The sequence below is a fragment of the Ciconia boyciana genome, chromosome 13 (assembly GCF_034638445.1).
Source record: "Ciconia boyciana chromosome 13, ASM3463844v1, whole genome shotgun sequence".
In the NCBI taxonomy this organism is placed as follows: Eukaryota; Metazoa; Chordata; class Aves; order Ciconiiformes; family Ciconiidae; genus Ciconia; species Ciconia boyciana.
The window spans coordinates 17,525,896-17,631,105 of NC_132946.1; the positions used below are offsets into that span (position 1 = coordinate 17,525,896).

At 64.6% G+C, this 105,210-nt stretch overlaps 8 protein-coding genes across 13 annotated transcripts; 4 read left to right on the plus strand and 4 right to left on the minus strand.

The window, feature by feature from the left end:
• Nucleotides 1-957: 957 nt before the first annotated feature.
• On the minus strand, nt 958-9,439 carry TFAP4 (transcription factor AP-4). Of its 2 annotated transcripts, none has more exons than XM_072878380.1 (7): nt 9,200-9,439; nt 4,948-5,113; nt 4,314-4,412; nt 3,583-3,753; nt 3,195-3,278; nt 1,468-1,626; nt 958-1,350 (listed from the first exon to the last, which is right to left on the minus strand). In XM_072878380.1, the coding sequence occupies exons 1-7, from the start codon at nt 9,286-9,288 to the stop codon at nt 1,156-1,158; spliced, it is 963 nt and encodes a 320-aa protein (XP_072734481.1). In that variant the 5' UTR covers nt 9,289-9,439; the 3' UTR covers nt 958-1,155. The 2 variants fall into 2 exon arrangements, with proteins under 2 accessions (XP_072734481.1, XP_072734480.1); XM_072878379.1 differs by having other exon boundaries at nt 960-1,350; nt 3,141-3,278; nt 9,200-9,437.
• A 4,278-nt stretch (nt 9,440-13,717) lies between these two features.
• GLIS2 (GLIS family zinc finger 2) lies at nt 13,718-21,433 on the plus strand. Its single transcript, XM_072878289.1, has 6 exons — nt 13,718-14,024; nt 18,304-18,679; nt 18,977-19,150; nt 19,918-20,051; nt 20,331-20,449; nt 20,580-21,433. Exons 2-6 carry the CDS (start codon nt 18,320-18,322, stop codon nt 21,365-21,367), a joined length of 1,575 nt encoding a protein of 524 aa, XP_072734390.1. The 5' UTR covers nt 13,718-14,024; nt 18,304-18,319; the 3' UTR covers nt 21,368-21,433.
• Nucleotides 21,434-23,438: 2,005 nt separating this feature from the next.
• Nucleotides 23,439-25,691, minus strand: PAM16 (presequence translocase associated motor 16). Its single transcript, XM_072877644.1, has 5 exons — nt 25,544-25,691; nt 25,056-25,140; nt 24,264-24,403; nt 23,767-23,832; nt 23,439-23,591 (listed from the first exon to the last, which is right to left on the minus strand). Exons 1-5 carry the CDS (start codon nt 25,544-25,546, stop codon nt 23,511-23,513), a joined length of 375 nt encoding a protein of 124 aa, XP_072733745.1. The 5' UTR covers nt 25,547-25,691; the 3' UTR covers nt 23,439-23,510.
• A 146-nt stretch (nt 25,692-25,837) lies between these two features.
• CORO7 (coronin 7) lies at nt 25,838-65,147 on the minus strand. Of its 3 annotated transcripts, XM_072877638.1 has the most exons (29): nt 65,019-65,142; nt 63,498-63,731; nt 61,378-61,474; nt 61,001-61,075; nt 59,160-59,230; nt 58,595-58,778; nt 57,909-57,985; nt 56,691-56,741; nt 47,740-47,826; nt 47,411-47,493; nt 30,767-30,821; nt 30,429-30,486; nt 30,186-30,331; nt 29,172-29,267; nt 28,964-29,086; nt 28,711-28,834; nt 28,443-28,618; nt 28,257-28,365; nt 28,070-28,156; nt 27,822-27,964; nt 27,631-27,735; nt 27,410-27,495; nt 27,186-27,327; nt 26,980-27,069; nt 26,763-26,879; nt 26,548-26,683; nt 26,347-26,438; nt 26,167-26,253; nt 25,838-26,087 (listed from the first exon to the last, which is right to left on the minus strand). In XM_072877638.1, the coding sequence occupies exons 1-29, from the start codon at nt 65,076-65,078 to the stop codon at nt 26,082-26,084; spliced, it is 2,997 nt and encodes a 998-aa protein (XP_072733739.1). In that variant the 5' UTR covers nt 65,079-65,142; the 3' UTR covers nt 25,838-26,081. The 3 variants fall into 3 exon arrangements, with proteins under 3 accessions (XP_072733739.1, XP_072733740.1, XP_072733741.1); XM_072877639.1 differs by lacking the exon at nt 63,498-63,731 and having other exon boundaries at nt 65,019-65,147; XM_072877640.1 differs by lacking the exons at nt 57,909-57,985; nt 58,595-58,778.
• VASN (vasorin) lies at nt 26,226-40,629 on the plus strand. Of its 2 annotated transcripts, XM_072877642.1 has the most exons (3): nt 26,226-26,382; nt 27,843-27,967; nt 37,959-40,629. In XM_072877642.1, exon 3 carries the CDS (start codon nt 37,969-37,971, stop codon nt 39,985-39,987), a length of 2,019 nt encoding a protein of 672 aa, XP_072733743.1. In that variant the 5' UTR covers nt 26,226-26,382; nt 27,843-27,967; nt 37,959-37,968; the 3' UTR covers nt 39,988-40,629. The 2 variants fall into 2 exon arrangements, with proteins under 2 accessions (XP_072733743.1, XP_072733742.1); XM_072877641.1 differs by lacking the exons at nt 26,226-26,382; nt 27,843-27,967 and adding an exon at nt 32,834-32,900.
• A 1,319-nt stretch (nt 65,148-66,466) lies between the features above and the next one.
• On the plus strand, nt 66,467-79,091 carry DNAJA3 (DnaJ heat shock protein family (Hsp40) member A3). Of its 2 annotated transcripts, XM_072878670.1 has the most exons (12): nt 66,467-66,821; nt 67,016-67,152; nt 67,626-67,709; nt 68,454-68,660; nt 69,733-69,885; nt 71,342-71,489; nt 72,320-72,384; nt 73,316-73,444; nt 73,895-74,010; nt 74,761-74,858; nt 77,069-77,185; nt 77,997-79,091. In XM_072878670.1, the coding sequence occupies exons 1-11, from the start codon at nt 66,482-66,484 to the stop codon at nt 77,170-77,172; spliced, it is 1,581 nt and encodes a 526-aa protein (XP_072734771.1). In that variant the 5' UTR covers nt 66,467-66,481; the 3' UTR covers nt 77,173-77,185; nt 77,997-79,091. The 2 variants fall into 2 exon arrangements, with proteins under 2 accessions (XP_072734771.1, XP_072734772.1); XM_072878671.1 differs by lacking the exon at nt 77,069-77,185.
• On the minus strand, nt 79,086-96,175 carry NMRAL1 (NmrA like redox sensor 1). The gene is made up of 5 exons (XM_072878674.1): nt 86,479-96,175; nt 83,812-85,510; nt 82,579-82,851; nt 81,877-82,067; nt 79,086-80,275 (listed from the first exon to the last, which is right to left on the minus strand). The coding sequence occupies exons 2-3, from the start codon at nt 84,713-84,715 to the stop codon at nt 82,835-82,837; spliced, it is 921 nt and encodes a 306-aa protein (XP_072734775.1). The 5' UTR covers nt 84,716-85,510; nt 86,479-96,175; the 3' UTR covers nt 79,086-80,275; nt 81,877-82,067; nt 82,579-82,834.
• On the plus strand, nt 93,782-104,379 carry NLRC3 (NLR family CARD domain containing 3). Its single transcript, XM_072878415.1, has 18 exons — nt 93,782-93,788; nt 94,279-94,539; nt 95,607-97,350; nt 97,610-97,696; nt 98,431-98,514; nt 98,803-98,886; nt 99,363-99,446; nt 99,556-99,639; nt 100,129-100,212; nt 101,086-101,169; nt 101,606-101,689; nt 101,796-101,879; nt 102,156-102,239; nt 102,550-102,633; nt 102,750-102,833; nt 103,064-103,147; nt 103,359-103,442; nt 103,961-104,379. The coding sequence occupies exons 1-18, from the start codon at nt 93,782-93,784 to the stop codon at nt 104,049-104,051; spliced, it is 3,282 nt and encodes a 1,093-aa protein (XP_072734516.1). The 3' UTR covers nt 104,052-104,379.
• Nucleotides 104,380-105,210: the final 831 nt, after the last annotated feature.

A 105,210-nucleotide genomic window follows, 5' to 3' on the forward strand; every position in this document is an offset into this window, starting at 1 on the left:
AACCAAGTACAAACTTTATTTTGTTTCTTTACAAAGGCACGAGCCTCTTTTTTTTTTTTCCACTTTCTTAACAAAATAGAATAGCTTCTCAATCAACACAAAGACCTGAAAATCGTAAAAAAAATAAAAAAAAAAAAGGGAAAGGAACAGAGAAACAGCTGCGGCTGGGGGGAACCTACCAAATACCACCGAGGCTCTACACACGACTGGCCTAAAACCCTACAGCCGGGCGGGGGGCGGCAGGGGTGAGGGGGGGACGCACAAAATGGGGACCCCCCCCACCCGCCACAACAGACCCAAGCGACACAATCACAAAATAGAAAAGCTCTTCGGAGCTGACGGACCCCGCAAACCGGATTAAGTGCTTAAAGGAGGGATGGGAGCGGGACGGGGTGTCGGGGACGGGGAAGGGACGGGGATGGGGACGGAGATGGGGATAGGGGTGTAAAATCAGCCCCCAAACCGCCATCCCCATGCTGAGGAGGCAGGTGTTGGAAATGCCAGGCGGGTGGCACATGCCGGCCCTCCTGCCTGTGCTCTGATGGGCATAATCCCGGGATTTTTTTTTACTCTCCAAAGGGGTTTTCCCTGCCCCACGCGGGGTGCGGGAGCAGTGGTGGGGCTGGTTGTACCCCGAAGCCGGGGGTCCCTGTCCCGCCTTTGCTTCCGTGTCACTTGGCATCTCCCCCTGCTCAAAAACGAACATTTAATTAAAAAAAAAAAAAAAAAACACAAAAGAGGAGGAAAAAAACCAAATTAAGATCCCAACCAAAGGCCCAGTCCCAATGGAACGCCATTGGGAATGCCGGGGCTGCTGCCGGCTTGGCAGGATTCCCTGTGGGTTGGCAGGGGGGTTGATAAAACAGGGTGGGGGGCTGCGACCCCCCCATCCCTAACGCCCCCCCGCCACCATCCCACTGCGCCCCAAGCCCCCCGTGTCCCGTTGTGGCCCCCCTCAAGCACCCGCCCCCCCAAGCCGCCCCCCCGGGAGCTGAAGGGTGACCTTTGCCTGCTTCTAGCACTCTGCTTTACAGTATTGGAAAAAGGTCATAAAAGAGACCCAAATCGCGTTGTATTTTTTAAAAATTTCAGCATATTCTCTGACGTTTCCCCCCCCCGCCCCGGCTCCCCTCCCCGGCTGCCGGCCGGGGGGTGTCAGGGCAGTTCCCCGTCCCCCGAGGGCTCTTCTTTGCTCTGGTCCATGGAGTCACTGTCGTTGCCCTCGGTGTCGGAGGCGGTGTCGGAGGCAGAGGGCTCGGGGCAGGCGCGCGCAGGCGTCACGATGACGGCGCGTCTCTGCTCCTCTTCCTGCAGCTGCTTCTCCTGCGTCCCCTCAATGTGCTGGATCGCCTGCCGAGGGCAACCACCGGACGTCAGGACATCGTGTCCCCCACTCCGATGCACCCAGGGGGAGTCAGGGACCCCCCAGAGCCCCCCCGCCGCCATTCTCCTCGGTCCCCTCCTTACCTGAACGATGGTGTCCAGGTTTTGTCGGGACGTGGAGACTGTGTTGATGACCGAGGATGGGCCCATGGTGACCACGGTGACGTGATGGGAGGGAGGCGGCGCTGGAACGATCACGGTGGGGTGGTGGGTGGGCGCTGGGGGAGCGTGTGATGGCAGGAGCTGGGGAGAGAAGCAAAACCCCCCCCGGTCAGCAGGGACCTGGGCACGGCAGCGATGGGGAGAGCACCACGCTTGCTCCTGAAGCCCAAACACCTTCGAGAGCCTGTAAGAGCTGAAGCAGCAGCTCAGCTGCTCAGGTTCACCCATCCCGGACGGACGTGAGAGCGCACCAGCTGAAAGCTGCCGTCACCTTAGCTTTGGCAGAGCACAACGTGAAGGATTCCCCATATCCCAAAGGGGGAAAGATTTGGGCTTTTAAGCTGGCAGAGGCAAGTGCCAGCCCTCCCATCGCCCCGACCTGCAGAGCTGGGAGCCCGCCGCACCCCTCGGAGATCCTCATTCAAACAGCGGACGGGAAGATCCACCCTAGCAGGACACTAAGGAGAGTTCACCTAAAAATAGGCTGAACTTCCCCGGGAGGCGGCCGGCAGGGATCCTGCGGGGACGCAGCTCCACAGAAGCCAAAAGAGGGAGGAAGCTGGTTTTTCTCCCTCCCTTTGAAGCTCCCCAGGCTGGCGTGCCCCAGGGCTGAGCTTGAGGGCGGCAGCGAGCAAGGACCGGGTGCCGGCACCGCGCTCGGCTCCTCGCTGCACCAGGCCGGCGCAAGGCTCCCCCCACCGTTGGCAAATCCGACTGTGCCGGGGGAAAAGGCTGAAGGCTCCGTCCCCGCAGCCCTGCCACGTCTGCCCGGCAGCGCCGCCTGCCAGCTCGCCCGCTCCCCTTTCCCAGCCTGGGCGGTGGCAGGGAGCGGTTCGGGGGTCCCCAAAACTCAGCGGGAGTCACCCAGTGAGAGGCGAACCCCCAGAGATGGGGTTGGCCTCCACACCGCTGCAAACCACCCGCTCCGGCACGGGGAGCGTGACCTGCATCAGCCGCTGGCGGTGGTGCCGTCGTGACTGCTGGCATCACCCGCGGCTGGGACGGATGCCCGTTCATTGCCCAGCGTGCCTGGTGGGAGCCGGAGCGGGACCGCAGCTCATGGGAGCGGGAGCTGCTCTCCACCCATGCCCGGTGGGGACAGCCTCGCGGGGAGGGACACAGCACCGAGGGGGGCGAGTCGGGGGCGGCCACATCCAGCACCTTCTGACACAGCCTTGGAAAGCCGTGGGCTCGCTACTGCCAAGCTGAATCCCCGCCCGCCAGAAAGCGACCTTCCCCATTCAAAGCCCTCTGTGCCGGGGAATGGAGCCGCTTGGAAGCCACCGCAGCATGGTCCGAGCCGCAGTCCCCCCGAAACACGGGGTGCCCGCGAGTGCAGCCCCCCTGAGCGCTGGGGAGGCCGTGTGCCGACCCTTTCCCAATTCCCCGAGGGCGAGAGCTTTGCCGGGACACCGCTGCCAGTCCCAGCCAGCCCTAAGGGACGGGAGGTGCCAAGCACATCGCTGAACCGCCCCGACCCCCTGCATTTCACACCCGTGCGCCCAGCTGCACCGCTCAGGGGGCTGGAGGCCGCCGGGGTGTCCCCACGGGCGGGCTACGGCCAGGGTGGGCTGGGGCGGCGTCCGCGCACTCACCTGGGTTCGGATCTGCTGCTCGCGCTCTAGCTTCTCCTGGTGCAGCAACCTCACCTGTTCCTGCTGCTGCTGGAGCTGCACTTGCTGAGCGATCACCTTCAGCTTCTCGGGGTACATGTGGGCCTCCAGGGAGCGAACCTGCAGCCGAGAGAGCCTCGACGTCAGTGGGAGCCCAGCCTGCTCCCGGCACGGCACCCCCTGATCCCTGCCGGGCAGGGTCCCCACGGGGTGGACGCGGCGGAGCCAGGGAGCCCACGGCCGAGCGTGGAGCAGAGGTGGCCAGAGCAGATGGCCCGTGACGCCGCGGCAGCGCCGGTGTCCCCAGGGGGCTCCGGCACGGCCGTGACACAGCCCGCTAGAGGGCAAGCCCACCCCACGCGTGGCCAGCACCGTGGGCACGGGCGGCAGCGCCGCAGCCGGATCCGGCCCCGCGTGGCCTCACCTGCTCCTCCAGCATCATGCGGACCGAGCGCTCCTTGTCCAGCTGCTGCCGGAGCTCGATCATCTCCCGCCGCAGATCCTCGGCCTTCTCGTCCTCCCAGATGTCTGGCGAGCCAATGCCCTCGTCTTTGTCCTCTGCCCGTCGCCGTTTCGGGGAGGAGCCGCTGAACTCCTGCCGTGGGGATGCAGCGTCAGGGGACGGGGACCAGCCCTGATGCTCTCCTCGCCATCTGGAGCACGTCCGGGTGATGCCACCCCCTTGGCCACCCCCCAACCCAGCCCCCCGCAGGGAAGGGGCTCCCTGGGGACGAGTGCAGCACGGGGGGTCGATGCCTTCATCTATAGGGGCAGCGCGGCCTGGGGGTGGGCAGGCTCCTGCGCCCTGTGCATGCCCACCCTCCTGGTCCTCACCTCCCCAGCCTTGCGCAAACCCGCTTCTCACACCGTGACACCCAGGGCGGTTCAACTGGGCCACCTCAGAGCCAGAGCTGCCACCGGGCCGTACCCCAATACCCCAAATGGAAAATGGGACCCCAGTCCTTCTCCCCCTGCCAGGTAAGGGGTGCCGAGTTGAACAGGGCTCCCCTGCCCTGCGAGGAGGGTGCAAAACATCCCTATTCTCCGGATTATTCGGGCAGAGGGCCTCGCCCTGACGCCAAGGAACAGCGACAACGTCCCCTCCCCAGCTGGGACTGTCCCATCCCGTCCCTGGGGTGCGCAGGCAGGCACTACCTGGATGAACCGCTTGAGCTGGGTGTTCTGCTGCAGTAGCCGAGTCTTCTCCTGCTCCAGCGAGAAGATGTACTCGGCCGTCTGCTGGAGGATGGCCGCCTGCGGGACAGCCGGGAGGGGCACGCTGAGGCAGGAGAGAGCCCGGCGTCCCCCCAAGCCCCCTCCTGCCAAGCTCCCGCCCTGCCTGGGAGGCAGCAGCACCGCTCCTTGCCCGACCCCGGCATCTCCATCCAGGGTCTGCTTCACCCCCGGGTCTCCCCTGGGATTTCCACCATGGGGAACCTCCAGTTCACCCGTCTCAGGAACCCGACCGGCTGCCGAGTGCCGCCTCCTCGCCCCACTCCCCTCTGCAGCGGGGCCACCTCGTCACCCAGGCACACGCCACCCTGCTCCTGGGGTGTGGGGTGCCGTCACACGCACCCAGCCTGCTCTGGGACACCAGGTTTGCGATGCACACCCACTCCCACCGACGAAACCTCCCCAGGAGAGACCTCCATCGCTGAATTAACATATGCAAATACCCCCAATTACTCTTACAGCCCTGTCCTGCCTGACAAGCAACGCCGAAAACCTCCACGTGCAGGACCGGCATCTGCATCCCGCATCGCCGCAGCCCTGGTGACGTCCCGCTCACCTTGCTGAGCTTCTCCCCGTCCGTGTGTGGGATGAGGGTTTTCAAAGACTGGAAGCCAGCATTGATGCTCTGCATCCGTCGTCTCTCGTTGCTGTTGGCGATTTCCCTGCGTATCCGCCGCTCCTGGTCCCGCTGGGTCTCCGGAGTCAACGGGATGTTAGCCAAGCTGCAAGGGAGGCAGGGGGTTAGGGAGAAGGGGGCTGCACCCCTGCCGCCAGCTCACCCCCGCCGCGTCCCGCCTCGCTTTGCAATGACGATGCCAAGCCGCCAAAGGGACGGGAAACACGAAGGGGACGATGGCTGCGGCGCTGGCGAGCACAAAAGCAGGTGGGTGGGTTTCTCCAGGCCTGTATCCAAAGCTCTGGGGGATGCATCGACCGAATGGTGGCCCCGCTGCAGCCCCCCGGCTCTGCCGGGCTCAGACACGGGCTGCCCAGCGCTGGTGGCAAGCCTGGGTGAGGGGAGCCGAGGGGAAGGCAGGGCACGGTGGGGACCCCCGGGTGGGCAAAGGAGGCTGCGGGCCGGCCGGCTGTGTCCCCGCGGGGCAGGCCGGCGTGTGTGGCCCCGGGAAGGCGGCTCCCTCCCTCCCGCCCCGCTGATGGCTTCCAGATGACAGCTCCCAGCAGAGAAGCCCCCGTCCCACCCCAAGCCGCAGCTCCTGCCTGCTTCCTGCTGCCGCCTCCTCGCCCCCCGCGCCCTCGCCCCACAGATGGGCCGGGAAACGCCTCGCAGAGCCGGCGACGCTGCCGGCAGCAAGTGGGGACGGCAGCGGGAAGGGCTCCGGCTGGCCCACGCCAACACCTGGGGGTCCAGGGCACCGGCTCCCTGAGCAAAGCCCACCACTGTGGGGGTCCAGCTTCTTCACCCACACCCCACTTCTTCCCTGAGACAGTCCAGGGAGCGGGGCGACTGAACCTTGGCAAGGGTTTTGGATCACAGGGATGGCGAGCCCACCGGGCAGCGGCCAGAACCGGCAATTAATAAGCCGAGCACCGGGGCAATAGCTGGCCATTACACCAAACCGACGCGACCGGCAGCCCCTGCCATGCCGCCGGCCATTTCGCCTCCCCGCTGCTGCCAGCGGCGGCTCTCTCCAAGGTGCACCCACTGGCTGCAAGTGAGGCTGCCGGCGCTGGGGATGCTGCGAGGCACCGAAGACTAAACACAAGGGCCGGGCTGCCGGCACGAGGTGAGATAAGACGGGCTTCAGCCTCCCGCCCAGGTGCCCAGCGGCTCCGGGATGGGGAGACGGGACCGTCCCACCCAGCGCCTTGCCAACACCGGGCTGGAAAGTAAAGCCCAGCGTCCTGCCCTCCTGCCGTCCCAGTGAGGCCATGGAGGGACCACGGAAGTTTGGGAGCCCAGGGGTCCAAGCGGCAAAGCCAAGCCCTGCTCGCAGCACCGCCTTGCGCCCAGGCAGCGCCCTGTCACGAGCGGGGAACACACCGCAGCTCCCCCGAGATGCACGGGGACGGGGAAAGGATCCCAGCTCAGCCCAGAGGGATGGGGAAGGATCCCAGCTCGTGCCAGGGGGCCGGGAAGATGTTTGTCCCCAGCCACTGAGGCAGCGTCCCAGTGCAGGCCTGGCACTGGGTGCCGAGCCCCTGCTGCACTGCATCCCTCCGTGCAGCTCCCAATGGGTGTCCTGAGGGGTGCGGAGCTGGGATGGGTGCCTGGGGGTCTGCCCCACTCATGGGGAGCAGCCGTCTGCCACATGGACCAAGAGCTGCCTGCAGTGAGATCGTGGCACAGGGCTCCCATTCCGCGGTGGCCATCACCCGCCTCCCTGCTCCTGCCAAAAACCAGCCCCAAACTTGTCCCCAAAACACACCAAACCCCAGCAGGTCTTGGGGACGTCGTCCCTTTGTATGGGCAGGGTCTGTGCCCCGTCCCTCTGTAGTGATGCCTGGTGGGGCTGGCGAGGTGGCCGGAGCACCGCTCCGGGATGTCGGACCACCAGCCACGGCCACGCAAGGGGAATGGGACGGAGAGGCCCAGGACTGGGCAGCGCGGAAGCGGTTTCTTAAATACCGGGGAAGGAGGAAGAGCCTGCTTCCTCGCCGGCAGACCTCCCGCAACCTGCCCCAGCTGCTCTTCCTGGGAAGAGACCTGAGAAGTGACAGCAAAATACGGAAAGGGGTAAAAAAAACAAGGATTCAGAAGCCAGCCTGGCCCAGCACCGCCAGGGATGGGGCAGGACAGAGGCAGGGGAGTGGGTGGCACCCACCGGAGCCCTGGCACAGGAGAGAAGCCCTCAGGGTGTCCCCAGGCCGGTGCCGGTGCTGCGGGATTTGGGTCGGGCGAGTAGAGTTTGGTCCTTCCCGCCCCAGCGGCGTGGCAGCCCCTGGCACAGCCCAGCGGGGACGTCACACTCGCCCGGACCTCGAGGGAAACAAACCCCCGGGGGTGTCGGAGCCGGCCACTGCTGCCGCTGCCGCGCTGCTTCTGCCTGGCAAGGAGGCCGGGGGCTCGGCAGGCCCACGGCGGATGTCCCACTCTGCCCACTTGTGTCCGCCGCTGCCCACAGGTAGTGCTGCGGTTTGCACCGGTGGGCAGGGGAGGCATGGCCGTGCAGGCAGGGTATGCCCAAGCTCGCAGGCAGGCTGCCCCAAGCTCCTTGAGGTCGCAGGCAGGGTGTCCCCAAGCTCGCAAGCAGAGTATCCCCACACTTGCACACAGGGTATCCCCACGCTCGAAGGCAGGGCATCCCCAAGCTTGCACAAAGGGCATCCCCAAGCTCGCTAAGCTTGCAGGCAGGCTGTTTCCGAGCTCGAGCTCAGAGGAGCTTGCAAGCAGAGTACACCCAAGTTCACAGGCAGGGTGTCCCCCAGCACCCTGAGCTCGCAGGCAGAGCATCCTCGAGCTCGCAGGCAGGGCGTCCCCAGCTCCTGGAGCTCGCAGGCAGGGCGTCCCCAAGCTCGCAGGCAGGGCGTCCCCAAGCTCCTAGAGCTCCAGGCAGGGTGCCCCCGAGCTCGGGGCGGTGGGAAGGCAGCGAGACCCCCCCAGAACTCTGCCCCACGCCGGGGGCGGGCGTGGGGCCGCGCAGCCCCCCCAGCCCTGGGCAGGATGGCCGCATTTCCCTGCCCCAGGCGGTTGCCCTCCCACTCAGGCCACGGGCCCGCGCCGGGCCACAGCCACCCGCAGCGACTAACGTGGGGGACCCCCGCGAAGCTGCCCCACCGCCCTGGGTCCCTGCCCCCCAGCTGCACCCCCCGGGAGCCTCAGGTGTGGGCACCCCCCCGAGCATCACTGGGACGCAGCCCCCCACCCCAGGTGAGCCTGTGGGGCAGCGGGGAGGTGGGGCAGGGCCACGGGGCCCCGTGGGGCAGGGCTGCCCCCCGGGGGGAGCGTGGGGGCTGGGGCAGGACTGCCCCACAGCGGGGCTGGGCCTGGAGGGGCCGGGACTGCCCCGCAGGGCCTCGGCGGGCCTGGGCCGCCCCACACGTGTAGTGGGTCCTGGCTGCCGAGGGCTGCCCCACAGCGGGGCTGGGCCGCGAGGGACTGTCCCACGGGGGCTCCGCGGGCCTGGGCTGCCCCACGGGGCCCCTCGGGGCCCGGGCCGTCCCCCACGCGCGGCAGGGCCCGGCCGCTCAGGCCCGCCCCACGGCGGGGCAGGGCGCGGAGGGGGGATCCCGTGCCGCCCCACGGGCCCCGGAGCGCCGAGGGCCGCCCCGCGTGGCCCCGAGGGGCCTGTGCCGCCCCCCACGCGTGGCGGGGGCCCGCCCGCCCGCCGCCTCCCCGCCAGGCCCCGCCGGCTCGGAGCAGCCCCGCGGCTCCAGCCCCATCCCCGGCCGGTGGGGGGGGTCCCCCGATCCGCCGCGCGTCGTCGTGTGTCCCCCCCCCACCGCGTCCCCGGGCTTTGTGCCGCCGCCTCCCCGCACTACATGTCCCGGCAGCCCCGGCCGCGACCCGCCTCCTCCGGGAGGGCTGCAGAGTCACGGCCAGGCCCGGCAGTAAACACACACCCCCCCCACGCACGCCCCGCGGACCCCCTCCGCTAAACACCCCCTCCTCCAAAATCCCACCCACGCCCCCGCGGGGGAGCGGGGCAGCGGGGGGGGGGGGGGCGGGCGGCGCCTCTCCCCGCCCGGCCACGCGCGGCCGCCCGGCCCCATGTGCGCGGCCGGGACCACGTGCGGGCGGTGGGGCTGCGGCGGCCGCGCCGCGCTGCCCCCGGGCCCCCGCCCCGAGCCCCCCCCCGGGGCCCTTCGGCGCGCCCCCTCCCGCGGCCGGGGCCCCCCCGCGCCCCCACCTGCAGAGCCCGCCGATGACCTCCTTCTCGGATTTCCTGAAGTGCTGCAGGGAGGGCACCTTCTGGGCCGGCACCATGAAGTACTCCATGCCGGGGCGGCGCGGGGGGCGGCCGGGCCCGGCTCCGGCCCCGGCTCCGGCTCCAGCTCCGGCTCCGGCTCCGGCTCCGGCTCCGGCGGCCTCTGCCTGCGGCTCAAGGCGGGAAACAGCTGGTGCGAGCGCGGCGGCTCCCGCCCGCCCGCCGCCGCCTCCCCGCCCGCCCGCCCGCCCGCCCCGGCGGCGCCGCCTCCGCCAGCCACCGGCCCATGTAAACAAAGGACGGCGCGGGGAGGGGGAAGGGGGCCGGGGGAGGGAGCGATCCCCGGCACCACCCCCCGCGCGGGCCTGCGGGGGCTCTTCTGTCCCGTCCTGCCCCGTCCCACCCCGTCCCGACCTGTCCCGTCCCCGTCCCGACCTGTCCTACCCTGTCCCGTCCTGTCCGGTCCCCATGCCGTCCCATACCCACCGCATCCTGTCACATCCCATCCTGCCCTAGCCCCGTGCCATCCTGCTCTAGCCCTATCCTATCCTACCCTGCCCCATCCCAACCTGTCTTGTCCCCATCACATCCTACCTCATCCCATCCCATCCCATCCCATCCCATCCCATCCTGTCCTACCCCAACCGGGCCTGTCCCCATAACATCCTGTACCCAGTCCCATCCCACCTCATCCCATCCTGCCCTAGCCCCGTCCCATCCTGTCCCATCTCATACTGTCCTATCCTATCCCATGCCATCCTATCCTGACCTGCCTTGTCCCCATCCCATGCCATCCCATCCTATCCCATCCCATCCTGTTCCTATCCTGTCCTATCCTATCCTGACCTGTCTGGTCCCTATCCCATCCTATCCTGTCCCCATCCCATCCTGTTCCTATCCTGTCCTATCCTATCCTGACCTGTCTGGTCCCTATCCCATCCTATCCTGTCCCCATCCCATCCTATCCCATCCTGTCATGTCCCCATGCCACCCCATTCCATCCTGTCCAACCTCATCTGATCCTCTCCCATCCCATCCCATCCTCTCCCATCCCATCCTGTTCCTATCCCGTCCTATCCCATCCTGCCCTGTCTTGTCCCCATCCCATCCTATCCCATTCTGTCGTGTCCCCACACCATCCTGTTCCATCCTGTCCAACCTCATCTGATCCTGTCCCATCCCATCCCATCCTCTCCCATCCTGTCCTGTCCCCATCCTGCCCTGTCTTATCCCCATCCCATCCCATTCCATCCCATCCTGTCCCCATCCCATCCTGTTCCATCCTGTCCAACCTTATCCGATCCTGTCCCATCTCATCCTGCCCTATCCCCATCCTGTCCTACCCCTATACTGTCCCATCCTATCCCATCCTGCCCTGTCCTATCCCTGTACCATCCTGTCCCATCCCATCCCGTCCCGTCCTGTCCTGTCCCATCCCCATCTCATCCATCCTATCCCCATCCCATCCCGTCCCATTCCATCCTGCCCTATCCGCATTCTGTCCCATCCCATCCCATCCCACCCTATCCCATCCTGGCCTGGCCTGTCCCCGTCCCATCCTATTCCACTCCACCTCATCCCATCCCATCCCATCCCATCCCACCTCATCCCATCCCACCTCATCCCATCCCATCCCATCCCACCTCATCCCAACCCATCCCATCCCATCCCACCTCATCCCATCCCATCCCATCCCATCCCATCCCAACCCATCCCATCCCATCCCATCCCACCTCATCCCATCCCACCTCATCCCATCCCATCCCATCCCACCTCATCCCAACCCATCCCATCCCATCCCACCTCATCCCATCCCACCTCATCCCATCCCATCCCATCCCATCCCATCCCACCTCATCCCATCCCATCCCATCCCATCCCATCCCAACCCATCCCATCCCATCCCATCCCATCCCATCCCATCCCATCCCATCCCATCCCATCCCATCCCAACCCATCCCACCTCATCCCATCCCATCCCATCCCATCCCATCCCATCCCATCCCACCTCATCCCATCCCACCTCATCCCAACCCATCCCATCCCACCTCATCCCATCCCATCCCACCCCATCCCACCCCATCCCATCCCATCCCATCCCATCCCCGCCTGGCCCTGGCACCCTGCCCAGCCACTCTCCCCCCAGTCCCAGCACTGCCCGCAGCCCCGGCTCCCCCCAGCCCCGGGGCGCTGCACCCCCTCCTCTGCCCCGGGGTGGGCCTCAGCCCGTCCCCCTGCTGCAGGGGGGGCTCAGGGGGCAGGGGCCGGGGGGGGTGACAGCAGCCTTGGGGCTGCCATGGGGCTCGGGGGTCTGGGGGTGACAGGGGTGACGTGCCTGGCAGGGACCATGGGGGCTGGCAGGGCCGTGGGGGCTGGCAGGGGCTGTGGGGACTGGGGGGGGTCTGGGGAGTGGCAGGGGCTCTGGGCTGGCAGGGGGCTCTGGGGGCTGGCAGGGGGCTCAGCGCTGGCAGGGGCCACGCGGGACCTCGGGGACCCCCCGGGTCCTGCAGGAGGCCGGGCCATCCCCGCTCCCCCCTGCCCAAAGCCCCCCCCCCCCGCAGCCTGCGTGGGGTCAGGGCCACCGGAGCGGGGCCATGGGGAGCCACCGAGGGTGCAGGGGGTGTCCCGGGGCCGGCCCGGCCCCCCGGGCGGGCAGGATCCGGCCCTGCAGCGCCGGGTGGGCGGCCCCCATTTCCCCCAGCCCAGCCCCGCTCCGGAGCTGGCAGGACAGGTTCTGCCTGGTCCCTGCCTGTCCCCGTCCCGCCGGGCCCCCTGCCCATCCCTCCGCGGGAGGCCTCGCCGCCGGGGGCTGGGGCGTCCCCCCACGGCGCGGGGACACCCGTGTCCCCCCCGCCGTGTCTCCCCCGGCTGGCCGGTGGCCAGGGGCTGGCAGGCAGCGCTCCGGCACGGATCCGGCCAGGCCCCGGCACGGCCCGGCCGCTCGGCGCGGGCACTCGGCCGTGGTCCGGAGCCCGGGGGCACGAAGGGACCCCCGCCCTCCGCCGTGGGCCCCCGCCTCCCCCCATCACCCTCCACGGCTCCCCGCCAGCCCCGGAGCCCCCCCCAGGGCTGCCGAGCAGCCGCAGGGGTCCCCAGACCCGTGCTGGCGGCTGTCCCTGCCTGCCTCCTGCCTGCGCGCGGCCGGGGACCGGGGGTCCCTGGGGTGGGGGCCCGTGCCCCCCATCTGGGAGGGCTTTGGGATGGGGGAGCGGGGTGGCGTTGGCGCCCGGTGAAGGGGCACCGGTGGCCCGAAGGGAAGCGAGGCTGGGGACACCGAGCCACCCTGTCACCGCTGCACGTCCCTGTCCCCACTGGGGCCACCACTGCCGTGGGTGGCATGAAAGCCCCCCCTGCACGCACCCCCCAAGATGCACCTCTAGTCCATTTCCATTTTTTTTGGGGGGGGGCAGAGTCATAGGGGTTCACCCCCCCCCATTTTGGGGAAAAAAAAAAAAAAAAAGGGAATAAAGGATGAAAACGTGGTGGCAGCTGCTCCGCAGCCGCCGGCCCAGGGGAGGAGGAGGAGGAGGAGGAGGTCACTGCTGGGGGCACAGCAGCTCCCCCCCGCAAAAAAAACATGGGTGGGTGTGATTTCAGCCACCCGCGTGGGACGGTGCTGCCCCCCCGTGTGTCCCCCACTTTTGTGGCAGGGCGGTTGGGGACACAGCAGCTGCGCCCCCCCACCCCCCGCAAAAAAACCACGGGTGGGGTGTGGCTTCGGCCACCCGTGTGAGAGAGTGCTTCCCCCCCCGTGTGTCCCCCCATTTTGTGGCGGGTCTGTCGGGGACACAGCCGCTCACACCCCCCGAACCCTCCCCCACGCGTGAAGGTGTGACTTCTGCCAACCGCATGGGACAGTGCCGCCCCCACTCGTGCCCCCCTTTCGTGGCGGGGCTCTTGGGGACACAGCAGCTGCGCCCTCCCCCGCAAAATCCCCACGGGTGGGGCGTGGCCCCGGCCACCCGCGTGGGCCAGCGTCCCCCCCACCCGCGGGCCCCGGGGAGGGAGTTCCCCCCCCGGTGAGGGCTGCAGCATCCGGGCCGGCCCCGCCACATCCTGCCGCCGGAAGGAGCCGCGGCCCCGGCGCCCCGGGACAACCCCCCCGGGGGTGACGTCATGCGGAGGCCCCCGCCAGCCGTGACGCCAGCCGCGCTCTGTGACGTCACGCGGCGGGCGGGCGGCGCCGCTCCTGCGGGGAGGGGGATCCCCCCCCGCTGTGACACCCCCCCCCCCCCCGCCGCCGTCCCCGGTGCGGGGCGGGGGGAGAGGCCGCTCCGGTGGGCGCCGCCCCCCGCTCCCCGCGCCGCCGCCGCCGCCGGGGGTCCGTCCCCCGCCCCGCCACGTCCCCGGGGGGGGGACACGGACACACCGGGGGGGGGGGGGGCTCGGCTCTGCCGCAGCGCCGGGGTGACCTTGCGCCTTGCGCGGGGGGGGGGGTGTCCCCGCGTGTCCGTGCGTGTCCCCCCCACGGGGCGGGGCTCCCCCCGCCGTGCCCCCCGGTGCCCCCCGCGGCGGGGAGGGGCCGGCCCCGGCCCCCGCCCAGCTCCCGCCCGCAGCCGGGGCCGGGCCGGTCGGTGCGGGGCGGCCATAAATCACGGCGGGCAGAGCCCCCGCCCCGCCGCCGCCCTCCGCCGCCGCCGCCCGGGGGACCGGGGAGGGGGGGCAGAGCCCCCCCGCCGCCCCCGCCCCCAGCCCCTGCAGATGTGGCGGAGCGGCCCGGCGGCCCGGCGGCGGGGGGGCCCGCCCCGCCACGCCCCGCTCCCCGCCCCGCTCCCCGCCCGCCGCCGGCGCTGAGCCCCCGCCGCAGGTACGATCGCGCACCGGGGCCCGGCGCTTTGTCGCGCCGCCGCGCCCGCGGAGGGGGGGTGGGGGGGGAGGATGCTGCCGCCACCGGGGGGGGGGACACACCCTCCCGGGAAGCCCCTTCCCCGCCCCGGGGGGAGCGCCGGGACCCTGCCCCAGGGGGTGCGGGGCTGCGGGGGGGGTCCCTCGCCGGGCACCTGCAGCCCCCGCCTCCCCTCCCCCCCCCCGCCGTGGGGGGCGGTTGGCGGGGGGGACGGGGACGTGGCCCCGCTGCAGCCCCGGGGCACGGGAGGGGGTGAGGGCGGTCGCGGCGGGAGCGCGGGGCTCCCCGCGGGGACACGGGGTGTGCGGAGCGGGGGCCCCCCCCTGCTGCCCACCGGGTGCCGGGGGGGGGGTGGCCGTCAGCCGCTGTCTCCCCGCACCTGGGCCGGGTGTCCTGACCTTGGCCGCGGGGCGGGGGCTGCGGCGGGGACGTGCTCGGTGGCTCTGCGCGGGCACGGCCACCCCCGGGGACCCACCGGTGTCCCCACCGTTTCGGGAGGGCGAAGGGGCGGCTTTGGCCGGGGGCCGCAGGGCAGCCCCGTCCCGGCCCCACGCCGGCGCTGCCGCCGCCCGTCGGCCGCCGGTCCCCCCCGGTTCCCATCAGCGGGGCCGAGGCGTGGGGTGGCCGAGCCCAGGCTGCGCCGGCACGGGGTGGGGGGGGGGGGTTGGGGGCCTGGCTGGGGTGAGCCCCTCCCTGAGGCACCAGCAGCGGGAGCCAAGGGCTGCCACAAATTGTCCCCAGTGTCCCCGAGCACTGCTGCAGGGGCTCATCCCCTGCCTTGCGTGGAGAAACCCCTCTGCAAGTGGCCACCTCCCCTTCCCTGTGCCTTTGTGTCACCCTGCCGTGACCGCGTCCCCCCAGCCCGGGGTCCCTGTGTCCCCCCCGACCCGGGCCCGCGCAGCTGCCGAGCCGCAGGGTCTGATCCGCCGGGGGACCGGGGAGCAGCCCCGCTCCTGTCCCCGTGCGGGCCGGCCGCGTCCCCGAGCGGAGGCGGCGGGGCGTGCGATGCCCGTGGCACCGCCGTGGGGCTGCTCCGCGGGGAGCGGGCTGGTCCCAGCCCCCCCGCCGGGGTCCCCACGGCCGCCACGTGCCCGGGAAGGGGGGGACCAGGGCACCGGCCTCGGCTCGGGGACCAGGGGACAGAGCCGTGGCCCACTCCTGGGGACGCCTTGGGGGGCTGCCATCAGCCTGGGTGGTGCGGGGCGGCGGGCGCCGGGGGGGGACGGTGACAAGCTGGAGCCGCCAGCAGGATGTGGCTCCCCGGCCCAGCGCGCACGAGTGGGCTCCGGTGCGGAGCGGCACTGCCGCTGCCACCCGCAGTGGGATGCGATGGGGCGGCGGGTCCCGCGGTGGCCGTGTCCCGCCAGCGGCCGTGGGGACGGTGACCCGGCCAGCGGCGCAGACCCGGGCAGCCGGGCCGGCTCCCGCAAACCCCACCCACGCCGCCCCGGCGCGGGGGGCTCCCGGGCCGCCCGACCCTGGCGGCAGCGCCAGCCCTGCCGAGGGCGGGCAGAGCCGTGTCGCCGCGGCGGGGGGCGGGGGGGGCCGAGCCCTGCCTGCCCGCCCGCAGCGCGGGCACAGCTCCCGGCTCGCCAGGCCCCGGGGTCACCGTCCCCTCTGGGGCGGCGCAGGCCCGGTGCTGCCACCCCTCGCCGCCGCCGGCCCCCGGCGCACCGCGCCGCCGGGAAGTCTCTGCCCCGTGCCCGCCCCGCGCCCGCGCTAGTGCTGGCGGGTTCTGTGCCGCCGCCCGGGGGGGGACCCCCTGCCCGCGCCAGCAGCGGGGTGGCCCGGAGAGCTGGCTCCCTGCCGCCTGCACCGGGGTCACCCCGGGTCCCCCAGCCGTGCCGGGCGGCGGGGGCGGGGGGTGGGGGTTTGGTTGGCGGCCCCCGGGGGACCCCAGCCTGGCTGAGAAGTCTGGCTGGCCCCCGCCCAGACTGGGGAGCCCCCGGGCCCGGCGCTGCGCTGGACTGGTTTGAACTGGTGCGGCGGGGGGGGGGCTCGCTGGGCGGCCGAGGGGAAGCTGGGCCGGGGCCGGGCTGGCAGCGCCTGGCGCGGCGGGGGAGGCCCGGGGGGAGCGGGCAGGGGCCTCGCGCGGGGGCCGCAGGTGCTGGGGCGGCCGGGGCAGCCGGCCAAGCCACCGCGGGGCCCGGCCCGGCCCGCCCCGGCCCCGGCCCCGGCCCCGGCCCATCCCGGCGGGGCCCCTGCGGCGCCCCGGCCCGGAGCGGGGCTGGCTCCCGGGAGCGCCGGCGGGGCCGCGCGGTTTGGCAGCTGCCCGCCCGCCCGCGGCCGCGCCGGGAGCCGTGGCGTCAGCGGCTGGGGGCCCCTTCCCACCCACCCTGCCCGGGGCCGGCCGTGGCCCCCTGCCCGGCACCGCCCGCCCCGGGACCCCCCCCCGAGCTCCGTCCCTGGGGACAGGGCCACCACGGGGGGACCAGCGCCGATGCCTTGCCCGGCCCCCCCCCCCGCGGGACCCCCCCCCCCGTCTCCGGGGAGTCAAGGGGGCGGCCAGGGCTCTGTCCCACTGCCGCGGCTGGGGGTCCCGCTCCGACATCCCAGCTGTGGGGTCCTGCCCCCCTGTCTGTCCGTCTCGTCCTCGAGCTGTGCCAGCAGGCTGTGGGGCACACGGGAGGGGGGGGTGGAGCCCGAGAACCATGGGGGGCTTGGGGCAGGGACCCCCTACGGGGCAGGCCCTGCTGTGGGGCGCAGGGTGAGGACCCTCTGGAGGGCAGGGACCCTGCTGTGGGGCAGGCCCCACGGCTGTGGAGGCTCAGGAGGGCGGCTCTGCCACAAGGGATGGGACCCTGCTATGGGGCAGGCCCCACAGCAATGGGAGGAGGTGGAGGCTCAGGCAGAGCCCCCCCACTGGAGAGGAGGGACCCCGCTATGGGGCAGGCCCCATGGCCACGGGGGGCTCAGGGAGACGTCCCCTCTGCAGGGCACGGGAGCCTGCTATGGGGCAGCTCCTCCCGCCACGGGAGCTTGGGACAGGCACCCCCGCACGGGGCCAGCCCCACGGCCAGGACGGGGGCACCGCTGCTGCCGCGGGGTGCAGGCGGGGGGTCCCCCGCCCCGCCGGCCAGGCCCCACGCCCCCCGCGGCTCCTCCGCATTCCTCAGCGTCTGAGCCGGGCTGGACCCCCGCCAGCGCAGGGGGGCCCTGCCGGCGGGGCAGGGCGGGGGCCGGGCCCCCCGGGGCGGGGTGGGGTGGGGATGGGGGGGCCCCGCTGCCACGTGTGCTGGGTGCGCCGTGCCCCTCGGCCGCCTCCACCCTGCCCCGGGCGACGCGGGTGGCCGGGGGGGCCCGGGGGGCACGGCCGGGGACGGCATCGGCGCTGGCACGGGTCGGGTCCGGGCGCTCACTCCTGCACCGAGCTGCCTGTTCTCAGCCGGCTGCCGGATGTGCGGCGGCCGAGCCAGGGGGGTGGCAGTTTTGGGCGGCGGGACAGGGGTGGGGACGCGGGGTGGCCTGGCACTGCGGAGCTGTCACCCTGGGGACAGTGGCACGGGGGGGGCAGGGTCCCGCACCGCGTCCTGGGAAGTCGGGGGTGCTTGCAGGCGGCAGCCGTGCCGTGCCGTGCCGTGCCGTGCCGTGCGGCAGGCAGCCCCTGCCCGGCCCCGGCAGGCAGCGGCGTTGGCCGGCGGGGAAGGGGCCCCGGCGGGGGAGGAAGCTCTGCCGCCTCCGGGGCTGGGGCCAGCAGGCTGGGCCGCCCGGGTCACCGCCGGGCTGGTGGCTGCCACCGCCCTCCTCTGCCGCTGGGAAAGGCCTCACTGGGGCAGGCCCGCGGGGACGGACGGACGGACGGACGGACAGACCGGGGGGCGGGAGGGGTGTGGGGTGGTGGGCAGAACGGGGACACCGCAGCTCCGGGGCCACGGGTGCCCGGGGGATTTGGCAATCCCTGGCGAGGTTTGGTAATCGGCCAAGGGGCTGTGCCGGCCCTGGGGGCTGGCGACGTGGAGAGGACACGCTGGGGACACCGAGGGGCTGTGGGGGCCGGTGGGGGGCGGGGGGCCCGGTGCTGGGCCCTGCCCTTTGCCCGGCGCGGGAGGGGGCCGCCGCGGGGCGGCCGGAAGGGACGGCACGGTCGCCCTGCCAGCTCTGCGGCCACTGGCACCCGCGCGGCCCCGGGCCGGAGCGGAGGCGGGCGTCGCCACGGGGCTGGGCGGGGGTGGCGCGTCGGGGGGCACCGGTGCCGCCCCCCGTCCCCGTCCCCGCGGTGACCCCCGCGTGTCCCCCGCAGCGCCCGCCCTGCCACCATGCATTCGCTGGAGGAGCCGCTGGACCTCAAGCTGAGCATCTCCAAGCTGCGAGCCGCCCGGGAGAAGCGGGGTCCCCCCGGCCCCCGGCCCCGCGGCCCCCAGCGCCCGGACGCCCCGCCGGCCGGGGATGGCCGAGGGGGGGGGCAGGGGGGTCGCCGGGCCGGGCCGGCCTCGCTGTCCCCCGGCCTCCTGGCGCACTCCAGGCTGGCGGAGCCGCGGGACGGGCGCTTCGCTGCCGTGCCGGTGGTGGACCTCAGCCTCTCGCCCCGCTCCGGCGGGGAGTCCCCGGCCGGCAGTGCCTCGCTCTCCCCCGAGCGCCAGGGCAGCGGGGACCTGCCCGGCCCCCTCACCCCCCACGTAAGTATGGCCGTGTGTCCCCCCCGGGGGGCCGTGGGGCCTGTGCCCGGGACGGTGCTCCCGACCTCGGCAGCGTGCCCGGTGCTGCCGGTGACACAGCCCCCCCCTTGCAGTGTGTACACACACCCCGGGGTCAATGCCCTGCCCGGCTCCCCCCCCCCACCCCCCCCCCAGTAGCATCCCCGGGGTGGCCCCTGGGGGGGTCTCTGGGGGGCGGTGGGGGGGGGGTTCCGGGGTCTCTGGGGGTCTGCATCCGGCTCGGCCCCGTCCCCCACCGCCCCCCCGGCTCTGCTTCAGGATTTCCAGTCCCTGCGCTACATCGACGGCCTCCCCAGCTCGTTCCAGTTCTTCCTGCCGCTGGGGGCGGGGGGCCCTGCACCTGCCCCCCGCCGCCTTCCTGCCCCCAGCAAGGAGAAGCGCCTCCCCCCCGAGCTGCCCCTGCCCAAGCAGCTCGTTTGCCGCTGGTCCAAGGTCAGCAGGGAGGGATGGGGGCAATGGGGGCTGGGGGAGCCGTGCAGTGGTGGGTGGGGGGTTAAGGGGCTGTGGGGTGAGAGGGAGGGGTTATGGGGCTGGGGGCGGGGTCTGTGCAGATGCTTTATGGGGCTGGGGGTGGTGATAGGGGCTGGGAGACCATGCAGGCATGCAGGGAATTGGAAGGATGGCGGGGGGGGGGCACATAGAGGCATTTTGGGGCTGGGGAGAGGACGTGGGGCTGGAAGGCCATGGCAGAGCTCTGTGGGGCTTGTGGGGGGGATATGGGGTTGGGGGGCAAGTGGGGACAGCTGAAGGCTGGGGAGGTGATGGGGAGCTGGGGGGCCCATGTTGGGGAGATGGGGATTTGATGTGGGGCTGGGGAGGGGAGTGACCACCCAGGGGCATTGCGAGGATGGGGACGGACGGACGTGGGAGTGGGGGGGCCACGCAGGGGCATTTTGGGGCTGGGGAGAGGATGTGGGGCTGGAAGGCCATGGCAGAGCTCTATGGGGCTTGCAGGGGCCAATGTGGGGATGGAGGGGGGGTGATGGGGAGCTGGGGGCCATGCAGGGATGCTGGGCGAGTGATATGGGGCTGGGGGGGTTGTGCAAAAGGCCATTTCCATCTCCCCAGATGATCGTGCTGCTGCGCACGGGGTACGGGTGGGAGCTGAGGGAGGGTGAGGGGCAGGGGCTGGCCCTGGTGGGGGTCTCGGCCTGCGCCCACCCCACCAGGCCCCCTCACCCCCAGCCTCCTGCCCACAGTGCAACCAGTTCTTTGACCTCCTGCAAGACCTGGTGGACCATGTCAACGACTTCCACGTCAAACCCGAGAAGGACGCGGGGTACTGCTGCCACTGGGAGGGCTGCGCCCGCCACGGCAGGGGCTTCAACGCCAGGTGGGCAGGAGGGGCTCCGGGCACTGGGAGGGGGGGTCTGGGGTCCCTGGGGGGCTGCTCTGAGTCGCCGTGGGGAGACAGGAGCTCAGCACTGGGGGCTGTGGAGGGGGAGGTCTCCATCCACCCAGCCCTCCGGTGCAGGGTGCGAGGTCCCGGGGGGCTGGATGACTGCGCTGGCCTGGATGTCCCTGTCCCCCCACGCCACAGCCAGGGCACGGGGACAAGAAGACGCCCTGGGGGCTGGGACCATCCCCCACAATGTCCCCCCGACCCTGGCAGGTACAAGATGCTGATCCACATCCGGACGCACACCAACGAGAAGCCGCATCGCTGCCCCACCTGCAACAAGAGCTTCTCCCGCCTGGAGAACCTGAAAATCCACAACCGCTCGCACACAGGTCAGCGCCGGCCGCCGTGCTCACTCGGGGGAGCGGGGGAGGCTCGGGGGGGGGGGACACACGACGACAGAGGGGGACCTGGCAGGGCTGGCCGTGCCCCCGGCAGACCCGGCGCTGTGCCACCCTGCAGGCGAGAAGCCCTACATCTGCCCCTACGAAGGCTGCAACAAGCGTTACTCCAACTCCAGCGACCGCTTCAAGCACACCCGCACCCACTACGTGGAGAAGCCCTACTCCTGCAAGATGCCGGGCTGCCACAAGCGCTACACTGACCCCAGCTCCCTCCGCAAGCACATCAAGGCCCACGGCCACTTCGTCTCCCCCGAGCACCCGGAGATGCTCAAGGTCCACCCGCCTCCCAAAACGCCCCTGGGTTCGGCGGAGGTGCCCTACGTTAACGGGGCGCAGCTCGTGATCCCCAACCCCGCCGCCCTCTTCGCTCCCCCGGGGCTGCCGGCGTTGCCCATCCCCTTGGCCCCGGCACCGCTCGACCTCAGCGCCTTGGGCTGCGGGGCTGCCGGCACCCTGCCCGCCCTGCCGGGCCCCGTCTTGCCCCTCAACGGCGGCCCCCTGAACTTGGCCAAGAGCCCGCTGCTGCCCTCGCCCTTCGCGGCGGGGCTGGGGCTGCCCGTCATGTCGCTGCTGGCCGGCGGGGCCAAGGCCGAGGGCGAGAAGGGCGGCGGGGCCGAGGGGCGGCCGCCCAAGGCGGGCAAGGGGCCGGAGGGCCGCAAGGAGAGGGGCGAACGGACGGAGCCGGGGCGGCCGCGGGCTCCCCCCGAGGGCCCGGCGCTGCCGCCCGGGGCCGTGCTCGACCTCTCGGCCGGCGTCAGCGCGGGGGGCGGCCCCGAGGCGCTGCCGCCGGGCTGGGTGCTCCTCCCGCCCGGCTCGCTGCTGCTCAAACCCGCCGCCGTGAATTGAGGGGCCCGACGATGCCCGGGGCCGCCGGCCCGGCGGGCAGATCCCGCTCCCCGGGGCGGGGGGAAAGGGGGGTTCAGCCCCTCCGCCCCCCCCCCCTCCCCGCAGACCCCCGGCCCCGGCGGGGCCTCGCTCGCACTTGTAACCGTCACGAAAGAAGAACGGACTCTTCTGAGAAAAGCAATAATCCCGCGGCGGCCGGAGCCGGCTGCAGCCCCGGCCCGGGGGCGCGGGGGGGTGCGGGGGTCCCCTGCTTCCCCCCCCCCTCGCCGGGCAGCCGGAGACGCCGCTATTTATTTCTCGACCGGCCCCTGCTCTGACGGGGCCGCAGCGGGGCTCGGCCGCTGCCGCCGACTCGGCGTCTCCCTGCCCGGGGCCTCGGCACCGCCGGTGCCGGTGCAGGGACACACACACACACACACACACACACACACACACACACAGCCCCCGGCCCCCCGCCGTGGGGACAGCAGGGCGACAGCTCGGGGACCCACCGCTCCCCCGCCCCGAGCCGTGCCCGGCCGTGCCGCCCACCCCCCCCCCCGGCCGGCACGGCTGCGGGCAGCGCCGTGGCCGCGGCACCTCGGCGCGGTCCCTGCCGTGCCGGGCCCAGCCGGCTGGGCACACGCCGGCCCGGCGCCCACTCGCGTCCCTCCCACTCCGCGGCCGCCCTCGTGCCCCGCCGCCTCCCCGGCCCTTCCCCGTGACAAGGCACACGGCCCCGTGTGCCGCTCGCCGCGCCGGCTCCGCGCCGGGGCAGAGCCACCCTCTGCAGCTCCGTTCATAGCTGACCGTGTGCCGCCCACGCGTGGGGGCAGCGGGCAGCGCGCAGGGCTCCAGCGCCGGCAGGGCTGCTGCCGGCGGCACGTTGGCACCGGCCGACGGGGCACCCGCTCCCCGGGACCCTGGCCCCCCAAGGTTCCCCGACCACCCACCCCCCCCCCCCACCCCCCGGGCCAGGGGCGGGCAGAGCCCGGAGCCTCCCCCGGCACCCACGGGGGTCCCGCGTACCTCCCGCTGCCGGGCAGGACCCCCGCCCACGGCTTTCTGGGGGGCGGGAGCGGGGGGGTCTCCCCAATCCTGCCCGCTCCCTGCTGGAAGGAGCCGCCGGCCACGCGTGCCCCGCGGGGAGCCGGTCTCCCTGCCCCCCCCCTCCTGGGGCCGGGGCACGGCGGGCGCTTGGCGCTGCCGCAGCCCCAGCACGGCCACGGGCCATCGACCAGGCCGCCCCGGCCGGTGTACGGTGTACGTCTCCTCGCTCCTTTGTCGGTTTGTTGTTGCACATTCCAGGACATCAGTATTTTAACGGTCTCCAAGTGCCTTTCTATCGTAGTTTCTGGGTTGTTTTTATTTTCCTCCTGTTGGGCTCCATCGCTGTTAGCATAGCGTTTAAGGACTGCAGAAGTAAGAGATAAGCTAACGACTATAACACTATATTCCTCCAGGGGAGAGGAAGTTTATTAAGAAAACAATAAAGTGAAGTTGAAGTAAGTTCCTGTTTCAGTCCGCAGTGGTGGCGAGGGCCGCGATGAGCCCGAGGGGGGCACAAAGCCAGGGGTGCTGGAGAAGATGGGTGCGATCTCGGGGGCACGGCTGGCTCTGCCTGCCCCCCCCGGTGGGTCCCCCCGCTCCCCAGCGGGCAGCCTTGGTGCCGGTGAAGCCCTGCCGGGGTCTGCGGGATGAGCCGCAGGCGGGGACAGCTCAGCGTGTGTCCCCCGCGGCCCCTCGCCCCGACCCAGCAGCCGTCCCGGCTGCCCACCCGCAGTGGGAGAAAGGTAACGGTGCTCCCGGCGTTCCCGTGGTACGGAGCCAGAGGTATCCGTGCACTCAGGCCAAGAGCATCCGAACCCACCACGAAAATAGCTCCCGCAGCCTCCCCGGGTGCCATTTGAGCCCTGGCAGCCCTCGGCACCCCGGGGACACCCCTTCTTCCCCAGCCGCCTCCCTCCTCCTCCTCCCCGGGGCAAAACCCAGCCCCGCCAGCCCCTCGCAGGGGCCGATCCCCTCAGGGTCGGCGGGCGGAGGCGGGCAAGTCCCCTCTCCCTCCCCAGGCACAGAGCAGGCAGGCCAGGCGCTGGAGGACGTGGTATTTATTGGCTATCTATAAGTTAAGGGTGAGGGACACGGGGCGTGGGGGCGGCAGGAGTCACGTCTCGGCTTTCCACTCCTTCTTGTCCCTGGCCTGGATGCGGAGCTCCTCGTCCAGCCGCTCCTTGGCTCTCACCACCTGCGGGACACGGTGACAGGGTGGCACAGAGGGACAGGGCTGTCCCCCTCCCCGCCCTGCCCCATCCGCAGTGACGCTCAGGCTCTGCTCTCTCCCGAATCCCAGGCGGGGGGGGGGGTGCCGAGGGCAGGGCCGGGGGCCAGCGCAGCCCCCCTCCTCTCAGCCCTTTGCTCACCTTGGACTGCAGGTAGAAGGAGCCTCCCACCGACTTGTCGTTCACCTTGAACAAGTGGTCGTAGTTCTGCCAAAGAGAAGCTCCCCGTCAGATTCATCTCCTCCGCCCTCCCCGGCCCCGAACCCGGGCAGCCTCCCGCTCCCTGCGGCGGTGCTGGAGGGGACAAGTGTGATCCTGGGGACGCGGCTGGCTCTGCCCGACCTCCTGGCCAGTCCCCACGCTCCCAGTCGGGCACCTCCGGGGAGCCCACGTCCTCTTCACCGAGCAGCGCCGCTGGGCAAACGCAGGGGCCGAGCCCGGCAGGCTGCTAATGCCCGCGAGCTGCCGGCACGCTCCTCCAGCTGGGGCAGGGAAACCTCAAACTGGGATTAACTGGGCCCAGGATGGCACCCACACTCCCTCCAGGGACCAGTCGTCACCCCCATGCCAGGCAGCAGCCGCAGGGAGGGCAGGGCCCTGCCAGCACCGTCTCCCCCCAGCTCCGAGGGAGCCCCTACCTTCTGGATCTCCTCTGGGTTGAGGTTTGAGACGTTGAGGATCTGCTGAGCTTCTTGCAGGCTGATGCCGATGATCCTGGAGGCAGCGGCGGACTGGGGCCTCTCCGAGCGCCCTCGCGCATCTGCCGCCGCTCGGCTCGCTGCCCGGAGACACCAAGGGTGTGAGCCCCCCCAGCACTGCCCCCCCGGGGACCCCCAGGCCTCGGTGGGGGCCAGGCAGCAAAGCCCATGGGCTCCAAGGTGCTCGGATCCCAGTTTCACCCCTCTGCCCTCCTCACGCTGCCTCCAGCCCGCAGGGGTCACCCGGACGAGGTCCCCGGTGCTGGGGAGGCAGCAGGAAACGGGGGGGGGGGCGGGGGGGCACTGGTTTGCTGTCGGTGCCCACAGCGAGGCAGGCTGCAGGCAGGCAGGGCAGCGCCGGGACTGCCGTGTCCCGGGGGACCATCCCGCTCTGCCCTTTGGGGCTGCCGGATGTCTCAGGGCCTGGCAGCGGTGCCGGGTCCCGGCTGGTGCCTGGGACGGCTGCTGGGAGCCCGGCTCGAGCTGAAACGCCATGAGGCCGGCGCCAGGATGCGGGTGCTGACTGTCACCCTGGGACAAGCCTGGCAAGCGTCCCCTCCGGGCGCAGCCCCGGGGGATGGGGAGCAGCAGGGTGCCCTGGGGAAGGGGATGGGGAGGGGGGCGCGGCCGTGCCCCGGGCAGGGGTGGGGATGCCATGTGGTGCCCGGCACCGTGGGCACGCTCTGCACAGGGAGCGGCACCCCACGCCAGGGCCGGCAGCTCGGCTCGTACCTGCAAACTCCTGGCGCAGCGCCCGCATGAAGGCCCGTCCGACCACCTGGGCCCCCACCAGAATGATCTGTGCCAGGTACTTGGCCTGCAGGGACACCCTGCTGTCACAGCTGCCCCGGGCCCTGTCCCTCCACCCTGTCACCTCTCCCCGAGCCCTGCCCAGCCCCGGCCCTGTCCCCCCGGGGCCCTGCCCCGCCCCTCCCTGGCTCCTGTCACACCGTGGCCCTGCCCAGCCCCGGCCCTGTCCCCTCTCCACAGGCCCTGACCCCCAGAACCAGCCTCCTCGCACCTCCCCGAGCCCTGCCGTGCCCCCGGGCCCTGCTCAGCATCACCCTCCGCCTCCCCGGGCCCCGTCCCTCCGTCCCCGGGCCCTGCCCAGCCCGGTCCTCGGCCTCCCCGGACCCTGTCCCCCTCCCCAGGCCCTGTCCCTCCACCCCCGGGCCTCGTCCCCCCGTCCCGGCCCCGCCGCCTCCCCCGTCCCCTCTCACCATGTCCCCGCGGCCGCTTCCGCCCCCGGCGGTCACGGGGTCAGGGAGCGAAGGTCGCAGCTGCCACAAAGGTGGCGGCAGCGCGGGACGGAGCGCCCCCTTCCCCGGGCACGGCGCCCCCTGGCGGCCGCGCCGCCCCGGAGGTCTCGCCGCTAGCTGGCGGGGCTGCGCTGCGCATGCGCAGAGGGCGGGCGAGGCCTAGGCCGCGGCCTATCCCCGGTGCTGGTGCTGGTGCCGGTGCCGGTGCCGTGTGTTCCCCCCCTCCCGGTTCTCTCCCCCCCCCCCGGCCCAGAATCACGGCAGGAGACGGGTGCTGGTGCAGCGGCTTTAATAGCGGGGCCTGCCCGCGGTGGGCGTGGGGCCCAGCGCCGCTGCCCGGCCTGGTGCGCGGCCCTCGGCCCTGCCGCGCCTCCCCTCAGCCGGGCCGGACCCCGCCGCGCCGCCTCCGCCTCCTCCTCCTCCTCCTCTTCGTCCTCCCTGCCGGGCCCGGGCGGGTGCGGGGGTCCCCGGCGTGGTCCTCGGGGTGCCGGGGGCCGGCCTAGTCCTGCGGGGGGGCGGGTGGGGGTGAGGAGAGCGGCGGGGCGGGACCAGCCCCGGGGGCCGTGTGTCCCCCCCGCACCTACCCACTCGTCCTCGTCCACCCCCTCGAAGGAGTCCTGGGGCAGCGGGTCGTCCCGGTTGCCCAGCCGGGCCACCATGGCGCTCAGGAGCTGCAGGGAGGCAGGGCAGAGCCGTGGGGCCTGGGGCATGGCCCCCCGCCCGGGCCCCACAGCAGGGTGGTCCCAGGGTGCCCCAGCACCCACCTCCTCCTTCTTCTGCTCGTCAGACTTCTGCTCCAGGTACACGGATGCAGGGACGAACTTCCGCGCCGGAGCCTCCTTCGGGGCCTCGCTCACTGGGAGAGCAGCGTTGCCGTGGGGCAGGAGGGCTTCGCCCCATGGCTGACACCCCCCCAAGCCCGTCCCCGTGGGCCCGGGGTCCTCACCCTGCCCCTCTGCACCCACCTGGCCTCATGTCGGCCGGCCGCAGGCTGGCACGGCGCTGCTGCCCATCCTCCCCGGCCAGCCAGGCGCTGCTGCTGAGGGCCGACTCCCACCACACGCGGGTCGGTGGGTAGATATCGTCCTGGAAATACTCCTTCTGTGGGGGCAAGGGGCACTGAGAGGGGGTCCCCCACCTCCTATCCCCCCCCAAACACAGCTGGGTCCCCGCCGCCTACCTTGACGCGTGGCACGCAGAAAGCCACCGGCTCGAGGGTGCTCTGCCCGAGGCGCAGCGCCCGGGCGAACTCCACCTCCCGCACCTCGCACACCGTTTTGGGCAGGAAGACGAAGCCCTGATGGGGCAGAGGCATGAGTGGGGCCTGCTGTGGGTCTGGCAGCGTAGGCAGTGGGGTCAGGGACAGGCAGCACGGCCCTGGCAGGCCCCTCCTTTACCTTATGGGGTTCATGGGAGGTGAAGCTGTTGCACTCGAGGAAATAGGGGGGCTCGGGTGTTACCTCGTAGAGGAAGACTCTGGTGTCACCCTGGGGATGGAGCGAGATGGGGGCTGGCAGGGGGGGTGCATGGAGGGTCCCTCTGCACTGTTGGGGTGCTGTAGGCAGGTTGCCCCCCCCTTTTTTTTGCAGAGGCAAGCCCTAACCTTGCCGGTGAGGAAGACAACACTGGTATCCTCATCGTAGAAGGGCAGAAGGGTGGACGGGGCCACATCGAGGCCGAGGACAGACAAAGGTCCCTCGAGCAAAGCCTGCGCCCGGTACAGGAGGATCCTCCTCTCGCTGCGGCTGCGGGGAGGTGACAATGGGGGGGGAGGGGGGCACGGTGTCCCTTGGGGACTCCTCCCCCGGCATGTGTCCCCCTCTTTACCTATCGAAGCCGGACACCAGGAGGTAGTCGCCACCGCAAACCCAAACCAGGCGTGCTCCACGGCCCCCCTCAGGACCCGGACCCTCCTGCGTGGGGTGAAGGTCACCCTGCCTGCTCGGAGAGAGCTGGGGGTGCGGGCGGGTGCCCGCGGGGGTTCCCCCGCCGCGGGCACCCGCCCGCACCCCCAGCTCTCCATCCCATCCCCACCGCCGTGATCATACCTGTTGAGGCTGAGGGCTGCGCCGGGGCTCATAGAGCCGTAACCGGCTGTCTTTGCTCACCGTCGCCAGCTTCTTCCCATCAGGGCTCCAGGCCAGGCTGAAGATCTGGGGAGACAGATGGGGCGTCCCCTCTGTGTCCCCTGCCTGGCCAAATGTGCCCCTCAGGTGTCCCCAGGTGTGTCATCCCTTACCTGATCAGTGTGTCCCCGCAGGCACAAGGCTTCCCGCCCGGTGCTCAGCTCCCAGATCCGCACCGTCATGTCGTAGGAGGAGGAGACCAGGAGATCGGATGCCACGGGGTGGAAGCGGATGGAGTAGATCTTCTCCGTGTGACCTGGTAAGGGTGAGCGGTGCGTGGCCGTCCCCGTCTGCGCCAGGATGGGGACACCGCCGGGCTGGCTTGTCCCCAGCATGGGGTGCTCGGTGTGCTGCCCCTCACCTCGGAGGACAGCTTCGGGCTCCCGCAGCGTCTCCCGCAGCCCTCCCTCGGGGATCCGCCACAGCCGGATCTTGGCGTCTTCACCCGCTGGGGCACCGAAACGGATGGGCAGTGGTTAAGCCAGTGACCTGGCGTGCCCAGTGCTGGGGAACAGCTTGGCACCCTCGCCCGGGGACGGCGTGCATACCAACAGCAAGGCGCCGTGGGTCAAAGGGGTCCCAGGAGAGGTCAGCCACCGCCACGCCATTCTGGATGGTGGGCATGGCCACGTCGGGGAGACGGCCTGGCTTGGAGAGCTGGGGGAGAGAGCCAGGGGGTCACCCGCCTTGTGCCCACCGGCGCTGTACCAGCCACCGCGCTGCGCCGGGTGTACCTCGAGGACGGCGATCTGGCCGCCAGCGGAGAGCAGGGGGAGGGCGACGCGCTGGTGGTTGGCACAGAAGCCATCGCACTCGCCCGGCGTGGTGAGGCTGAGCCCCCGCAGGTTGGTGAGGTGGGTGTCGCGGTGCAGCACCCTGCCCTGCGTGTGCCGGAAGCGGGAGCTGGGCCCTGGTGCAGGCAGGGGACAGGTGAGCGCCCTGGGTCCCCCCCTGGCATGGCCCTAGACGGGGGACACCGAGCCCGCCCCGCCGCCCGCTCACCCAAAATGCTCTGCAGCGACTTCTGGCTGGGGCTGCTGGCGAAGCCACTGGAGGGGCCGGTGCTGGCTGAGAGGGAGGTGGCGGCGCTGCCCGGTGAGGACAGCGAGGAGTAGCTGCTGCCCTCCTACGGGAGAGAGAGCGGGTGGGCAGGGGGGGCCGGCGTCCCAGCCCTCCCCTTCCCTGTGGGACGAGAGCAGTGGGGACCCCCTGACCCCTTGCCACCCCGGCGCGCTCCCCGGCGCCCTGTGCTCACGCTCCGGTCGGCGTCGGCTTCGGTGGAGCTGGCGTCGGCTGCCTGCAGCTGGGTGCAGGCGATGACGGGGGAGCTGAAGGTCTCCGTGGATCTCCGCGCGGGGTGCAGGCTCACCCTCCCCACCTGCCGGCGGGCAGAGCGGTGGGCCGGGGGCAGTGGCAGTTCCGGGCGATGCCACCAGCAGGGACACCACCCAGGTGACACTGACCTGCTGGTTGTCCCCTGCCCACCAGGCCTGGGCGCCGGTGGCCGGCAGCGTCCCGGCGCAGTCGGGGAACAGATCCTCGTGGAAGTCCTGGATGGACTGCGGGAGAGGGGATGGGGCGAGGTGGGTGTTCTCAAAATCCTGCAGCCCGTCCTGCTGCCAGCTGGCACTGCCTGGCACGCGGCACCCCCAGGCACCCCCTGGCACCCCCGGCACCCCCAGGCATCCCTGGGCACCCCAGCCCCTCCAGCTGCGGAGCCCTGTCCCTGCGAGCTGTGTGCCGAAGCCTGTAGGTGTCAGACGCTGCCCGGCGTTGGGCGGCCTCGTGCACCCCTGAACGCAGCCAGCCTCCGAAAGAGCACCCAGCTCCCAGCATCACGGCTTGCAGCACCCAGCACCCCGCACCCCACCTCCAGCACCCAGCGCCCACGTTTCAGCACCCAGCATTCAGGTTCTGGCACTCAGGACCCAGGTTCTGGCCTCCAGCACCCAGACTCTGCTACGCAGCACCCAAATTTCAAACTCTTTAAGCCACTTTAAGCACTCAGCATTCAGGATCTGGCACCCAGCACCCAGAACCCACTGCACAACAGCACCCAGCAGGTAGCACCCAGCTTTCAGGATCCACTCTCCAGCACCCAGCATCTTGCATGCAGCACCCAGCTTCCCAAATCCAGCACCCAGCAAACCCAACCTCTGTTACCCACCGTCAGCACGCAGCACCCAGATTTCAGCACCCAGAACCCGGCACTCACCTTCCAGTCTCCGCTACCCACTGTCAGCACCCAGCACCCAGATTTCAGCCTCCAGCACCCACCCTCCTGCTCCATTACCCACCATCAGCACCCAGGTTTCAGCCTCCAGCACCCAGGTTTCCCTCCTCTCCTGCTCCCCCCAGACTGGAGACCGGCGTCCCCCCGCATCCGGGTGCCCTTTGTCACCCGGTGCCGTTGAGGTGGCACCCATAAGATGGCACCAGGGGCTCGTGACACAGTGCCACCCACAGCCCCCACTTACCTTGCGTGGCACCAGGTAGCTGACGGGGACGAGGGCGGTGTCGGTGAGCTGCAGGACGCGGAGCACCTCGCAGGCCATGACGTCCAGGGCCAGGCGTGGCACGGCGGCCAGGCCCCGCGTGCCGCCCTCCGTCCGGCACTGGGTCACTGGGGGACGGGCAGGGCAGGCGTGGGGCAGGCAGTGCCGGCAGGGGCGAGGCCCCCGGGGCTGCCGGCACCCTGGCGTGGGACGTATCCTGCTTACCCTGGGTGAGTGCCGGCTGCGCGGGTGCCACCTCGAAGAGGTACAGGAGGTTTTCTCCCTGGAAGAGAGGTGGAGGGGACGGGGCGTGAGCGGGGCGGGGGGAGCACCCCACCGCACTCTGCTGCGCCCTCCTGCACCCCACCGCACCCACATGCACCCCGCTGGACCTCGCTACACCCACCCGCACCATTCTGTATTCTCCTACACCCCGCTGCACCCACATGCACCCAGCTGCACCCCCCTGCACCCACATGCACGCCTCTGCACCCCACCACACCCTGCTGCACCCCACTGCATTGTCCTGCACCCCACTGCACCCCACTGCCGTGGGACCTCACCTTCCCCGCCAACACCAGCAGCCCCGTGTCGGCGTCGTAGAGCGGGATGGCCGCCCTGCAAGGGAAGGAGGGTGCTGAGCCGGGGGCACCCATCGGCGCAGCACCCTGACGGCCGCAGGGCCAGATCCTGCACCTTCCCCCACTGGTGCGCGTCCCAGACCCCCTCCCGGGGAAGCGCGGGGCAGGATCAGACCCTGCCTATGGCAGGAGGGCAGTGCCGGTGCCGGGGGGTGCCCTCGGCGTGCCGGGCTGCTCCCTTGACTTACAGCTCCCCACAGCACGACCCTCGCCGTCCCACCCCGGGGTGACGGGTTTGCAGCGGAACGGCACCACCGGCCGCTTCCAGCCCTGGACGTGTGGTGCCCGCCACAAAGCCGGGCCCAGCCGCAGGGCACCCCCCTCCCAGCCCCACACCCTGTGCGATGGCACCCGGCCCCACTCGGGGAAGCCGCTGGCACCCGTAGGGGAGCCCCGGGGCTGGCCGGGCCAGCTCGGCCAGTTTGGGACGGGCACGTGGCACACCCCGGCACGCCGCCCGCCTCACCCGGCACCTGCCGTGCCAGCCGGCCCCGGGAGTGCCCTGTGGCCGGAGCTGTGCCAGCTGGAGCGTGTCCCTGCTCCTTGTCCTGCACCCTGTCCCAGCCTGCGGCCGGGGGGTGCTCGGTGGCCGGAGGGGACCATGCCTGGGGGGGCCCTTGGTGGCTGGAGGGGACGGCGGTCAGGGGATGGCCAGAGGGGACCGTGGCTGCGGGGATGCTCGGTGGCTGGAGGGGAGGATGACCAAGGGGATGCTTGGTGGCCAGAGGGGACCACGAGCAGGGCAATACTCGGTGGCTGGAGGGGACGGTGGTGACCGAGCCACCTCTCTGCCTTCCCTCGGCAGGGGCGGAGGAGGCAGCTCCGCAGGCAGCTCTGAAGAGAACAAAGGGACAATCTGTTACTTTCGGGTTGACGTTTCTGTGGCTGTGCCGAGGGCAGGGAGCCGTGCCGTGCCGTGCCGTGCCGTGCCAGCGTTTTACACTGAACGACTTTGAGGAAATATGGCAAAACGAAGGCTGTGCTGCGCTGCTGCCCCAGCCCCGGCAGCTCCCCATGGCAGGGACACCCCGTGGCGGGGACACCCTGGTGCTGCGGCGAGTCGTCACAGGGTGGCTGGGCAGCACAAGGGACGGCCGTGGCCAGTACGGCACGGTCCTGCCCCGGGACTGTTGGCACAATGTAGGCAAACACCGCCGGCGTGGCCGTGGCAGGCACCGGGGTCTCCTGCCCAGCTGCGGTCACCGTCACCAGCGCTGCCGCCACCGCCGGGGCCCAGGGCTGGGACGAGGGCACCCTGGGTGCCTGGTTGTCCCAGCCCGGCCTGTGCCGTCCTCGTGGTGCTGAATGGGGAACGTTGTCCTGCGGCACTCGGCACAGCTCTGCTGTCACCGGGGCATGGGGGCAGCCCTGCGAGGGCCACCCGCTGCCCCCTCGTCCCCCAGCAGACGGTGGCAGGGGCTCTGCGGATGGCAGGGGCTCGGGGGTACCGGGGTACCAGGGCGCTGGGGCCCATGGGTGCTGGGGTCCCCAGTTGCCCTGGGTACACTGGATATGGGGGTCCCCGGGGGTGCCGAGGACGCCCAGCCCCTGGTGTTACCCGGGTGCCAGGGGTGCCGTGGATGCGAGGGAGATACCTGTGCCTGCACCTACTCCTGTACCCACCCTGTACCGACGCGAGTGCACGCCGGGGGTGTGGGATCCCAGCTGCCCCGGCCCCAGGGCTGCTGGAGGTCCCGGGGGGCCCTGGAGGGTTCTGGGGGTCTTGGAGCTGCCGGGGGTCCCGGGGGTCCCAGTGACTCTGGGGGCTCCTGGAGCTGCCGGGGGCCCCGGAGGTCCGGTGGAGTCCCGGGGGTCCCGCCCCCCGCCGGGCCCCAGGTGCGCAGGGGGCGGAGCCTTGGGGCAGCCGTGCCCCACCCCTCCTCCCCTGTCCCCTGCAGCCAATGGGAAGGCGGCGGGAGGGCAGGCTCCGCCCCCGCGCTTTTAAAGCCGCCCCCCGCGCCGGGCGCCGCCAGAGAGGGGAGCGCCCGCCCGGCCGCCGGCTGCCGCCGCCATGGACTGACCGCCCGCCCGGCAACCCCCCCCCCGGCCCGCCCCGGTGAGTCCCGCGTCCCCGGGCGCCGCCGCCCCGGCCCTCCCCTCGCCGCGGGGCCGGGGGCTCGTGGGGCGGCGGCCCGCGGGCGGGAGGGGACTCCGCTGGGCACCCGGGGACTCCGGGGGGTGGCGGGGCCGAGGGGGCCCGGTGGGCCTCGGCTGGGCCACGGGGCACCCAGGGCCGGCTGCCCTCCCCGGGTGACGGGGTGTCACCCGGGCCTCGGCTGCAGGCAGGGCGCCCGGGGGCAGCACCTCGCTCCAGGCCTTGGCTGGGGGTCGGCCTGCCGTGCTCCCCCCCCCCCAGGCCTTGGCTGACCCGGGGGGGCTCCCGGCCGTCCCCCGCCTGGGCTGGTGACGAGGCCTCGGCCGGGCTGGGGTCACGGCACTGCGGTGGGCAGGGACGAGGGTGCGGGCAGGGCCCCGGGTCCCCTGTCCCTTGCCTGTGCCTATCCTGCCATGGGATGCGCCGGGGTCTGGCCTGGAGACCTCGGCCCGGTGCTGCTCCTGTCACGGGGAAGGGGCTAACATGGAGCCTGGCTCCCTCCAGCTGTGGCCGGGTGGCTGCGACCCACCCTGCCGGCAGCAGAGCCCCAGGACCCACACGGGACCGGCACGGTCCTGGGCTGATCCCGTGCTCGCCCTGTCCCGGCAGACGTGGCAGCAGGGCTCGCCCTTTGGGGTCAGGCAGAGGTGGGAGCTGCTGGCAGCAGCGTCCACCGCCACCCTCCTCGGTGGAGGGCTCGGCGGGGTGGGGTTTGGCTGCCCTGGCCCTGCCTGTCCTCGGGGGCCAGCGTCCCGGTTGCTGACCCACTACTGCGGGGTCAAGTGGGGTCCCCGGGCAGTGCCGGCGGGGGTTTCCTCCCCGGCTGGTGCGGAGGGACGCGTGCCAGCAGGGCCACCGGCCAGCCTGACTGCCAGCTGGCGGGGATGCCCCGCTGCCTCTCCTGCCGCCAGCTCCCTGCGCGCTTCATCGTCACCCGGCGTGCGTTGCGGGGATGCCGGCCCCCGTCACCCTCTCTGGGTGTGACTTTGGCCCACCGTGGGGTAAGTGTTCCTTGCCTGGCTCCCTCCTGGGCCGGCAGCTGCTACAAGAGCCAGCGCATCCCAGCAGAGATGGGCTCCAAGAGGGCTCTGAGACCCCTCTTCCCAACCAAAAAGCCCCACTCACGTCCTCCCCCACACCCACTCCTGCTGACGTGCACCACACTGGCAGGTCTCATCCTGCTGGGACCGGGGTGGCTGGACTGGCCTGACCCAGCCAGGCCACGCTGCTGCCCACACGGCGCTGGGCAGTGCCGCCGTCAAGGATGACACTAATTACTATTTTTCCCCGCACCACGCCAAGGCCGAGTGGCCTCACCGGGTGGCCCTGACGCAAGCGCTGCCTGCCCGGCTGGCTCTGCTGGCGGGACGCGGCAGGAGGAAGCGCTCGGGGACAGCCGCGGCCGCCCCAGTCACGCTGTAGGAATTTGCCCGTGCTGCCAGGGCCGCGCGTGGCAGCATCACCGGCCTCCTCCCAACCTCTGCCGGTGTTCAGGCTCCTCTGGAGGTGGTTTGGCTGCCGGTAAAGCGGCTCTGCTGGTTTTTCTCCTTGCCGGCACCTGAGCCCGGGAGCGCAGCCGGGTCAAAGGGGCAGGAGCGGGACCGAGGGGCCAGAGAGCGCCCCAGGGAATGCAATAACCAGGCCTGCATTCCTCCGGGGCTGCTGCGGAAACTTTAATTAAATAGGGAGGGGAGCCCAGGAGGAGGTGGGAGCTGCGGCGGCGCAGGGTGGGTTGAAGGGGAGGAGGATTAAGGGCTTAATCCCGCATCCCCCCCCGGCTGGGTCTGGGGAGGGGGCACGTGCTGACATGGGCTTGTTTTGGGGGGGGGGGCGTAAGGGAGGGGAGCAGCGCATGCGTCCCACCCGGCGAAGGTACTATGTCCCTCCCTGCGGTGACGGGGACAGAGCCCAGGGCCCGGCCTTGTGCAGGGCCCCCGTCCTGCCTGCAGCAGTGCCCGCTGGCCGAGGAGGCAGCCCCCCGGCTTGGCTGCCTGCCGGCAACAACGGTGGCTTTGTTCGGTCGCGGGGCCTCGCTTGCTGATGCGGGAAGGGACATCCCGGCTGTACCGGGTTCCCCCGGGAGAACGGCCGTGTCCCCGAGCAGCAGCGAAGGGCAGGGACCCCCAGGAGGGCTCCTCCGGCCCTTCCCACGCAGGTGTCACCCTGCGGTGCGGGGACGGCATCGGCCTCGTCCTCGTCCTTAAAACATGTGGCGGGTGTGAAGCGGGGCGTCCCCTGCCGAGTCTCTCGCCCTGGGCAGGCAGCGGGACAGCCCGGCGCGGGGGGCTGCAGGCAGGGAGGAGGGACACGGTGCTCCCGCTCCAGCAGGCTGGCAGGGAAAGGCTGAGCTGGGACTGGGGGAATCCGAGCCCAGATCCTCCCCGCAGCCGGAAAATATGAATAATTCGGCAAATATCTGCGGTGCAGGCGCGGGGGAGCCCAGCCAAGGCAGCAGCAGGCCGCTGGCAGGGCGGTCCTAACACCTCCAGCAGAACTGGGGCCCCCTCTCCGCCCTTGGGGGACCCCCACAGGACCTGGGGAGGCTGTTCCCCTGCCCCCTGTTTTGGAGGGGCGAGCACCCCAGCGAGCCTGGGCGGGGTTAACCCCTCACTGCCTTGAAATAGCATCAGGGCGCGAGGGCGGGATGCCGGCGAGTGCCGGCAGAGCGGGGTGATGCCGAGGGAGAGGTGGCGGAGGCGTGCGGGTGGAGCAACCGTGCCGGCCTGCCCGGCGCTCGTGGCGAGGCGGGGATGCGTGGCCGTGGCCGCCACCAGGCCAGCCGAACCTGCCCGGAGCGGGGAGCCTGGCAGGCGGGGAGGGGAGGAAATGCCAGCGTAATTAAAGGGACGAGAGAGACTTGGAGTCAGCAGCTGGTTGCAGCACGGACACGTCAGCGAAACCCGACCGTGGCATTGCAAAACCAGCCCCGGCCTCACCAGCCTCCCGCAGACCTGGCCGGGCTCCGGTGCCCGCTCGGGCGGCCTGGCACGGTGGCGGCACCACGGGCATGCCCGGCACCCTGCGCCCAGGGCTCTGCCCGCCAGCCAGCACCCTCCGGTTGCTGGAGCCCCCTCGAGGGCTGGTGCTGCGGTGAGGGGTGCCGGGTCTGCCCCCAGCCCCCTTAGCCCCAAAAAGCACTTCACAAGGGCTCCGTGATGCTTTTGCGGCTCTGCTTGGTCCTCGTGCCGGGCACCGACGGCTTGGCCGTGATGTGGGGGTGCGGTGGGACCCAGCAGCAGCATCAGCAAGGGGGCTGAGCTGGGGGTGCCGGGGAGGGGTGGGGACTCGGTGACAGTGACCCCCTGGAGTGGCACAGCTCCTCCCTGGCGTCGGGGGGGGGGGGGGGGGGCTGACAGCACGGGTCATGGCGGGGCAGGGCCACTCGGGCCAAGTGACTCAGGCAGCTGCGGTGACCCTGCCCAGTGGCGCGGGTGCACCCCGCCCTTGGGTGCACCCCACCCCGGGGGGGTCCACCCGGGGAAGAGGCGAGGAGCCAGCCGCCACGTTAACTCTGTCCGGCTGTGGGCGAGCACCCGTACCTCTGCAGCATGGAGGGCTCCGCTAGCCGGGGATGCACCGGGGGACGCACGCATCCAGTCCTTCCCACAGCCGCTGGTGCAGGATGTGGTGTCCCTGCACCGGACAGGGCCCCCCACGGCGGAGGGGCGGCCGGGGCAGGCGGCACGTGCTGCTGCACGACCCGGCAGCCCCCCGCACACGGCGGGGGCCCCTTGCGAGCTGCAGGGGGGGGTTGCCTGGAGCTATGAACAGCTCGGAGCAGGGGAGGAGGTGGCGATGGCCGGGGCTGGGAAAGGGGCTGGCAGGGCAGGGTGCTGGTGGCACCCTGCCTGAGGACCCCCCTCCGTGCCCCTGAGATGGAGTGGCAGGAGACATCGGGTCCCTGGCCCAGCCCCAGGTCCCGCTGCCACCCCCATGACCTGTGCTAATTCAGAGTGTCATTAAAAGGGCTGAAAGATGGGGTTGAGAGAGGAGCCAGGCACCTCTAAAGCAAGGGCATCGGCCGGGGCACCCGCGGGGGGCTGGGGCAGGGGTGGTTACAGCCTCGCTCACCCCAAGAGCATCCTCTCCTCCATCCCGGTCTCCGTCCCTGAGGGATGAGGATGCCGCCCAGGGTGCTGTGCTGGGTCTCCGGGGTGCCAGCAGGAAGGGGAACAGCAAGGTGACCCGTGGCCCCCAGGGGACAGGAGCTGGCTCAGGGGCGAGTACGAGCCCTGGGACTCTGTGGGGACGCAGCCGGCTCTGAAGGGCACAGGAGGGACCTGTGGGGCAGGGGAGCACCCGGCTCCTTTGGCCCCACAGCCTGTGCCCAGGCCACCCCACAGTGGGGGCCACCTCTGGGTTCCCCTGAGGGGATTGCTACCGCTGGCGATCCGAGCAGGAGCAGACCCCGTGGGCGCAGCTGCCGGGATTGCGGCACAAGCAAAGGGTTAAGCGGTGCTCGGTGTGCCGGGAAGGCCGGCCAGGCTCCCACCCCCTCCCCTGGCTCCCAAGCCGAGCAGTGCCTCCACTCGCATCCCCCATGTTTGATTTGCACCCTGCTGAGAGCAGCTGGGCAGGTAGGGGCCCTTGCCCTGCCGTGTACTGGGGTCTCGGCGCCCCACCGGAGACGGTACCAAGAGGCCAGGCCAAAGCCAGTGGGACACGTCTCATGGTAGAGCCTGGGGTGCACAAAGGTACCACGTCCCTAAATCCTGGGGCGTCCGTGGAGGGGGGGAGAGCGTGGGGCTGGGGTGGGCAGCCCAGGTGCCGCTTCGCTCTCGGCGGCTCTGTCCCGGGCCGGAGCCGCACAGAGGCGGCAGGAGCCCGGGGGGGGGACTTTCCCGGTCCCTTTGGGGTCGGAGGGGTCCCAGGCAGGGCACGGGGAGATGGCTCTCACACCCCAGCAGTGGGGCAGGGGTAGCAGTGGGGGGTCTGAGGCACCCCACAGCCCTGCCAGCCTGGGGTTCCCCCCGGGCAGGGCCTGGCCCCTAACCTTGGCTGGGTTTCTCTCTCCCGCAGAGCCGACACCATGAACCAGCTGATCCTCTGCACGCTGCTTCTCTTGGCCCCCGCGGAGCTGGCTGGGGCATGTCCCACAGGCTGCCAGTGCCAAGACCCCAAGACCATCCTATGTGCAGCCAGACGGGGCCACACCGTGCCTCGGGGGCTGCCCCCCAACACCCTCTCCCTCTACGTCTTTGAGAACGGTATCACAATGCTCAGCGAGGACAGCTTTGCGGGCCTGCCCGCCCTCCAGCTCCTGGACCTCTCACAAAACAAGATCACTAGCATCCAGAAAAACATCTTCCAGCCCCTGACGGAGCTCGTCAACTTGGACCTGTCCTCCAACCAGCTGCAGGAGATCACCAACGAGACCTTCCACGGGCTGCGGCTGCTGGAGCGGCTCTACCTGCAGAGGAACAGGATCCAGCACATCCATGCTGCTGCCTTCGACACGCTGGAGAACCTGCTGGAGCTGAAGCTGCAGAACAACCAGCTCTGGGCCGTGCCCCCCCTTGACCTGCCCAACCTCCTGCTACTGGACATCAGCTGGAACAAGATCCCCACCATTGCACCAGGGGCCTTCCACGCTGTCAACATCGAGTCCCTGAAGATCGCGGGGCTGGGCCTGACGAGCTTAAACGAGGAGCTCTTCCAGGTCCAGAACAACCTCCACGAGCTGGACGTCTCCGACAACCTGCTGGAGCGCGTCCCGGCGGTGCTGCGGCGGCTGGGGAGCCTCACCAAGCTCAGCCTGGCTGGCAACGCCCGCATCTCCCAGCTGCCGGCGGAGGACTTCCACAACCTTCACAACCTCCAGGAGCTGGACATCAGCAACCTCAACATCAACACCATCCCTCGGGATTTCGCCAGCTTCTTCCCCAGGCTGCGGGCCGTGACGGCCGCCGGCAACCCCTTCAACTGCATCTGCCAGATGAGCTGGCTGGTGCAGTGGGTGAACGCCAGCAGCGTGGTCCTCCGGCGGCCCGAGGAGACGCGCTGCCACTTCCCCCCAAAAAACTCTGGCAAGCTCCTCCACCACCTGCAGTACGCCGACTTCGGCTGCCCTACCACCACCACCACCACCACTCCCACCACTCCGCGCACCACCACGCTGCCGCCGCCCGCGCCGCTCCCCACCAGCAGCCGCCCGGTGCCGCAGCCCAGCACCGCCGCTCCCACCCTGGGAGCCAGGGCCCCCCAGGGCAGCTCCACGCTGGTGCCCTTCAGCGGCCCCCCGGCCCCCACCAGCCCCCCGCCGCCCATCTGTCCCCCTCGCACGTGTCTGAATGGCGGCACCTGCCACCTGGGTGCTCAAAACCACCTGGAGTGCCTGTGCCCGGACGGTTTCACCGGGGCATACTGCCAGGCGGAGGTGAGGGGGACGACGCCGTCCCCGGCCACGCAGGCCCCGCCGCCCGGCCGGCGGATCAGCATTGCGCAGGTCAGCAGCACCTCCCTCAAAGTGGACTTGCAGAACTACGTCCAGTCCAAAGCGCAGCTAAAGGGCATCCGCTTGAGCTACCGAAATCTCTCCGGGCCGGACAAGCGGACGGTGATGCTGCGTTTACCGGCTTCGCTCTCCGAGTACACGGTGCGGGCGCTGAAGCCCAACTGCACCTACCGCGTCTGCATCGGGCCCCTGGGGGAGAAGGTCTCCAAGGAGGAGCACTGCGCTGAGGCGCAGACCTTGCCGGTGAGCCACCAGCAGCACTCCCCCGTCACCCAGAGCAAGGACAGCAACCTGGCCCTGATGATCGTCCCCGCGCTGGCCGCCGTGCTGCTGCTGGTGGTGGTGGTGACCGCCAGCACGTACTACCGCCGGCACCGCCGGGCAAAGGCGCACGCTGGCACCGGGGTGGACGCCAGCCCGCTGGAGCTGGAAGGGGTGAAAGCCTGCCTGGAAAATGGGGATTTGAGCAGCCACGGCTGCAAGGTGCCAGAGGCGGCGATGCTTTCCGGCGGCTCCGAGTGCGAGGTCCCACTCATGCAGTCACACTACCCCAGCAACAACAACACCCCGGGGCTCAAACCCTCCTATTTCTGAGCCGGGCGGGGTGGGGCTGCCGGGCGAGGGGAGCCCCGGACAGACGAGGGTCGAGCTCCAGCGGCGGCACCCGGCCGCGCTCCTCAGGGGCAAGGAACAGCGAGGAGTTAACTGAAAAAAGGCAGAAGAACCCAAAACCCATAACGTGCAATTTCCGAGAGGCTGCCAAGCTTCGGGAGGAGACACTCATTTTACCACTCGGTGCCTTGATTTCTGTGACTCTACGTAGAACGTGGGTAGCAAAAGAGAGGGGGTTTGGGTTTTTAATTTGGGGTTTGGGTGGGCTTTTTTTAGCTACTGCTAAAAAGAAAGCTGCCGGTGCCTCGGCTAAGGGACGTCCACGTGCTGGTAACAAGGGTCCTTTAGCGGAGCACGGCCCGTGACTCTCAACTCCCTGGAAGCTGATGTGAGCAATAAGGCCCGGCCGAGGTGCTGGGACCCTCGGGACCCCTGGGCCAAAGGAAGTGCCGAGCAGGCAAACCAGGAATTGAAGCTTTAAGAACTCGGAGAGAATATTTATACACGGTTATTTCCCATTTCTTCTGGGAAAACTTTTTTTTTTTCTAGTACAGGTTTGTGTACATCTCTTTTGTAAGGCAGACCAGAAGGGTGTCTTTTTGTAAAAAAAAAAAAAAAAAAAAAATTAAAATAACAACAATGAAAACCTCTGCACAGTCCTGAGCGCTTTTGCAGGTGCTGCCCATCTTGCGGGCAGGGTGTGGGCAGCGGTGTGGGCAGCCTGGCGTGTCCCCTGCAGAGGAGCGGGAAGGTCAGCCTGTCCTCCCGTAGTTGTTGGTGTGTTGGCAAGGGCCGGGATGAGTCAGGGCGATGGAAGGGGGGATTTTTCCTGACTCTGGGCGGCGGCGCTGGGGAGGCTTCACCCCCACCGCGCTACCCCCACCGCAGGCGCTGAGGAGGTGTTCCCAAAACAGAGGCCACGGGTTTCGAATCGGCCCCTGCCCTGCGCATCATCCCCCTTACTTCATCCCTCCCTGCCTGCCAGATGGCTCCGGGGCCAGCTGCGGGACAAACAGCCCAGCCCAACCTCCCTAACCTCCTGACGTCACCCCCGGCGGCACCGGGACCCCCAAAGTGCCCGTGACAAGTGTCAGCCTGCTCGGTCCCCCCGAACCGGGGGCTGCAGCCAGAGCCGAGGCTCAGGGCCCCCGCGGTGAGCCCCCACCGCCCGGCCCCGGGAACAGCCGGTTTCGTGCGCTGGCCCCGGCGGGGAGGGCTGGGAGCCGGCGCTCGGCAGGTTCCCGCTGCCAAGTGGTTTCTGCTCCAACCCTCTGGTTTTAATCGTTTTCCAATCCTTTATCTTTCGGGCTGGAATTTTCCAGGTTGGGGCCCTGCCCGCCGAGGTGTGTTTGATTTGGAGAGAATGAGCGAAAGCGGGCTGAAGCGCCACGGCCGCCGCCAGCGGAGCCGAGGGTCACCGCCGTGCTGCGCGAGCTGCTGGCCGCACCGGGGCTGGCGGCTCTTCAGGAGGCACCGCGCTGCCGCAGGATACGGCCCTGACCCCGCAAGCGCCCCGGCCCTGCTTGACCGGGGCCGGCAGCGGGAGGGAGCGGCTCTGGATGCAATTAGGGGTGCGGGGCGGCGGCGGGGGCCGTCTGGCGCAGCCCCCCCAGCTCCCAGGTGGGCTTCCGGCAGGGCTGGCTCCCATTAGGGCCGGCGCAGCAGCAGGAGGGGCCCCTCGCCGGCGCGATGGCCACACTCGCCCGCTCAAAGGGCCCATTGTGGTCCTCTCCCCACAGATTTTTCAAATTAACATCCCAAATTCCTCCGAAAATTGCTGCTGTGTAAATATTTTCACTGCAAGCTTTGTATATTTTCCAGCCCCGTGAGGAGGAGAGAAGAAAAGTCCCCGGCGGAGCTGTGGCCTCGCGCTGGGTGCCTCCGGCCGGCTGCTGCTGCGGCCCCCCGAGCCCGGCCGGGTGCAGTGTCGGTCCCAGCGTGTCCCCTTGCGCCCCAGGCCCCGGCACCAGGCTACAAGGGACCGGCAGCAGGGACCTCGCAGGGGCCCTCGAGCCCCTTCCCTCCTGGCCCCTCACTTTCCCTCCTGCTGCTTGGCTTCATGATGTGCCCTTCCCCTAACGAAGCTATTTTCCCCATTTGCAATCAGCTGGAGGTTTGCAAGGGACCCCCACATGCCAGGTGGGTGCTGGGGACCCCCACAACTCCTTGACGGGTCCCGTTGCTCCTAGGGGACTGCCAGCAGCTCCAAAGCAACCACATCTGCGTTGGAGATGCCACACTGGCTGCCCTGGCATGGCAGGAGCAAAGCGGGGGCTCGGCTTTGGCAGGTGCAGCGCAGCTGGGAAGCCCCGAGCCAAGGTTTTCGGCGCCAGCCGGGAGGTGCGGGGAAGGGGCCGGGGAGGTGTGGGGAAGGGGCTGGGCTGCAGCCGATGGTGGCCATGTGGGGAAGGGGCCGGAGCAGCACGAGGGGACAGCGGGGCTTGGCCTCAGCACGGAGGGGTATGGGGATACTGCAGCCAGGGCAGGCCTCGGTGCCCCGTGGGGCTCGGACCCCCTGCGACACCCATGTCTGCACCCAGGCGGCTCTGCAGGAGCTCAGCAGCGCCCGAAATGTGCCCTTCCAGCCCCCACGGCTTCCCGAACCTGAGCGCAAAAGTCCCCCCAGCCGCTGCCAGCCCCGGCGTGCGCCAGGAGTGGCTCGGAGCGGCACATCGTGCAGCGCTGCTAATTCCTCCGAGCTGAATCAGCGCTGGGGAAGGATTGCAAAACCCCCTGAAATGAACCCAAAAAAATCCCTCTCGCTATGCGATCCAGCGGGGCCAGTTAGCGAGAGCCCCGGCCAGAAGCCACCAGCAGGATGGGGGGGCTCGGCAGGGAGCCACAACGGGAGGAGCCGCCGGCTTCACCGGGGCAAGTCCGCTGCCCCCAGCACTGGCCCAGTCCTGCCCAGCGCAGGCAGCATCCTGCCTGCACCCCAACGGCTGCAAGCCTGGAGGTCCCTGGCCTCCAGAGAAACATCCCTGGCCCCGGGCACGGCCCTGTGGGAACCGAAGCCGTGTCCCCTGGGCCACCCAGGTCCCCACGGCCGCAGCAGAGCCCCGGGGGGACGTGCTGCCTCAGTGCAGGGTGCCGGGGGTCCCTGTCCCCGCTCCCCTGAGAGCATCAGCTGCCAGGAAGAGCTTGTGGAGAGGCAGAAATCCCGCCGGCAAGCTGGGGAGGCTGGAGCCGGTGAGCGCCGATCGGCCGCAGAGGCGGCGGTGGGCTGAGGCCGCGGCCCATCTGGGAGTGATTTTGGCGCTGCAGCTGCTCGCTGCCTTCCTGCCTGAGCGCCCCGAGTGCGGCACTGGGCTATTTTTACACGCCGTAATTACCGGGGCAGGCGGCAGGGCCGGGCAGCCGCCCCAGCGTTAACCCCTTCGTGCGGCCGCTCAGGAGCATCTCGCCCCACAGGGACGGGTCCCACGGGGGTGGCACCCGATGGCGTGGCCTCTCCCCGCTCCTCGTGTCTGAGGTTGGCAGCCAAGCGGGAGCAGCAGGAAAAGCCCCTTCCCCGTTGATGGCAAGGAGCTGCCAGCCCAGGCACCCGTGGGAGGGGGTGAGGGCAGGGGTCTACAGGGGGACGGGGATGGGGATGGGGACAGACCTGTCCTGCTCAGGGCTCTGCCACCAAGACCTGACCACTGGGGTGGGTGTTGTCAGAGACCCCCAAAACACCCAGCACGACCCAAAAGGGCTCCTAAGTCCAAGGAAAGGGCAGTCCACAGGGTGTCGGGGCCAGGCGGGATGGGAGCAGGACTGGCCACCAAGGCCCCATTACAGCTGGTGACCAGCGAGAGGTGGCAGAGTGACGGTGGGGACACGTGCCTTGGTGGGGGTCATGTGCCTTGGTGCACGCGAGGGCTGGAGCCGGGAGATGCTGGGGCTGCAAGCCCGGCCCCCACGAGCCGGCTCAGCCGCAGGCTTTGGCTGGGGCAGGGGCAGCGGGCGAGTGCTGGGGGCTGAGCATCCCTGGACAGCGTCCCCGGGGAACCGCCCAGGCCCCTCCATGTCCTGCTCCAGCGCTGGGGGAGCCAAACAGCGCCCAATCCCTCCGCAAACATTCTGCCGTCCCGGCTCTGGCACCTCCCAGCTCTGGTGGACTTTGCACCGTGAAGGGCGGTGGGGATCTGGCCGTCCCCATCTCTCAGCCCCCACCACCGTCCTGCCCCGTGGGGATCTGCCCAGTGCCGGCGCACGCCATGGGGACACAGCTGCCCGGGACCTTTGCAGACCTGATCACCGCGGCGCTACCGACCAAGCCACAGCCCCGAACCGGCCGTGGTGTGGGCAGGAGACTGCCCACTCCCCTGCTCGGCGAGTGGGCACCCCCAGCTGCCCGGGGGACATTTTCAGGACACCAAAAGATGCGGTGACACAAGGGAGCCGCTGTTCTCGCCGGCCCCAGCGCGGTGACGGCACCGTCCCTGGGCAGTGCTGCGCCAGCCGCCGGGTACGCGGCAGCAGGGTCTGGTCGCTTGACCCTGAGTTGGAGCCAGTAACCCAACCCCGCCGGTGCTGGTTACAATTTAGGGCAACAATAACCTATTGAGGCCCCTTCCTGGCTCCTGCCCCACTGCTCCTTGATCTAATTAAAGGGGGCCGGGGGGGAAGACAAAACCCGAGCAGGAGGGCGCGGCGGGTACCTGAAGGCGGCACATTGAGGACCACGGCGCGGCGAGAGGCCGGGGCCACCCGCGCCTCCTGCCACCGGCTCCCTTGGAGGTCTGGGCGTTGGTGGGGGTTCAGCTCCTGAGCACGGCCCCGGCACAGCCGGGGTGCTTTGAAAATGAGGTTTATGTGGTTGCAAAGATCTCGCCTGCTCAGGATTTGGGATGGGGGACCCCCAGAACGCACCTGCTGATGTGGGGGTGAATGGGGCTGGTGCCCCCCACTCTCTGTCCTCTTCTCCTGTGGATGCTGGGCAGGGACACAGCCACCCCGCGGGGTTCAGTGCGGCTGTGGGCATTGGGGTGGGCACGCTGGGGGTGTCCCCACCCTTGGGCATGCCGTGGCCCCGCTGTGGGGTGCCACAGGGTGCCCGGGACGCATGGGGCCGGCTTGGTGGGCACGGCCCCTGTGGCAGGGCGCGGTGGGGAACGTGGTGGGGACGCGGTGGGGACGCGGGCTCCCCTTCCTGCCGGCCGGCGTCAGTAATGAATGGTATGAGTTTCCTGCCCGCCCACTGATTGCTTCCTCAAAGAGCCTCAATGAGCTGCTGCTGCTGCCCCCGGCTCCCCGCGTGCGGCTCACGGCATGGCCGGCACTGCCGCGCTGCCGGACGGTCCTCGATGCCCCGTGCTGGGCACCCACGGCCACGCGGGAGATCCACAACGGGCACTCCAGCCCCATGGCTGCTCCGCCATCCCCGGCGTGCTGAATTGCCATCCCTGGAGCAGCAGCATGCAGCACCCCCCGCACTGAGCCTGACCCAAGCCTGCAGCTCCCCTGTTTGGGCACTGCCTCCAGGGGGGACCCGGCGACCCCCAAACCCTCCGCCTCCTGCCCTAGCCACGGCTCTGGGGGTCCCGAGCATCTCTGCTGGAGGGAGAGCGCGGCCCCCGCTCGGCACCTCTGCTGGGAGCCAGCCCAAATCCCCCTCCGCCATTTGTCATCTCCGCGAGATTTACAGGCAGGGAGCGGTTGGGGCTGGAAGCGTGGCCGGCCCCGGCGCGGCTGCCTAAAAAAAGCACCTCCCGCTCCTTGGCAGCTCCCCGGCATGGGGGGGGTCCCCGCTCGCCCCCACCACCCCCAACTCCTCTCCGTATCGCCCCGCCACGCAGCCGCAACCCGGCAGAGCCCCGGCGTGACGTGCAGGCAGCGCCCGCCAGCCGCATTCCTGGCGGCCGATAAAGCCGGCAGCCAAAATAATTCCAGCCTGCGCAAAGGGGGCTGAGCACAGCCTGGCGTCTGCATCCAATTTAGCTGGGCTGGCTCGCCCCGGCCCAGCGCTGGCGGGGAGGCCCACGCGTGCGGGGTGTGAGAAGCAGCGGGATGTACGGTAATTCCCACTGGATTTTCCGCCGGCAGCAATAAGGGAACCCAAAGCGTCCTCTTGCAGCACGCTATGTGCCGTGGCCTCCCTTGAGAGTGTTCACTCTGGACACTAATGATGGCTGATCACTGAGGCTGGACGTGGCAACCCCATGGCTGCCTTTGCCCATTGGGCCAGCAGAGCTGGGGAGCATGAGAGCTGCAAGCCGCTCAGCCTGGGAGCTCGCAGGAGGGCAAGGGATGCTCCATCAGCCTCCCCGCCTGCGCCCACCTGGGGCTGCTCCCCCAGCCACCGTGCCAGCACCTCCCCACCATGCCCGTGGCCAATCCTCTCCCCTGCTGTTAGTCCTGGCTGCCGCCAGCACCAGCTCGGAGCTGACACCTCAGCACAGGGGATGCCGGCAGGGCGGCCAAGGGCCACCCCGCTGTCACGGCTCACTCAGCCCCTTGCCAGAGACCCCGTATTAGCACCCGGCGGCTGCCAACCACCCAGCCTGCTCCGGCGTGCCAGCCCACCACGGAACCAGCCTGGCGTGCGGCGAGGGTCCCGGCATCCCTGTGCTTTGCAAGCAGCTCTGGGGAGAGCTGGCGGCTTCCAGTGCAGCCTGGCAAGGACCTTGCCCCAAACCCCCGTCGCCCTGGTGGGATGAAGGTGCCACCTCCTCCTCCTTCTCCTCCTTCTCCTGTTTCCTCGCCCACACCGTGACACCGAGCCAGCTCGCTGGGCGGCGTGGGAGAGGCCAGGCCAGGTCTAACCAAGCGTTCCTCGCCTCGGCAGTGCCCCGCAGACAGGAGACGGCTCCATCACGCCTTGACAAGGGGCGCTGACCCCTTACGGACACAAAAGCTCCTCTTCCACTTCCCCAAGGGATGCCCAGTGAGCACAGCTCTGCCGCCAGCCTGGCCATGGCTGGCTGGGCAGCCGCCACGGCACCATGGCACAAAGCACTGCAGCCCCACTGTGAGCAGGGGGCTGGGGCCGAGCTGCTCCGGTGCACGGGCAGCACCAAAGAGATTCGCTCGCTTGCAGCATCTTGTCATACCGCCCCAGTGCACGCGCCCACCCAGCTAGCAGCCACCCCAGACACTGCCGGTGCTGTCCCTAGCAGAGCCACCGCCCACCCCGGCGCCACGGAGCACCCGTCCCACCCCAGCGCTGCTGGGGACACCTCCATGCCATCCCCAGCACTGCCACCGCCCTCCCATCCCACCCAAATGGTGCTGGGGACACGGCCACGCCGTCCCCAGCCTTGTCCCCAGCTTTGTGGCCAAGCGCTGCCGGTGCCAGGAGCTCTCTGCCGCCTCCTGCTCCGCCACCGTGCTCCCCGCCGGTCTCTGACCATGGCGTCCCTGCCACGCCGCCCCGCGTCCCCACTGCCCGCCCTCCCGCCCCGCGGCGAGTCCCCATCCCTACCCAGGCGAGGTGTCCAGTGCCATGGTGAGCATCGCCCCGCTGAAACGCCGCGTGTCCCACAGCTTCACCTCCCGCTCCCGCATCTGCAGGGGCACAGACACGGCGTCGGTGGGCACCGGGACTGCCCAGGCGGCCCCGCGGCACCACCTCCCTCGCCAGCCAGCCTCCCTCCATCCCCAGCAAAGGCCAGGTCACCTGGTGAGGAGACCTCCTGCTTTCATGGGGGACAGGCCACCCAAAAAGCACCTGGGGCCCCGGCATAGCCACCGCAGTGAGCGGGGCTGGACATCCCGGTAGCGCTGGGGCCACCTTCCTGGCGAGGACTGTACCTGGCTGAACCCGACGGAGATGAGGCAATCGCTGGAGCCCATCCAGAGCAGCCGGGAGTCCTTGTTGTTCTCGTGTCCCAGGACACTCTGCAAGGCACAGGAGACACGGCCGTCAGTATTGCTGCCGGCCGTGCCGGGACGCCGCGCGGGACGCGTGCTTCACTGGCAGCGGCCGTGAACAGCCCCGGGGCCGAGCACAAGTGCTGGCTCCCGACTCCGCTGAGAGGTGCCCATGGTGACAGTGCAGTGGGGACAGCCTGCAAGCAGTGACAGTCCTGAGCGCCCACCCTGTGCCGGTGCCAGCGTGGTTGCTTCGTGGAGTGGCTGACCTGGCTCCCGGCAAGGAGCGGAGGGTGGCAGCAGATAACGTGAGCGTGAGGGGGCACGGGATGGCTCCCCACCCCCCCCGGGGCTCTCCCCACACCCAGCAAGGGGGCTCAGGGGCCAGTGTGCCACGAGGAAGCTGCTCCATGCCTGCAGGCACGAGAAAAGGCTTGGCCGCGGCCATGGCCACGGTGACAGAGGGACTTACTTCCCCGGCTGCATCCCCGGGCTCTCGATCCGTGCCGAATCCCGGCTGCAGGAGCTGGGTGCCCCACATGTGTCTGGATGCTACCGAAACACACGGCAGACTGAGCCCGGCCGCGGTCCCCACACTGCCCTAACCCCTTGCAGCCCTGCTCCGCCTCTCCCCTGGGCTCCCTGCGGGGCTGGGACCCCCCAGTCCACGCCACCACCTTGTCCTGCCCACTGTCCCCAGCCTGCTGTCCCCCCCGGCCCCAGTGCTGCTTTGCTGAGGATGGGAGGGGAAGAGTTACCACGGGGCTGGCGGCGGCTGCTTGCCGGCTCCCATGTGGCCCCCAGATGGGTCCTGCGGTTCCCGGTGTCCCAGCGGGGGCCGGCAGCCAGCGCTCACCCCGCGGCGCAGGCAGCGCTCGCAGCCCCCTCGCTCTCGTTTGTGAAGCGCCAATAAAAGACTCCTAACGATTTCAGAGCTGGCATGGAAAAGCAGAGGGCTCTGCCAGAGCTAAACCCGGCGTGGCGCTTCTGGCACCTCCGCGCAGGGCACTGGGGATCCGGTGTGGGGGCAGGAGGGATGGGGTGGGCACAGGAGGGTGCCCACGCGTCCACAGCCCCAGGCGGGCATGCACACGCTGACCCCGGTGCCGGAGGAGCCGCGTCCTGTGAGCAGCATCCCCCTGGGTATGAGCACCGTGCACCACCGGCCACGACCGCACTGTGACCGCCAGTGAGGCTCTGCCACCGCGGCAGGCCGGCGAGGGCGCACAGAGATGCCGAATCTCCCACCCACCACCAGAGAAGCCCCGCTGGGAGCAGCCTCCTCTGGTCCCGGCCACTGGCCCCAAAGAAATGCCAACTCTCTGGAGAGACCCGCAGCCAGGATGGGAGAAGGCACGCGGTGCCAAGCTCATCCTCCCCCTGGCTCTGGCACGCGAGCCTCCTTGCCAGCACAAACACAGCACTCGCCAGCCAGCGCGGCTCACTTGGAAGAGGCAGCGCTGGCCAAGCTGAGCCCGGCACTCGCAGCCGCAGGGGCAGGATGTGGGGCAGGAGGGGCCCATCCCCCACCTCCAACATGCTGGCACCGGAGCCGGCTCCCAGGGGGAGAAGGGCCTGGAGAAGGGAGCACGTCCCAGGATCGGTGCGGAGAGGGATGGAAACCCCGGGAGCCAGGGCCAGCCTGCTCGTCGGCCGGAAGAGCACTTCTGCACCTGAGCCGTGCGGCTGTGGCAGCCAAAACTCAACAGCTGGAGATTCGATAGCCAACTGCGCCGGCTCTGCTGGCTCCTGTGCACCGCTGGTCGCCTGGACCCCAGCACAGCACCCGAGAGACAGCGGTGGGTGGCAGCCCCCCGGGGCAGGCAGCATGGCCGGCAGAAGGCAGGGCGATGCCACGGCCACTCCCAGCCCACATTGTGCTGGCTGCGGCGCGGGGCCATGTTTTCTGCATTAGTTCCATCCCGGCTGAGCAGTACGTATGGCAGCAAGTATGCGGGGAGGCCGGGGACGGGGTGCTCCACTCTTGGTGGTGGCAGATGTTGCCAGAGGTGAGCGTGCGGGGCCAGACGGCAGTCAGTCCTGGGAGGGCCCCTGAGGACCCCCTGCCCCGGTGCTGAGGGTCTTGGTAGGGATGGGGCGGTGTGACCTGGCACTGACGGTGGCCAGTGGAGAGCCCTGGGGCGGCCGTGGGGCTGCTGCGGGTCCCTGGGGCTGGCAGAGCTGGGCAGAGACGCTGGCACCCAGCCAGGGCGATGCTGGGACCCCCCCCCGTGTCCCTGGAGCAGGGGACCCACTGCAGCCCAAGGAACAGGGATCCCTCCCGAGCTGCTTGTCCCCCCGGCAGGCTGAGAGGAGCCCACCCGCTCTGGGGCGGCACGCGGGGAGCCGAGGAGGCCTCCCAGCTCCCTGGCCACACCAGCGCTGAGGCAGCCCAGCCTCCTCCAGCCCATTGCATGGGTCCAGCCCAGCTGGTTTTAGGCAGCCCAGGCTGGGGGGAGCTTGTGCTCCCTCCTCAGAGCCGGATCGGCTGCATGGGGAGGGTTTCCCGGCACCGTCCTTCTCCCCATCTCAACCCACTCCTCCCAGCACAGGCTGGGGCGCGGCACCGGTACCCACGGGGGTCCCCAGCCCTGCTCCCTGGGCAGCCCCGGAGCACCCCGCTGCGGGCTGCGGGGGGGCCAGCGGCGGGGAGCAGGGCCAGCGTGTCGGATGCAGCTGTTGGCAGCGATGCCGTGGCGGGGCCGGGTGAGCTGGTAACAGCTGCCCGCAGGGAGCGACCGCCTTCGGCTCCTCGGCTGCCTGGGAGAGCCCGACACGAAGCAAACGCTGCTCCGGTGCTGGGGCGATCCCCGGGACCATCCCTGCCTCCGCGGGAGCAGTCGCCCTCAGCCGGGATGCAGGGCAGGGAGCGCCGGGGATGGGGAGCCCAGGGCAGGGCCGTGGGGCTGGATGGGCGGGAGGTAGCTGGGGGGGGTCACAGCTCTGCCCTTGGCAGAGACCCTGTGGCCGGCAGGGGCCGGGACAGCTCAGCCCTGCCCGTGCCGAGGCTGGCAGAGCATGGGCATGGCTAGCAGACCGCGAGCATCTGACCCCAGTGGGAAGCAACCCCAGCGGAGGGACCCGAGTGGGCGCAGGAGGCACCAGAGCTGGGCTGAGCCACCCCTTTGCCCAGCGGGTGCCAGGGCAGGAGGGGTCCCACAGGCCGGGGTACCACGGCGGGCTCCGGAGACAGACACCTCCTGTCCATACCGAAAGGACGGGTCCACTCGGGTGGGGAAAGCCATTGCTCCCTCCAAAATGCAAGGACCCGAGGCAGTGGGGGGCGGGAGGAATGGCTTCCTGGGGAGCCGAGGGGGTTAACCACGGCGCCGCATCCTCCTCCCCGCACAAGAATGTGAGTGATCTCCCTCTGCTGCCAAATCCCCATTACTCCAGAGGTGGCCAGGAGAGCGGAGCGGCCTCTCCCAGGCCAGCCCCGCTCCTGGTCTCTGCCCAGAGCTCGGGGAGACCCTGAGCTGTCACCTGCCCCTGAGGAAGCGCAGAGAGCCCGGCCACCGCACACGACGGCAGCGATGCTCCGGCAGCCGTCACACTGCCGGCGCTGGCCCCTGCCCGCTGCCGGGTGTGGGGTGTCTGCGCAACGGTGGGGAGGGATCGGGGCGAGCCCCCTCCTGCCCACGCCGCCTCCCTGGTCCCACCGGCCAGGGCAGCATCGCCCTGGTGCCCCCACGCCCCGGGGGGAGCTGGGCACCGACAGCGCTGTGCGGGCTCTGCCTCTCCCGCCCCGCTGCCAGCACAGCCCCCCACCGCTGTCCAGCCCCTCCTGCCCTTGGTGAGGCCAATGCAACGTCCCCGAGGATGCTGCCGGCCCAGCAAGGGCAGGAAGGTGAGTGGGCTCCCACCGGAACAGCCCCCACGGCTGCAGAGGCTCCCACCTCGGCACAGATGCTCAGGCATGGGACAGGAGCAGGGCCACGTGGGCTGGGCAGACCGCAGCACCCATCCGCACCCATCACCATCATCCACACCTCTCCCACATCTCATCTCTTCTTGCAGCCACCGGTGCCGCCAGGCCTGCCGTGAGGCTGTTATCAAATCCCCAAAACACCTTTGCCCTCTCGAGTATGAGCCTGCCAGGAGCCCCAGCTCAAGCAGCAAGCTGGGGGGCTCCCAAAATGCCATGCGGAGCCCCAGGTAAGTAAGGTGCCGACCCGCGCCCTCGTGCCTGCACCCTGTCGCGCCGGCGAGACTGTCACCAGCGGGAGGGAAGGGCACCCAGGCGAGGGCGAGCCGGTGCCCCCGCCCGCCCGCATCCCTCATGATGCCGCTGGCTCTTCCCGAATCCCCCTCGACTTCCCCATGTCTGCAATACCAAGCGGCATTCCTGGGAAGGACGGCCGAGGGGGAAGCAGAGCAGAGGAAATATAAACAGTCCCGTGCAACTACACTGGGGAACAGAAGCATGAGAGCGCCGAGCGCGCGGTGCTATAAATAGGCAGCCCAGAGCCAGGCCAACTTTTTCAAAGCTTCCCACGGTCTCCTTGGGAATGTGGGATGCTGCGGACCTTCCCCCAGCCTGGAGGAAGCCGCTGCCGAGGCTGGGAGTCAGGTACCCCCGGGGTGACCCCGGCGTGGGATACCGCGCCGATGGGGTGGGAGGGAGGAAGGCTAAAAGTCTCTCTATGCATCTTCCCCCAGCGAGTGGTCCCCAACCGGTCCCGGGCTGACAGCCGGATCCTGGGCAGAGGCGACACGTCGGGGTCCGTGGGGTCCTGGCTGTGGGCACGGCTGGATTACCCCAGCCTGGATCTCTGCCTCGCCACGGCATCGCCCTGCCACCATAGCCTTTCGCTGCCCACGGAAACCCTCTCCCACTGTGGCGGGGGGCTGGTGTGGCCCATGGGACGGTGGCCATGGTTTGGGAGCGGGGCTGGAGTCCCTCTCCCACCCCTGGGGGCCATGGGCAGAGATGGAGCACCCCTGGCCTCAGGGGGACAGCACGGTCCTGCCCCACACCAGGCGTGCTCGGAGGGCTGTGAGCCCCGGTGCTCCCAGGCACGGAGCTCTGCCCCCGGCATGGCCCACGAGGTGGGGGGACAAACCCGTGGAGGGGACAAACCCACGGGGACACCCTCCCAGCTGTCCCCAGGCACCCTCAGCCCTGGTCCCGCTCATTAAAACAGAGCTCATTAAAACGTGAGCAGGAGCGTGTGCTCACCCAGCGCACACAGCCGTTCCCTCGCCCCCGGTCCTGCCGAAACGCCGGCAGGGGAAGTTTCTCGTGAGAACGAAGCCGGCTCCTCTCCATCCCACACTGGCCGTGCTCGGCGGCGGCCCCGCAGCCCGGCACCAGCGGCACCCGCCCCGGCCCTGTAATGGGAGCCAGGTGCCGGCCAGATGCGTGCAGCCCCTCGCACGAGCGTGCAGCGTGCGGGGGTGGGATGCGGCCCATCAGCTCCGCACACCGCGGGCCCGGAGCGATGCTGTGTCTGGCCGATGCGGCTCTGCTGCACCAAACCGGGGCACCGGCTCCTGTGCGGCCACGCTGCCCACACGGCGTGGGATGATCCCCCCCATGTAGCAGCTTTCTGCCCCTGGCAGCCACCTCCCTTCTTTCCAGCAGCGTCTCCAAGTGTTTTTGATTGCACACCCCTGTCAGTAAATATTTTTGAGGATGCATCCCCAGCAGATGTATATTGATTGATGTAGAAATGATATGCACGTGCTGCTGAAGGCCTAGTATTTTCTCCTCCTCCCTCCCCGGGATTGCCTTGTGCACCCTGCTTTGGAGAGCGCTGCTTTAGAGGCCAGGCGAGACCCTGGCCCGTGGGTGCAGGCAGGCTGCTGCATGCCCGTCTGGCCCCCGCCAGCCCCGGCAAGAGGAAGCCCAGGGACCCAGCCCGGGGACCCAGGGCTTGCCAGGACCCAGAGGAGAGGGTGGCCAGGGGAGCGGGCAAGCAGAGATGCCACCTTAGTACCCCACGCCATACCCAAATTGCTGCCCTACACTGGACCCACCTGGGGCATCAGCCAGGGTACGGGCACCCTCCTGGTGCTGCGACCCCCGACTCAGCACCCTGCCCCCCAGCCCCCTCCCCTCACGCCTGAAGGACCACGGCTGATGCACGATGCACCCCAAGGGCACGGCCCGAGGGAACGTGGGAGGGACATTTCGGGGGTTTGCCCAGGCATTGTGGGGAGGGCGAGGGCGGGAGCGGAAAAGCTACGGCAGAGCTGAAGCTGGGAGGGAGAGGATGTGACTCGTTCCAGTGAGAGGGTCAAGGCGAGGAGGGCGACCACCAGCACCCGTGGGAGGGGAGGGTGGGCTGTGGCCAGGTCAGCGCAGCGCTGGGAGGGGATGAGGCAGAGGATGGGACTCACGGGACCGCTCCGGAAGGACAGCGGCTCTCAGACCCAGACGCAGCCGGGCAGGGGGAGCGCAGCTGCACGGGGAGGCACGGCAGGACCCGCTGCAGCAAAGGGGTGGCCCCGGCATCTCCAAGGCGAGTTTAGGGGGCCCAGGAAGGCAGGCTGGGCAGCAACGGGGTGCAAGCCCAGCCCTAATGCTCGCAGAGGGGCTGCTGTGGAAGCACCTCCCTGCTTCAGCCCAGACACAGCAATGAGGGACTGGGGGTCCAGCAGGCTGAGGCCACTGCTCTCCCAAGGGAGGTAGGGGCCTTGGGTATGTACCAGGCACCCTCTGGGGTCAGCCAGACCCCGGCCGTGCTGCTCTCACTGCGTCACACTCTCCCGGCCGCTGCTGGGACGTGCTCAAAATAGCTGTGATGGACACAGCCAGGAATGGGGGGTCAGGCCCCCATCGAGGGCACGGCCGCAGGCAGCCTGCCAGCCTGGCCCTGGACCGGGCAGGCAGCGCACCCTCCTCGCCATCCACCCTCGGTCCCCAGGCCTGCACGTGCTGCATCTGCAAGACCCGAGAGCGCTGTCAGGCATCACGGCACCGCAGCGGCGACCCCTCCTCCCCGCTCCTGAGGCTCTTATTTTAGCATCCTTCTCCCTTGCTCTAAAAAAAGGAACGGTTTAATGAGGCAGGCTTGACAAATTAAGAAAACCAGCCGGAGGAGCAGCCCTCTACCGAGGACGGCTTTGGCACCACGTGCCGCAAAGGGAGCGGGGTGAGCCGGCGGTGGTGCTGAGCCCAAGCCCTTCGCCTGCTGCAGAGGAAACCCAGCCGTGGCGTCGCAGGGGCCAGCCCAGCTGGAAAACCCATCACGCCGCTCACCTCGCTCACCACTGTGAAAAACCGGGCGACTTCAAAGCCGGGAGCTCACGAGGTGCTGGCACTGCACGGCGGCCCCAGCATCACCCGGTTTCGTAACCATGCTGGCCCGGGGGAGAAGGAGCCTTTCCAAATAACCCGGCCCTCCAGCAACCGGGCAAAAAAGAAAAAACAAAACACAGGAGTGTTATTCCTCTTGGCTAAGCAAGCCCTGTGCAAACTTCCAGAGGATTTATGGCATTTTAAAGTTTTCCCCTTCAGCACAATACTTCTCCAAGACTAAACATCTTCATCAATTCTGAGCCGGCCGGGGTTAGGGCTGCGGCGCGGCAGCGCTCGGCCGCGGCAGCGAAGGTGCATATTTCTCTTGGCAAACCCTGAGCGCCGGCCCCAGGCTGGATCAGACGGCAGCGGAGGGAAGTGAGCTGCCTGCTTTGAACAGCCACCATCATTCACACGTTATTTTTAATAGCTCAGCGAGACAGAGTCCACCCTCCCCAGGAGACTTGGCTCAAGCCCATCACGCTCACAGCTTTGCCGAAACGTTGTTATACAAGCCGACAGGTCTGGCAGGGGGAGAAGTGGGGGGCAGGCGGGGAGGGGAGCAGCGCCTGGGGCCGTCAGTGGATAGGCGCAGGATGAGCTTGGGAGCAGAGACTGGTACCTTCCGGCCATGCTGAGTGGCACCCGGAGCAGGGGAGCGTCACGGGGGCCGCTTGAGGGCCGGGAGCACTTTGCCCTGGCTCTCTTGCACGTGTAATCGCTGGGTTTATATTTATATATTGTGGTGGTGTATTTATAAGGCTGCCTGAAGGGTCAGGGCACCGCTCGTACCCGCAGAAAGCGCCCAAGGGCCTTACAGGAGCTCAGCTCCTGGGCTCTGCGCAGGGGCAGCCGGCGGCAGCAGAGTCCCGGTGCAGCGCAGTGCCAGAGCACCGGCTCCCTCCGGTCGGTGCCCGGGGTTACCGCTAGGCCCAAGCATAGGCACCAGAGGCCGTGGGCACGCGTGCGCCGGCGGCAGGAGAGGCACAAGGAGCAGCAGAGCCTCCTGCGGCCATCTTGCCCTGCTCTCCACTGCATCCCTCCCCTCCCAAAGGCTTCCAGCCCCTTCTGCAGTGAGGGACGGCGGCCGCCGGCAGCCAGAGCCCCCAAGCCACAGGAAACCTCTAATAAGAGGCTGTTTAAACTCGACGTCAAGGCTTAAGTCCTCTACTTATTTCTTAATCGCTGTTATTTGCTGAGCTGTGCGGATCCAGCCACCCAGCCCTCACCCTTGGCAGGTCCTCATCCCCAGGAGCCTTTTGCTCAGCTCCCGCACAGCGGTGCAGAGCCCAGGAGCTCGCAGCCACGACACAGCCCTCGCACCCACGGAGCTTGGGATCGCTGCCTGCAGGGCTCGGGATCGCTGCCCACAGGCAGAGCGCCCCAGCAGCAGCGTGCCAGTGCACCGGGGGAGCTTGCCAGCCCCAGCGGGAGGGCAGGGGTCCCCTGTGCCAAACCCCACCGGGGCTGAGGAGGAGGCTGCCCATTCCCCCTGCCCTCAGCCCATGCCGTCGCATCGCCTCTCCCAAGCTGTGCCAGGGCTGGGACAGTTTGGGGCAGCGAGCCCACCCCACGACAGGCAGCGGGCACCCCGGTCAGGCAGGGCTGCCTGCACCACGTCGCCCAGCACACTCGGGAGGGATGGTACCTGGGAGGCAGCCGGGCTGGCTCGGGGGTCAAAGATCCGCAGTTTCTTGTCCTGTTGAGATAAAAAGAAAACAGAGGAGGGTTAAGGACCCTGGGGCCAGCAGGATGTCAGGCCGTATTAGGCAAAAGGCTGGAGCGAGCAGCCCCCCTCCTTCCTGCCCATCACTTTCCTGCCTGCGGTCCCTGCCTCTATGGATGGCTCGCACAGTGTCCCCCGGGTGCTGCCCCACATCGCAGGCAGGGGCACACCCCCGGGACCCCCACAGCCTCACCAGGACCCCAACACCCTCAAAACTGCTCCCAGAGAAGGGGGGAGCCTCCGAAGTAGAGCCAGGGCTGGAGCCTGACCCTCGGACGCTAACCTGCCAGCGCTCCCCAGCATCCCGCAGGCAGGGGAGCGAGCCTTCTCCTGCCCGGCACCCCACTGCCTAACGGGGTGCGGGACGCCCTTCGGAAATGGCTGGCTGGGGCGCGGAGGCAGCAGGGAGGCGCCCCGGTGCCAGCCTTGCTGCCAGGGTGCTGGCTAGAGCCGCACGGCACGGCCCAGCGCGGCCTCGGGGGCCACACGGCATGGCCCGGGGGCTGGCCCGCACCCCAGCCGGCACGGCTCGGGGTTTTAGCCTCCGCGCTCGGCCCGCACACGCGGTAACGGGCGCCGACGGCTCGCGTAGCCCGCACGCTCGGTCTGCGCGCTCGGCCGGCCTCCGTGCTCCACCCCGGGCCCACCGGCTCGCTCGGCCCGCTCGCCCGGCACAGGGGGGCTGCCTGCTCGCTCGGCCTGCAGGCTCGGTCTGCGGGCCCGGCTGGGCCTGCGCGCCGGGCCCTGCTCGCCCGGCCTCTGTGCGTGGCCTGGGGCCCTGGCAGCTGGCTCGGCCCGCACGCTTCGCCTCCGCAGCGGGCCCGCGGGCTCAGCGCGGCGGGGAGCCCGCTCGCTCGGGCCGTGCGCTCGCTCTGCCCGCGGGCTCAGCGCGGAGCCCCGCGGCCCGGTGCTCAGCCGGCCCCCGCGCCCGCCTCAGGAGCCCGCCCGGCCCGCAGCGCGGGCCGCGAGCAGCAGGCGCCATCTAGTGCCGCCGTCCCCTCCGCCCCGGCGCCCGCTGACGCCGTGTCTGCCCTGTTCTCCCCAAAAGCGGGGCACCGTGTGCCCCCCGGGACCGGGGCGCAGGCGGCTGCCAGCCGGGCCGGGCCGGGCCGCGGGCGGAGGCCCAGGCGAGGCGCTCACCTTGCAGGAGGTGCCGAGGAGGCGGCCGTCCGGCTTCCAGGCCAGGCTCTGCAGCTGGTCCCCGTGGGAGTCCAGGGCTGCGGGGGGAAAGCGGGCTCAGGACGGGCATCGAGCCGGGCTCCTGCCGCGGATGAGCACCCTCCCTCTCCCACCCGTGGGCGCGGGAGCGCTTGCCGGGGGAAATGATCCGGTCTTTCCGAAAGGCAGAGCAGGGGCCAGGACCCACGGGGACGCTGCCGCGACCGAGCGCCGCTGGCAGCTCGATCCGAAGGGTGGCGGCCCTGGGAAAGCCGCAGGGCGCTCACACCCCTGCGCTGCTGCCCAGGCTCCTCTCCCCATCGCCTTAGCTGAGCTCTGGGCAAGGCTGGTCAGCAACAGCTCGCAGCACCCGCATCTACCCACGCGCTGGGACACGCGGGGAGAGGGACCCGTCACGCCAGGGGATCCCCAGCAAAGCTGCCACAGACACCCCGGGCAGCACAGGAGCCTTTTACACCGCTACATCAGAGCGTAGGGGAGCCCGTCCGCACGCACGAGGGGCTGCGGTGCTCCCTGCCCAAAAAGCCACCCGTGCTGCCTGTTCGGTGACGCTGAGGTCTGGACTTGAGCCCGTTGCTTGAGCCCAGGCACCTGCACGGTGGAGATACACGTCGCGGGCAGGAGCCGGCAGGCACGGCCATGCCTACCTGTCAGCGGCTGCTGCTGCCCCACGTCCCAGACGGTGACTCGCTTCCCCGCGCCACTGGCCAGGATGCCGTCCGCCGTGGGGTGGAACTGCAGCACGTCCACCGGGCCCCCCATGGGCCCCAGGGTCAGCCCCGCGCCACCGGGCATGTCCTGGCCGCTCTCGGGCAGGCGCCACACCTTCACCTGCAGCCCCAGGGAGAGGTGGGTCAGTCCCCAGGCAGGCGAGTCGGACCCGGCTGGGTGCCGGCAGCGCTTGACCTGGGCTTACTGCTTTTCCAGGCTTTGGTCCCCGAGGACACCAGGTGACTCCTCGTAGCAGCTCGGTGGGATGAGAGCTGCGGGCATCCCAGGTGGGAGAGGGCTGATCCCTGGCTGACACCATCTGCCCCTGTCCCCCACAATCTGGGGACATCCCACACCGCTCCCCAAGGCTGGCACCCTCCACCCCAGGCTCCTCTTATTCCCCTCACTCCGGTTCCATCTCCTCCGGGCTCTACAGTGAATCCCAGAGACACGCCGGGGACACAGGGTGCCCTGTCAGGACCCCCGGCACCAAGCACTCACCGTCTCGTCAGCAGAGCCTGTAGCCAGCAGGAGCTGATCGAAGGGCGAGAAGTCAAAGTCTGTCACCACATCTGGAAGGAGAAGGGCGGAGGTTCATCCCCGCATCACCCTGCAGACAGCTCGTCCGCACGCCTTCACTCTTCCCCAGCCTCAGACCCTTTTCATACACACACATGAGCAGGCAGGCGCGGGCAGCCGGGGTCAGATCCAGCCCCTCTGAGGCATTTTGAGCAGCTCAGCTTTGCTGCGAGAGCCTGAGCCCCTCCATGCTGTCCGTCAGGGTCTCGCACCCCTTCTTGGGGGGACGGGAGCCCTGCAGGGCAGCACCACGCAATTGCATCTCCCCGTCTAACCCACTGTCACCCAGGTTTGGCTCTCATTTCAGGACGGACATCCCCAGGAGGCACAGGGAGAAGCATGAACAGCACAAGGGCGTATGTGCGGGCCTGGATGCTGGCAAGCGAGGCCGCGGCCAGCTGGGGCCGTGCTGGTAACAAGGCTCCCTTTGTAACGCCCCGGCTCGGCGCGTCGGTGGCAGGGACGCTCCTCACGGCTCCAGCAGCAGGGCCCCGCGGGAGGAAGGCTGGCACCATCAGCAGCAGCCCCTCGGATGCATTTGGCACGCTCGGGAAAGTAGGTCACTGTGTACTTTTCTGCTTCCAGGAGGCTGCAGAGAGACAGGCCCAGGAGGCACGAAAAGTGAGCAGCTCGCTCTGCTGCATTTGCCCCGGGAGGAGAGAAAAATCCCTTCCCTGCTTTGGAGGCACTTCTCTGGCACAGCCAGCATCAAAGGGCTCACGCTAAATCTCATTAAGAAGCCGTTAATGTTGCGCTGGCTCCCTGCGCACCCCTCAGCGCTCGCCTGGGACCAGCGGAGCTCGCTGGCCTGCTTGCGAGCGCGGTGCAGGTCTCTGTGTCCAGCCCTGCGCCGCTGGGGCAGGGACCGAGCTGGGCGGAGGCAGCACAGGCTGGGCATGCCGCACCGTACTGCAGCAATGCCAAGGCACCGCACGCAGGAAGGCGGCGCTGGGACTGGCTCCCGCCTTGCTGCTCTGGTGCAATTTTTGGGAAATGGGTGGTCGGTGCCCCCCGGGCTGGCACTGCTGCTCCAACACCAGGAGAGGGGTACCCTGAGCTCCCCACCGCTCCTTCCCCGCGCCCGGGCAGGAGGCAGAGCCCTCCGCCTCCGTGGCACGTGCTCCTCTGCCAGCGGCAATGCTGCCAGCCGCCTCTTCCCCTGCGGCACTCGCTCTGCCCATATCAGAGCCGCTCAGGGCCACACAGCCGCCAGCCCAGCCTGTTCCTCCCGTCGCCGGAGCCAGGTACACCCGCAGTGACGCCGTCCCCAGCTCCTCTGCCAGCCCGGCACTGGGCGTACTGGGAACTTCAGGGCGTGCAATGAGTAACACGGTAAGGGTGTGCTAGAGGAAGAGCGTGAGCAAGAGCTACGTGTTCAGACCTCACTGCAGCTTGAGAGATGAAGGGACGTGGATCTCTTTGGCTTCTTAGCAAAAGCCCAGCCTGGCAGAGCCCCGTGTGGTCAGCGTGGCTGCAGTCGGTTTGTGCCTCCCGCACAAGTGAGACTTGTCAGGGTCACCCTGCCCGTGGGTGATGGTCCCTGGGGACTCCAGCAGCTCCCCCAGCCCCTCGACTGCAAAACACACAGCCTAACACGGCATCCCGGGCTGGGACTCAGCACCTGAGCCCCTCTGCACAGCCCACGCTGGGCCGAACGCCTCCTGTGGAGGTGAGAGGTGGTACCCAACTCCTTGGTGCCCCAGTGCAGAGCGCGGCGGAAGCACGGGACAAGCCGGACTGGGGCTGGCAGACGCCCAGCTCACCTGAGTGGCAGCAGAGCTGAGACACGGTCCTCTTGCCTCCGTCCTCGCACTCCAGCGGCACGATGCCCAGCACACCTGCAGGAGAGGACACAGGAGCAGGTCACCAGCCGCTCGCCAGCCTGCCCATCGCCCACAAGATGCTCCCAGGAATGCCCAGAGCCTGGGACACAGTGGGGGGGCACCCAGCTTTGCAATGCAAGCCAAGAAATGCAGGACTGTCAGCACCTTTGGGGGAACTCGGGGAAAGCCTCCTCCACTCACCCTCATGCCTTCTGGGGTCCGTGGAGCTGACCCAGCAACGAGCCCCGCAGGGACCACAGGGAAAATCCACCCCACACCTCCCAGCCGCACTTGGCACACCTTCCCTTGTGCCTTACCTGCTGCCTCGGCATTGAACGCGATCCAGCGGCAGCTGGCCTTCACATGGTTCCCGCAGGACACAACGGAACCAGCCCGGATACCCCCGATCCAGGCCTGGGATGGAGAGGGAAAACCCATGTCAAGAGATGTCTCCGTTTCAGAGGAGCCCGACGCCCGGCCAGATCACGGCTGGAGGGGAGAAAACGAAGCACCGGCACAGCATTGCTAGAGACCCTCAGCCCCAACGGAGCTCCCACACCGATGGCCCTGGCTCTACCTGGAGGCTGCTGACACCAACGGAGCCGTGCCGGAGGCACTTTATAGGGCCCCTTCCTCTGGGATGGCCGGGGCAACGTGGCTGCTCATGCTCCCTGCATAAAAGCACAGCCCCTTGCCGGGGCTGGGGGCTTTGGGGCCAGCTTTGCCAGGAACGGCAGACAGGAGCATCCCGGCTCCCAGTGCTGCCTCTCCCCGAAACTGCCCCAGCCCCGGGCTTTCCCATGGTGGGAAGGGCTCAGAGGACTTTGCGATAAACTGATGTCGGGGAATTTGGGATGGGACAAGGGCTCTTGGGCTGCAAAGCACCGCAAGGTCAGGCCGTGGCCGATCGAGGCAGATAAACACCTCCGGCAGCGTGCTTCCTGCGTGGACAAGGAACTTCATTACAGCTCCAATACCAAAATCCTGCTTTGCAGTGTTTCTCACTGCTACTCCACAGTCGAGCACTGCACCTGTGGGGCACTGGGACGCCCTGCATCAGCCGGACCCGCTCCAGGTGACACAGACACCCAGCCTCAAGTGGCCACCAGGACCAGGAGCTCCCCAGCACACCCAGGGCCAAGTCCAACCCTTGAGCAAAGGCGTGTGTTTTACGGCTGCCACCATGCCTGCCCACCCGCCAGTGGCCACTGGCATTGCAGAGAGCTGCAGCAGGTGGCCGGAGTGGTGGCTACCCTGCAAGCAGGGCAGGGCCCTTTGCAGGGAAGGGAGGTGCGTACGCCACCCAAAAAGGACCGAGCCCCAGGTTTCCTCTCGTTGCACGGCTTCCTTTTGAGGCCTGAAGAGAGCAGCAGTTCCTGCAGCACTTCCTCTGGTCCTTGTCACAGCAGCCTGCTCGGTGGCAGACCTGTTAACCCTTCTCCTGCTGAAGGGAGGCTCCTCTCCCCGCACCCAGCAGGCGGGCTGGGGGCTGCAGCGGGGGTGGAGAACAGGTCTGGAGCATGACCAAGGAGGAAGGGCCCCACAATCTGCACCCCGTCACCCTGCACCGGTCCCTCGGTGAGGGGGGTCACTAGCCACATCTGGCCCCCAGCATCCGGGGGTACCACGCAGGACCCCTGCAGCGAGGTTTCGCAGAGTGACTGCTGAGCTGGTCCATCCCGGCCCCGCAACATCCCGCACGCAGGCGGGAGCCCCCGGGGAAACGATCCTTCCCACAGCGTGCCAGGGCAGCCGGTAAAGCATATGGTACCACTGTGTGCTACGTCCCTGAAACAAACGGCAAGCTTTCAGGGTGCCTGCGCCGGAAGAGCCCTGCAGACGCTGCCTGAAGGGGAGAAGCGACTCAGATGTGATCCTTCATGTTTACGCTGCGCTTCCTGATCTGGCCAGGTCAAGTGTCTGCCTTCGCCTCTGTAAACAAGCTGCTCTGCTCGGCTGGGGACACGAACAGCGTTTCCCGCTGTGACACCAGAGATGGGTTTGGAGATGAGACGTCCATCTCCCACCTCCTGCCCCGCAGAGCTGGGTGATGTGGCCTCACTTCCCAGGGACACGTTTCAGGCCTGGATGGGAAATGCCTTTTGGAAAGGCCACCTCCTGTGTGCCGAGCCCGGTGCGGGCTGCCGGAGGCAGAGCAGACGCCTCCCCGCACACCAGGGCAAGAGCACACCGCTCCTCGGTGTCCCGCAGAGCTCCCCCACCACGGGAACTGACACCAGGGCAGTGGTGACGGGGACGTCCCTGCCCAGCGAATGCCATAACCCCCCAGGGCCAGGCGTCCCAGCACCCACACCACGCAGATGCACATGCTCCCCGGGCCAGCCATTGGCAGCAGCTCATCCGCAGCCTGACGTTTGCAGCCAGACGCTCGGCTGGCTGAGATCTCGGTGACCTGCCACCTGCTCTGCAGACGCACCGAGGCTGGCACATTGCGGTGGTGCTGGGATGCTCGAGGCCAGGCACGATGGCAGGGACCACCACGTCCCCTCCTACAGCTGAAGCTCAGGGGGATGTTTCGGGTGCTCGCCAGGTCTGCAGAGGCGTGCGAGTGCAGGATGGGCCGGCCTGGCACAAGGGTGGCTTGGCTGGGAAGTTGCAGGGAAGGAGAGTGCTGAAGTCCAAAGGCTGGGAGAGAAACATTTTGGTGGCCCTGGGGGCCCCCAAATTCTTTTCAAAAGCAGCAAGACACAATGATTTTTAGCAGCATTACCCATCCAGCCTGAGGCCTCCACTTCTGGCCACATGGCTTATGCTGAAGAGTACCAGCTTCCCGCACCTGTGTGCCACCCCGGCACAACTGGTAACCAGAGCAGCCTGTGCCACACAACTGGTCCACGCTGTCCCTTCCCCACGTGGGACCGTCCCCAGCAGGGACCCTGCTCTAGCCATGCCAGCTCCCCTCTGCCCCACGGGCTGGGAGCCACCCGGGCAGGATCCCACCACCCGCCTCCACTGCGGCAGAGCAGCGGCAGCCTCGCTCACGGCTATGGTGCTACGGAGATGCCGGGCAAAGAGCGTCTGGCTCAGAGAGCTCCCAGAAGGGCTACGTGTCCTGGTAACGCTCCCCGATGTGGCCCACCCAGCACAACCCACCCCTGATCCAGTATCTCTTCATGAGCCAAGACGGATCACGACGCTCGGCACGGTTGGGGCTGTTTATTCGTGGGGCGGAGGCCGGAGCTGGGCACCACATGGCTCTGTGCTGCCTGGTGAGACCCACCAGACCTGCCCGGCCTCGGCGGTGCCGAGCTCCGCAGCTCACGGGCAGGGTGACGGAGCTCAGCACCATCCCGCCGGGCCCCACCGCTTCCTCTTTGCCTGCGGAAGCGGGGTGGCAGGAGCAGGGCCCAGCATGTCACGCTCAGGGTGCACGCTTCCCCGGCTGGCACGGGCGAGCCGGCGCTGCCCGGGGAAGGCCGAGCGCCGGCGAGGTACCAAGCCGAGCTGGGACGGCAGGCAGCGCGAACTGGAGGCCGACTGCCTGTGCCAGCTGTGCCCAGCCGGGTCTCACGGCAGGAGGGGCGCAGCCCGGCTCCCTGCCGCCCCGGGACGGGTACCCCAAGCCAGCGGCACCGGCTGCACCGGAGCAGCTCCCGGCCGGGGGGGCTGCACCGCCCCGGGAGAGGGCTGGGGTTCCCCGCCGGCACCCGGCTGCAAAGCGCCCCGCGGCCGGGAGCCTCCGCGGACGCCGGGGCGGGAAGCGGCGGGTGCCAAGGAGGGGCCGCCCGGGCGACGCTGCCGCACCGCGGCGGGGCACCGGGTGGGGGACCTGGGCAGGGCCCCGCCATACCGGCGGTGCCGCAGCAGCGGGACCCGGAGCCGCGCCCTACCGGGGCCGCCCCGCCCCTGCCCCTGCCCGCCGGGAGCCCCGACCCCGCCACCGCCCCCGCGCCTCCCCCCCGGTACCGGACGGCGGGGAGCGCCCCGCGGCGCTCACCTCCCTGCGAGGCAGCCGGGCCTCGGTGTGCCGGAACTTGGACGCCCTGAAGCGGTTCATGCTGCTCCGGCTGCACCGAGCCGCGCCGCGCCGAGCCCAGCCCCGCCGCTCCGCCCGCCCCGGGGCCGCCGCCGGCCACGCCCTCCCCCGCGGCCCCGCCCCGGGACACGCCCATGCCGCTTAGCCCCGCCTCTCCGCGCTGGACACGCCCCCCGCCCCCCGCGTGTCCCGTGCCCCCGGCTGTCCCCAGCGCAGGGACGCGTCCCGCCCCGGCGAGGGCAGTGTCTGCGGGGCAGAGACCCCCGCCCCGGCGCAGCGGCTCCCCGGGACCCTCCCCAGGGGCGACCGTCCCGCGGGTCCGGGCGGGCAGCGCCTTTCCCTGCCTCCCGCAGGCGGAAGGGAAGGCGGAGGCGCGGGGTGGCCCCGCGGGGTCATGGGGCGCGGGGGTCGCCGGACCGACAGCTGCCGCCCACGGTGCCCGCCGGGGCTGCGACCCCCTGCCGCCGCCCACATTTCCCGCCGCAGACAAGGGCTCCTTCGGGCTCCGGGCAGAGGGGACAGGGACAGCGACAGCGGGAGGTGCCCAGTCCCATGGGGCTCAGCGTCCCCGTCCCCGCCCGGGCCTTGCAGCCGGCGGTGAGCAGAAACTTCTGTGCACAGACGGCTGCCGGGAAGGGAAGGGGAGGGAGGGCTGGATCCGAGCCCACCGGGCCCGGCCGCGGCGTCACCCACGCCCGGTGGAGCCCAGGCCTCCTTCCCTGCCGCCCGGGCTGCGACACTGGCGTCCCCCTCGGCGCTCAGCGCTGCTGCCGCGCCCTCCCACGCAGCGCAGGGCCGGGCCTCTCTGCCGGCGCCCGAGCGCGCCAGCCCCGGTAACGGGGCCGGGGGAGGAACGCGCCTGGCACGAGTCCTCCTCCTCTCCGGAGGAAAGCTCCCGCCCCCGGCGCAGGCGGTGTGCCGGTGCAGCCGGTGTGCCGGTGCAGCCGCTCCGCGTTCAGGAAAGCCTTTACTTCAGTGCGCCGTCACGCCCCGCGCCAGGCAGGCGGACCGCCCTCGGCCGGGAGCAGAAGACCCCGGGCGCGGAGCCACCACCGGGCTGCAGGGCAGCTGCCTCCCACGGCCGGGCCGCCGCGGCCCCTCCGGAGGAGGGCGTCGCCGGGGGGTGCGGGGCCCGGCTGGGCCCGGCTCCCCACACCGGCCGGCGGGGACGAGCTCTCCCCGACAGGGTCCCGCCTGCCCGCCCCTCCCCCTGGCTCTCCTCAGCACGGTCACCGGGCACCGCTCGCGGGGGCTCTCCGGTGCTTCCCCCCAGGGCCGCCGCGCCGGGGCTCTGCTAGGGGTTCCCCGCCCGTGGCAGCTAAAACGCCCCGGCCACCCCCAACGGCCCAGGCCCCGCCGCCGCGGCCGAAGCCCGGGGCTACGCCGCGGCGCTACAGCGGCCGCGCCCGGCAGCGGCACCGCGCATGCGCAGCAACGGGCGCCCGGTACCGGCGCGGCGGCGGCGGCGGCGCGGGGCTACTGCGCAGGCGCGCTGCGTCCTCCTCCGCCTGCGCAGCGCGTGCCGTCGCGTGTCGCCGCTGGCGCAGGCGCAGCGCTGCGCGCGGGCCAAGATGGCGGCCGGGAGCTCCTCGCGCTGGCTCGGGGCGGCCGCCGCCGTCGCCGCCGCCAGGAGCCGCGGGCCGGGGGACGCGCGGCTGCCGCTCGTCCGGCTCGTCCGGGGGCTCAGCGTCCCGCCGCCTCCCGCCGCCTCGGCCCGCGCCGCCCGCCGCCTCCTGCCGCTGTGCGCCGGGCTCTGCGCCGCGGGTGAGCGGGGCCGGGGGCGGCGGCGGCGGCGGCGGGCCCTCAGCGGGCCGGGGCGGGGGGCGGCGGCGAGCCGCGGGCGGTCGTGTCGGCGCCGGGCGGGGGGCCGGGCCCCTTCCGCCGGCCGCGTCCCCCCTCCCGCCCTTCGCGGCGCCGTCCCGGCCTCACCCCGGCCCCTCTGCCCTCCTCTCCCGCAGGGACGAAGCGCGCTGCCGCCGCCGCCGCCGCCTCCTTCCACAGCAGCGCCGCGGCCCGCGCCAAGGAGGACTATTACCAGGTGCTGGGGGTGCCCCGCACCGCCTCCCAGAAGGAGATCAAGAAGGCCTACTACCAGGCACGTCCTACCGCGGGCCCTGCCGGGGGGGGACTCTGCCGGGGCAGGCGGGCGGCCGCCGGGCCGTGGCCGAGGGCCCGTAGCCGGGTAGGGGAGTCGTGGCCGCCCGCAGCCTCCCTTGTATGGCAGAGAACAAAAAAAGGCTTTGAGATCCCCGTGTTTGGACCCGCCGGAGAGGAGGGGAGGTAGCGGAGGGAGAGCTCAGCGCATCGGTTTGGGGATCTCTTCAAAAGCGTGGTCCGCCTGCGCTGTTGTCTCGCGTCTTTCCAGAAGGTCCTGGGATTGCCGAGAGATTCAGGAGCAGCTTCTGTAGCTCCTTATATTGGGATGGTAACGGAAAATGAAGGCTTTTAGTTCCCTAAAATATAGAGAGTGAACGCCAGGCTTTGCCGGATGTGTTTTTCCTGGCATGTGAGCCATCCTAAAGTAAATTACTTTTGTTTGTCTCTAATACTTCAATTTTTGTTGTTTAGCTGGCAAAGAAATACCACCCTGATACAAATAAGGATGACCCTAAAGCTAAAGAGAAGTTCTCTCAGCTGGCAGAAGCCTATGAGGTAATATGCAGGATTTTCTTGTCATGACAAGGAGGAAAGATTGGAGGGTAGATGGGGCGAAACATTTCGTGTGTGCATTTCCTGTACAACCATGGCTAATTTTTCATGTCTTGTACTTTAGGCGTGAGTGCCTGTCCCGACGGTGTCTCCAGGAAATTACTTAGCCCATGTATCTGGTTTAGCTGCATATGTTTTGGGCTGTTTGAGTTTGTGCTCTTTCTTAGCAGTGACTGACTGGCACGGATGGGGTGGTCACTGCGGTGGAATTATTGGTCAGCTTAGATAAACAAACAAAAAAACCCTGTCAGCAGTTACTAGCTTTTTGAGACAAAGGTACCTTCCACTGTGCCGCACCCCAGCCCCATTTCTTCCTGCTCTTCAGCTCATTCAGCATTTCTTTTGTGCTGACTTTTGCTCTCGTGGGTTTTCAAATTTACCCCAGCACTCTTATCAGCAGCTTTCACACGATACGTTAATGATCGAATATATAACGTAAGTTAGTCTTGCTTACGATGACTTAGTAAGGTTTGTCATTTTCCTGATGACAAGCTGAGAGATACGAGGGAAGAAGCGGCTTGTCAGTAATTCATACGCTCCTGAGAGCTGGGATAGCCCTCCTGATGACAAGAAGGCTTGAAAATGGGGGCTTGTAGCCTTGAATTCTCCCGAGAGAGGCTGCTCTGCGGATGCAGGCTGTCCAGCTGCTGTACAGTGTCCTGATGCCATCGTTCTTTTGCCTCAAAGGTATTAAGTGATGAAGTGAAGCGGAAACAATACGATGCATACGGCACGGCTAGTTTTGATCCTGGCGCAGCAGGTGCCGGCGCTGGGCGGCAGTACTGGAGCAGCGGTCCATCGATTGATCCAGAAGAGCTTTTCAGAAAAATCTTTGGAGAGTTTTCGGGATCCCCTTTCGGCGATTTTCAGAACGTCTTTGACCAGCCACAGGAGGTATGAAGTGCGTTTATCTTCTCAGTAATGAAATGAAAATGAGAAATGAAAACCACAAAAGCTGGAGAGGGACACTAGTCTGTCACAGATCGCTCTGGGAGCGCGCTTCAGCAAAGAATTTGTTTCTGGGAGCATCAGCACATGAGTGTCCCGTTGTATGGGTGGGGGAGTCAGGTATTTTGGGTAAGCCATGTAGATATGTTCTCCTCATCTCCAGATAGAATATTTTTTTCTGGGCTTCAGCTACTTCATTTGGTGTTTCCTGACACCAGGTGGTGCTGCCAGACAATTCCATCGTTGTAGAGGCATCTCTTCTGCTGTACGTTGATTTACATATGCCTGCTTTGATCTGTAATGCTAAAAACCACAAAATACCTTTAACTATAAAACAGGCCTTCCAGCATTAGGTTTGACTGCTTAATTGTCTTAATTTTGCAACTTAATTGGCTTAACTTTGCAGTGGAGCCTGTAATAAAACAAGACCTATTTCTTATTCTTGCTCTTTCAAGTATTGACAGCGTTGGTTCACGTTCTGCCTTCAGAAGTGCTTGGTATTTGCTACTTCTGGCTTTACTAAAACCAGCCTTTCTATTATAAACAGAATTACCTATTTTGTGCAGTCATCTTTGCTGATGGAAAGAGTTTATTGAGGAAGAACAGATACTGTCATTGGGATTGAAAGCCTTCTCCCTCACCTGTTGCTGCATTCCCATTAAACAAAGCCTTCAGAAGTACTAAGAGTTTTCCTGAGGGCAGAAAAACACTTGACTTCTATTTTTACTTCCTTCTTTTCTATTTTTTAAATCTCGTTTCTGCTATGCGACTACTCATCAGACTGGTGAAATTGTAATTCCTGTAATGTCTGCTATCCTTTTGTGCCCCTTTTTATTTATGTGAGACAGATTATTGCTTCCTCAGATGAGGCAGAACCCGTCTGAATCTGTTTCTTCCCTCCTTTCTATTACCTAGATGTATTTTAAGCATTGTTTGATATTTGGCCCAAAACAACTTCAGTCTGCTTAAGACCCCATTGCATATCAGTTGTAGATTGACGTCCATGTTTCCTGTACAGTATATAATGGAACTGACATTCACCCAAGCTGCAAAAGGCGTTAACAAGGAGATTGTGGTGAACATCAATGACTCCTGTGAGCGATGCAATGGTAAAGGACACGAACCTGGTACCAAAGCGCAGCGCTGTCACTACTGCAGTGGCACTGGCATGGTAAGGGATTTTTAAGACACGGGTTCTGCTGCGCTTTTCCTTGTTGGGGCAAGTCAGTCCCTTCCCCAGAGAAAAATTCTCACTACAGTCATCAGGCTTATCTTGGGTGAAGCCGAGTTAATGTGGACTTGATGTTAACAGGCACTAGGAAGACTTTCTTTGTATTAAAGAAGTGCTCTGCCCAGGTAAAAGCACTAGCCTTCAGGGCTAGATCATCTGGTATCGTACATCAGCAAAACATATTTGTGTAATGTAACGGTTCTGAAATTACTTAACCCTATTTATACGATGTAAGAATTCTGAAATTACTTGGGCATTAAATTGGATACTTTGAATTGGGTGGAGGGAGGAGGGTGATGATAGCCTAAGGGTAATCATGAAATAAGAAGAGGCATGCTACTTACAGTAAGTAAAGAAATTAACGCCTCCCCTGTGGAGAAAGGCTGAGAGAGTTGGGGTTGTTCAGCCTGGAGAAGAGAAGGCTCTGGGAAGACCTTATAGCAGCCTTCCAGTACTTAAAGGGGGCTCATAAGAAAGATGGGGACAGAATTTTTAGCAGGGCCTGTAGTGATAGGACAAGGAGCAATGGTTTTAAACTAAAAGAGGGGAGATGCAGCCTAGGTTTAAGGAAGAAATTTTTTACGCTGAGGGTGGTGAAACACTGGCCCAGGTTGCCCAGAGAGGTGGTAGATGCCCCATCCCTGGAAACGTTCAAGGTCAGGTTGGACGGGGCTCTGAGCAACCTGATTTGGTTGAAGATGTCCCTGCTCATGGCAGGGGGGTTGGACTAGATGATCTTTAAAGGTCCCCTCCAACCCAAACCATTCTATGATCGAGCTTCAGGCTTTCAATTTCCACGCATCAAAACGGGCACTGGTAATCAGTCTGTGACCAGAGTACCTTTCTGCCCAGAACAGTGTAGGTGGTCAGAGGAGGCTGCAAGCTCTTCCCACCGTTTCCTCACGTGCTTCAATCTGATGGGTGGCTTTCACAGTTCAGTCCATAGCTTAGTCTCCATAGCGTTTTCCTGGACGCTGGCAATAATTCATGCAAATGGGTTGTCCTTGGATTCTTCAAAATACAGATGTTTGTATTTCTTTGTGAAATAGCACTGTAAGGAGCTTTGTCCTGCTTGCACATTAAAGCCTAGAGATGGAAAGTGTTGTGTTTCCCTTCCCCTCCCCATGAGACACTTGCTCACAGTGATGGTGTTCAGTGGAAATCAGAATGCGATGACGATTGAATCTGATCCAGCTTCTCACAAGCAGCATCCTGTTTGGATTTCTGAGCCAGTTTTCTGCTCCACCCCTTGCTGAAGGCTATTGCTGTCCTGTCAGGTTGCATATGCAATTAGAGGGACTCAGATGTGCTGGGCCAGTCACTGGCAGTGTTTTGTGGAAGTGAAAAGTACTGTCTCGGTACCAAATATTTGTACAATCTGTGTTTTCTTCACTAGGAGACGATAAATACCGGCCCTTTTGTAATGCGATCTACATGCCGACGATGCGGCGGTCGTGGTTCCATCATAACAACACCATGCGTAGTGTGTCGAGGAACAGGGCAAACCAAACAAAAGAAGACAGTGATGGTTCCTGTGCCAGCTGGTTAGTGTTGTACTTGTGTGCTGCTCTCTGTTAAATAACTATAGTTATTTGCTTCCACTTGGCCAACAGCAAGGCACTTGCCTCCAGGGCAGGGCTGGTCCCTGCCAGGTACGAATGTGAGAGCAACATAAGAAGTTTTGCTGCAGAGAAGTTATCTTAAGAGCAAAGCAGCTTGATAGCTTGGCAATTGAGAGGGTTAGTAATGAGATTAACTTTCTGGCTGTGGATATAAATGTTTGCTTTGCCCTTCCTGAGCCAAGGTTTTGGTTCTTGCGTGGATCCTTCTCGGCAGCTTTTGAAGAGTGAAACTCAAAAGGTTTTGTTGCCTTGGGTCTTTCGTTTGTCCTTGATGAAGCTTGGGGGGAGGGTGGGAAACTTGAAAGCTTGGCTCAGAAAAGAGTGCTGATGGCCTTCCTCACCAAAGAGGACAAAATGAGTGGTGGGGCTGAAGACCTGCTTCTCTGAGATCGCCCGGGGTGAGCAGCCTGTAATTTTCCTGCAGTTTGTGGAGGCTGCCCAGTGTTCCTTAGTCTGATGCATTTCCCTAAAGAATTCTGTAAGGGATTGAAGTGATGAGCCTGCTTGATGTATAGCCATCACCTTGGAGGTATAAACGTGTGCTGACACCTCATTCCTTTGGCCACGGCTCCTGCGGAGAGTTACTGTGCTGCCTGCTGGTAGGTCTTGTGTCTCGTGCTCCTGGATGTGCAGGTGCTGCTGTGGTGGCAGGCTTTTGGGGATGGCAAGAGATCTGAAGAGAAAAGCTGTAGGTATTCAAATAACACATGGATTATAATGGAAGGTAACATTCCCTCTTTTTTTGATTGCAGGCGTTGAGGATGGGCAGACAGTTCGGATGCCTGTGGGGAAGAAAGAAATTTTCATTACGTTCAGGGTACGTATTGTTATATTGTTGGCTGTTTTCATTATTTAAGTCGGTTGCTTGTTCCTTTTGCAACTGCCTGGGAAGCCTGACTGACTGAATGGGGGACAGAGGAGGAAGAGCGAGTGATCCTTTGAAACAGCTGAGGTAACATGAGCCACGTGAACTTTCTGAGATAGCAGAAGATCTGCATTGTAACAAGTGGTGTAACATTAAGTCTGCTCACGAAGAATTGCGCTGCTTGTTCCAGGGTGAGACCTTTATGGTAGCGTGCATCGAAATGTAGAGTAGGTTCTTGATGCCTTGAGTCTTTGACTTGGAGATGTGAAGGAGCTGTCTGCTTGCAGTGGTGGAAGCGCTGAGGAGGGCTGCGGGAATGCCTGTGAGAGGCTGGCTGGTCAAATGTCATTTTGCAGATAGACGTTAAGTGCTGCTTTGCATGTGTTTTGTAGCTGGGGCCCTCTTCTCCTGTAGGTACCCTGTCATACGCATCTCTGTCAAGGAGAGAACTTTTTCCAGCACCTATTTTTGTGGTTCAGGAGGATTTAATTCTCTTCCAGCTTGTGAGGCCACTGCAAAGGTGCTTGCTGCCCTCTTCTCTTCTGGCTTTCCCCTGTTCAGGGTACCGGACAAGGCAGTGTCTTCTCTGTCTCCGCAGAATCATACTGACACTGATAAATTAACAACAGGATTAGGGGAGGGAGTTGCTGAGCTAGGAAGCAGGCATCCTCCTAAGCCTCTGGCTAATCATGGTCATGTCAAGATCTGTATTTTTCTAAAAGACTGAACATTAACTTGGACTTCTTAGCCATGCAGTCTGTGGATGGTAAAGGGTCTGACTACAGCATTCTGGTATGTTTTCTTCTGAGAACTTTCAAAGTGGTTCACCATGAGAACTTCATGGTGTTGTGCTCACTTCTCTTTGGAACTGCCTGCCTTTTAGGTTCAAAAAAGTTCTGTGTTCAGAAGAAACGGAGCAGATATCCATTCAGACCTCCTTATTTCAATAGCACAGGCTGTTCTGGGAGGCACAGCCAGATGTCAAGGCTTGTATGAGACAATCAATATCACGGTAAGTACCATTATGTGGAAGAGCTTGGGCATAAATCGATGTGGGACAGCAGAGGCTTCTCCTTTGCTGCAAAGGTGGTGCAAATCTCTTAAGTCGCCAGTATCGCGTTTCAGACTTCTTCAGGATTGAGCCTCAGGTGGTTTGTGACCTGCTTGGTCACACCTCCTTGCCTGTCGCTGTGTAGGGACAGGGAAGGGAAGGGCTGGGTGGATTGCTGGACAAATCCCATCCAAGGTCTACAGCCTGTGTGAGGTTCTTTACTCGTTCCTTCAAAAGCTTTTCCGTCATTACTGACTTAGCTTCTGAATGTGTCCAGATGCATGAACGTACCAGATCTCTCCCGTCCTACTTTGAAGCTTGCTGGAGAAGTAGTTAATTTTTATAGACATGTAATGTAATTTATAAATGGTTAAACTAGAGTAATAAATGTGATCCTCTCTGTGTTCATAGATACCCCCTGGTATTCAGCCAGACCAGAGAATTCGACTGAGCGGGAAAGGCATTCCCAAGGTTAACAGTTACGGCTACGGAGACCACTACATTCACATAAAGATAAAAGTTCCTCAGTAAGTAGAGCTAATACAAGTTTCTGTGAGATCTTGGAGCTTTTTGCAAAAAACATTGTTCAGAAAGAGTTTGTGAAAATTCCTTCCTGCTTTATCAAGATCATTAATTTCTCACTCTGCTTTTAATTGTGATGTGAGGTAGACTTTTTTTTTAATAATACCATTTGGCAACCCAGCTCTAAAAATCCTAAACCCTGGAAATACATAAGTAGTTCTTCACCTGTGTATTTGGCTGGCTGGCTGGGATTCTGTCTGGATCCCGGTTACATAAATTCAGTGTTCTGGCTTAGAACGCATTTGTGCTCTCACACCTACGGCTTAAAGGAACTGAAGTCCTTGGCAGTTGCTTTTCAGGCTGCTTGGCCACCCTCTGCTCCTGTGGTGAAGGAAACTTGTTAGCTTGTATTGCTGCACTTGGCAAGGGAGTTCATTTCCTGAGGTCTCCCCACCAGATGTGTGTTCTGTTGCAGCTCCATACAGTTCTTCTCAGCACTTCAAAATATTTTGGTTTTTCACTGCAGTTTGGTGAAATGCAGTGGGTCATACCTCTTCTCTTCTACTGAGGCTTATTCTTTACAGATTGCTCATTTTAAGAGCGCTGTAGGGATTCGCAGTGTATGCCAGGTATATTAATCTTGTACTTCCAGTAGCTGCCTCTTGTGCGTGCTGCTGGAGAAGGTTAAGGAGGTCTGTAGATAACATCTGTCCCTAAAGATGGCTGTAGCCAACACCTCTGTCTTCGACCTGCAGGAGGCTGACAGATCGACAGAGAGCCTTAATGATGAGCTACGCCGAGGACGAGGCAGATGTGGACGGCACAGTGAATGGAGTCACAAATACAGCATCAGGTGAGCGGTGGGAATTAGTGCTTCTTCCTCCTGGAGTTGGCATGGGAGTGCAGAGCGCTTCCTGAGGGTTCCTGGGGAGGAAGGTGAGCCAAGGTCACCTGGAGAGAGCATGTCAGCACAACCTGCCAAGCATGTTATATTGGAAATAGTTTTAGTGTGATGCTAATACGCTGTAGCACAAAGCAAGGAGGTAGCCTCTTCCCAGAAAGCTTTACTCTAATACTTACTGGGCAAATCTGTGCATGAGTAGAGAGCAGGTATTGAGATACTCCAGGGTCCTGACAAGTTGTGGTGAGTCTCGCTGTGGTGATGAAAGCCTTCCGCTCCCTGCTTCTGCCCCTGTGCCAGAAGTAACTTGTCTTAGTAGCAGAGGTAGAAAAAGAGAATGTGCTTGAGGCCAATTTTCTGTGTGAGCTAATCCATTGTGCTTCTGACCACAGTGGCGATGGTTCTCCTTGAAAGCTGAAGGGGAGTACTGCTGTCAAGGTTGCTCTAAGCCGTATTTTGTGCACATGGGGGAATCTTGGATAGAAATATTCATTGGCGCTGAGTGGTGGCTCCAGTCAGTAGACAGCGTCTAGCGTGATGGAGGGAGTGAAGCCAGCTGGGAGCTTTGTAAAGCTGCTCTTTCAGCTCCAGATTAAAAATTTTGATCCAATAATTGTGTTTCTTAAGTTTCAGTGGTGAGGTACCTGGCAGCAAGAGCAGCTAAAGAAAAAACATATGGTAGAACAGTAAGGCAAGAACTTTGTCTTGTGCTATTGGGAAACAATTTTTTCTTTGCTTGTACTGGAACAATGAACTTAAATCTGGTTGGATTGTGATTTCTTTCTGTTTGAAACCAAAAAGGGCATTTATGACTGCATACAGCTAGGCAAAGGTGAAGGTCTTTCAAAGCTGCTAAATGATCCCAGGAACTCAGGTCCTCCAAAGCCTGAGGAGTACAGGCTGAAGTTCAGGATATTGGAAGGCAGCATCTGCCAAATACTTACCAATGTTATGTTTTATAGTGCTTCCATAACACAGAAGTTAACTCTTTTCCGCTGAGGGTAAGCATTAAAGGTCAGCCTTAGGGGGAAGGGGAGAGATCTCTAAACACAAAACTTTCATTCCAGCTTTTTAAAGACGTTTATGTGCCAAAGGAAAAAAATGCTCCCCAAATTTGTTTTTTAAAAAGCAAACGTGCCAGTTTTTACCACAATTAGGCAGCAAGGTGGATAAAAACCAATGCCAGTAGTTTGCAGTGTAGAGACAGGCTGTTGCTGAAAGCGTGTCCTTGCTCTGGGAAGCAGAAATACCCCGAGTGGATGGAGGCGTGTTCTGCCGCGGACCTCGGTATTTCATACCATTGCATCAGTCTGAGCTCAGCAGTCAGCTGTGGGAGGATGGGGAGGACTGGACTTTGTGTTCTCTGTGTGCAAAGAAAGCTCGAGGAGGATTCAGGGGTCTTGTTAGTGACAGCTTTACTGTAGAAAAAGCAGATTAGCAAAGAGGTCTCCTTTGTTCTTGCTGTAACCACTTCTCGGAGGGACAACCAACTTCTCAGGACCTGTTTATATAGGAAAGTTATGCTCGTTGCTGTCAGGAAGATTCCTTATCTGGACACTTGTTCTGAAATACTTGTAGCCTTTTTCATTCTAGCCTGAGTTCATTTTGTCCTTGACACTGGTTGTCTGAGCATTGCATGAGGATTACTTGAGGCAGGCTCCTGGTATGGTTTCGCACTGCTTTGCTCTAAAGGGTCACGATACAACCGTGAAACAGGAAGACAGATTGTTCCAGGGACCACCAATATAGGGTTTTTTTTCTGTAAAGTCATGGCTGGCGGCGGTCAAGCTGACAACTTGGTTTTGGTGGCAGGCTCTCAATTACAAGTGCTTGTTTCCAAAGCCTGTGGGGTCTCTGACTTGATTGTGCAGCACGAGAATTCCCTTGCCAGTTGGAGCCCTGGGGAGAGGGGAAGGGAACGGTGTTACCTAGGCTCACGGTCATCTTTCCCACTTCTGGGGTCAGGGCTCTCCAGTGCTTTCACTGAAGTGGGCCAGTACTGTGGCTCACTGCCAGGTGCAGCCCTGTATGTGAGGACGCAGGCAAAACCAGCTGCCTTGACTTGACCATTCCCTGTCTAAAATAACCCTCTCACTTCGTCAGGGGTGCTGCCTACTGGTGGGAGATGTATCTGACTGCAGCCCTTTGCTGTTTGTGTCCAGGTGGCAGGGCCACGGCTAGCGCTGACGCAGGCGGGGATAGGCCTGAGGCTGAGGAGAACAAGGAGGGATTCCTTTCCAAACTTAAGAAAATGTTTAGCTCCTGACACCCCATCCGAGGTAGGAGGCCTCTTGTGTTTTATTGTCGTCTTTCCCCCACACTAAAAGCAGAATTTGCACTTCTTGGGAGGTAGAAGCAGCAAAAGCACAGCATTGCTTCTCACTTAGCCTCAGGCCTTCCAGCCACTGGTGTGAAAAGCCCTAGCTGTCCCCTGTGACCTGGAGCAAAAAGCCAGGGACTAAATTGCATTGTTGCTGCAGCAAAAAGCAGCAAAAATGGTGGAAAAATGCTGGGTACATCTTCAGGGAGGTTGGCCTCCCCTGCAGCTCTGCTTCCTTGTCCACTCAGTGGCTGTACCTGATTCAAAGCACCGAGGGTGTTCCCGTTAGCTGGTAAAGCTGGGACTGGGCAGTTCTGCTGTCACCGCAAAGGCTGGGCTTGCCGGGAGGCGCAGGTGGGCCTGCAGAGCCTCTGGTGCTGGTCGCGCAGGCTGGACTCTCCCCTGCTGCGGGGTTACAGCACCAGGAGGGAATCGGTCTTTGTCGTAAAGCACAGCAAAGCCCCTCCACACAAACGAGCACAGTGTTACAGCTCAGGGTGCCATTTAGTTGGTGCTGGCCTGCTGTGAGGGAGCGCTGGAGACTCAAAATCATCTATGGCAGACTGTGGTGTCTTGGATTCCAGGGACTCAGCTTCCTCTCACTGCAGGCTTGAAAGTTGTCTGTTCTGCGTGGCTGGCAAAGCGTGATGGCAGGTCAGGTGGGGAGGTGCTCTCGTGCCTGCGCTCTCAAAGCAGGCTGCAGGGGCTGCTGCGTGCCTTAGGCCGATTCAGTCAGGAAACACTAAACTTTTCTCTTGCTTCAACTGCAGGGAAGCGTTCTACTGGAAACTAAGAGCCAGCAGCAGCAGATCATGTTTGCAGTTGGGGATGAATCTTTCTGGCAGCGGGCTCTGGAGAGTGAAGGATGTCAGTCAGCAGCACAGTGAGAATCCCAGCTGGAGAGGCTACAAACCACTGAGGCACCAACAATCATCATGATACAAAACCCCACCCACTGTCCTAGGAAATGTTAATGAAGGAAAATGCCAGCTTTGCAGAAATGCAGCGCTCTCTTGAGGTTGCTCCACAGTCCCTACTGCTGCTGGAAACTTACTTGGTAACAATTAATGCTGAAATATTATTTAGAATCCAGAACAGTGGAAACATGAAATAAAAATTGTCCTTCCAGTGCAGAGTGGAGCAGTTTGCTGTATGGAGTCCAAGATGGCCGCTGCTCACTCAGGTGCCCTTCTGAATGCTAGATGTGCTTGGTGAACCTGTCACTGCTTATTTTCTCCTAGGAGACTTGGTGGGTCAGTGAGTTTTAACCTTGTCTTCACGACAGCCCTCCTTACCTGTCCTGCACATCTCTCAGCATGGGAAGCCTCCCTGTGGCTGGGACTCATCAGAGCCCAGCTGTAGCTGTCCTGGCTCCCTCAGCAGCTGTGATGTTTCTTAGTCCTGCTGATTTCCTGCACAAAGAGCAGTGATGGAATCTGCACTTTGCCTCAGGTTCCCCCCCCCCCCCCCCCCAACTAAAGTTACAACACAAATGCTGTTGCTTCTGAATGGGTACAAGTTTACCACCAAGCCCTTTGCCAGTCTGGGACAAAGTCTTTTATTACATTAGCGCAACACCTGTAGCATAAATACTTGATCAAGAGTCATTGTTCCTACATGTGTGAGAATACAAGTGAAGTCGAGGTGGAGTCAAGCTCTTGCAGTGAGTATTTTCATGGTTACTGTAGCCCGCTGTTGTTAGTTATACCGTGCAGGTACACAGCCCACGTACTAATCGACCAGTTAAACAAGTCTTGCCCTTAATTTGCTGAAATAAAGCACGCGTTGCCTCCTGATTAAACTGTCTGTAAAGTGATTCTGTATCCATGTAAATAAGATTGACTTCATAAAGATATTTAACACGTGCTGTGCCTTGCTGCCTTGTCTACTCTTCCAACCTTGTCTGTCACCCCCTTTCCCTCCCCCAGTAACAGACAGGAAGGTCTTCTCTCGGACAAGGAGAGGATAGGGCTCCATGTCTTGAGCATCCTACTGGTGGCTGCGATTGACTTTAAGCACAGGCGAAGTGCCAAATCCCAGAGCTCTTATCTGAGCAGTACCTTAAACGTGGTGGTGTGGGGGAAGGAGCTTTTTAAGGGAGTCTTAAATCCTAAGGTTGGACAGTCTTGCAAAGGTTTTACTCAACTCACAGGGCTAGTGATTGAAATTAGCTCTGGGAGCCCAAAGGCCCAGCCACAGCTGAGAGCTGTCTGAGTTGAGGAATCGGGCTCAGCTTTCATGTTACACAGCGCAGGAAGTCGCGGCACAGTCCCTGTTGCCAGGCTGGGGCTAAGGCAGCGCTCCGTCCCTCCAGGTATGCTGCTCTGCCCGCTGGCTCACCTGCGGTGCCGGAACCTGGTCCGTGGAGAAACCCCAGTGTTTTCTGCTTGCTCAGGAGCCTGCGCCGGTGCTGGTTGTGGGCTGGCTGTGGGTACCTGCAGTGGCTGCAGAGAAGGCCCTGCCCTTCGGGGCCCAGAGGTACGATACATGCAGCTCACTGAGTGGTGCCGTCTGCTCAGAGCTGCCTAGGAAAGAGGGTGATCCTGGGAAAACAAGCCGCCAGCACCCTACAGCCGTGAAAACACCCAGAATCACTAAACACACACCTCCCTGAAGACAGCATGCAAAGGTAGTGCTTCTCCCACCTGTCTGCCTGCAGCTGTACAGCCTTTCCTCTTGTTCTAATTGCACTGGTCTAAACAGTCTCAGCCAAGTCGCAGGAGAGCCCTGGAGCACGCACGCAGACCAAAGCTCTTCCCAGCTCGGGTAGGGCCAGCCTCTCACCAGGGTGCTGCGGAAAGGCAGCATGGCTCAGCGCAGCTCGCCTCCTCGCCCAGTTCCCACTACCTGCTGCAGAAGCTCGAGTGGAAGAGGAGGGAGGGAAGGCGGCCTTCTTGTCTGCCACCCACTGAGGGAAGGTGCGAGCCTTGGCGTTGAGTTTCATGGTCAGGTCCATGTTGCGGTCTGGCTTCAGGGCGTAGAAACGGAACATAGCAGCCATTTCCTTGGCCCCAGGGGAGCCATGTTCCACATACTGCTCCGGTGAGATCTGCAAAAAGAATTGGGGAGAAAACAGTGTTGTCACAGGGCAGAGGCTGCTGGGACCTTTCCCTTAGACCATGCAGGGAAGCCGAAGACGGCTGCGTTAGAGCAGCCTGCCGTGTTACTTCCACTGGCGAGGAGGGCTCTGCTGCTCTGCAAGTCATTTTGGTTGGGTTTGTGTAAATGAAGCAGCGGCCCTGCAGCGTGAGGGCAAGGCAGAGGAAAGCCTTTGCCAGAGCACGCTGGTGGGAGGTGGGATGAAGCAGACCACTGTGTGTTGGTTGGTGCTGACCCAGGAGTTTCCCCCAGGCCACCCTTCCTCCAGACACAGTGTGAGAAAGGATGGTGGTGGGGAAATCATGCCATGCAGATGCTCAGGAGCTTTTTCTGGATTTGTCCCGAGCCAGCTGCCCCCCGAAGCCACAGCCACCAGCAGGGCTGTGCCGCTGAGCACCCTGCAGCCCTGCCTGGCAGGGAACAGCCCAGCCTGCTCTGGTCAGCCCCCAGCTCTGGCACACAACCCACTCTCCCCAGCAGCCAAGGCCCGGAGCAGCTATGAGGGAGCCCTTCCCTGCACCAGGGTACGAGCTGTGGCCGACAGGGCCTAGAAACACAGGCTTGGGGGACACAGGAGAGCTCTGGAGAGCCTGAGCAACCCAGGCTGCTCCCTGGTACCCCAGCACCCACTCTCTCTGCCCAAATCAAAGGGTGGATCACTGTGCTTCTGCACTGTGCTGCGCTGGGGCCCGGGGAAGAAGAGAGCTGTTTATTTGCCCCTGGCAGAGCAGAACCTGCAGAAAGCATCAGAGGTGCTTTGTTTCTGCTGAAAACTGCTTTGTTCTCAAAGCAGAGAGCCACCGCACCCCTCATCCATTGTACTGGCTGCCCGAGGGGAGCAGCACAGCCGAAGGACAAACAAACAAACAAACAAACAAAAGTCAGGGGGCACGGAGAGGCCAGCGCTGTAATGGTGACGCGGCAAGGCCCTCAGGGAAGACCTGCTGAAGGGAGGGGCACACAGCACAGACCTGTTCTGTAGGTGCCCAGCCCCACTGGCGACTGCCCGGCCCCTGGCTCTTCTGGAGACCGCCCGCTTCAGTTATCCCCCAGGCCCAGGCTCAGACCTGCCCGGGCGCACCTGCACGGTCCGTGAGCACGGGTCGCTTCAGTGACGATACCAACGAGGCAGTGCCAGCGTGTGCTCCAGCCACATGCAGCGGCAGCGGGACTAATCCTGGACACCAGCGCTAGGTTGTACCAAACCCGTACACCAAGCTACGAGGGCCCGCCACCCTGGCAGCTCCTGACCTTGCTGCTGGGGCAGGACAGCACTCGTTTTGCCAGTGCTGTCCGTGCTCAGTCCCTGTACAGGTCCCCCCCCACTATTCCAGACCAACGGGAGAGGCTGGGCACATTGCTCCTCTGCTGCTGCCAGGCAGGGGTGCTCACCTGCAGCCAGCAGCAGCCCGGCCTGGGCAGGGACCTGCGGAGCGCCTAGCTGTTGCGAAGGCACCAGGATCGTCCCCTCACCACAAGGAGGGCTGCAGGGCCCTGAGCGAGCTTCCCCCCACCTCAAGAACATCACATACACCAAGGGATGCTTCCTACCTTGCTGGCTTCCACGGTCTAGCCCGGCTGCTGGGAGAGGACAGTGGCGTACTCTGCCTCGGTGAGCTTGCCAGTGCCGAGCCTGATCACTTTGCCTATGTACTCCTCTGGGGACTTCAGCAGGCAAAGCACAACAGGCCCAATGTCCTCCACCACCATCCCATCCATGGGGGTGTCCCCCATGGGCAGCACTGTACAGGAGAGATTGATCCTGGTCAGAGTGCCACCCAGCTCCGAGGAGGTACAGCTGGAGTTTTTGGCACCCAGCTTCTGAACATGAGGTGAGGAAGAGCCAAGAGCACCGCATCAGCATGGCAAGCCACAAGAGCACCTGCAGGGCTGAGCTAAGAGACCATGAGCGGCCAGAGCAGCACCGTGACTTGCCTGGATCTGCAGCCCCACCTCTGACCTCTGATGTCCCAACTGCAGGGGGCTGGGGTGTCCAGAGACACTCTGGGATCTGCAGAGCGGCCCTCAGCACCAGAAACAGGACTGGGATCTCACTTATTTCTTGCAGGCCACCAAACAGGTCTGAAGGACCATAATGCAGCTGCAGCTTGCTGTGGTCAAGCTGGCACAGACCTCTTTTCCCCATCAGTCTGCAGCCCTGGTGGTTTCACCAGCCCTCAGCGAGCCTTTGCACAGTGCGAACAGATGCGAACTACAGGACAGTGACCTGGAAAGCGAGAGGTCCTGTCTTACCTTTGTCCTGGGTATCTCCCTGTGGGACCTTCTGCGGCTTGAAGATGGAGAGGAAGTTCTCAAAGTAGAATGGCAGTCAGATGGTCATGGGGGGAACACCAACTTTCTGGAAGTACTCCTCCACCACACCTTTGCCGTTGAAGTGGAGCACCTCCAGCCGGTCTCCCGTCAGCTGCTTCATGTTCTGCATGTACACGACGTGTACATGACACGGCTGCTGTACACGACGTGGTGCAGACCGAGGCGCTTCAACAGGTCAGCAAGTCGCTTTCCCTGGGTGAAGGGTGAAGCCAGCCATGAAGACGGGAATGGCTCCCTTGGGACACACGGGAGCTCTCACCATCCCCACACACCCCCCTTCCCCTTCGTTGTGCTGGGCAGGAGGGCAGGATCCAACACACGCCAGCTGAGCAAGCTCCGCAGCATCTGGCATCCCGAGCCCTCAGCTGGAACCAGGGCTGAGCAGACCCCACGAGCCCCGTGAGTTGCCCAGGTGGAACAGAGTCCTCTGCTTACACCATCCTCCATTAGAAAGAGCACACACCCTCCAGCTTTGGTGCTAGCTCCTCCACCAAGCACACCAACACCAGCCCTAAAGATATGCTGGGGCTAAAATACCTGCCCTAATATATCTTAGCTCTCGTTCGCTGCCATCCAGGCGTGGCAATCGTGCCACCTTGCAAAATCTGTCCTAGAGTGAACACCACCCTTGGGGAAGGCCCTGGGATTTCTGATGCCACAGCACATTTTGGCCCCAAAGTTGCAAGTGCAGAGAACTACAGGACTGCAGGCAGCGACAGTCCTGGCTCAGCCTCGGGAAGTCTCTGCGGAGCCGAGTCTTCCCACTCCTGCTACTCTGACTCCCAGGCAGTGCTCTCTACCGTGCCAAGTCTCAAGGCATTTAACCACTCCCTGAAGGCACCAGATCCTGGAGCCACCTGACTGCGAGGGAACAGGGAACAAGTTCTGGCTTTGCAAGAACTGGGACCTGGTTTGTTTGCGAGGCCTTGGGACTTTTCTGGACTGGCCACTTGAACCATCAGGGCTGGCAAGGCTGCACTAAGAGCTGTCCCATGACCCCCACCCTGATGCCACACAGCTGTCCCTCGATCCCCCCCTCCCAGGCCATTCTGCATGTGGTCCCTGTTAAAGCAAACACCGATACCAGCGTGATTTCTTTCTCTTTGCTGCAGTGCTCCCAGAAGTTGGTTACAACAAAGGCTCCGTAAGCACCTGTCAAGGCCAGCTCCAGCGATGGCTCATCGTCCTGATCCGCCTTCACGACCTCAGCTCCACTCTGCTTCAGCTCCTCGGCCTCCTTCTTCACGGGGCTCCACATAACTGCGTGGACCTTGAAGATCCCATCTTCCAGCAGAGCCTGGGCCATGCAGCTCCCCTGAGCAGCCCCCCAAGCCCCTGTAGGTGCAGACCTGTCCAGAGCCCCGGCTTCCCGCAGGGCTCTGCTCACGAAGGGAGGTGGGATGAGCTGGGACTGTGAGATGGAGCTGCTCGACCCCAGGCTCCCTCTGTGACACAAGGCCCAAGTCCCTTCAACCCACCCTCCTGCCCGCCCCACCGCCTGTTCCCTGGGCGGCTGCTCCAGCCAGGCAGGCGCTTTCCAGACCCCCCGAACCTCCGCGGGGCCTCCGAGCCCGGCTGTTCCGGAGGCTGTCGGTGCCCCTGCCCGCTGCTGCGGGCACCCGAAGCACCTCGCCGCCGCCGCCGGGCAGGTCACCGTGGCACGGCCCAACCCTCGCCCTTCCCACCGGCCTGGGCCAGAGCCCGGCAGCCCCGGGGCTCCGGAGGGGCGGCAGCCCCCGGGCAAGGGCCGGGCCCTTCCCCGTGCACTCACCGGCTGCCCCGAGCGCCACGATGGGTTTCTTCCCAGCCATGAGGAAAAGCGGGCGGCCCCGGGGCTCTGCCAGGGCGAGAAGCGGACAGGCCGCACCGCCGGGTGGGCCCGGCGAGGCCGCGGCTCAGCCCCCGGCCCGGCCCCGCTCGGGCGGGCTTCCCCGGGCACGGCAGGGGGGCGGCGAGGGCCGTGAAGGAACGCGGCGGCAGCGGGGACCCATCGCCGGTCTCGGCGGGAGCCCAGGGCGGCGCGGAGCCGCGTCCCGCCACAGGGGCGGGGGGACATCGCGGATCTCCTCACTTCGGTTCGGCTCTGTTCGGTTCGAATCGGCTCCGTTCGGTTCTGCTCGGCCCGACCCGACTCCGCTCGGCTATGTCCGGCTGGGCGGGCCTCACTTGTCCATCCCTCTCCCCGGCCCCGCCCACCCCCGCCCGGCCCGGCGGGCAGCGGGGGCACGTGGCCGCCGGCGGGAGGCAGCGGGCCGGGGCCGGGGCCGGGGCCGGGGCCGGGGCCGGGGCCCGATCCAGCTCCATCGGCCGAGCCGCTTGCTTCCTCCTCAGTCACTGTCCGCTTAAAATCTGAGAGCAGCCGCGTAATCCCCCAGAGGTCGTTGGGCGTTGCACCCCTTCCGCCCCGGTTTCTGGAGTCCTCCCGAGGCTTGTAGACCCCCGCGCTGCAACAGCAGGAGGGTTGCGCGTCCTCCGGTAACGGGCTTTGCACGTTTGCTTGGTGTGGAAACCCGGCTGCTCCCAAGGAGCATCCCCCCGCTCCCTCCGGAGACGGGACAGTGTGTTATCCCCAGGCGAACAGCTTCGGCGTGGGGCTGAGCTCGGGGAGCGGGCCCTGATGACCCCCTTGCCAAGCAAGCCGGGCGACTCAAAATGAGCAGAGTCGTCTCCGGGGCTTTTCTAGCTGCCCCCGCGAGTTCGGTGTCACCTCAGGAGCTTCGCCGGGCCGGTTAGAGATGCCGAGCAGGGGCTGTGCTCGCTGAGGGATGGGTCAAACTCATCCTGCTGGGAACTCCGTAGGTTGAACTCAGTAAGTATGTTGGGAAATTTGGGTTTGAATCAAGTAAACAGCCTGGAAAATACACGAGGGACATGTTATATACATTTGCAAATAAAGACTTCAGATGTATGAATTAACATCAATGAATAATTGTGAAAGCAGGAGGGACAGCCCCGACTGGGGCTTCTGAACAGTCATTTTTGATGTGAGGGATCTTCAGCTACAGCTTATTGGGAAGGTGACAGCTGATGGGACTTCCCAGATGCCATCTCCTCTTGAAACCAGCCTCCTCACAGGGTAGGAAATCACCAACAGACCTAACGCTTGGGAGAGGAAAGGTTTTAACCCCTTACCAGGGGCAGCCCTAGGACCGGCAGATAGCAATCCCTGGGAGACACACAGCCCAGAGCGGTGGCTGGAGGTCCAAACTCTTGCTTGGCCCCACCTCTCCTCCCAAACACAGTTCGGCACATGCAGACGATCTGGCTGTGAGCCCACCCCGTCCCCCACCATCATCTCCACCGTCATCTCCACCATCAGCCATTGACCAGCTCTCAGCTGGACTTGGTGAAGGGAAAGATGTGTAATTACAGACTTCGATGCAGCTTCATTAGAGCTACCTGCTAGATCCCACCAGGGCAGGTCTTGTACCCAGGACGTGCAGTTTTCACCTGTTTTCATCACTGACTTCTGCTTCCTCTGACCAAACCACCCTGGCAGTGGGAGCTTTTGGCCCAAAAAATGAGCCGCTGGGTATAAACCGGGATGGCAGCAAACCCCACTGGGGCATGGGATTATGTTACTGTTTTGGTGAGATGCACTCCCCCCCTTCCCTGGGCTCTGCCGCTCTGCCCCAGGACTCCCGGAAAGCAGCCTTATTTGCTGCCGTGCCACCCTGCCCACCTGCCTTCAGGGGACTGCTCTGCTCAGCATCTCAGAATTAACAGGATTTGCCTAAATGCCAGCAAAACCTGTTACAGGATTTACAAATCAAGGTTTTTGTAGAACAAAAATGCAAAATAATGATCAACCCCACTTGCCTGAGCGGAGCTGGGGAGGGGAGCTCCTGCCGGTCCCGCTGCTGCCATCGGCTCTGGCTCCTCGGGCGTGGATGCAGCGCTCCTTGGCATGATGTGATCCACCTTTTTCGAGATAAACTCATCATTCGAGAAAGCATTCAGCACTGGCAGAAAAATGGGCTTTGGAGGAAGGGGAGTTTATTCCTGCCCCTTTATTCTGCGCTTTCAGGATACGACTTGAATTTACTCGTGGAAATGCTTCCATGCATGGCCCAGCAAAGGGCAGAGCTGCCGGGACACCAGCCTCTTCCATGGGCTCTCCCCAGCGTTTCTGGCTAGCGAGGGGGGTACGTAGCAAAAACCCTCAGCTCTCCCGGGCCGGGGTGAGCTTGTGGTTTTGCTTCGAGGGAATTTAGTGTAATTTGGATGTTGGTCGGCCTGGTTTTGTGGCTCTCCTGGGAGAAAGCAGCCGTGGCTGGGGAATTGGCCGTGCACCCCGTTGGGACAGACCCCGCGCTGCCGCTGTCGGGGGGTCATATAGGCTACAGGTGGTTACCATGCACTGCTGTTTTTCAGCAGATAACTCACATTGATTTGCATAGGCTGCAGCCCTGCACTGACAGGAAGGAAGATCGAGCGAGATCCGCGGCGCAGGAAGGGGCGAGGAGCAAACTGAAACGGTGGCAGCAGGCGGCTGGGGAAGCCAGACCCCACCTTCCCCAGGTGCTGCCCCAAGCATCACCCCGGCTGCCGGGTCCGATTGCCTCCGTGGGTCCCCCAGGGGCAGAGGCCACCAACCAGAGGGGCTTCCATTTTCTACCTTGAACTCGAGGATCCAGGCGAGGAGGAAGCAAAGCTCTGGGGATAAAGGGCTGAGTGGGGGCACAAAGGGGCTGCATCCTCCCACTGCGACGAGGATGCCCTCTCTGCTCTCCTGCTCCCACGCAGACCTGGGGAAGGCAGCACGAGGCCGAGGTAAGGTTTTGGTGGGGCTGGCTTTGCTTTGGAGGGGCACGGGGAGAAGGGGAGGCATCACTCAGCCCTCCTGCATGGGGATGAGCTGCTGCAGACCTCTTGCTGCAACGGCCATGTGAAATGGAGTGGCTGGGCCAACACGTGGCAGGGCCAGGAGCTGTTGGGCAGAGGTCCCTGGGACAGGCAAGACATGACCAACTGCCAGCAGTACCCGGCAGAGCAGCCTGGCACGGCAGAGCCACCGGTGCTGGCAGGATTAGGTGCAGTGGTGCACAGCACTGAGCCCTGAGTGATGGAGATGAGCACGGGACCTCATGGGGGACCTGGCACTTGTCACAAATTCTGTCCCCTTGCCTGCTACTGCCTGCCCAGACACGAAGGCAGCCGCAGCCAGGCTGCCCTGCCTGCGCGAAGCCTCTCTGCCTTGTGCAGCATCAGCTTTTGCCTCCATGTTAATGTCGTTTACTGAATTCATTCCACTTCAAAACCATCCAAAGCAATCCCCAATATGTACCACAAACAGAAAAGGATAAGATTAGAGATATACTTGCCTGTGGCACGGTGCAAAACTGCACCAGAGTGAGGCAGGGTCCTGGGTATGTCGGCAGTCCAAGACTGATGGACCTCGAAGCCCAGAGCTGCACCCCCACGTCCCCCTTTGGGAAACGGGCTCAGCGCAGCTTCCCAGAGCTCAGCCGGAGGGAACAGCAACACCGAGGTTTCCAAAGCTGCAGCTGGTACCTTCTTAGGCCCTTTTCGCTGCAGGGGATCCCCCAACACTGTGTAGGACCCAGGGGCGCAAGGAGCAGGTCGAGGTGATGGAGCTCAGCAGGGGACGTGTGGCTGTGCACCCAGACACCCGCCTGGGCACCCAGACACCCGCCTGGGCACGGAGCCTGAGGTGCACCGGACTGCCTCAGTGCATCAGGCTTAATCCTGTTGTTATTTAAGCCCTCTAAGGTCGTGAGGGGCACTACATATCCTATAGGTATGGGGCTGCTGGGGAGAGGACCAGCTAGAGCACCGGCTGGGTGCTGCCACCCACTGAGACGGCAGCAGTGCCCGGGGTTTGGCCACCACGTGGAAGGGTTACCCAAGGCCAGACACCCAGGGCAGCCTGGGCAGAGCTCACCACAAAGGATGTCCACGTTGCACGAGAGTTTCTTTCTGGAGAACTCATGGCCGCCTTGGGTGGTCCGAAGCCGTGGCTTCAGGGGCATGCTCTGCAACCCCAGAAAGCCGAGGGGCCGGGGTGGGTACTGCTCAGCAGCCTGAGCTCGGCATCCCCTCCGAGGCCGGCGGATGGGGCTGGCGTTGGTGACGGAGGGAGGCTGGCAGCAGCTTCTTCCCAATTTTCATGCTGATGTCCTGAGATCCCGTAGGCGAGAAGGGGAGAAGCTGTTTGCGGGGAGAGGATCTGCTTTTCAATTAGCTGTGTGGATGTCCGTGGTAAAGTGTCTTGGGGGCACGATCAGCTCAGTAAATGCATCATTCTTCATTTTGCAGCTTGCGAGGTGTCGCAGCACCCTGCAAGAGACCTTATCTCTGAAATTAGCTTCGTTTTTATCTGTTTGGAATTACCCCTAGATTGATCTTTGCTTTTTCCTGGTGAGATTTGGTGTTGGGGCTGCTGGTATTCAGCCTGGGGGTCCTTCACAGCTCCTCGCCTCCACGACTTGTTATTTAACTCCCACTGTGTCTGGGCCCTGTTATACAGGTTGGGGTTTTGGAAAAACAAACAAACAAACAAGCAAGCTTGGTAGGTGTTAGAGTTGGTGTAGGGGGTCACTCTGTAATTGCCATAAATTTTGCTAGCATTAAATCCAGACCAAAACAAAAAATAAGACTACATCTGAAAGCCATATGTAAGCTCAGATAAGTGAATTACCTGCAAATCTGCACGTTTCATAACTGGATATCATGCAGAAGATACTTCATCACTTTGCTTAATGAACATAAATTAATAATGTGAAATCTTTTCGGTTCTGCCAAAAGGTGGCAGCCTGCATCCTGGCTTCAGGATCTGCTCAGTTCAAGGGGAATGGCTGGAGATGTTGGCTTGGCAAATGTTTCTGTGTGCCGCTCACAGACCTCCAAAACGGGATCGGTTCAGGCTGGATATATGGCAGGAGAAATAAATAAAAGCTCCGAGGGTGTGTTGGTGAGGGAGCCTGAGATTCGCTGGAGGAAACCCAGCGTGCCAGGAAGTGGTGGGAAGTTCTCACAGGGCTGGTTTCTCTCCGTTCCCGTGTCTGGGGGAGGGAGAGCAGCAGCGAGATGGGTGCTGTGCTGCTGGGGTGCGAGCTGCACTGAGACACGTCGCCCCAAACTGGAGACCTTTGAGGAGCCGGCTGCACGGGCAAACCCCGCGGCAATGGGATGGGGAGAAGGCAATGGCTGGGCTGAGGGTTTCTGCACGTTGCGGGGCACAGAGCTGCGCGGGAGCGGGCGTTTCTCTGCTCCTCCGGGTGCCTGGTTAATGATGCAATTTTTAGTTCATATAAAAAGCTTTATAACGTACCTAAATACTGCAGATCAGCCCATTTTCTGATGTTTTCCATATGTGGGTCCCTGCAGCCATGCAGGAGATCTTGCCCAGCGCTTTGGTGCCCATCTAGACTAGGCACCCTTCAGCCCTGTCCCCAGCCCACTGCAGCAGGTTGGGTCCCCAGGGCTCTGCTGGCTGGAGAGCCCTGCTCGAGGTGCCAACCAGCATCCCCTGACGCTGCTGGTGAATCTGCCCACGAGCCCCTGTGTGGCAACAACCACAGGTTTCCGACTGCTGAGCGTTGCAGCCCAACGTGGCCACGATGCTGCTGGCGGCTGCTGCAATGGCTCCTGGTGCAGGACGGTCCCAAGTCCTCAGAAGATACCCAAAGCACAGGGCGATGGATCTGTCTGGGGGGGGGATGGCAGCCGTATGAAAACCAAAGCCACCTCCTGGCAGGAAGAAGATCTGAGAGGCCAGGTAGAGCAGAGAGGCAGTAAATATCTGTTATCTCCACCCGTCTTTGTGCTGTGGCCACCCTGGGACTGTCCCCTCATCTTGGACCCCCTGGCAAGCTTCTTTTGGTCCGTGTTGGACTTCCAGGAGCAAAAGCGCATGTACGTAATTGGAGCCAGAGATGAGCAGAAGCAGCTATGCCTAGGTCTGTGTTTTCCAGTGTTGATGCCAGGCAGTTTGGATCTTGGCGCAGGACACGTGGTGATGAAAAACACAGCGGCTGTTTGGTAGAGGGCTGTCTGTGCGCATGGTCAGGGGCCTTCCAGCATGGTGGTTGTGGCTCCCAGGCACCGATGCGGTTTGGGCACGGACCCTCTGCTAACAGGCATGGTGGGATGTGGGGATGGTGGGACGAAGGGATGGTGGGATGACAGATTGAAGCTGCTAGAAGGACACATCATTGTGTACTGGACATCCTCAGATGGGAGAATTTTCCCCTGCGCTGGGCTCTTGGACCACAACAGGCAAAAAAAGCGTCAATGCCAAGTTCTTGCCAACAAAATCCCCTGTTTCCCACCCTGGGGCTTGCAGACACCATTCACCAGTTCAGCTGGGCAGCCTCCTGCCCTCCAGCTTCTTATTCTGGTGCCCCTGGGGATGCAGGCAGCAAGGCAGGGCAGACACAAACCATCTTTGGATCACCACTTCTCCGGCTGCTGGCGGGGCAGGGACGAGCACTTGTCCTTGCTTGATCCTGGCCAAGCGATAGGTGCAAACGTGGGGCTGAGCTCCGTGCATACAGGATGGACGTGGATGCTGCTTTCCAGTCTCAGGCATGGGGGAGTGCAGCACTTCTAGAAGACGACTCATCCCAGCAGCCTTGGGATGGGCTGGGTCGCATCCTGGAAACACCTTGGATCTCTGTAGGGCTTATAGAGATTGGCTTGGACCAGCCTCTACCCTTCAGACAGCTCGTGTAAGAGCAGATAACAGCCTTCGCCCTCCTAGGATGCAGCCTCCAGCATCACTGGGTGGTCCCAGAGCTGCACCTGAAACTTTTCTACTGGAAGCAGAAAAAAATTGCAGCCACTGCATTATGTCTTCTGCTGCTTTATTCTCCCAGTCAGATGCCTTTGCACGAGCTGACCCATGGCTGCTGGTTTCCAGCAGTGGGATCACATTTTTGAAGTAGCACTGGAGGACACCATCAAATAATCTCTGGCGTTAGAGCAGGCTTCCCCCATCAAAGGGCTTTTTCTCAGCAGCCATGTTTCAGAGGAAGGGCTGCGGGGAACAGCGCTGCAAGCAGCAAACCCCCCTTGCATTTTGGCTGTGTTCTTGGTTGCATGGCAAAGATGAGAGACCTGAGGACTGCTGCGTGCAAAGACTTAATTGAACTTCCCAGGCCAGTTAGAGACAAGAAAACATCAAAGGCTGAAAATTTCCCTGTGAATTGCTCACCGAGCTCCTTTAATTTATGGTATCTTAATTGACCAAGCCACTACCTGGGGGGTGAAGAGCAAGGCGAGCTGCTGCTGCAGCCCTGCTGCTCCCTGTATGGAGAAAAGGGCTTTGCTGTGGGGCCACCGTCACTGCCAGGGGGAGCGTGGACCTCTGCCATCTCTGAAACCAGGGGGTCAGAGCTGGGCAGCCGAGGAAGAGCAGAAGGACCCGGGTTTCCCTCCTGGAGGCAAAAGTTGTGGGTTCAGACCCAGCTACAACAGGACCCCGCACCCCTAGGAGGGCTTGTCTGAGCCACCTGCGAAACCATCTGGGCCAGCGGGGATGCGCTGGTGCTTTGTCATCCGGCACCACTCGGACATTCACCCCGCTCCGTAGGACGTGCTGCAAAGGGGTCTCGATGAGGCATTCAGCCAGTGGGGTCTGTGAGGGACTCAGCTCTGGCAGAGGCTGTGCCTGGTCCTCCCTCCTGCAGCCTGGCCAACATCCGCACGGCTGGGCTGCTGCTGCTGGCTGAGCCTTGCGTTTTCTGGTGGGAGAAACAGAGCTCAGCATAGATCTCCTGGCAGGAGGATGAAGGGAAGAGTCTGCAAAGGGGATGTCCCAAGCACCTTAACCTTGCACCAGGGACCTAACCACGGACCAGAGACTCTACCAAGTTTCCCTGGTCAAGCTACATCTGTGCTTTCTCCCTGGAAGAGGTTGGCTTTGACCAAAGAAAGCGAGCGTTACCTGTACCTGTTGGTGAGGCTGCACCGAAGCCCCCACGGTGCCCACGTCCCACTCAGGAGTTCGTTTGGGCAAGGGCAACGCTGCCTGTGGGCAGGGACCTCCTTGCAGTGCCTCTGACCGGCACGCATAGGGGTGATCGCATGGATCCAGAGCATCCCGTAGGCCAGGTGGAGGTGAGGAAAGGATGCTGTGCCAGGACACGGGCCAGGGCACTGGGACACTGCATTTGCATCGCTGCCGTGATCAGACAGCCGCTGAGGCTGAGAAGTTCCCCCCTGGACACAGCCAGCTCCTGGAGATGACTTTGGGGCGGGTGGAGAGGCCATAGCACAGTGCCATCTGCTAACACAGGTGAAGCTGGGAGCACTCTCAGGCATGGAGGTATTTCCCTCTCCACCTCTGCTATAAAAACAACTGGACTCAGTGAGTGGATAAACTTCTTAAAAATAAAACACTGACCCTCAGCCTGGTTTGGCAGCAGCTGAGGGGGAGTGAGCAGGTAGATACTACTGCTCCTGGCAATGATTCACCAGTGCTGCTGAAAGTGGAGCATCTACAGAGAGCTGCAACAGGATGTGGTGTCGGCCACGCTCAGCAAGCCCTGCCGGAGGCTCTGGACGGTGGCGAGGTGGGTTCGAAACTGAAACGGGCCCTTCGTCGCTCTGCCTGCTGCTGCACAACTTCCTTCACAACACAGAGAAGGAAAACGCGAGCGGTTCACAGCCCTGCTGTTCCTCCAGTGACAGTGGTGGCATTCAGGTGCTCACCGGGTGGCCCGTGGATGGCACAGGGGCATCACCTGGGCACTTAATGCAACCACCGTCTGCCTGAGAAAGACTCAGGCATAAGTGGTGGTGGTAAAGGCACCGAGTTTGTGGCACACGAGGTCTGGGCAAAGATACCGCAGTGTGGTGGTCCTGGCTCTGCCCCTGCCAGGTCCCCAGTGCCGGGGACTCCAGTCTTAGCCAAAAGCCGATGAATGGACCCTTGGCTCAATCACAGTCAGCACCTCATTAGCTCAAGGTGGGCTCCCTCCCATGCTGCTCCTGATGCTTCTCCTCTTCTTCCACCAGGAACATGGATAAAGGCTGAGGAGCCTCGACTGATGCTGTGAACTGGCCGGGGGGACACGGGGTGGTCCATGGGACGGCCGTGCTGCTGCCAACACAGCGCTCCTTGCCCAGGCATCACCCATGTCACGGGACGCCTCTGATGGAAGGTGAGTGGTGGCAGGGCAGCCGGAGATCCATCATCTCGGTGGAGTTTTGGATTAAAAAATGGGACGAGGTGGGGCATCAAGGTGTGAGGACTGACAGCGGTTCCCGGTCCAAGGGCTTGGGGACCGCTGTGCTGGAACAGGGGGAATGGCTGTCTCCGAAGATAAATGATCTTGCTCAGACTTTTATCTCTGCGTGGGCTTGGTTTCCAGGAGGAAATGTCATTTCATGATTGTGTTCTTCACTTTCTTTGACTCCAATTTTGATAGCTGCTGCCTTGACCAAGCAGGTCCTAACAAAATGGCCTGCCATGACTTTGGGATGGCATCATCTCAAGGAGGACGTTGGCAGGTCGCTCTGGAGGGCTCTGGTTTACCCCCTGCTACCTTCAGAGTCAGATGGGGTGCTCCACTGCTGCCTTTCCCCGTCACCCCTGAGCAAAGTGCCCAGGGCTTGCACAAGACCCAACTCTCCTGCTCTCCTCTCCCACAGAGGCTTGGATCAATCGCTACCGCAAGCAGCTGGTGAGGTCCATCCCACCACAGTTCCTGGAGGAGATCATCTGCTACCTGCGGAGGCTGGACCTCCTCACGGCGGAGGAGGCCAGCCGGGCGCAGGAGGCGAGCTCCCTGCCCGAGCAGGTGAGGGCGGTGGTGGACGTCCTGGCTGGCAAGGGCAGCTACGCCTCCCAGTCCCTGCAGACCTTCATCGAGACCACCAATTCCCAGCTGTACCTTCACATCACTGTCTATGGTAGGCAGTCCACTTTGGACCCAATGAGGGGTGTCTGCACACATGTCCAGGGTGTGGGCGCTTGCTGGAGCACCCCAAGATGTGCACAGAGCTGGGCAGCATTGGCAGCTCCGATGGAAGGGTACATGCAAGTGATGGTGCCATCTCAGAGTCTCCGCTGGGGAAGGACACAGCCAGGAGGTGACAAGGGCTCTCTGCCAGGTCTGAGGGACCTTCCTCCAGGCCCCTCGCTGCGCTCAGCACAGCTCTCTGGGCAGCCTGAGGAGTCTTTAATGTCCTCAATGTCCAGATCACACCAGTCACTCCCAGCAGCTGGGCTAGGAACAGGGGGATGGCAGGAGGAGGATGGCTGGGCATCCCTGACCCCATCCGTTGGTGGCTGCCCCAACTTCAGGCTCTCCTTGCCACCCTCTTCCCAGGAGAGGTTTCCCTGGTTTCCCTCCTGGTTGGAAGGCTCCAGCCTTGGCTGGTGTCTGCTCCGAATCTCTCACAGCACCATCCCCTGCTTGTCCAGCCTTTGCTGGAGGGTTTAAATACGCTGTACCAGGGGCTGTGGTACCTGAGCCAGGGGAGCAGGGCAGGTCCAGAGTTGGTCACCAGGTTCAGCAAAGAGTCCAACTCATCAGACAAGTCCATGGCGATGAGGCAGGGCTGAGGTCAAGCTGGGAAGTCAATCCAGAGGTCAGGATCAGGTCCAGCGAGGGCAACCAGGTTCAGACACAGTCCAGTGGTCACCAGGCAAATGCAGAGCGATGAGGTCCAAGATCAAGGTTCAGATCAACAAGGTCCATAGCAGGCAGAGGCGCAATGTCGCTGTAGACGAGTGCTCCTACAACATAGCTTAGACAGGGGCTGAAGGCCCAGGGCTAAGCTTAAATGGGCTCCTGGACCATTTAAGCCCATTAGTGCCCTCTGGGCCCTGGCACATACCTTCCTGCCCAGACGGAAGGGCTCCGTGCGGTTTCCCCTCTGCATGGGCATGGCAGAAAAGTGAAGTAGCATCTCTCATTTGCATTTGTGGTTACCATCCTCCTCCTTACCCCCCCATTTCATTTATCTCTGTGCAGAACCCATGGTGCAGAAGCACCTGGAGAGCCTCCAAAGCTACTATGGGAATGGCTTGGAGATGGGTCCCCTCCAGCGACTCACAAACCTGCTGCTGGTGGAAGGCTTGACTGATATCCAGCAGAAGGAGCATGACATCCTGCAGATTGAAGCCACCAAAGGCCTACGAAATGCATCCAAGAGCATCCCTCTGGAGAAGCTCTTCCTGCCTCTCTCCAAGGTCAGCATCCCACCTCGGATCTCTGTCACCATCGGAGTGGCCGGGATTGGCAAAAGCACGCTGGTGAAGCTGTTTGTCTACAGCTGGGCAAAGGGAGAGATCAACAGGGACATCATCTTCGTGCTGCCCCTCACCTTCCGGGAGCTCAACACCTACGAGAAGCTCTCTGCTGAGAGGCTCATCTGCTCGGCATTCCCTCACATCACCGAGCCAAACTGCATCTCGGCGGGAGCCGCCAGGACCCTGCTGATCCTCGACGGCTTGGATGAGTTCAAGACTCCTTTGGATTTTTCCAACACGGTAGTATGCACCGATCCCAAAAAGGAGATCCAAGTGGACAACCTGATCACCAACATTATACGTGGCAACCTGCTGCAGGAGGCTTCTGTCTGGGTCACGTCGCGGCCAACAGCAGCCAGCCAAATCCCAGGCGGGCTTGTTGACCGGATGACGGAAATACGAGGTTTCAGAGCTGCGGAGATGAAGGACTTCTTGGACCAGATGTTCCTTGACAACAGAGACCTATCCGGCCAAGTCCTGCATCACATCAGGGCTAACAGGTCGTTACACGTCATGTGCACCGTTCCTGCCTTTTGCTGGATTTCTGGCTCCTCAATTGGTTATTACCTAAAAAATAGCACCGATCAATCCCAAGAAACAACCGTCGTCCCCAAGACCCTATCAGAAATCTACTCCTATTATTTTAAAATGGCCCTGAGCAGCGACTGGCCAGAAAAGCCAAGAGAAACACTCAGGATTGAGCAGGCTGTGAACAACAGCAAGAAGATAGTAGGCAGCCTGGGCAGACTGGCCTTCTACGGGCTGCTCAAAAAGAAATACGTGTTTTACGAGCAGGACATGAAGGCGTACGGCATCGACCTTTCCTTGCTGCACAGCAGCTTGTGCAGTCGACTCCTACTCAAAGAAGAGATGCAGTCCTTCACAGCCTACTACTTCTCCCACTTAACCATACAGGAGTTTCTAGCAGCTATTTATTATTACATGGCTGCGAAGCGGGCAATATTTGACCTCTTCACGGAGAGCGGGATGTCCTGGCCCAAGCTGGGTTTCCTCAACCACTTCAAGAGTGCTGTTCAGAGGTCGCTGCAAGCGGAGGACAGGCAGCTGGACATCTTTGTGCGTTTTCTCTCTGGGCTCCTCTCCCCGCAGGTGAACAAGCTGCTCTCTGGGTGGCTGCTGGTGAAGGATGAGCACAACAGCTTCAGGAGCCAAGCCATCAGCTTCCTCCAGGGCTGCCTGAACACTGACTACGTTGTCTCCTCGCGGACAGTGAACACCATGCACTGCCTGTATGAAATTCAGCACATGGAGATCGCTAAGACCGTGGAAGAAGCAATGAAAAATGAGAGCTTGGCCGGGATGCTCACCCCCGTGAACTGCTCTGCCCTGGCTTATCTCCTGCAGGTCTCTGATGTCTGCATGGAGGAGACGAACCTCTCCAACTGCCTCACCTACAACGTCTGTAAGAGCCTGCTCTCTCAGCTCCTCTTCTGCCACAACCTCAGGTGAGTCCTGGTCAGATTACACCGGGAAAAGCAAGCAGGGATGCTGGGCTGTGACTCAAAATCCCAGGTGTCGATGGGAGACATGGGCCCACCAACATTGTCCATCAGCAGAGGGCTGCCCTGGGGATGGCACTGGGTCAGCTCTGCTTCTGTGCTTGAGGTTTTCCACCTGTGATGGGCAGATGTCACGGGAGGGTAGTCCTTTCTCCACTTTGTTCTCCAAACGCTTGCTTTTGCTCTTTCCTTGTATCTTCTCCAGGCTGGACAATAACCAGTTTAAGGACAACGTGATGGAGCTGCTGGGCAGCGTGCTGAGCGTGAAGGACTGCCAGATCCAGAAGCTCAGGTAGGGCCTGGCCCAGGGCAGACAGGCTGTCCCTGGGGATGCAGAGTGGAGCTGGGGGCACCTTAAAACCAGGGTGAGGGTCCTCCAGGAACATCTCTCCCACTGGCTCCCCAGGGTGCCTAGTGACAAGGACAGCCCCATACGATCTCCTGCTCCCAGGCATGGTGACCTTACCCACTGTGTCCTTGCAGTGGCTGGGCAGGCTGTCTCACCCAGCCTTTCTGGGACTGCTGGCTCCTTGCTGTTCCTAAAAATTTGTGTAGAAATCCATGGGTTATCCCAACAAACTGCTTCCCAAGGTCACGGCTGTTTGCTGGACACCTGAGGCTCTGCATGGAGCATCTGACATATGGAGGGGATGGGCTCCCGACCCCCACACAGGGAGATGCCTCGCCCCAGACAGATGGGTCCCCACTTTCCCCACCTCCCTGCCCTTCTTTGTGGCTGCGCATAGAGTTCCCCATGCTGCGATCTGAGCTCCCTTTTCACGACACGAATGAATTTTAAGTCTAGAAACTCCCCTTCCACCCTGTCCTTGCAATCCCCTGCCCGGTGTCCACCCCAGGAGAGCAGACCTTGGATCATCCACCACTTTGCATGGTTGTACCACAAACCAAACGCTCCCCATGGATTTCCTCTGGTCACCCGTCCCAGCTGCATCCTGAGACATGTCAGGGGCTGCGAAAGCCTCTTTCTCCCCCTGAAAAACACCCGATTTTTCTTTTTCTGGGCAGCTTGGCAGAAAACCAGATCAGCAATAAGGGAGCCAAAGCGCTGGCCAGGTCGCTGATGGTGAACAGGAGCCTGACGGCACTGGAGTAAGTGTTCCCTCTTTGCCAGCTCCTGCCACCCACGTGTTCCCCACCGGGAACCATTCCCATGGCTGCAGCGGGGCCGGATCCCACCTGGCCTGACCGAGCTGGGGAGGGTCTCCAGCCCCCGAACCCACCACCGCTCAGGAGGTGAACATAACTCTTGCAAGCTGCCAGCCTGATGTCCCACCTCAGCAGTGCCTGAGACCGCACCACGTGGAGGCATTTGGCTTAAACTGGGCACATGCCACTCGGGCTTTGCTAACCTTGGCTTTTCTGCCCGTCTTGCCCCAGCTTGAGGAGCAACTCCATCGGCCCCACCGGAGCAAAAGCACTGGCTGATGCGCTGAAAAAAAATCAAGTCCTGCTCTCCCTGAAGTAAGTCTCAACTCCTGCAGCACCTCTGGGAGCAGATCCCCAGGACAAGCCCCCTCCAGCCCTCTCCTGTCCCACTGAGGTTTCCCCCACCTCGAGGGCCAGCAGGTGGGGAGACCCTGGGCACAACCTGGTTTGGTTGTGCCGGGCAGCGAGCATGAGTGCAGCCGGCAGAGACCCGGTGAGCAGGGCAGCCCTGGGCCAGAGATTCTGGGACCCTCCTGCCTCTCAGCTTCAGTGGGTTGACATCAAGGTCGATCCCTTGCGTGGGAGCTCGCAGGGTGCTGGTGCACGCATCTCCGATGGGCAAGGAGGGAGGGAGACCCCTGGGCAGGGATGCTCGGGGTCAGACGCCCTTCTCCCACCAGGGATGGGGCAAGCAAATGCCAGGGCAGACGACCACCACCCTGCACCCCCACGCGGCCCCTCGCCCCACTGCGGTGGCTGCCGTGCACGGCTTTGCTCCTCTCTCCTTGCAGCCTGCAGCACAACGCCATCAAGGAGGATGGTGCCACCTTCCTGGCCGAGGCCCTGTTGACCAACCACAGGCTGACGACCGTGCAGTGAGTGACCAGGACCTGCTGTTCCCCCTCCCAGCCACCCGGCAGACCGAGGTGCTACTGATGGGGACGTGGCACCCAATATTCATGGGTGCCTTCCTCACCTTTGCAGCCTGCAGAAAAACGCCATTGGAGCCCACGGTGCCAGGAAAATAGCAGAGGCGCTGAAGCAGAACCGCAGCCTGAAGGAGCTGACGTAAGAGCAGCACGAGGCGGAGGGACGGCGACGCCAGCGCCACGTCTCCCGGGATCTGTGGGCAGGAGCGATGGGCAGGGGGCTGGGCCACGCGATGCAGGCAGGACCGACTCTGCTAGCTTTGCCCGAGGGGGTTGGTGTGGGTGGAGGGAGGCAAGGACTGCAGCGCTGCTTTCGGAGCGACCCTGTGGAGGTGCTCTCCATATCTCCGGGGATGCAGGGAGCCATGTAAAGAACCGAGCGGCCAAGTCTTCCCTCCAGCAGAGGCAAGCGGCAGGTCTCCAGGCCCTGCAGATACATTAAAAGCTGTTTCAGCTCAAAACCAACAAACATGAACAGAGGTGTATGTAGGTTGGAAATGAGACCGCAGCAAGTTCATGCTTGTTGCTGGAGCAGAAAGAGCCTGGGGGAGATGAATCCTTTGCTGGCAGATCTAAGCCGGTTGCAGCGTGGCTGCCAGTAACGCCTGCTCTTCCTCTTGTGACCTAGACTCTCCAGCAACTCGGTAGGAGACAAAGGCTCAGTTGCCTTGGCCGAAGCTCTGAAGGTGAACCACAGTCTGCAAAGCCTCGAGTAAGTCCCCCCTCCACGCCTGGTCTTCTGCTTGCCCAACAGAGCCCAGTCCAGCCTCCTCGCTCCAGCAGCACCTCCCAGGATCCCTCCCCTGCCCCCAGAGCCCCTCGTACCACCCCAGATCCTCCCCACGTCTCTCCCACTCCACGTCCCCTGGAGCGGCACGGGGCCGTGTGTGTTTCGTGCAGGCTGGAGCACCGTGCAGCAGCCCTGGGCAATGCCGGCAGCAGCCGGGCTGGCCCTGCCTTCACCAAGGGAGGACTGAAAGAGTTAATCCTCAACCCAGATGATGATTTTTTTTCTGCTTTTGGAGGATACTAGCAGCTTTGGGCCTTCTCTCTCTCTCAAATGTGATGGGAATTGGCTAATGAGGAAGGTAAAAGGCTGGAGCCTGGCAGAGTCAGGGTGGGATGGTGCAACCCTCGTCCCCCTTGGGAATGGCAGCCAGAGAGGACCGTTCCTCCCGCCTGGCCGCAGCAGAGGGCTGATGGCTCCTGGGGACAAGCTGCTGTGCCCTGGGTCTGTCACTGGCTTCCCACGGTGTGACAAGGACCCAAAGACTGCAAGAACCACATCCCCAGCTGAGCCGGCAGCCGTGGAGACAGCCAGCCAGGGACACGGCTGCCCCGAAGTGCCAGCAAACCCCATCACCTCTGCTTGGTGGGGCTGGTGCTGCCACGGTGAGCAGGAGATGCTGATCCTGGCCTGGCTTCTCCCGAAGCTGATCCTTTAGCCTCAGCTCCCCCCGGCTCCCGTGGCTGGGAGATGCCTGTTTCTCAGGCAAATGGGTACTTTTCACCCCAAACACGACCCCGCAGACTACCTGTGATGCTAAGACTGGCCTGTCCTCATGCCTTCCCTCATTTGTCTCAGTCTCCAGAGCAACTCCATCAGCAGCGCTGGGGTCGCTGCGCTGACAGCGGCTCTCTGCTCCAACAAGGGACTCATCAACCTCAAGTAAGTGACAGTCCCTCTGGCCACCCTGGCCACAATCTGCTGCCGGGACAGGGGATGTGAGAACTTTTCCTTGTGCCTGGTTGTTTCCACAAGCGCTCTGGGATGCTGAAAGCAGCCTCTGTCCCTCCTCTGGCTGCGAGCACCTTCTCTCCATCGTAAGCTTTCTCCCCTTGGGACAGTATCGGTTCAGCCATGTCTGGCAATGAAACGATGGCAGCAGGGAAGGGAGGCTGGGAAAAAGCCCTGATGGCATCGGTGCTCACAGCTGTAGGATGCATAGGGAATGGAGATGCAGATGCTGATGGGGATGCAAGTCAGACAGACTACCTGTTGCAATAGATGGCCTCAGCCCCAGAGCTGGGGGACGAGGGGGGCTGTGGGGGAGCAGCCGATGCCCTGCCTCGGCCGCTCATCCCCAGCCCCGTGTCTTTCCCAGCCTGCGGGAGAACTCCATCAGCAAGGAGGGAGGCCCTGCCATCGCCCATGCCCTGCGGACCAACAGCACCCTCAGGAAGCTGGAGTAAGTCCCATGGGTCCCAGGAGGGCACCCACGCTGCTGCGCGGTGTCGCTGGAGTTGTCCCAAACTCTGTGTGCGTGACTTGCGTCCTCTGTCCCCTGCCTCTAGCTTAGCGGCGAACCTGCTGTATGATGAAGGCGGCAAGGCCATCGCTTTAGCAATGAAAGAGAACCGGGCGCTCACGTCCCTCCAGTGAGTTTCCCCTTGGACCTGGATGGTTTTGAAGCCCCTTGCATGGACAAGGGGCAGGGACACTGCTCCTGGGCCTCAGCCCCTCCAGGCTGTGAGAGCATGTCACCCTTCCACGGGATGTGTGCTGTGCCATCCCGGATGGACCCACGGGGTCTTGCACATGGGTGACCTCCTAGCCTCCACCACGCTGGATGGGAGCGGATGGGTGCTGAGCCTGCGGGGATTGGAGCGTCCTCACAGCCCTGGACTTCACCTCCCGTTCTCTCCTATTTGCAGCTTGCAGTGGAACTTCATCCAGGCAAAAGCTGCTGCGGCCCTGGCACAAGCACTACAGTCCAACAGCAGCCTGGCCAGCCTCGAGTAAGTGGGGACACGGGCGGGCAGGTCCTGGGCAGCGTCTTCCTACTGGGACCTGCCCAAGGATTCTGCCCTCACGCTGCTCCAGGGGAGGTGGCTTTGCCTGCTGCCTCCTCCATGCGCTACAGTCCATCCTGTGTCCCCATGGCACGTCCCTGGCTGGGGATGCTGTAAGCGCATGGTGGCCTGGGGCCCCCCCAAGCCATTCGGGAAAGGCCGGCACACTGAGCCCTGCGCTTGCGGCCCCTCGCTGCCCGTCTCCCTGCTCCTGGGTGCCCGGGCCGTGGGCAGACGCAGCACTTGCCTGTCTTAGCTTGCAGGAGAATGCCATCGGAGACGAGGGAATGGCTGCCCTCTCCACTGCACTGAAGGTCAACACAACCCTGGCAGATCTCCAGTGAGTACGCAGGCTGCGGCAGGGCCCTGGCATCGCAGCCTGTCTAATTAGCTTCCCTAATTAGTACACCACAGCCACCTCACAACACGTGCTGAAGGGTCCTTGTTCTCTTGCAGCCTGCAGGTGGCTTCAGTTGGCACGGCTGGTGCCCAAGCCCTGGCAGAAGCCTTGATGGTCAACAAGAGCCTGCAGATCCTGGAGTAAGTGCTCAGTGGGGCCACCAAGTTCCCATGGCTGTGACTGGGGGTGTCCAAGGCCCTGGCCCTTAGCTTAGCACCACTTCCACCTTTGCATCGTGTCCTACCAGACGTGGCTTGCCAGTCCCTGGACTCGCTGGTGTGGGGCCACCGCTCCCACCTCCTCCTCTCACCCACAGACAGCACGGGGCTGTCCCGGGCTGTCCTTTCTCACCACCTGCCTTCCTCTGCAGCTTGCGGGGAAACTCCATTGGCGTGGCAGGCGCCAAGGCGATGGCCAACGCGCTGAAGGTGAACCGCAGCCTCCGCCGGCTCAAGTAAGTATCCTGCTCCCCGGGGTGGGAACCAAAAAGAGCCTTTCCAGACCTTCCTGGAGGGAGCGGTGAGGGGATGGCCAGGCCAGCAGCTCTCAGTGGGGCACACCCCTGAGCTGGTGGCTTTTCCCAATGCCCACACACACGGCATGCATTCCCTCCTGGTGGCCACATCTCCCTGGCCGGTGCTTTCTGACTCTCCCACCTCCCGCAGCCTGCAGGAAAATTCCCTGGGCATGGATGGAGCCATCTGCATCGCCACTGCTCTGAAGGGCAACCACGGCCTCACCTATGTGAAGTAAGTGGCTGCTGAGCTGGATGGTAAGGCAGGGACGGGGGAGACCACGGGAACCATCAAGGGACCTTCCCCACCACTGGCACTGCCCATTCCTGGCTGCCCTGCAGGGACCTCCCCAGTGGGGCAGGGGGCAAGGGCACCCTGTGCTCCTCCTGGCCACATCCCTGGTGACAGCCACCATCCCCGCACAGCTCCAGACCCCACAGCTCCTCTCTGGGGATGCCTCTGGAGCGAAGCACCACCCCAAAAGCCAAATACTCTCCAAAATATCACAGGGATGGGCTGGCTCAGCCCCTCCAGCTCCCCAGGGGCTTTCTCCAGCTTCTCACCTGGCTGCCTCCGGGCTCTCAAACCCAGAGCCCCCTGTGACTGGGTCCCAGCAAGAGCTCCTGGATGGTGTAGGGAGGGGGCAGATGATGCTGGATGCTGGTACAAGGATGGGGAGCATCTCTTGTACCCACCAAGGATCCTGCTCTGCATCGTGTCCAAGCCTGAACTCCTCTTCTCTTTGCTCCCAGCCTGCAGGGGAACCGCATCGGCCAGTCAGGAGCCAAGATGATCTCTGACGCGATCCGGACAAACTCACCCGACTGCGTCGTGGACGTGTGAGGATGCGTGGCCGCAGCAAGGAGGTGGCCTGGTGGGTCCCTTCAGCCAGCGTGCCTCCGCGGGGAGCTGCTCAGCCCTCCGCCCGCCCATCTCAGGGAGGAGAGCTGGGGCACGGAGAGCTCCTGAGCTCCCTGGCACGGCCCAGGAGGACCCGGGGCCTTCGGATCAGCAGTGCAGGAGCGTCAAGACTCGCTAGTGTTGAAAGCTGAGGAATGTGCGACCACGTCCCTGTTCATCCAGGCCCTGGGGGAGCTTCAAGGAATGGGTGAAATGCAAAAAGGAGGGAGGAGGGAGGAGGGGGCAGATCCCACACACCATCCCTTCTTGCTTTCATGGGTGACTTACCTGCCACCGCCGTGGCAGCGACCCCCTCCTGCGATCTCCACGGGGTTACAGCACTGTGCTCAGACCCGGCCCCAGACCAGGCGCATCCTGACCGCCCGGAGCTCTGCTCTCGTCCCAGCCTCAGTCGCTGTGGGAAAATGTTGCAGGGCCCCAGCCGGGGCTCCAGGGCTCTGCCCCCAGCGCCAGCTCTTCTCCCTCTGGTTCTGGCAGGGATCCCAGGAGAAGCAGGTGAAACATGGGCAGGACTCACAGCAGCCCCTTCTCACCTAGCTACGTACGGCTCAGTCCTGCAGGCTCCCCTTGAAATCCCAGAGAGAGACAAGAGGTTTGCCGTCTCCTTGCTCAGATGAGAGCTGTGCTTTGGACCAGGGCACTTCAGAGCAGGGTCCTAGGCAGCGAGTGCAACCTGTGTGTTTGCCATGCCCTCAATAACAGGTTGGTGCTGGTCGAGCATGACTGAAGCGTTGTTAGTGCTGTTCTCTATCAAAGCCTCTTGGAAGAGACAGGCATCCCAAGACATAGGATTGGAACCATCTAGAAAGACCTTGGGAAATAAAGAGCCCTCAGGATAATGGGAGGAGGAGCAGGAGGGTGAACGTAAGAGGAATAACACTGCACGAGGATGGGCCGTCTCAGCACACGCCTCTCGGTGCTACACCAGGACTGCCTTATCACAAAGTCCTGCCTCTCCTGAAGAAGTCCCTCCTGATGGACTTCTTGGGTGTCCTGGTGTTGTCGTGGGTGACAAGCTGTGTCTTTCCGACACCCCAGCTGCAGGCAGGGTCCTCCCCTAGCAGGTCACCTTTTGGGCAGG

Bases quoted from the DNA above. Each gene is read 5' to 3' on its own strand.
- NMRAL1 (XM_072878674.1), bottom strand. From the start codon at position 84,715: ATGTCCCCCCGCCCCTGTGGCGGGACGCGGCTCCGCGCCGCCCTGGGC.
- GLIS2 (XM_072878289.1), top strand. From the start codon at position 18,320: ATGCATTCGCTGGAGGAGCCGCTGGACCTCAAGCTGAGCATCTCCAAG. The intron at 19,151-19,917 runs GTCAGCAGGGAG...TCCTGCCCACAG, and splicing joins TCGTTTGCCGCTGGTCCAAG to TGCAACCAGTTCTTTGACCT. The intron at 20,450-20,579 runs GTCAGCGCCGGC...GCCACCCTGCAG, and splicing joins CCACAACCGCTCGCACACAG to GCGAGAAGCCCTACATCTGC.
- DNAJA3 (XM_072878670.1), top strand. From the start codon at position 66,482: ATGCGCAGCAACGGGCGCCCGGTACCGGCGCGGCGGCGGCGGCGGCGC. The intron at 69,886-71,341 runs GTAAGGGATTTT...TTTCTTCACTAG, and splicing joins ACTGCAGTGGCACTGGCATG to GAGACGATAAATACCGGCCC. The intron at 72,385-73,315 runs GTACGTATTGTT...CCTGCCTTTTAG, and splicing joins AAATTTTCATTACGTTCAGG to GTTCAAAAAAGTTCTGTGTT.
- NLRC3 (XM_072878415.1), top strand. The intron at 98,887-99,362 runs GTAAGTCTCAAC...CTCTCCTTGCAG, and splicing joins CAAGTCCTGCTCTCCCTGAA to CCTGCAGCACAACGCCATCA. The intron at 101,170-101,605 runs GTAAGTGACAGT...TGTCTTTCCCAG, and splicing joins AAGGGACTCATCAACCTCAA to CCTGCGGGAGAACTCCATCA.
- CORO7 (XM_072877638.1), bottom strand. From the start codon at position 65,078: ATGAACCGCTTCAGGGCGTCCAAGTTCCGGCACACCGAGGCCCGGCTG. The intron at 28,366-28,442 runs GTACACCCGGCG...TCTCTCCCCCAG, and splicing joins GCCAGATCGCCGTCCTCGAG to CTCTCCAAGCCAGGCCGTCT. The intron at 26,880-26,979 runs GTAAAGGAGGGG...CTGCCCCATCAG, and splicing joins CCTCCCATGAACCCCATAAG to GGCTTCGTCTTCCTGCCCAA.
- PAM16 (XM_072877644.1), bottom strand. The intron at 23,833-24,263 runs GTAGGGGCTCCC...TCTCTTTGGCAG, and splicing joins ACCCAGAGGAGATCCAGAAG to AACTACGACCACTTGTTCAA. The intron at 23,592-23,766 runs GTGAGCAAAGGG...CGTGTCCCGCAG, and splicing joins CCTTCTACCTGCAGTCCAAG to GTGGTGAGAGCCAAGGAGCG.
- TFAP4 (XM_072878379.1), bottom strand. From the start codon at position 9,288: ATGGAGTACTTCATGGTGCCGGCCCAGAAGGTGCCCTCCCTGCAGCAC. The intron at 5,114-9,199 runs GTGGGGGCGCGG...CCTCCCTTGCAG, and splicing joins GTCATCGGCGGGCTCTGCAG to CTTGGCTAACATCCCGTTGA. The intron at 1,627-3,140 runs GTGAGTGCGCGG...TTCTCTCCCCAG, and splicing joins AGCAGCAGATCCGAACCCAG to CTCCTGCCATCACACGCTCC.
- VASN (XM_072877642.1), top strand. From the start codon at position 37,969: ATGAACCAGCTGATCCTCTGCACGCTGCTTCTCTTGGCCCCCGCGGAG.